Source organism: Crocodylus siamensis, chromosome 2 (genome assembly GCF_052110815.1).
Source record: "Crocodylus siamensis isolate JL-2025a chromosome 2, ASM5211081v1, whole genome shotgun sequence".
In the NCBI taxonomy this organism is placed as follows: Eukaryota; Metazoa; Chordata; order Crocodylia; family Crocodylidae; genus Crocodylus; species Crocodylus siamensis.
In genome coordinates, this window is record NC_143396.1 from 166,302,478 (window position 1) to 166,442,089 (window position 139,612).

A 139,612-nucleotide genomic window follows, 5' to 3' on the forward strand; every position below is an offset into this window, starting at 1 on the left:
TGATGGACACGGGGAGGCTTTATGCAATGTCTGACAGGGACCCCGATCACACTGGGGAAGACCCCAGAACTCACCTGCCACGACTTTGAGTGTTTCATCGGTGGTGAGGTCTCCTGTTGGCTGTCCCTTGAGGTGGGTTGTTCCTTCTGATGGATATTTGTGGGGCTCCACCTCCACTACACCCCTTCCATACGCCAGCCTCTGATGTGGGCCACCTGATTCTGATGTGGCTGGCCCTCTGGTCTTGATGACTCTTTCCTGCCATACGATCTCAGGCATCAGGGCTTCTTCTTTCCTTAACAGACTCTGGGTCTGTAGAATGTTCTCCTTTCCTGCATGTCTCCCACGCTTCCCGCCGGTTGTCTGTGACTTCTTGAGAGCAGTTCTTGTTGTGCGGCTGTCACCTGGACCCTTCAACAGAGTGTCACCTTGCTATGGGTCAATTCTTCTCCCACGACCCGGTCTGCAAGCGCTGGAAGTTCCACCGAGACATCCCTGCCTGGTAAGAGTTTTCTCTGTATTGCCGGCGCTGATCACAGTCAGTATGGAGAGCATCCACAGCCTCTGCTGCCTCTCCCGCTCTCCACAATACCCAGCTAGTGCCAGCTTTTAGCTTGACTGGCTGGTGATCATCTGTGATTTCACCTGCCAGCCCCAGCTGTATATAGGTGCGGCTGACGAACCACACAGGTTTTTCTCATCAAGAGCATTCGTCTGTAGTCTGGAGCCCTACAGTAAGTAAGTTTTCTTTATTCTCAGGGCTTCCTCTCTGGGGTTGCGTAGTCCCTGTGCTTGTACCCCTGGGACAGCTTGCCTTTTAAGATTCTGATCATATGGATGGCTTTTCTTTGGACACCCTCAAGCTTTTCCACTTCCTTGTTAAAGTGTGGTGCCCAGCTGCAGTCTCACCAGAGACGCAGTATTCCAGCTGTGGTCTCACCAGTGCTAAGTAGAGTGGAAGCATCATTTCCTTGTTTTTGCTGGAGATGCATCTATTGTTGCATGCCAGAGTATGATTTGCCCTACTGGTTACAGTATCGCACTGCTGGCTTATATTCATACTGTGGTCTGTTATTACCCCCAGGTCCCTTTCATTTATGGTGCTAGTCAGTTTGGTGCCACCAAGCCTGTAGGTGTGTTGGGGATTGCTTGTCCTGATTATGATTCAACACTACTACGTCATCAGCTGGAATTCCCCATGCTGCAAGCTTATTTTCAGAGACAGAAAGAATCCTAGACCCTCTCTACTTTGGGTTCTACAACTTCATATAGGGCTTTTCCTTCACTAAAAGCATCATGGCAGACAACTACCAACCCTAATATTTAGTAACAATAACATCTTCTGTATAAACCTCCTTTCATTCCAGAACATTTTAAACATTATTTACAAACAAGACTTACTTTCTCTACCTCAGATATGCAGATGCCTCCAAAATCGAGCAAGACAGCTGTCTATAGGACACAGTAGTGCTACAGTACACAACAGTTTAGGACAGAAAGTAAGAAAAATCCAGAGAGCAAGAGTGACTAAAAAAGATGGACTGTATCTATAAATAACTACAACTTTGCCCTTTGCTGCATCTTCTGTCTAATAACCTCAGCATGATTTAAGCGTGAAAAGGGGTGTGATACATTATTTGTCTATTACAGAAAGAGAAACTAGCAGGGAGAGACAAAATTACTTGTTTAGCATCACAGAGTAATTCAAGTCTAGATTAAGAAAAAGAAACCAGGTTGCTTGATCCTCCAGTTTTTCCATTCTAATCCCAGGCCGGCACTGCCACTCTAAGAGGCTAACAGGACATTAGAGCTAATGAAAAACCATATTCAGAAGCCCTTGACCTGAGCTGAGGTGTATGGGGCACTGCTGACTCAGCAGGAAGAGTGCCACCTATTGAAATACCTGTGCCATTTCCTATTGCACATTGCTTTGGTTATACTCTGGTTTCTCTTCAAATCTCATAAACCCATTGCCTTGTTCTACACCTAATCTTTGAAATCTAACAAAGGTCACACCCTTCAAGTTGCAGCAGCTGCTTATTCGGACCATCAGGTTTCTATGACTTTTTATACACAATTATCTCAAATGTTCAACTAACTGCAGCCTCACAGAAATCTCTTGCCTTTACTTTTTCTCCTTCTATATATCACTGTTTTCATTCATCTCTCCTTCCTTATCCATATATCCTCCATTTCAAGCCCTCCTCTTCTTCAGTGCAAGTGAGGAGAGTCATGAAAATAAAAAAATCATATATGCCAAGAATGGAGAGGCCTAGGAACATCCTTCTGCACGATTTTCTTTGTTTCCCAACCAAAGTATTGATGAGTTTAGTAGCAAAAAATAAAGACAGTGTTGCTGAAAGAATCAAAGATAAAGATAATTAAAAAACAAACAAGGGGGAGCGTTTTGTCTACAGATTAGTCAGTGTCTGTCAGGCTGCATAATAATGGATGCATCTACACAAGACATTTACTGTAGAGTAGTCTAGTTAACTCTGCAGTAAACATCTCACCGAACTATTAGGCTGCAGAAAACTAATTAATGCCCCAGCAGTTTTTTTACTCTGCAGCCCCACACATGTAGACATTGATGCAACTGGCTGGAGCACAAAGGTGTTTTAGTGTGGGGACTGCCTGCTAGCTAGCCCTGCACGGGGGACCCTCATGCCCCAGCCAGGCCCTCCACAGCAAGTTGAGCCAGGTTGGAACAGCCCTGGGCTGGCAGGCAGACCCCCTGGACCCTCTGCCAGCTAGGGCTGCTCCAACCTGACTCAACATTCCACAGTCCTGGCCGCACATGTTAACGTGGCACCCAGGAGCAATAAACTCTGGTGCAATACGTGCCAGAGTTTATTGCTTCGCTTTAATAGCATGTGTAAACATGCCCAATGTTAATTGTTCCAGCAAAGGCTGAGCCCTAGTTTACACTTAAACGTTTTGCTGGCATCTGTATGATTGCTGGGGATATGATTCTTTTGCCAGCATTGTTATGTCAGGAAAAAGTCCTAATGTAGATGCTGTCATTCTGGCAATAGAAGCCATTTGCAATTATAGTTTATCTTGCTAAGTAACTGTATGGGTTCACACCCTAGCTCAGAGGTGGGCAAAAGTAGGCCCGGGGGCCAGATGCAGCCCGCCAGGCCATTCTATCCTGCCCATGGTGTCCCTAAAAAATTTAGAAAATTAATATTAAGCTGACCTGGGCTGCCTGTCATGCGGCCCTTGATGGCTTGCCGAAACTCAGTAAGTGGCCATCTGCCCAAAATAATTGCCTGTCTCTGCCCTAGCTACTGCTGCTAGGAAGGGCTCTTGGTCTTCTTCCCATGTTTCTACACCATTTTTGACCATTTTGTTGCACATGCTTGTGCTCATTTATTGTACTTCTTGAGATCTTTCATTGTATATGCGTCTTCAAGTAGCGGGCATTGCATAGTCTGAGGCTCTGTGCCATAGTCACAGCTGGTGGAACCAATGGTATAGTGCCACTTCTTCCTTAGTTCTTTGGAGCTCCAGTGCATAGACAGTTAAGAAATCACCACCTTTGCCATGGTTTGACTGCCCTTGGTGGCAAAGACTCAGCCACTGGAATGTACATTTTTTTGCTGTCAAGTATTTTCTTCAGTCTCTTGTTCCACCTCTGTAATCGTGTCTCTTTGGGTGTGGCATCAAGAGCTTGGGTGCTGGTGAGGAAGCTCCTGCATGACTGCAGACATTTGTGTGCTGATGTTTGTCTGCTATAGGGGACATAGCAGAAGTGTTCACATTGCAACCCCTGTCAGGTAATACCTGGTAATGCCTGCAAATTCTGCTAGCACTCCAGTCCAAACCATGATGTTGAGGGCCCTTGGTGCATTCTACAAGAAATGTCAAGCCCCACTCTAAACCAGAAGCCATTATGTGTGCTGCACCCAAGATGTACAGTAGAGGCTGTTGTCATTTGGAACTGGATATGTGAAACTGACATTTGAAAAGTTTTGCTCTGAGTCACTTTCCAACTTGTGGCACAGAACATAATGATTCTTATTCAAAACTGCCTGCTTGCCTGGAGGGGATTCTACTGAGGGATTCTGTGGTTCCCTGACCACTTCACACGCACACACATTCTTTCTCTTGCCTTCAGCTGCTGAGCACAGTCACATGAGCTTTACTTCTGTTGTTTCTGCGTGCCTGATTCCCTGCAGAAGCTGACTGGCTTCATAGCCCATACAGCTACATTGTACAATATGTAGATCTCCATGGTCCAGTTTAGTATCGCCATATCCTGCAAAATATCTATAAAATATACAGTGCCACCTCCATGCTCGTGGTTGTAACAGGGAGCCAGAGGCTCCTGTTACTTTAAGACAAAAACTGCAACAGATATGTCCACAGGCAGATGAACACAGCTGAATATGGGCTAGCTGCAAGAGCGAAGGCAGCCAGGGACCTATGGTTGCAAGTGCTTACTGTGCAACTAGCTGCATAGCAATAGGACAGTCGGGCAGAGCCCCAAGTAGGTAGGAGGAGAAAAAAATGCAGTTCAGCAAAACAGCAATAGGCTGCCCTTAAAGGTAAGAGGACTTAGGTACCCTGCTCCTTTTAAAGAGGGGAAGCTGCTAGGGAAGAGCCCTAGTAGTGAGTGAGGAATCCCAGCTCCTGGTTGCCACGACAACCAGAGTTAGCTGGTGACCCACACCTGCCAGTGGTCAGCTGACCGGAAGGGGCAGGGCCTGGCTCACATTTAAACCCCAGGGCAGAGGACAGGCTGGCAGTTCCCTGCTAGCAGCCAAGGGAGAAGGAGCTCTGCCAGAGCAAGTAAAGGGGAGAAGCCTGACTGCACGAGCAGCTCCTGATTGCTGTTATGGGGTGGAGAATTCCCTGGCAGGGATTGAATGATGTTTTAGCCGGATGGCTTAGGTTTTATGTTATAGCCCAGGGGCTTGTGTTTTGTGTTTGCTGTTTAGAACCGGAGGTTTGGGTGAGGCTATCAGGGGTTGGAGGAGGCCTCATTGGGGACCCACGGCAGCATGGAGACCCTAGCCCCAGAGAGGGGGGCAGCGAGAGTCCCCAGACAGGGGGGCAACCAGAAGCCCCAGAGAAGGGACGGCATTGACGAATGCCCAGTGAGGCGCAGAATGAGACAGAGCCGTGGAGAGCCCAGGGAGGACAAGGGGTACAGAGTAGAATAAGGCCCAGACTAAATGATGTGAGTACCATCTGCGAGGCTTGGGCTGTCGTGTAGGGAAGGAAAGGAGCCGCAGATAGCATCCCCTTGCATCAGGGAAGTAAATGGGCAGCCTCCTGCTTAATTAACACCTTCTAATTAATCAATCAACAACAAGGAGTGGCAGGAAAGAATGCAGGCGGGGTCCCCAGTAGACAGACCCCAAAGGGGCGCACCTGTCACAATGGTGCATTGGCCAGGAAACTTTCATACAGCAGTATGCATAAGACGGTGGTTTGCCTGTATGAGGAAAAGAGCCCTTAGGTCCATTGAGAGAGAGCAACGGGAGCAGACGCTAATCCCAGACCCAGAGCCACAGCAGCAAGTTGAGAACTGGCTGCGTCTAACAATACAAGGTGGTGGAAGTGACAGTGGATGGAAAAAAGGTATGGGCTATATTAGACTCAGGCTTATTACAGACTATGGTGCAGAGCGATGTGGTACTGACAAAAGAAAGGGGAGTAGCAGATCGTGTAAAGGTGCAATGTTGGTGCAGGGACTCCCTTGAAATAGACAGGGTGGGGGCCACCCTACAAGTAGGCAAGAGGACCCGTCAGATGCTAGCTGGGGTCGCTGAGCGTTTACCCTATCCAGTAGTACTAGGCTGTGACTGGCTCAAGTTGTTAGAAGAGATAATCAGTGTGAGGCCAGGGGAGGGGGCTGAAGTGTTCGCAGGTGCAACCGAACAACCTCCTCCCGAGAAAGAGCTGAACAAGAGGTGGACATCAAACACTTGTGGGAGGACGAACATTTCCAGTTGGAGCAGAGTCAGGAGCCAGATTTTCAGTCTGCATTGCAGGAACACTTGACCCAAAGAAACGGTGAGGTATTACGGCCAGAGCTGATGAAGATGACACCGAGATTCGAGATAAGAAACAACCTCCTGTACCGAGTTGAACAAGGGAAGCCTGAAGGAGGGGAGGTCGTACAGTTGCTGGTGCCTCGGTGCTATCGACGAGCTTTATTGAAGGTGGCTCACGAGCTCCCTATGTGGGGACATTTGGGCAGGGACAAAACTGAAGCCTGTATTTGGACAAGATTTTTTCGCCGGGACTGTTGTGGGAAGTGGCAAGGTATTGTGCTTCATGTCCCGTGTGCCAAAAAGTGAATCCAAGACAACCCCCAAAGGCTCCTTTAGTTCCGATGCCTTTGGTGGAGGTTCCCTTTGAGCGGGTGGCACTGGACATCGTGGGGCCGCTTCCCCAAAGTAGTGCCTGAAACCAGTATATATTAGTTTGCCTAGATTATGCAATGAGGTACCCAAAAACTGTGCTGATGCGGACAGTGTCCACCCCAAAGGTGGCAAACAAGCTAGTGAAGATATTCTCCCATGTAGGACTCCCTAGAGAACTGCTGACAGATTAGGGAATGAATTTTACATTGCAGGTGTTCGAGGGAGTGAGTAAAGCTTTAGGAATTAAAATGCTGAGGATGGCAGTGTATCATCCCCAAACGGATGGACGCATGGAATGTTTTAATCAAACACTGAAACAGATGTTAAAGAAGTTTGTGGTTGAGAGCCCTCAGGAGTGAGATAAAATGATACCACCTTTGTTGTTTGCAGTAAGGGAGGCACCCCAGGCCTCAACCGGGTTTGCACCCTTTGAATTATTATGCGGCCGGCAACCAAGGGGGATCCTGGACCTGATTAAGGAGAGTTGGGAAGAACAGCAGAGTAAGGACCAGAACTTGATCCAATACATAATACACCTGCAGGAACGCCTCGAAGTAGCTCAGAGCACAGTCTTAGGAAACCTCAGGTAGGCACAGCAACTTCAAGTGAGATATTACAACTGAGGCACCCAGGAAAGGAAATTTGACATGGGAGACTGTGTGTTGGTTCTATTACTGGACTGGGAGAGCAAATTAGTCACTCGGTGGCAGGGACCCTACGAAGTTATACGCCAAGTGGGGCCCATAGACTACGAGGTGTACCAGACAGAAAAACAGAAAAAGAAGCAGGCATACCATGTTAATATACTAAAGAAGTGGGAAGATCGGGAACGCATATATCTAGCCCTTCATCCTGAGGGATTAGAGTTGGGACCCTCATTGACAGAGGAGAGTGGACCAGGGGACATAGAACAGGCCCCACGACTATCAAAAGAGCAGAGAAGACAGGCTGCCGAACTAATCAGAGAGTATGGAGATGTGTTCCGGGAAACTCCTGGGGAAGCTCAGGGTGTGGTACGTTGGATAAGAACTCCTCCGGCCCAGGTGATCTGTGAGAACTGGCAGTGGATTCCCCAGTGACTGCAAAGCCAGATGAAGACAGAGATAGTGATGATGCTGGAGAAGGGCATCACATGTGAATCCCAGTGACTGGTGGAGCCCCATTGTAGCAGTACCTAAGCCCAATGGAAAAATTCATCTCTGTATCGATTTCCGGAAGGTAAATGCAGTAGCTAGGTTCGACGCCTACCCGATACTGAGAACAGGTGAGCTGATAGAAAACATTGAGCAAGCCCACTACATCTCCACCTTAAACCTGACAAAAGGTTACTGGCAGATCCCAGTGGCACTTAAAGATCAAGAAGAGACAGCATTTGCCACCCCTTGGGGTCTTTTCCAGTTCCAGTGCATGCCATTTGGATTACACGGAGCCATGGCTACATTTCAACGGCTAATGAACAGGGTTTTAGCTCCCCATGGGGGTTACACCACGGCTTACATAGACTATATTATTATCTACACTGAGAACTGAGAGGAACACCTCACCGCACTAAGAGTGGTAGTACAAGACTTGAGAAGGGCCAGGCTGACAGCCAGTCTGAAGAAATGCACGATAGAGAAAAAGGAAATACAATATCTGGGGTTCCTAGTAGGAAGTGGAAGGGTGAGACCATTATTAAGCAAGGTGGAGGCGTTGCAGAAGTATCAAGCTCCTCATACTAAAAGACAAGTGAGGGCTTTTTGGGGTTAGCCAATTATTATAGGAGGTTTGTACCCCACTTTGCAGAGTTGGTAGTGCCTTTGACAGAGATGATAAAGGTGGGGGTTCCTACTAAGGTGAGATGGACACTGGCTGCGGAAGAGGCTTTCTGAGCGGTGAAGAATGCACTACGCTTACAACCCATACCATATACACCAGATTTCAATAATCCATTCCAGGTGCAGACCAATGCATCAGAAGTAGCTATTGGAGCAGTGTTGGTTCAGAGAGATGGAGAAGAGCGCCCTATAGCCTATGTAAGTAGGAAATTGCATCCACCGGAACAGAATTACGCCATGACAGAGAAGGAGTGTTTGGCGATTAAGTGGGTGGTGAAAACACTCCGATACTATCTACTAGGACATCGGTTCGCGCTGATCACTGATCACGCACCCCTACTCTGGTTACAGACCATGAAGATAGACAATGCTAAGCTGATGAGGTGGGCCCTTAGTCTGCAGCCATATTGTTTTGAGATAAAACTTTGCCCTGGTACCCAGAACACAACTGCCAGCTTCTTCTCAAGACAATATGAGGAACAAGAGGGGCCAGGAGAAATGGAAAGACCCCGGACAAGAGAGAGGAGAAGAGGTTGTGTAGCAGGAAACCCTAACCTGTTACTAGGAGGCAGGATGACCCCCCCTAAGTACAGACCCTTCTAGCCAGGGCCAGCCCATCAGGTGGCAGGAGGAGGAAGGTCAAGGCCTTATAAAGGGAGAAGAGAAAAAGATAGAGGGGCATCAGAGAGGCAGACCCCCATGGCTACGATATGGCATTTGCCTTCTTGGCCAGAAGGATACACCAAGTGTGGGGCCCTACAGGCCTAAGTGAGACCCTACCAAGGCTGGCTCATGTGGGGGGGGAACTACCTTTGGCAGGGTGACTCCCAACAAATCCCACATGGTGCGACCTTGGGGAAAAGACAAGTAGGAGGCACCTGAAAACCTCCGCCTCCCGTTCCTGAGTTGTCGGGCGACCAAAGGAGAGCGAAGTCCCAAACAGCAGCGGTACCTGAAAATGTGGAGACTTGTCCTGGTGAGTTTGAGTCTTTAGGGGGGGAGGTGTGTTGCAGAACACTTAGGTGCCCTTCTCCTTTTAAAAAGGGGAAACTGCTAGGGAAGAATCCTTAGCTGGTGACCCACACCTGTCAGCGGTCAGCCTGGCACATTTAAACCCCAGGGCTGAGGCCAGGCTGGCAGTTCCCTGCTGGCAGCCAAGGGAAAAGGAGCTCTGTTGGAACAAGCAAAGGGGAGAAGCCTAACTGCATGAGCAACTCCTGATTGCTGTTATGGGGTGGGGAATTCCCTGGTAGGGATTGAATGATGTTTTAGCCAGGCAGTTTAGATGTTGTTATAGCCCAGGGGCTTGTGTTTTGTGTTTGCTGTTTAATACTGGAGGTTTGGGTGAGGCTATCAGGGGTTGGAGGAGGTCTCTTAGGGGACCCATGGCAGCATGGAGACCCTAGCCCCAGAGAGGGGGGCAACATTGACCCAGTGAGGTGCAGAGCAAGACAGGGCTACAGAAAATCTGAGCGCCAGTGAAGGCATAGAGTGAGATAGGGCCGCAGAGAACCCAGGGAGGACAATGAAGCCAGAGTAGAATAAGGCCCAGACTAAACGATGTGAGTACCATCTGCAAGGCTTGGTCAGCGGTGTAGGGAAGGAAAGGAGCCGCACCACGTTGCATCGGGGCAGTAAATGGGCAGCCTCTCACTTAATTGACATCTTCTAATTAATCAATTAACAACAAGGCATGGCAGGCTAGAAGGTGGGCAGTTGGCCCATAACAGGTGGGTGGGGTCACCAGTAGGCAGACCCCAAAGGGACGCACCTGTCACACTTGTTATGAATTGACGACTAGCCTGTCAAAACAAGCATCAGGCACCCAGCCAGTTTGGAGCTGAAGAACCAGTCATAATGGTTTGTCCTAGGAAGCAGATTATCCCAATTCCACCAGAGATTTGAAAACTTCTGCACCATGTTATTACTACTATTAGTTGTTTGGGGGGGTTTCTGGTACTACTTCTTGAGTGGAAACATGGTATTCAGGTGAATCAAATGTCTAGCTGAACATGGAAAACAAAACAAGCCTTCCTGTTTATCTAGTGCATGGTATTGCCTTCTGTTCCTAAGAAGCTGTCCTGTGTCAGGTGCTCATAATCAATTAAACTTACAATTTACAGAGTTTTTCTTACTTGACTTTTTCTTCCATCTCAGCTCAATAGGCCCAAAAGTTATTTACCCAGTTAATGTTATCCTAATTCCACATTCCAGATCTGCACATCCACCTATAAATCAGATGGACTGTGATTTTCTTTTTTTGATTATCTTTGGACCCCCATTACAGAAGTACCTTCTTTCACTGTAAGCTTAGTAAGAGTAAACAGGGAAAAAGGAACTTTTTTGGGCCAAGAAGCAGGGAAGAGGCCAGCTTAAAGACAAGTTTGTTAGGGAAGGTCTGCTTGGAAGGACAGGAAGAGAAAGGCAGTGGATTAAGACAGAGGTCCCCAACCACTGGGGCGTTGCCCAGTACCAGGCCTTGAAGAGTTGGCTACAGGGTTGTGGCATGAACCCCCGTGCAGACCCCCATCTGTCCACCTGGGTGACCAGCTTCCAGGCAAGTGGCAGTCATGTGCTGGGCAGTAGGGCAGCCCCAGGAGGGAGGCAGCCAGCTCCGTGTGCCTGGTCCCACTCCCGTGCTGGTCTGCAGAACAAAAAAGGTTGGCAACCACTGGATTAAGAGACCCAAAGAAAGGCTGGAGGATGTCACAATGCTAGAACCACTACTACTGCCAGCTCTTCCTCTTCTTGCAGCTGCAAAGTAATAAAATGGGATCCCAAACTAGTATTAAAGGATTGATATGACACCTCTTTTGATAAATGACAGATAGGCTTTTTTACTACAAGTATTCAAGGTTAAATGAGCCCAAACCAAAGCAAAGTCTGGTATTTAGCTATAAGGTGATAATTTTTTCACCAAACAGGTAGCAGAGAGGCAGTCTGTTTCTTTTTCAGCTTCTTGAGATAGCTTGGCACAGTAGCAGTTCATGTCAGAGAGATTCCTCACTCTTGAAGCAAAACTGTTAGCAGTTTCATTCAACTCACATACCCTTCAGCTCAGCATCTTCAAAGCATTCTTGTAGTTGTGTAAATCAAGACAGTCTCCCAAGCATAACTGGTAGGACAATCCTGTTAATCAAACCACTCATTATTGGTTATCAGAAAGTTCCCATTTGAATGAATTACTACTAAGTTTGGAACACAATAAGAAACTGGTTAACAACCAGGGAAAACAAGGTTTTTGAGAAGTGTCTTTGGAAAAATCAAGGGAACCGCTAGGCAAAACAAAAGTTAAGCAGTAGGAAACAGCAAAACAAGAGTAAATCAGGAGGAGATATCTATCACATATGGAGAATGACTCTTCCTGCACATAAACACAAGTTAATTGCAAAAGAAATATTTACCATACTAATTAATCAGGGATAGATAGACATGTCACACAGTTACATGCCAGACAACTAGGAGCCTGCTTAAAATCATTATCAATATAGTCAGATAAGCTGGAAGTGATACCTCATTATTTCTTCTCAGATAGCCTAGCAGCAAACTTACATCCTCTTGCACTATGCAATTAGCATCAGTATTTTTATTTTTATTTTTATGAATAGGCCCCAGTTTAGCTTGAGGTTCATAGTCATCAGCACTTGTGAGGTGTCTGTCCAGGCAGGACTGCTCACTGTTAAGGCTTCCACCCAGGTTCTGATTTGGTGCTGGGAAGACTGTAGCTTGCAGGTTCCTTCTAGTGACAGCCAGGTGGGGGAGTGCTGCCATGTGAACATCCTGGTGGTTTCCTTCAGGGAGTAGGCAAGAGAGCTGCAGGCAGAGACGACAGACCGTAGCAGCGTGTGGGGCCTGGGGAAAATCAGCCTGTGGTAGCAGCGGCGGAGGGTGAGCGGCCAGACATGAAGCCAGCCTGGCTCTGCAGGGCCTGGGGCGGTCACCCTGATTTGCCACCCCACCCCCAGACAGCCCTGGCTACAGGAGGAAGTGGCAAGGCTCCAAAGCACACTCTGCCATGAGGACTTAATTGATTTGATGCTGAAGGAGACCTCTAGGACTTTGGAGGAAGAACTGCCAGAGGCAGCGCTAGAGAAGGAAAAGGACATGGACTCCCAGGAAAGTGGAAGCTGGAAGCTTTTGATCTTTGGCAGCAAGCAGAAATCTTCATTTCCACCTGCAGCAGTTTGTCTGGAGAACAGTGTTGGGGCCTCACCAGATAGGGCTGGGGTCCGTATCTCTTATGTGCCTTGCTTGTCTGTGCTGTCAGTAGAGTAATTCCTGTATATCCTTGTCCATATTTCCTTTAAACTACACTCTCACTCGCTTGCCTACCAGGACTTGACAGGAAAATAGGGAGGAAGAGTCTATGGAGGGTTGTGATCCCTGGATACTCCAAAGGATTTTTCTAGGGGCTCCTCTTTTCTCTACATCCCCTTCCCTTGCCACCATGTTGATAATGTAATTTGTCCAGATACGACATTCCCTGTTCAGAGTCTGTGCAGGTTTAGCTGATCCCTTCTGTCGGGATCCTATCTTTACAATAGTCCAGGCACAAGGTCCTTGAGCTATTTCAGTCTGAAATCAAATTCGTTTACAAAACACAAATGTCTGGCCCTTAGCTTATCCCACTATCCTCATTGACAGGCAGATTTGGCAGACTTCGTCCCGTGTCCCTCAAGATGGGATACAGTCCAGTAACATGTCAACTAAGACGCAATTTCCATTACCTCAGCGGTCAATGCAATGAAAAAAAAACATACCTGCCTCACTGGGAGGCGTGTGCCCCTGCTGGCCCTTTCTCATCCTGAGAGGCTGCAAGGACTAGGCTGCGCTTCCAGCAGCATGGCAAAGTGGGGGTGGGGAACTAAAAAAGCTCCACAACAATAGAGTAAAAGAAACAAAAATAAATAAGGACTCATTCAGCAAGGGCTTCAGGGTTCATCCCCATTGCTTCCTCCTTGTTCCTGCCTCTCTGAGTTATGGAGCCAGTTTCTCTGGCCTCCTGTTGCAGCCCTTCTGGCTGCTGCTGGGTCGGGCTGTCTCACGGGTGGTTGGTGCAGTGCTGACCACTCACTTCCCACCTCCCAGCTACTGGCAATGCTCTTGGCTCCATAGGAACAGCTGTTTGTGGTCCCAGCTGTCCCGGAACCTCCTTGTTTCCAGTCTTACTTTTTCCCACTCTTGGTGTGTCAGTTCAAAAGAGCCAATGCTGGGTTCCCTCCTCCAATCTGGAGGGAACACCAGCTAGAAAAGTGTCGGCTTATGACTGTATCCAGGTGCATGGTGCTGGAACCCACAGGTAAATTAGTATCCTACTACACTGCAGCTCCTGCCAGGTTGGGATCTTCTTTCACTCACTCACAAAAAGATGTGGAGCCCTGCAACAGAGGAGGAGCATGTTCTGCTGGTAGACGAGGCCACCAATCATACTGCCAGGGGGACACCCTGAGCTGATCAAAAGTGACTACAGGGCTCTGGGTGCAAGGGTGAAGGGGATGGGAGCCCAGGTCATAGTCTTCTTGATCTTTCTAGTCAAGGGGTTGGGCCCAGGTAGGAGCAGACAGATCCTCCCGATTAATGCATGGCTGCACAAATGGTATTGCCAGCCAAGCTTTGTATTCTTCAACAAGTTGCAACTAGCAAGAGACATTCAGGGTAACAAGAAGGGTTTCTACAAGTATGTCACCAACACAAGGCAGATCAGGGAAAATGTGGGTCCTTTACTTAATAGTGGAGGCAACCTAGTGACAGATGAAATGGAAAAGGCTGAAGTACTCAATGCCTTTTTCACCTCAGTCTTCACAGGCAAGGTCAGCTCCAAGACTACCGCACTAGGCAGCAGTTTTGGGAGGAGGTGAGCAACCAACAGTGGCAAAAGAATGTGTTAGGGACTATTTAGAAAAGCGGGACATGTACAAGTCCATGGAGCCAAATGGGATGCATTGGAAAGTGCTGAGAAGTTGGCCAATGTGATAGCAGAGCCCCTGGCCATCATCTTTGAAAACTCATGGTGATCAGGAGAGGTCCTGAACGATCCTGAAAAGGGCAAATATAGTACCCATCTGTAAGAAAGGGAAGAAGGAGGATCCAGGGAACTACAAACCCTTCAGCTTCACCTCGGTCTGTGAAAAAATCATGGAGCAGGTCCTCAAGCCATCCGTTGGAGGAGAAGCACTTGGAGAAGAAAAACGTGGATTCATGAAGAGCAAGTCATGCCTGACCAACCTGATTACTTTCTATGATGAGATGACTGGCTCTATGGATGTAGGAAGAGCAGTGGACTTGATATACCTTGACTTTAGCATGGCTTTTGATATGGTCTCCCACAACATTTTCTCAAGCAAGATAAGGAAGTACAAGTTGGATGAATGGTCTCTAAGGTGGACAGAAAACTGGCTGGATCATCAAGCTCAGAAGATAGTAGTCAATGTCTCAATGTCTAGTTAGCAGCCAGTGTCAAGTGGACTGCACCAGGGATCAGTCCTGGGGCTGGTTTTGTTCACTATCTTCATTAACAATCTGAAAGGTGGGATAGAGCACACCCTCAGCAAGTCTGGAGATGACACCAAGCTAGGGGGAGTTGTAAATATGCTGGAGGGTAGGGCTAGGATTCACAGTGAGCTAGACAAATTGGAGGATTGGGCCAAAAAAAATTTCATGAGGTTCAATAAGGACAAGTGCAAAGTCCTGCACTTAGGATAGAAGAATCACATGCACTGGTACACAGGTGGTTACAGTGAACAATAAGCTCAGTATGAGTGTGCCCTTGTTGCAAAGAAGGCTAGCAAAATATTGGTCTGTGTTATAATAGCATTGCCAGCAGAGCAAGGGAAGTGATTCTTCCCTTCTATATGGAATTAGTGAGGCCACATCTGGAATATTGTGTCCAGTTTTGGGCCCCCACTACAGAAAGGATGTGGACTAATTGGACAGAGTCCAGCAGATGGCAATGAAAATGGTTAGGGGGCTGGGGCACATGACTTCTGAGTAAGGACTGAGGGCACTGAGCTTATTTGGTCTGGAGAAAAGACTGATGCTGTATTTAATAGCAGCCTTCAGCTACCTTAAGGGTGGTTCCAAAGAAAATGGAGCTAGACTGTTTTTAATGGCATCAGATGACAGAACAAGAAGCGATGCTTTCAAGCTACAGCAAGGGAAGTTTAGGTAAGATATTAGGAAGAACTTTCCCATGAGGAAGATAGTAAAGCACTGGAACAAGCTACCCAGAGAGGTGGTGTAATTTCGATCTTTGGGATTTTTTAAAACCCAGTTAGACAAACCCTTGGGTGAGATGATATAGTTGGGAATGGTCCTGTTTTGAGCAGGGAGTTAAACTAGATGACCTCCTGGAGTCCCTTTCAACCCTAATTTTCTATGATTCTATCACAGCAAAATATGGGACAAAACATTGTTTTTTCTATTTTTTCAACATGCTTGCTTTGTGCACATAAAAGCACTTTGACTGCAATGTGTTTTACTGCCTGATGCAGTTACTTCCCTGGCACAGTTACACAGGGCATGATCCAAAGCAAAAGCAGGCTGAAAGTCAGTCATTTTCCCCTTTTGTGTTCGTTTTTCACACAGCAGAAGAAAAGCATGTCAAACATGAAAATACAATTATAAAGCCACAAGAAGATAGTAAAATTCAGTGACAAGACACTGCTTTTAACATTTTTTTATACTTAGTAGATTTCAAAATGTACAGTGTCACTTAAAGTTCCATTTCTTTTTAACGCTTCAATCTTTTATCCACCTTGGTTATTTGTATTAAGCTGGGCTTATTATCATTGTTGTTCATCGACTCAGAGTGATTGATGCACACTTTTACAATGGATGTTTTATAAAATCATAAAAAAATAAGTGTAAATATAGGTTGCATAGATTGCACCAAGGCTGTGATCCAAAACTTCATATTCGCATCCCCTTTCTGCCTTTTTTTTTTACTTTAATTTTTTGACTTCCTAAAGGAGTTAACTGCAACTGGTGCTGCTTCCCCTTCGCAATCTCCTCCCCCCAGTATCAGGCCTGCTTACATCTTGTGTCCTTCCCCTACCCGTTCCCCAGCAGTGCTTCCCCCAACATCTGTCCCTAGTCCTGGAGCTTCTTCCCACTACATCTCCCCTCACCCCTTCAAGTACCAGCACTGCTTACTCCCATGTTCAAGCATGGAACATTGCCCCAAGCCAGTGCTGCTGAGCTTGACTGCAATCCTGAGCTCCTCATGGCTGGGAGCTCCAACCTGCTTCCAGACAGCTCAGCCCCTCACCTCCCAGCTCCTTAGAATCCAGGCAGAGCAGGATGGGGAGCAAGAGCAGCCATGGATTGAACTGCTCCCATTGGAGCAAATTTGCTCCCAGCAGGGGTGCACATGTAGACATGCACCTGGGGGGCAGTTTAATGAGCCTAAATTTTCTTTGCAGAAAATTCAGGTGCATTCATTGCATGTGTAGACACACCCAGAAAGAAATTGACTTAAGATAAATAGATGTGAGCATTTCTAAATCAGTTACAGGCTAAGTAAGTTACTTTGGCTGAATCTGTGCAAGCCTGTTGAGTAAACAAGGCCTTTGTAACAGTTTTTGGGGGGAAAAACCAATTTTCCCTGTTTTATTCTATTTCTAGCAAAAGGGCCTAGAGTTGAGAGGCTCTTAGATAAATGTACCCAAATTTTTTTAACAAAAAGAGATGTGCTGTACATATTTTCTCCCTATTCTCTATTGATTCCTCTGTGTCACCTCTCATAGCCTCAGTCCGTAACCATATTTTTAACCCCACCCCATGTCATCACTGCATCCATTGTGATTCTTTATTTCCAAGCTCAGACACTTACCTTTTTTTATGCCTCTCTTGGTTTCTAGTTTGTCCTCCTCTTCCTCCTGAGTTTTCTGTCTTCTTTTTTTCCTTTTCTTTTTTCCACTCTCCTTTCTGTCATAATTCCTGTCATGATTTGTGATAAGGAAAACAAAGGGTCTGGGCAGTTGGGGTGTCCTGGGGATGCTGGCTAAGCTCCTGCTTCATGGTCAGACTTCTGCTTTGGGGCAGCTGGAAAAGAAATAGGTCTCATATTCTGAAAGAATCTAGACAGGACTTTGGGAATTTAATGAGCACTATATGAATATCCTTGCAATCCAGATTTGGAACCTGATTATATACTGCCTTGCTGCTTAAAATGTTAGGCTGGATACTTCTTCATTAGAAAAAAGGATGTGTTCTTACTTTAAGTAAGCTAGCATGAGGTAAAATCCTCACAAAGACAAAGGAATTAGAGTTTTCACATGCACAGATAGGTGAAAGTGTAGATCATGGGCGGCCAACCTGTAACACAGGCCACAAGGTAGCTTCTGTGTATAGCAAGCAGCAAATCAGGGAGAGGGCAAGTAAAAACACTGGCAGAAAGGGTGTGGGAGGAGAAAGCAGAGCAGCAAATTGGGTAGGGAACAGAAAGCAGAGCAGTAGGTCGGGGGGAGGGGGATCATAGCGAAGGTTCACAGCTAGTGGCATGCCTGTGAAAAAGGTTGTCCCCCACTAGTGTAGATCATGAAGGAGCCTATGGTTTCTTTTAATCTGTTAAATCTTGTGAAAAATATAAATTGCTTCATCTTTAGTAGACTTTTACCCTGTGTTAGCTAACTTAAGCATATCCATTTTCCCCAAATGAAGATACCACTTTATGGTAACATTTTTAAATGCCCTAAGGATATATTTCAGACTTCTGCTGGTATGGCTGAGTCAGGGATGTGTAGAGGTAAAACCATATATCAAAGAGCAGAAGCCCCTAATACAGACATAGTTGACAACAGAGAAGTCATTGATATAGTTGCTTTTACTTGGACATGGTGCATGCCTGTTAATATGTGATGGGTATGGAGTCACAGCCACAATAGGTATGCTTTGCTGGTGTAGTATCAGTATGTTGGAATTCCAATACTAATGAGTACTAATAAATTCCGATACCTAGATACCAAGTAAAGCTGGAGTACAAGAAGAAAATCCCCGTGAATCGCAGACCATTAGTTATGACATACCATCCTTCCCTGAAACCTATATGGAAAATCCTCAAATAATGTCCACTCGTAATAGAAAATGACCCAGTTCTTAAAGAGATCTTCCCAGAACCACCCATCCTAGCCTTTAAACAAGCACTGAACCTCGCCAATCTCATCACCAGAAGCAAACTTTCTATGGCCCAAAGCACACTGAATGGACCCAGACCATGCCGGGACAAGAAATGTAAAACCTGCCAACACATCTCTACTACTCCCACAATAACTACACCCCATGACAGAACCATCACTATTCCTGTATGTTACAGCTGCATACCAGAATGAATGCACACCGAAAATCTATCAGACAAAAATACCCAATTACCTGTGGATGCACACTTCTCACAAGACAACCACTCTCTCTCTCCAAGCTCACTTCTAATCCTCAAAGGAAACTTACAAAACATCTTTTGTAGACAACCCTACAAACTTCACTTCATAAATCTACTGGGTACAAAAAACCATGGACTAAATATAGACATTGGATTTAGGGCACTTTATAACCTGGCTGCCATCTGATAACCCCAGGTAACCTGTCTGCATTTTACCAGCAACACTGTAGCACCAGGGCAACATTCCTCCTTTCCCCCCCACCTTCCTGTCTCACACCTATTGTCTCCCATGCCTCCGATCCTCACTGCCATGCATTTGCATTTTCACAGACCTGCATTTTGCATATTGGCTTCTACTCCATCCAGAACACAAAACGACAGCAGACTGTCCCTATGCTGGCCCTGAAGAAGGGCATTTGTGCACGAAAGCTTGCGAAGAACATTTTTTTTCAAACTATTTAGTTGGTCTAATAAAAGATACCATGTTTACCCAAGAATTCTGTCTGTTCAATACTAATGAAATTCTTCTAGTGTAGACATGGGTTGAGTGAGTGAGTTAGGACCTAGTTCTCTGTTCAGAATCACGTAAAACAATTTAGGAGCCAAAGTCCTCCTGAAAGCAACCTGAGGCTAGCAGTAATTAATACCCAAATCATGAGAAGCCGGTCTCCAATCTACCAGCCCAGGCCAGCCATTAGAACTGGTGCCTTAGAAGTGAACAAGGGGTTAGCATAGCACTGTTGGCTTATTTCCTATACCAATGGCTGCAAAATCCAAGAGAAAGAAACAACAGGGCTGGAATGTCACTGTACTTCTATCCTCAGCTATTCCCAGCCACAGGACAGTCTGAGCATGAATCAGCCCTGCCCTGCTATAACATTCACCCGGGTAGGTTTAAAAAAAATGGAAAGTGTGGTGTGAGGAAGACAGAGACACATGCAGACATAGTATACAGGTTGTAATCTGGCTCCCTTTCAAGGACTGTCCCATCTTTATTACAGTCCCCCTAATACAGCCTGCTCCAGATGCGGCTGCAGCTGCTGGGCTCCCCCCAGCGGCCCCTCCACCGCTTCCTGCCCCGCTCCTGGAGGGGAAGAAGCTGCAGTTCCTGCCCCGGCGCCTGGCTCTAGCTTCAGCTCCCAGCCGCCTTCCACCCACACTGTCACCCACAGGTGGCTGCTCATCGCGCAGGGCAGGTGGAGTGGAGGGGAAGTCGTGGGGAGCTGGATCACTGCGCGCTGGGGCAGGAGCTGCCCGATTGCAGCTCCCCACGTCCCACTCAGAGCGGTGCAGCAGGGGCAGGAGGAGCCGCGGGAGCCACACCGTAAGCAGCCCTACTGAAGTTATATGCACTGGTCCGGGCTGGGACCTATCCAGCGGACAGGCGCGAGCGGGCGCAGCTCGGCCCCGTGCGGAGCGCCACAGAGGCAGGCGCGGCCGCTTGGGCGGAGCACCTGCCCCCTGCTCCTTCCCCACCCCTGGCTGGCTCCCGGGACCTAGCGCGTGGGCGGCCCACCCACAAGAGTTAGACTTTATTTTGAGCTATTATGCAACCGCCTCTATCTATATAGCTACTCAAAAATTTAAAAATCGGGACAAAACATTTTTTTTTGGAAATAAAATGTTATAGTCGATGTTTGATTTTTAGTATATGATTTGGGTTTTTTAAATCTATACGGTGTTAGAGTCTTTTAGAAGATACTGTTTTATGTGTGCAGCCCTTTGACAGCTCATCAGAACTCATTAAGTGGCCCTCCAGCCAAAATAATTGTCTACCCCTATCTAAACTCTGTAGAGCTCCTGCCTCTAACTGAGCCTTTCTTGAGGTGGAATATATGGCTCTTCTGACGTGGTTCAGGACCCGCTGAGGCGCAGCAGATTTAAGCCCAGTTTATGGAAATGAGAGGCTCCTCCCTTGCTTGGTCTGAGGGCCTTATGGCTAAGGACAAGCAAAACTCAGGGGCATCTGAACCCCAAGCCTCCAGGCTTGGACCTGCAAATAGGATGCCTGCCAAAGGTTTTCGAAACATCTGAAGCCCCAGGTGTGGGTGGAGGATGTTTGCCAGTAGTAAGGCCATTTATGGTGCTGGACTCTTGGATTTGGAATTAGTTTTGGCTAATTTGTCCTCAGATACAAATTATATAATAATAATAAAAAAATACTGAAAATGAATCCTATTTCTTCTGAGAAGGCATTTTGGAGTCTCCATTAAATAGGACCTAGGGGTGTTTGCTGCATTTTGGACAGCTCCACATATTTGGGCAACCAGGACTCATAGTAGCAATGATACCTTTTATTAAGCCAACAAGATTTTTGCAAAAATAAATTCTTCAGTTGCAAGCTTTCAGGCACAAACCCTTCATTAGGCATTGGAGAAAAGATTGTAAAGGTTCTCCTGGATAAAAATGAAAGTGCAGATTTCACAGGATTTCACAGAGGAGCTTTTGAGCCAAAATGTCCCCTGGAAGCAGCTCTGGTCATGGTTTTGCTGTGTCAGATGTTGACATTTCTTTGTTGCTAAAGTTTTAGTTCAGCATCTTGTTTCTTAAATTCCTGTAGATTGGGTTGTCTCGGGTTAAGCTGTATTGGTGCCATAGGTAATGTTGTCCTAAATCATCATCCCATGAGCAGTTCAGCCAGAGAGAAATCAGTGGTGTAGATCAGTGTTTCTCAACCTTTTAAGTAGCAAGTACCCCCTAACTTATGAAAATTTTAATAAGTACCCCAACACTCAATTTTCCATGCTTTTGGTGAGCCACAGGGGCTTTTGAGTCACAACATCCTTGGACTCAGGAGTGTTGCGGTGGACGCAATCTTTCTGGACTTTAGGAAGGCCTTGGACACTGTCTCTCACCCCATTTTTGTTAAAAAATTAGGAGATTGTGGTGTCGATGCCTACACAGTCAGATGGATCACCAGAGAGTGGTGGTGGATGGGTCATTTTCAGCCTGGAGGGATGTGGGCAGTGGGGTCCCCCAGGGCTCAGTCCTCCGGCCTGCACTGTTCAACATCTTCATCAGCAACTTGGACAAGGGGGTGAAAAGCACCTTGGTCAAATTCTCAGATGACACAAAGATTTTGGGAGAAGCGGGCATGCTAGAAAGGCTGCAATTGGATCTGGACAGGTTACAGGGGTGGGCGGATAAGAATAAGATGGAATTCAATACTGACAAGTGCAGGGTGCTGCACCTGGGGAGGAAGAACCAGCAGCATACCTACAGGCTGGGGAACTCCCTTCTAGTTAGCACAGAAGCAGAAAAGGATCTTGGAGTCATTATTGACTCCAAGATGAACATGAACCGCCAACATGAGGACGCAGTCAGGAAGGCTAACCGCACCTTGTCATGCATCCACAGATGCATCATGAGCAGGTCCAAGGAGGTGGTCCTCCCTCTCTATGATATTGGTCAGGCTGCAGTTGGAGTACTGCGTCAAGTTTTGGGCTCCACACTTCAGGAGGGATGTGGACAACATGGAGAGGGTCCAGAGGAGGGCCACTCGCATGATCGGGGGCAGCAGGGCAGGGCCTACGAGGAGAGGCTAAGGGACCTGAATCTGTTCAGCCTCCACAAGAGGATCAATCAGTTGGAAGGGACCTAGACAGATCTTCTAGTCCGACCCCCCGCCATGGGCAGGAATGAGCACTGGGGGTGGAAGGGGCCATAAGACCCCAGCCAGGTGCCTATCCAGTCTCCTCTTGAAGACTTGCAGGGAAGAGGAGAGCACCACCTCTCTGGGAAGCCTATTCCAGGCTCTGGCCACCCTTACCGTGAAGTAGTTCTTCCTAATATCCAACATAAACCTATCCTCCCCCAGCCATTGTTCCTAGTGACTCCACTGGCCCTGGTGAACAGACTTTCCCCGAGAAGGCTGAGAACAGATCTGGTGGCCATCTATAAAGTGGCCAAAGGAGACCAGCAGGCAATGGGAGAGTCCCTGTTCCCCCGAGCACTACCGGGAGTAACAAGGAATAATGGCCATAAGCTGATGGAGAGTAGATTCAGGCTAGATATCAGGAGGCATGACTTCACGGTCAGGGCAGCTAGGATCTGGAACCAACTTCCAAGGAAAGTGGTGCTTGCTCCTACCCTGGGGGTCTTCAAAAGGAAGCTAGAGAGACACCTTGCCAGGGTCATTTGACCCCAGCATTCTTTCCTGCCCATGGGAGGGGGTCAGACTTGATGATCTGCTCAGGTCCCTTCCAACCCTAACAACTATGAAACCTGCTGCCGAGATCTATCTGCCATCTTTGTAGAAAGTAATGGCTCTGGAGACAGTATCTTTTCTTTGATGTATGCATTCCTCCTAACCTTCTACTAAAATCTGAATTTGCTTCCTCAGGCCAGGCCACAAAATAGATTGTTGTGCTCTTGTCCTGCATTTGTTTATACCCTGGTGTCCTTCATGGATCTTCAAAAGCAGTTCTTCCTGAAGCTCCTGAGGGGTTACAGTGCATCTTCTGTTAAGGATCAGACCATTGGCCATGTGGAGGTCATTTCAGTCCTGCCAGTATAGTTGTAAGTCTTTTGCAGGTTGTGTCCTCTGGCCCCATCTATTTTGAGAGAAATTAACTAGTTTCTGGTATGTGTCATCCTTCTGTTGTTCATTTCCCTGGTAAATGGTCAATGATGAAAGAAAACTGTGTTAGTCGTAGTCAAGATCTCTGAAATCTGGGTGAAATGTCATCCAAGACTATAGATCCCAGCAATGCCACCCCAGTGTCACCAAATACCTGCTTCTATTTAAAAATTCAGGCCAAACAAGGATGAATTGAACGGTTCAGAGATTCAAATGACTGCTGAGGCATCTTTTTCAACTTGTGCATAGCATTGCTCAGTGCCTGTAAGACGCCTTGATATAAGACCTCCAGTGTCCTTCTGGCTGTGTTTGAATGAGTACTCCTCCTAAACCATGTGAAGATGCATTTGCTGTGACTACTGTGGAGTAATTTACTGAACATTGTGCTAAAACAGGTGGTGATACCACTAGGTCTTGGATTGTACTGATTGCCCCTTGTTTTGCATTCCTCCAGACTCCCATATTGCATCCATTTAGAAGATCTCTCATAAGGGTTTTGTTAGGGGTGCTGTATTTGGCAAAACATTCCCACACTAGTTGGCCATACTGTACTAGGGGGCCTGCTCTGGGCTCATCTCACTGTGGCCCACCCGCCCGTTTCTAAGGTAACCGCCCACCTTCTGATCCACCATGCCTTGTTGGAATTAGTTAGTTCATTGATGTCATTAAGCAGGAGGCTGCCCATTTCCTGCCCTGATGCCAGGAGGCACTATCTGCAGCTCCATTCCTCCCCTACACCGCAGCCCAAGCCTCGCAGATGGCATCTCGATGTTATCATTGTCACCAGCCCCCACACTGGGCCCCAGAATCCTTCTAATTGAACCCCACCTGGATTCCTCCCCTCAGGCAGTCTATTCTACCTTCATACCAGGCAGCATAGCTCCCTGAACTGCTTCCCCTTCAGGTGTGGTCCACACCCTGGGACCTTTGACTCTCTAGCCCTGGCCCACCTCCAGGCCAGCTGGAACCCCAGGTGCACAGCTCTTGGGCGTTCCTCACGGTGGGCCCCTGGCCCTTTGACCCTTCCAGTCCTGGCCCCAGCATGGACTAGTCAGGGGAAGTTCAGACAAGCGTGAGTCTATGGTCTCACTCTTTCTCCATGGGGTCCACCTTCCAGACCCTCCTACACAGGAATAACCCACCCAGTTGTGGGGGCTAGGGGTTAAGGTGCCCCGACCCACCTTTCACCGGGGTGGTAACTGGCCTGGTATTTCCTGGGGGCTTCTGTGCCACTGGGAGCCCCACCGGGTCACCCACTCCTGGCAGGGTGCAGTTTTAGGTCAGGACCAGGAGCCTCCTTACTACCCCCTCCCTTACCTCCAGTTGACTCCAGCCAGTCAGTGTTGTTGCCTGGCCTCCAGCAGCAGAACTGCTTTGTTTATATGGGCAGCCCTAGGTTCAAAATGGCTCCCCTCATCAGGCACATGGCAGCTGCCAGCTCCAGGCCCTTAAATTGGCGGGCACAAACAGTGCCCTGCCACACATACCCAGCTATCATCTTATAGCAGGAATATCTTGGGGTTCAGATAAGGTGCACAATGCCTTTTTTTTGTCTGGCTCTGGCTGAATTCTGTTTTTGTTAATATGTCCAACTAACTTTAATTGTTCCTTCTCAAATTCACATTTTGCTTTCAAAATGAAACTAGATTACTGGAAGCATCGCAAAACAGCATGCAGATGTTTATTGTGTTCCTGTTTATTTTTGCCATATACCAACATGTTATTTGCATGGTAAAGGATTCTGGGAAGCCCTGTCACAATCTGAGAGATTTGTCTTGAAAATGCTTTGGTGCTGATGATATGCGAAAAGGAGTTTGGTTGAAACAATATCTCCCAAGTGGGATAAGAATGCAGTTAGTAGTTTATATTCTTTAGCTAGAGAAATTTGCCAAAACCCTGCCATAGCATCCAATTCTGAGAACACTTTAGCCTTTAAGAACTGAACTAATGTCTGTTCTACATGTAAGAAGCAAATCTTTCTCTGCATACATTTATGTTGACTAAGGTCCACACAAATGCAATTTTTTCCAGTGGGTTTCAGTACTACAACTATTCCTGAACACCAGTCTGTAGGTTCATCTATTTGGGAAATTATCCTCATCGCTTCCATCCCCTTTAATTCTTCCTTGACTCTCTGTTGCAAAGGAATGGGGATGCGCCAAGGAGCTGTTAGGGCAAAACGAGTTGGCGCTGGCACCAGTTTAATTTTATATTCCCCTGACAGATTCCCCAATCTTATGAAGACCTGAGGATATATCTCTTGTATGGTTTGCATTTTGCTATTAATCAAGTCTATTTTCTTCACTTGGCATAGTCCTTGTATTGCTGGCAATCCCAGTAAGAGAACAGTTAACACTTGTACCATGTAAGTAGGTTTTGACAAAAAAAATCTTCTTTTTTTCCAATTTCCCCTTGAACTGGCCCCACACTTCTAAAGCAGTATTACGTGCCCCTCTGAGAATTTTATCTGGCCTTTGCAGATAGCCATCCCAGGATGGATCATGATCTTTTGCAGGAATGGCAGTAACTGCAGCTCCAGCATTTATTTTGAATGTAAGGATTCAACCACTGAGATCTATATTAGTGTACCACTTTGCTGATTCTTCTCAAAGATTTAGTTCCTGGTAGCATAGGCTCATTGTTATCTGATGCCACTTCCCCCTGCACTCCCTTTCTTGTGGCATCTCCTGCATTCTGTATTGATTACTGGACATTGTTGCCAAAGGTGTAGCTACATGTGCCACACCTTTCTCTGCTTTCTCTGCCAAAGCTTCTTGACTTTTTGACCCATCTTTGCTCTAGTTTTATATTGTATCTTAGATGTAAGGGTCCCCATCTGTCTTAGATCTTGTATCTACTGTATCAGTATTATCTGATGAAGTTTTAGGTGTACTGTGAGCCTATGAATCATACTGCTATTTATTGTCCCTTGCATATTAACTATTGTTATGGCTTTTGCTAGTGCAAGTTCTGGATCTAACTGCAGCAGTGCTGACAAACTGGCATCTCTAATGCCTACAACAGTCTTGTCTCTTATAAGTTCTTTTTCAAAATTTCAAAATTCCATAATTGCTGTGCTCAGCAACAGTGTGAACTGCACTAATAAAAGATTCAGCTGCTTCCCCTGGTATCTCATATTAAATTTGGCCTGTTCATGTATAGCTTTTCTTTTCCCCATGAAATAGGTATCAAAAACCTCTTGCAATTTTTTATAGTCTGTCTTCTCCTCCTCAGTGTGGGGGAGGGGACAGGGCACATACAACATCATCTGCAGCCTCTCCAGTGGCAAAGATGAGGGCATTTACCTGGTATCCCTCTCTTCTTTCTGGTAAACGGGAAACCATTTGGAACTGCTCAAACCTGATCCAGCAAGACGAGCTGCCCACATTCCCACAATCAAACTTGTCTAGCAGAGCCATTTGTGTTATGGCCTCCATAGCTGCACCGGGCTTTCAGCCTGTGCAGTGCACTGTCTCTCTTGCAGTCTGGCAGTTTGGGGCTCCTCTTTTTCTTTCTCTTTCACCATTCCCACCCCCAGAGAGGGATCAGGCCCTCTCAGAGATAGGGACACATGGAACTACAGCATAGATTGTAATCTGGTACCCCCCATTCCAGGGACTGTCCAACCTTTATTACAGTCCCCCATTAGAAACTGTCCAGTGGATGTGGAAGACCAGGACTCTGTGATCACTCCACAGGAGGAGCTGAAGGTTTGAGCTACTGCTGAGACTCGGGGAGAAAGTACTTGTCCCTCCCAGCTATGCTTCATGACAACGTCGCAGCAGGAGCTGAAGTGCACGCTGACTGGCTAGGCCCAGTGACTAGGTTCTCGGCAGTGGTGACGCGTAGGGGGTATACGTGCACCCTCTGAGCATGGCGGTGCAACTCTACGAAAAGGCGGGCAATCACCCACCACCTCCCCCCCCACTCCCGTTGCTGACAGTGCTGCTGGCATCTGTGGGTGGTCAGCGATTACCACTGGCCGCTGCTGTGGGGGGCATCTGTGGGTGATCACTGACTGCTGGTTGGCACTCCCCGCCCCCCCCGTTGACAGTGCTGGTGGCGTCTGCGGGACCTCCCTGCTCATCGCCGCCATGCTTCTGCCACCACCACTGGGCTCCCGCCACTGCCAGTGCTGCCATGCCCCCCTACCTGCCAAGGGCATGTGTCATTCATGGTTCTAAGACAAGGCAAGGACTCCCCGTTGTGCTTCACTGGTAGGGTGGCCATCATAGAGGATAGTCCAGTTGCCCTCTGTCCTCTATTGGTATCAAAACTGGATGCCTTTATGTCCCTATTTTTGTCTTCAAGAGAAAAATAGAGGACATAAAGGTATCAGGTTTCGTATCAATAAAGGACAGGATAGCAGAAAACCGGAATGTCCTCTATGACGGCCACCCTATTCACTAGGCTGTTTGCCAAGAGTGGTGACTAGGGAAACGTTTGTTCACCAGAGCGCCCCAAGGGATGACGAGGTCGAACGGTCACAAACTCCTGCAAGACCGTTTCAGGCTGGACAGAAGGAAGAATTTCTTTACTGCCCGAGCCCCCAAGTTCTGGAACAGTCTGCCAGCGGAGGTGGTTCGAGCACCTACATTGAACACCTTCAAGAGTAAATTGGATGCTTATCTTGCTGGGATCCTATGACCCCAGCTGACTTCCTGCCCTTTGGGTGGGGGGCTGGACTCGATGATCTCCTGAGGTCCCTTCCAGCCCTAGTGTCTATGAAATCTATGAAATCTATGAAAGCGCTGATTGGCCAAATCCAGGGTCTGCAAACCCCAGAATTTATGAGCTCCCCTGCCCCCACAAATATAATAACATTGACTTAAAAAAGATGGGCTAAAAACAAAGGGATACATTACCCCTTCTCCCCAGGCCAACACCAGCGGTGGGACTACCTGTGTGTTTTAGCCTGTGCCAACATATGTACCAACCCTCAACATACAGCAACCGACTATGTACCCATGTGGCTACCCTGCGCAGGATCCTCTATTCTCTTCCAGCTCTGCAAAGCTGTGCACATAAGCTGCACTTGAAACATTTTCTTAAGAAAATGTTAAATTTGTTAAATTTGATCCGACAGTTAGAGGGACCATTTTCTTTGCCTTGGCTTTTAAACGGGCACACATGCCAGCTCAGGCTTACCAGGGGAGGCTGGGTCTGGGATCTGGGTTTTCAAACTTTTCTTAAAAAAAAAAAAAAAAATCGTGTTCCAAGCCGAATCAAGTCCAAATCCATGAGTCAGATCTGGATTTTCAAACTTTTTTTCTCCTCCCAAACGGGGAGGTTTGGACACACCAGGAGGTGTGAGTGCTGGGCTTTTGAAGCAGGAATGAACTGGCCTGGAAACCACTGCGAGCATGAGGAGAATCTCCGCAACAGGCAACGGCAACGGCTCCTTTCGAGCCGCTCCCGCCAAACCCATCCCCCGCGGTGATTGGTCAGAGGCCTGGCCAATGGCGAGGCTGTTGCTGGCTCGGGCGGGGAGCCAGGCCCCGCCCAGGAGCGCTGGGGCGCCTGCGCAGGCGCGGGCCGCGTGCGGGTGGCGGGTCTGGCTCGCTGCGGCAGGTGCTGCAGGGCGGGGACACAACGGAGTCTGTAGTCCGGCGGGGGCGGGGGTTCTGCTTACAGTGGGTGGGGAATGGAGCCCCCTCCCCTCCGGCTTTGTGTTGGGGAAGATGAACCCTCACCCTCCCCGCGGGGGGCGGGGTCCCGGGAAGTGGACCCCATTTGCAGACGGTGGGGAGGGGCCCTGCTTGGAGCAGGGGGTGAGTGGGGAATGGAGCTCCTTTTATGCGAGGTTGGGGTAGTAGGATGAAGTGGAGGGGGCGTGGGGGTCTTTCTGTAATAATGGGGTCTGCTGGCCTGGCAACGGATGTGGGGCGTTGCCTCCCTCTCCTAGCGGTTCTCTGGGAGGCGGGGGGAGCTCATGCCCAAAAGAAGGGTGAAGTCCCTTAGCTTCTTACATTGGAGTGAGGTGTCTTCTCTTTGTCTTGGCAGCACCCATCCCCTCCTACCTCCATAGCACCATACTCAGGTGCTTTTCCAGGGGCCTTGTGCTTGGCAGCCTTCGGCTTGTGTTGAGTATCCCTCTGTGCGCCCCATAAACCGAAACAACAGGTATGCCACAACCCGCTTCTCCCTCACTTCTTGCCCCCTTCCCCCACACATACATGTATATACTTCTGTGGATGAGAGGCTTTGGGTTCCAGATGAGGTTTGTAGACTACTTGTCCCCACAAAGCAATGAGTGGAAATGATGAGCCAACTGCTAATTACATTTTTGTATACATTCAAGATTTTTCTGATTCCTAATTGACAAGATATCAGGAAGAAATTCTTTATTGTGAGGGTTGCCAAAATATGGAATCGACTCCCAAGGGAGATGGTGCTTTCCCCTACCTTGGAGGTGTTCAAGAAAAGATTAGACAGGCACCTGGCTGTGGTTATGTAGCCCCAGCACTCTTTCCTGCCTAGGGCCGGGGGTCGGATTTGATGATACAAGGTCCCTTCCAACCCTAGAAATCTATGAAATCTAGCTGCATGCATAAAGCCACGAGAGAAAGGCTGATACAGTGCTTAGGGCACTAGTCTGGGTTTTGGGAGACCTACATTCTGGTGCCACAGCCTTTCTGTGTAAGCTTGCCATAATTTCCCAGCTATACAATGGGGTAGTAACTGTGCCCCACCTTAGAGGTGCCATGAGGAAAAGTATGTTCAGATTCTGTAATGAAAGAGGTCCGTGTAAGGCTTTGTATGTATGCAAAAACATTGTCTGGTATACCATGAAGCATTTAAACTGATAAAGTTATACTAGTTTAACATACTCTGACTTGACCCAGCCTAAAAAGTTTTGTCAGCATAATTAAATTGGTTTGCTGGGAGAACTGGAGGGAGGGAACCTTATAAGTCCTTTTAGATTGAATAGCTTATGTAAGGGTTGCTCAGCTTGCAGGCCAGGTCTGCCTTGCAGAGTCATGTAATTTGGCACACGGGTCCAGAAATTTAGTGGTGGGGGTGTTAACACTCCCTACTTCCCCATGGCCAAATTTCCAAGACGCATGTGGTTCAATCAGCCCCATAGAGAGGGACTGGGCCCCATTCCCACATGGTTGGATCAAGCTGAAGCCTGATGGAGTCACATGGTGCTCAACAGGGGCCCAATGCAGCTGTCTGTGGTCTGTCTAACTGCATTGGCCCTGGTTGAGCTGTTTCCATGTGGCTGAACTGGGCTGACACTGCATGAAGCATCGGGCCCACAGACTGGATCCAGCCGACAGTCTGACCTGGCATGGCTCATCTAGTCTGCATCCCAAAAAGGTTAGGCACCACTGGCTTATGTCATTCAGGGAGCTGGTTTAAGTATCAGAAAAGAACTCCCTTTGCGGATACAAGCTGTATTTCCACTTAAGGTTTTTTTCTGGCACAGCTGTAATAGCAAACCCTTGTTAGTGTGGACTGGATCTGAAGCCCCATCGGCACATCGGTTTTGTTCCAGGATAACTGTCGGTTATGGGTGTGGGTGCATGGTATGAGCCTGGGGCAAGAATTTACTGTGAATCATCTGTTCTATAATAACTGACCATGGGCATCCTGTACCTTTCAGTAAACGAATAATAAATAACCTGCAGTACCCTCATTCTTTTTTTTCTTGGAGGGTTAAGCTCTTGAGTTATCTTTCATTTATTATGAGTAAACTGCATGCGGGTGGGTAAATTCCCTTTTATTCCAAGATTTTTTTTTTCATGCATCCATATCCTCATGCTTGTACTGGGATACACATGCCATATAGATCAATACTATTTATTGCCTTCTCATATAGCATTGAGGTCCTTTTTGCAGATGTATCACAAATTAGCCCCAAATCCTCCCCGACTACCACTCTGATCCCCTTCCCTTGCCTGATGTGTTGGTTTGCTTTCTGCTTCCTGCCCTATCTGCCACTTTGCTGCCTGTCCCCTTTCTGATCTGTTGTATGTCAAACACTGACTGTCTGTGTTACTTGTGGCATGTGCCACAGGTTGGCCGCCCTTATCATACAGGAATAGCAATCCTGGTATAAGCACACCAGTGTCAGTATAACAGCCTGAAGGGGATTTGACTACACTAGTAGAATTAAGGCAGTACAGCTTACATGTATATAGGCAAAAGCCTTGCTCTGATATAAAAGTAGTCTGCTTTTGGTTGGTATATGTTGCTTGGGACCTACTATAAGGTAAAACAGATCCACCAGCCAAACAATGATTTCACACCATGCTTCTACTCCGGAATAAGTCAGGGCTGACAAAACATATTTCTGATGCATGGGTATACTATATCAGGTAGGGAATGAGGTGAGGTTGGGACTTAAGACTGATGGCTGTGTGGCAAAAGCTCCTGCAGCTGATCCAATTAAGGCCAGCAACTCTGTGCTTTTGTTGGTATTGGTTGGGTCCACAGCAGGAGCACTTCACTGGTATTTTGTTCCAGTGTAGGTGTACAAGAAAGGTTTGCAGGCACAGAAGCTCAGAGTCCATGAGAGGTGTTGCAGCTGTGTTGGTATAGCTGACAGGGCATTTCCCAGGTGGAAAAGTCCCAAATAGCATAGACAAACCATTCTATCAGTGGTGTTCAACATTTTGGCCCCATAGGCCAAATGAATGGCACAGGGCTTGTCTTCAAACCATATCAGACCCCACATCCCAGGATCAGGCCTGTGCACTTGGATCTGGACTGCACTGTCCCCATCTGGCCCTGCATGCCAGGATGCCCCCACCAGGCCCCATGTGCCAGGATTTGGGCTTGGGGCCCTGTGCCACCCTCACCCAGCCTCACAGATGGGAATTGGATTCCAGGGCCCTGTGAAAACTCTGCTCGGTGCCTTGTGCTGGGATCAGGACCCCAGAACATATGCTACTCCTGGTGGGCCCCACATACCAGAATCAGGGCCCTGCACCGCTTCTGCCTGGCTCCATGTGCTGGCATCAAGCTTTGTGCACCAGATCTAGCACACAGGGCCACAGCCCATGGGGCTCCCCACATATCCATGGGGCATACCTGTGGGGAGCCCCATGGGTCGAATGGTGAGATGGCAGGGGCTGGACCTGGCCTGTGGCCAGGGGTTGCACACTGATTCTCCAAAACATCTGCTTCCTGCAATTGGGTGAGAGGCTGTATCACAGTCTGTGAGCCTTCTAGTCCCCAGCTGTCTAAACTAGCCTGGTTAGAGCCCCTAACTGGCAGTGACAGGCATCGTGCAGAACTATCTGGGGAAGGAATACTACATTGCCATTCATTATAATGTTTCTCCCAGGGGCCCTGTACTCTGCGTCCGCTTCTGGCTAAAATTATCCATAATGTTGTCTCAGAAGAAAGAGCATGTGCGTATACAATAGCTGAATGTGCTCATGAATGACTTTTCACTGTACCAGGGGTGCAGCGGGTTGGGATTGGGGGTGAGCGGTGCCTAGGCAGAAGCTGGCATAGACTAGAAGCAACAAGATAGCCCTGTCAGTTGCATCTATCAAGGGGTGCTGTCCTAAAAAAAGCAGACCACATTCCCAAAACTGTCTTCTGTTTGCAGGAGGCGTTGTCTTCGGGCTCTGAAGGGAAGGGGGCACGGACATGTGCTCTCCTGCAGCTGCTGGCTCCAAGATCCTGTACCGGAACTCGCGCCTCCTCCGCATGGCTTTCCTGCAGCTCCATCGCCAGCAGAGGGCAGATGTGTTCTGTGACGTCATCCTGCAGGCAGAAGGTAATCAGCACTGAGCCAGGTGGGCTTAAACAAGGGTGGTGGGCTGGTACCAAGGTCCACAGTTGCAGTGTCTGCAGTGCTGGTCATATGAGTCGATAGACCTTTCCATAGGATTTTATCTGCACATATTTACTAATGGGGTTTTGTTTTGTTTTATTTTATTTTAATGTTGGGGCACCGCTAAGCATGTGTTGTACTGCTGTGCTGTCTGTGGGGCCTGCATCATTGGGAATGGTGATATTGATGTGGGCTTGCCAGTCAGTTGGCCCTGATTGTTTGGGGATTGTAATTAGAAAAGTGGAAGTGGCTCCACAGAGGTTTCACAGCAGCTCTCCTATGTGGTGCTGGGTTACTTTCTGTTAGCAGGCACCTGGAAATTAGCTGTGCATCCTCTTTGCTTGGAACATTGTGACCCCTCTTCATGTGAGTTTTGACTAACTCAAGCATGTTCTTCTTGTCTTTGAAACTCTTTAACTCATTAATTCAGATGATTTTGGATGGTTCCTGATTTGTTCTGCTTGAGGATGATTCCCACTTGTATTTTACAAGTGGTTTTTTGCTCTGCTGAAACTTAATGGTGGTGGTGGAAGGTTGGAAGCAAGCGCTTCCTATTCAGCTGTAAGCAAGTTCCCCACTGCTTTGTAAAGTTTTAATTCTTTTGAATTTAAAGTTGGCTGTTTAATGCCAAGAGTAAATGCTGAGAAATGTGGGTTGGAGCGCCCTTTGTAGAAGACAGCACCCTGTGGAATTATTTCAATAGCAAATTTGTGTAGAGGACTCATACAGAAGGTGAGTCAACATGTGGCTCAAGTTACCAATGGGGGCACATGTTTGAGGAACATTTCTGTAGCTTGTTCATACTATATGTTGTTCATCTGTGGGTATAAAGAGAGCTTTTAAGTCCTGCAGGCCAGCTGGTTTACACAAATATTGCCTGTCAGTCTTGCACTGATATAAACATTTGCTTCCATGTGCCAGATCATCTTTCTTGTCCTCTTTCTTGGAAGGGGAAATGTAAATGCAATCAGGACATTTCTTCTGCTAAGGCAGTCTTGAATGGTTAAAAATCTAGGAGTGTTGCACCTTCCTCTGTGCTTTTCCTCTCTCTCCACCCAGCCCTATCTTCATTGAGAGTATTCTGTATTGCAGCAGGGGAATTTTGGCCCAAGCACCAGCTTCCTTGCTGCTAACTTCCTTAAGAGCCAAACATGGATGCAGCCTAAATGACTGCCTCCACAGCCTTCTGAGCTAGTGCTTGCCTAAGTCTGCTATAAGCAGCACTGCTGGGGGGGTGGGAATGTTCAAGGCTGGGTCAGGGCTGCACTAAGGGAAATGTATATGTACCTCAGGAAAATCCCTACTCATCAGGGTTCTGGGACCTGCTTCTTAGCTGGTTTGTGCCCAGGGTCCCCTTTGCAGTCTCTTCAGTAGCTAATGGTGGCTGTCTGCATAGTCCACCTGTGTAAGTACGCTGGGGTGTAGTCTAATCAATCAGGGACTGAGACACAGGAGACAGGGACAAAAATATGTTATTTTTTGCTTGTTTAAAAATGGGAACAAGCAGCTTGTTTTTACTGAGGGTGGAGTTTGTTAATTAGCTTTACTTGACTGATAATACAGTTGAAAATATGCATGCGTCTGTTAGAGGAGTGGAAAAGATTGCAGAAGTCTTTCCTTAGGAGAGATCTTCTAAGACAGTTGAGTTAGGGCTGCTTCAAGAACCATAACTGAGTATTGCCAACTCTTCTGATCTTACTGTAACTCCTGTGATATTTGTTGCTTTTTCTTACAACCCCAGCTGCTGGAGTCAAGAGATTTCAAGAGACTCTCAGATTTCACTTAAAATCCAAAGGGAGCTTCTAGCTCTCCTTGAGTGGAGGAAACTTTAGAAGCCTGAAGTGAGCCTGTCCTGACTATTCAGAAGCCAACAGGAGCAAAAAAAAATGTCCTGCTAAATGCACGGTTATTTAGATAGAGGGTTTCTCACCCATGTCTTTTATACTTTTGGGTTTGGCAATAGTGATGACATGTAGCATACCCAAGGTGTGGGTTGGATGCAGTGTGATTTTCAAGGATGCCAGAATTAAGGTAAATTGGGTTTCTGTTTATTCCCACCCTCCCTAGGCAGCCTAGAGGGTCTTTTGCCACCCCCAGTGAAAGTACCCAGTGTCAAGAGGAGTTGGAGGAGAGCAGTAATAGCTAATTTAGTGTTAGAGCTGGACTTATGCATGGTACTGATTGTCATTCCTTTGTTTGCAGGCGAGGCCATCCCAGCTCATTGCTGCATCCTGTCAGCGTGCAGCCCCTTCTTCACAGAGCGCCTGGAGCGTGAAATGCCACCCAAGGGCCGCAAGGTAGTGCTGGAGCTCCGGGGACTGAAGATTGGGACTTTGAGGAAGCTGGTGGATTTTTTGTATACATCAGAGATGGAGGTGTCCCGGGAAGAGGCACAGGATGTCCTGGCTGCTGCCCGGCAGCTCCAAGTGTCAGAATTGGAGTCACTGAAGCTGGAGGGTGGGAAGCTTGTGAAGCAAGCCCTGGGCCGGCGCTTGAACCGCGAGTGCCTACAGTCACCCAGCTCGGCTCCCATCTCTGCCAGGGTCATGTTGCAGGCCTGCGAGCCGTGCCCTGCCCCAACTCGCACTGTCCCCTGGACTTCCAGCCCCATGGTGGCTGGCAAGCAGGACATTGTAGCAAAGCCCTCAAATAACAGTGAAGTGCCTGCCAGCCCAAGGGAATGTGTACAGCAGGGGGCAGCCACAGCAGCAGCCCCTAGCAAGGGGGCTCGGTTGGGGATGCAGGACAGCTGTGTTACTTCTGCACTGCCCACAGAGACTGAAGGTACAAAACCTCAGAGCTGCTTAGTCAGGAGCCTTTGTGGAGGGAGGGTGCTGAGGAAAGGGGAAGGGTCACAGGGCAAGAGGAACTCTAAGCAGGTGGAGCAGAACTCATCTGGGGGAGGGAACCTCACAGAGGGCTCACCCCTGCCAAGGAAAATAAAGCTCAGCCGCCTGAAACTGCCGTCTCCTGCCAGCATTGGTGCCACAGAGGCACCCACCGCCAAGAGCCTAACTAAGGCCAACACATCCATCAAGCGCCTCTGGCGGCAGAAGAAGCCAGCGGGGGATGAGACAGGCCAGCCAGAGCAGGCCAGCCTCTTACGTGGAAGCCAAAGCTCCACTGCACCTCTGAAAGCCAGTATCAAGAAGCGCAGTCCAAGCACATCAGCCTCCAGTTCAGATACAGCCTCTGAGGAGGGGCGTGTCCGACGTGTGAAGTTGAGGAAAGTTGTCAATGGTAGCTGCTGGGAAGTGGTACAGGAGCCAGCTGCCCAGGGACCTCCCAAAACCACAGGACAGATAGATGCAGAACCTGCTACAGAGGACGTGTCCTTTGTGGCATCCTCCTCAGCCTCTGAATCATGCAACTTAAGTTGCTTGGAGCTGCCAGGGACACGCTTAGCTGGCTCTGCAGAGCAGCTGCCAGGAAGGCTAGAGACTGCACCCTTCCCTGAGGAGGCTCCTGTGGAACAGACATTAGGAGAGGTGTTGATGGGAGAGCAAGCAGGCTGTGGAAACCCCTGTGAGCTGGAAGGGACTGTATTAGACCAGCTGAGTGAGGGTGATGAATTTGGGAACTTGGCTCCCTTAGGGGATCTGGAACAGATGCTGGACTCGATGCTAGCAGGCAACAGCAGTGCCATGGAAGGTCCGTGCCTCCCTAAGCTGGGAGAGGTGGACGATGGGCAGCCTTCTGCAGGCCCATCATGCCAGATAGATGCAGCTTCAGTGGATGCTGATGTAGCAGCAGGAAGGGAATGGCAACCCCTGGACATGCATCTTTGGCCAGAATGGAATGAGGCAAGTGAAGTACTCATGCCAGGAGGGGAGCAGAGTAGAGGTAGCCCCCTTCTCAGCTCTGCAGCTGAAGATGCTGTGGGATACCCTGTGTGTGGCCAGCTTGTCCCACCCTTCCCTGCAGACTCTAATGAGGCTCTGCCAAGTAGCTACTGCCCCAGCCCCATGTCTGCTGGACTTTCCAGTCCCCACAATCTTCAATGCCATTCACCATTGGTTGGGAGGAAGGAAACCCCGTCAGACTCGGGGTCCCCTGTTCCAGTGGAAGATGGTGGGGGGGACAGATGGGAGCCCTGCACCACCTGGTCAGTCTATGCAGAAACTGCTGGAATGGAGACTACACCTGATGTTCAGGTGCCATTGGTGCTACAGCAAAGCACCCTTAAAGAGCATGGCCACTGGGACTGCCACCTGACACCACCCTCAGACAGCCCAGGAGATAAGATGGATGAAATCATTGATGTGACAGGGGCTGAAGAAGGACCAACTCCCATCAGTGTCCTGTGTGTCAAGCCTGATCCCTCTTCGGAGTCGGATGATGAGGTGGATGTTCTGAACTAGCAATGGCAGGGCCTGATTTCTGGTGAGGGGGCCCTCTCTGCTGATGCCCGAGATGCTGTTTCCCCAGCTAATACTTAACCATGGTAGGGTGCTGTTAAGTAAATTCAGGTGTTTGAGGCTGGGAACCTGCAGGCCCTGGTTGCTGAAGGACCTCCCTTGGAGCTAAAAGACTCCTGGAGAGAGGGGAGGGGGAGCAAGCCTCCAGATGGCATGGTGGGTAGATCCAGTAGTGAGGCAAGGCCAAGATGCAGTGTCTGGTTTTGCAGCTGGGATTTGGCTTGAACCAGAAACACCCTGCAGTTCCCTGGGGGTGGTGCAAATGGGCTGAGAATGGTGTGGCTACAGTGTGACCTACTTTACCATCTGCAAAGTTAATAGAGCTCTACTGACTGCTGCATTTAAAGGAAACTTGCCATAGCATTGGGATAGAGAGGAATGGTGGGGTGGAAACTGCCCTGACCTGCTTGGTCTTAAGCAGTTCCTTTTTGAGGAGCTTGCTATGGCAGCAGTCTAGACAGGTGCACAGGTTATACATTTTTTTTTTCATGAGACCCATCGAGCTAACTTATGTGCAAGATAGAGCTATTTGTGTGCTGAGAAGAGAAAGAATAGCCTCCAGGGGGGACTTAAAGGGTGTAGAAACATCAAGGGAAGGGAGGTCAGGAAGTTTGCTTCAGTGTTGTAATTTTTTTCAAAGGAACTGATGTGAATCTTCAGTATTGAGGACATGAAGCAACATCCTCGCAGTGCTTTTGCCTGGCACTGGATAGTCCTGGCCTTGCTGCAGTTTTACTTTATCTTCTGTTGTGCATTTAACTCATCTCCATTCATGTCTCAACTCTCTTAACTGTCCGCACCTGTTGCAGGGACCCTTGTCCAGTCTGTCCCTAATGCTCTTATCTTGTCTCAGACCTATACTGCTGTGACTGTTGGCTTGTGAAGAAATGTCTGCATTAGCTAGTTTAACAAGCATAAGCTCCAAATCTTGTCTGAGACTCCTAGAATGAACTAAGAGGGTTTTTTGCTTGCATGCTGTGTGCATGTTTTTTGGTTCTTTGCACCTAGGCCAAAGCTGGGAGCTTTAGCCAAAATGTGGAATTCCTCATCTTTCTGCCCAAGAGGAGCCCTCAAGCCTTTTCAGCCTTCTGAGAGAAATGAAAAAGCAACATCTGCAGATGCTTTTAAACACCATAGGACATTCAAGCAATGTGTTTGTAAAGCTGGGCCATGATTATGATTCAGATCCCCTATTCCCTGTCCATGAATCCCACCCCTGCCCCCCACTTCAGGCTCTGTGCCACTTGCACCACTAGAGCTTGCTAGCTTGTAGGCACCTGAGATTAGTTTCTGTGAGCTACAGTCATTGCAGGGTGGACATACCAAGTCTTAAAAGTAAACTCATTTCAAGCAGACAGCTCAATGACAAATGTGCAGAGCCATAGTACTAGCAACAGTACTTCATTCAACTCCCTATTCCTGTGTACCTGCCCCAACCTGCCCCAGCACTTGAGGTAAGCAGCAGGTGGTTCATTTACTCAACTGGCAGTCCCTTATCTTTTCCTTCCCTGTTCTCCACCCCTCACCGGACAGAGTGCTGTCTGAACTGCTAGCTTTGTCCTCTTACTTAATCTGGACCCTTTTCTCTGAACTTCAATCTACTGCTGTGTTCATTACCTCCAACCTGCTGCAATTCTTGATTTCTCATAACAAAAGTAAAGTCACCTGGGTGTGCCCTGATGCTTCCTTTGCCTTTCTTAGTGGAGGGCTTTGTCACTTTGCTCCAGGAATTCCCCTTGGCACCAGAGAACAGGTAACAGCAAGGAGAGGCTGGAATAAGTGTTATAGGTTGCAATTTGAAATAAAGTGTTGGACTAGTTTGTACTGATGTGTTCACATCCTGTTGCCTGAGCTGCAGCAGAGCAGGCAGTCATCTCCCTCTAGTGGCAGGTTGTACTGTATGAGATCAGAAGACACTTCCTGAGAGGGGACAGGGTGTCTAGCAGTTATCCCTACTCCCTTCCCCCAAGGCAGGATGTTAGACGCAGCTGACTCTCCCACATCAAAGTTAAGTTCTCACTGGCTTTTCTATAAACTTTATTACAAAATTCTGAACTACAACAAATTATCATTGCTGGTTTCTTGTAAGAAGGAAAACAGTGGCATGCTGTGGCCATCAGCTCCCTGTGTGTAGAGCTGCAGCATCAGAAATGTGACTGGGTCTGGCTTGTGCCCCCACTTCGTCACACCTCTTCATAAACGCTCTGGTTCTCACCAGGAGTAGACTGGTTCTCAGCCTGGCTGCAAGGGGAAGAGGAAGAGAGGGTGTTAATCCTGGCAGAGGAACAAAGAGTGTTGCATCTAACTACCCACCCTACATTCCCACCAAGAAGGCTATTATGTTACTCAGATCCACAGATTACTGTTAAGATGAGTGGTTAGGTCACTGGGCCAGGATGCAATAACAGTGACCTGAAACTGCAAGAGTCATTAGTGACATCAGGACAGTTATCCTCTCTGCATTTTGCTTCCCCACAGCACCTACCTGCACTGGAGGTGATAAGTCACAAGGGTTTTTTTGTTTGGGGTTTTTTTGTTGGAGTCCTGTAGATAGCAGGCCCTAACCTGAGGGCTGGAGAGAAGGAATATGCTGTGTATGCTCAGGTTTCTGCTATCCAGCCAAGCTGTGGATCCAGAACTCAATCACATTCTCCAGCTGCTGCTTTCCCTCCAACAGCATTTGGCAGGCAAGAGGAAACCCGTCCTCACAAAAAAGTTAAGCCAGCTTTATCTTGGTATTTCTTCCCCCACCCACCTTGGTGGTACTGGCTCTATCTAGTCTGAGGCATCTGGCCTAGCTATGCGCCGGCAGCCTGCTGGACCATTCAGCCCACCACATCCCTTTAAACAGGTCTGCAAAACAGCAAAAGGGTGCATGGGAACCAGACCTGATGCCTGCTGAGACAGCTAATAGCTGTGACAAAGTATTACCATGCAGAACCAATGCAGCCAGGAGACTGCCAGTGGGACTTGATTCTCACACAGCCAACACTTGGAAACCAAGCCCCAGTGACAGGGCCTTGCAGCAGAGTCGAGGGGAGACAGAATGGCCTTCGAGATTTTCCATTCTGGCAAGGAGGAAAGAGCCCTGCTTGGTTCAGTATTAGGAAGTCAAGGATTTATCAATTAACAAAATGGATCTGCACCAGTCTGCAGGATTCCCCCTCATACTGGTTTTTAAATGCCACAGTAACTTTAAGGTAGGGGGGTTTCCTTTCAGCTCTGCCCCTGACTGAGGAGATGCAGTCCTTCCTTTTGCCCTAGACATGATCTCTGTGAAAGCCCCACTAGGAACAACTCACCTCTGTGTCTCCTGTCCTACTGATTTTGCTTTATGCCAAGCTGCTCTTCAGTGCTTCGACCACCTTCTCCGGCTCAGGGAATTTGAGCTTGCGAGGCGGCCCCTTTTTAATGCCACTCCATAACTCCACCACTAAAATGTGCAAAGCAAAGAAGGCTTGGGGTTACAGAGGGGTTACTGCTCACTGGGTTATATTGCAGTAGCCCATGGCTGGGCTTAGTGCTCACAGCCACTGGCACTGCAGACCCTGGAGGGGGAGCAGGCACAGTCCTTGCCTCACTGAGATCAGTCCAACAAGGGCCTACCTCCACCCTCCTTCTCAGAGCACTGAACCCCTGGGAAAATGCTGCTCCTAGGAAGCTCATCAAGTGTCCATCAAAGTGCTGCCCCACCTAAACGGGACCTTTGCCCTACCTCCCCATGAAGGTGGCACTTACTGCTTCCATCCTCCTTCACCAGGGACACCTCGAAGCTATTCCTACGCGGTTTCTCAGGGTTGATTTCCACTGTCAGGTTGTCAACAGCATGGCGCAGCGCCTCGCTCACAGCACTGGCATTGCGCCCATACACTCGTCAGCTTTGACTGCAAGAAGAGGGGGTTAACCCATGGGCAGAGAAAAAGGATAGGGGGACAGCAGCAATAGCAAGGAACACGTGTGTGAAGTGATGGGGATCCTGCTGCAACCAGCCACCCTCAGGCAGTGCTATCTGTCCAGCCTGTCCCAGGCACCAGTCTGGCTCGGCCCCACCAAACCGAGCCCTGCTCCAGGCCACACTTCTCTCATTCTCCACCAAAGACAGCCACTGCCACCCATCCCTCCTTAGGGGGCAGCTCTGGTGCCCGCCACCAGGACTGAGCAGCACCCAGCCGCAAGGACTCACCAGTGCTCAATGACTACACGGGGCCCAGCCCCCGCGCTGCCTGCACCCCGCTGCTGCTTTGGCAACTTATCGAGGTTGTCCTTGGCCTGCGACGCCTCTGATTTCTCAGCCTTTGCCTCGGGGGCCTCTGCCTTCCTCTTCCGCCCTTTGGGAGCCATCCTGCCCGGGAGAGCAAGCGGGACAGGTTCTCAGCCGCCCGCGGGCACGGATCCCGCGCTTGCCGAGGTCCCAGAAGGCTGCTCGGGCGCGGACCGGGCCTGGGCCACCCAGGGGCAGAGCCCGCGCAGCCCCACTCAGGGATTTCAAGGGACAGAGGGAACCAGCCGCACGGGGACAACCCTGGGCAGTGACAGAGCCCACCCCGGCCACAGGGAGGAGCTGGCCGGACCCAGGGGCCGGGTCCTGTCCTCGGGGCCAAGGAGGAAACGCTCGCTCCGGCCTGATCCGGCTTCCCGCGCGAGATGCGGGGGCGCCTCCTGCCCGAGCACGGCCCCGCCGCGTCTCGCCCCCGGGCAAGGCCAGGGCCCAAGGCCGCAGCCACCACGCAGCACGAACCCACCTGCCGCCGTCCGCGCCGCCACTGGGGGAGGCATGTGGGGCCAGCACGGAAGGGGGCGGGGCAGTGCTCTGGGCTCAACCATTTACCAAAAAAGGGGGGGCGAAGACGGTGGGAACGTAGACGACAGGAAAAACCCTCCATCCAGCCTGCCCGTCCTAGCCCTGCGCCTTATGTGAACCCCACACTGCAAGGCAAAAACCCGCTATGCCCCCCCCTCCCCGTTTTCCGAAATGGTTCCGGCCCCAAGTGATTACCCAACATTTCGAACTAGGCTTCTCTGGAGCCAATCAGCGCCCGAGCTAGGCTGGGGGCGTGGCCTCTTCTCCAAGGGAAGCAACAAGGCTTCGGGCTGTGGTGTCGCCCCTCCCCCCGCCTGCAGCATCCGCATCCCCACTGCTCAGGGGCCGCGGCAGCACCCGCGAGAAGCCAGGCCTTCCCCTGGCCCCTCCCCGTACGAAGGGCTCATTCCACTCTGGCCCCAGCATCCAGCTGGAATAGCCAGTGCCTCCAGTCGCCTCTGCTCCTCTGCAAGCCCAGACACTGCACAACACAAAGGGTGGTTGTTGTCACGTTTATTACAGAGTAACTGCCGATGGAAGAGATGATGATTTCTAGAAGCATAAAGAGTGTTTGGCCTGCATCCCCCACTCCTCCCCTCCCAGCTGCTGGCTTGGGGAAAGGAGGGCTCTGCTGCCATGCACAACTCAGGGGCTGTGCCACCCGCTCTAAGGACAGAGCCCCTCTGCCCACATCCTAAGCCAATGGCTGTTCGCAGTCACTCTCACAACTACCCCTGTGGCCAGCTACTGCGTCCAAGGAACTGATCCATGGGGACTTGATTTAAACCAAAAACTGCTAGACACAGGGACAAGAGCAGGTAAACAGGAGTGAGCTCTGCCCTCCTCTTCCAGAGGAAGGGAAGGGGGGCAGAAACCCCTGGGCCAGAAGGCAGGCAATCCTCTCTCAGGAGTCTTCCAGAGCAGCAAAGCCCAGTTCCCATCATTCCTTGGCGTGGATGAGCAAGCTGGTCACCTACATGCTGCTCTGTCTCGCTACAGTGCCCAGAGCCCTGCTTTTCCCCAATAAGCAACATAGACAGCTCTCCCTAGCAGTGCCACATGAAACCAAGAGCCTGGGGATTAGAAGAGCTGATTTGAAGGGGGGGGGGGAAGGGGAGAATGTACTCTGATAGGGCTCCCTCTAGGCAACAGGCCAACCCCCAACCCCCCAGCACAGTACGCTGCAGCAAGGGAGGAAGGAGGCTGTGAGGCCTACTAAGCCACACTAACCAGGGTACATCTGAAACAACCTTTACCCCCCCCAACCATGATCCAAATTGAGAGAAAAGATCTTTAGCCAGGGCATATTGGACTAAACACAGGGTAGACCAGAAAGGCATCTTCCTCCCTCAATCTATACCAGCTCAAACGCAATCTGGAGCATGGGAGTCTAGGGAGAATCAACCCTCTACCCCCAAGCCAAATTGGTTTAGATGTTAAAGTAGAATCTCCCTTCTGGACTACAATGACATGGCTTGATTAAATAAGGGCAGTGCTTAGCCCTAGCAGAGCCATCACTTCTCACACCTTGCAGCTTGTTGGTAGCCATCACCAGTTCCTGGGGCTCAGTGACCCTCCTTCCCTTTCTGCCATTCCCATGGGGGCACCCTGTCCCAGGAAAGGAAAGAGTAGAGATGCAGAGATGTGACTAGTCCCACATATCACAGGGTGCATGTGTGTGTGGGGGGGGTGAGGATGGCGGGGTGGCATGACCCATCATCACGCAGCTTCCACTAGTTATGCTGGGGCACCGGCCCCCAGCTGGGCCTCGCTGGGCACTGCTGCAGCACAAACAAAAGGGGAAGGAGGGGGTTATCTGGAAAGGGTAGGAAAGGCTCTACTTGTCCTTCTTGCTTTCACCATTAGGGAGCTCCACACCAGCAGCCAGGACCTCTGGCTGCTCTGCAGCCTCCTCAGGCACATCATCTCGTGGCTGCTTAGACAGCTTCTTGGCCTTTTGGTACAGCTCATTGAGGTTGAACTCCCGGATCACATTCTCCTGCAGCACAGAGACACCAAAGCATCAGCACTGCCACAGGCTTCATACACCCTTCAACAGAAGGACCCCAAACAGCCAGTGGGTAGAAGTGCCCTGCAACAGGGAGCACCTGTCCTGTTACTAGGAGAAGGCTAGGGGACAAGCAAAACCTGCAAGGGCTATTTAAAAAAGTAGGGTCTTCATGGCCTGAAGGAATAAGAATGCAGACAATAATGCCACTAGCAAAAAGCCTTGGAGGACCCAGCTGGGTCTGGGACACTCCATGGTCCAAAGGTGTGTGGGGCAAAGTATATCCTAGGGCAACCTTCAGTTCCAAAAGAGTGAGCTGCACCATAAAGAGGTTGGAGACCACTGCCCTAGAAGGAAAGGAAGCCAAAAATGGAATAGAATTGGAGTACCTTATCTAAAAAGATGAGGTAAGGAACTTGAGGACTGGACAGTTTAAAGGCGAGAAAAAAAGTTACAGAAGTAGTGGACAAAGGTGGTGTGCGTTTAGTGTTGCCACCCTCCGGAGACGAGCACCCTTGGAATTCTTGTTCAACCAATGGGGATTCCAGAAACTAAGATATCCCATACACAGAGCAGAGGATCTGAGGCCGGTACCACCCAACGTTGCTGTTGTAACGTCTGAAGAAACCATTTGCCACATCCCATTACAGGAAGGAAGCTTCTAATAAAGCCTACGGGTTACTATTATTAATGTTTACTTGGTACCAAATTGGATGAAAGTCCATGTCAATCCTTGGGGGGGGGAGGGGGAGGGGGCTCTAGTAAAAGGAATCCTAGGGGCAACAACAGGACACCTGGTGCATACAGCTCCCTATGACTCAATCATGAGAGCATCCCCTTGCTTGATAGTACAGGCATCCCCAGACCCCAGCCTATACCTCACGCGCACACACACACACACCCCACCTCAGAAAAGGTCCAGGAGACAGCCCGGCCTTTTTTATCAATCTGTGGCCGACGCATTACTTCCTTCCCAGCCTGGAAGAGGATCAGGGTGGGCAGCTGCTTGGTGAGGGGTGAGGTGCTCACTTTATACCTGCAGAGGCAGAGGACACAAACAGTGCGACTCTCCCCTGGCCACTCATGTCCCCTACTTGATCCCTACTGCAGATAGGCAGAGGCATGCTGGGGCTACCTGCCCTTCCCAAGTAGAAAACCCCTTGGTAAATGGGGCAGAGACAAGAGAAAGGCCTCAGATTTCTGTCCCTCTCCCATGTAGGATTAGAGGTTAAGGATCCTCTGCAGCCAGGGCAGAATTTTCAGATCCTAAAGTCACTCTAGTGCTGCAGGGAATGAGCAGTCTCAGAGCACCCCACAGCATTACACTTCTTGATCCCCATGCCTAGCACAGCCTGAACATGCTCACCTGGTGCTCACATCTGTGTAGCGGCCCACGTCCACCTTCCCAAAGTGCAGCCCTGTGCAATTGTACCTGGGTGGGGGAGAGGAAAGATGTTGTTACTGCAGGAAGATGCCAACTGAGCCAATTCCTTTGCCATGAGCCCCAGCTCTAGCTAAGACAACTCCACTTCCCATTCCCAGAGTCCAGCTTGGCAGAGGGTGCAACTGGGATCCTTCCCATTCCCCCCTCCACCAGCCCCAACTCACCAAATCCCCAGGTGGACGTCACTCACTTGAGAGAGAGGTCAGCAAAGATGGGTGCAAATGACTGGCACTCACTAGACCAGTTGGCAAAGAACTCCACAACCCATGTCACCCGCTTGTCCCGCTCCAGCTCCTCCTGTAAGATACAGCAACGAGTCAGTTGGAGACCAATGCTCCAGGCCTGGCCCCAACTCTACCAGGCCAGCACCCTGCTGGGTCTCCCTCCTTTGTGTTATAGCACAGCCTGCTGGATAGGCTGAAAAAGGGGCAATCACAGGCTCAAAGCTGGTCTCCAAAGGCATGTCTGCCCTGCTACTCAGCCCTGACCCTGCTATTCCTACCCTTCTAGCCTACCATGAACACTGTGTTCCCTTGGAGGTGGGGGAGAGTGAGCAGCATGGTGAGCTTCTGCAGGCAGTGGTGGCACTGTCAGCAGTGGGAGTATGGCGGCAGCAGGAAGCGAGCTCCTGCAGGCAGCCATAGCACTGTCGGCAGCAAGGTGGTGGGCAAGTGCCAACCATGGTCGGCAACCACCCACAGACACCACTGCCAGCCAGTGACAATCAGGGACCATCTGCAGATGCTTCTGGCAGTGTAGACAGGTTTGGAGCGGGGGGGGAAATGTTAGAAAGCAGCAACTGCCCACAGGTGCCACTGGCAGTGTTGGTGGTGCCTTTCACAGGGGATGCACTGCCAAGCTAGGGGGTCCGTGTGCACCTGTGTGCACCCCGTATGTGTTGCCAACGCAGCCTACAGTTAAATACCCTTAAACTCATCCTTGGCAGCAGGCCTGTTAACCCCTAGAAGCTCTCCTAAGCATGGCTCCCATTCCCTAAAGTGTTCACCAGTGTTGCAGGGTCTTGTCTGCTAGCACCCATATTCCAGATGTTCTGCATGTTACTTCCTAGCTTTACTGCCCATCCTTATAACCAAGCACAGGAGAGACAGGTGGTAGAGGCAATACCTAGAAGAGCTCTACTAGCATGCTGCCTACTACCCGTCTCTCCTTTTGTGCTTGGCATGTATATGACAAAGCAATGTAAAGAGAGAGGAACAACTCATATGGTAGGGGTAGATACGGGTGACCCTCTAAACAGCAGTACAGATCTACTGCAAACCACCCCAGTCTACATGCACTTCATGGTTTGGAGGGCAGGGGAAGGAAGGGAAGCAGGAAATACTCACATCAATGGTTTTGTCACTGAAATACTTGATGTACTCAGGGCCCATGTAGAGGGGGGGCTTGCAGGTCATCAGGAACACTAGAAAGGTATACACATGACACATCATGAATGAGCCAGCTCTGTACAAGCCTCTACCCTAGGAGCTATTTGCTCAATCTTTGCACCGTTCAAAGCTGGAAGGTGCTGGACCTGTCATACTGGGGCACAGCTTGGGGGAGTGGCAGCAGCCAACCCTGGTGAGGCTGGTTTAAAAACATCCTGTTTTTGAGCCAAGTGGCAGCACCTCCACCTGGCACTTAACATCAACTAGAATCAAAACACATTTCATGACAGGGAAACTGAGGCACAGATGGTGGAAGAGCTGTGCCCAAGCTCACCAAGCAGGGACAGTGGCACAGCAAGGAACAAAAGAGGTCCCAAGTCCTAGCCACTTTGCTATGCACCAGGCAGAGCTGCCACCCTACATCCTGAATTCTGCATAATGAGCAGGCTGGCAGTGGCTGCATGTGCAGTGCCTGGTGCAATAGGCACTATCCTGGGCCGGAGCCAGTTGGTGTCACTACAATTCAGACAATATTAGTAAGCAAGTCCACTGATAGGGGCAAAGTGCTGATATGGAAGGAGTGGGTGTCCCCTGGGGCAGCCACTGCTCCAGTGCGGACATAGTAAGAAGTGGGAAGACTTTATCAAGAGGATGGTGTTTGGTCCAAAGATGGACCACAGATGACACTTAAATCTAAAGCAATGCTGTCACATGCCCTCTCTGCCCCTGTCCCATAATGGGCTGGAGCTGGACCCGGACATTGTAATTCCCCATCCCATCTGCATCCCTGGGACAGCCCAGCCCTGCTGAACCAGCCACCACAGCCACAATCAAGGAACGGGCTGAAAGGGACTTTGTCCAGAAGCCACAGTGCAGGCTTCTCTCAAAGAAGGCAATTCAGGAACCGCAATGGGACCTGGGTCTCACCTATGCACAGCGTGAGGTATAGCAGCCCCATGCGGATGTCCAGCCGGAAGAAGAGGATTGCATTGGCCACTTTGCTGAACATGAAGATGTTCCCTATGTGCTGCTCTATGGTGACTGGGGGGGAGACAGAGAGGCAGGGGTCAGCAGGAGGGCCAGGCACTCATCCCTGGACACCAGAAAGCCAAGAAGCTTGAAGGAGAAACACCAGTATTGCACCTGTTAGCCAAGTTCTTTCCCATTCAGACCCAAGGCTTACTGTCCCATCACCTCCCTAAACCTCACCCCATAGTCTACGGATGTAAATATCCTTTAAAACAAAACAAACAAAAAACCTTATCCATTTAACCTTCTCTAATTATATTGGCTAAACGGTTAACACAGGGGTGGGCAAAATACAGCCCACTAGGCCATTCTATCTGGCCCATGGGGCCCCTAAAAAATTTAGAAAATAAATATTTATCTGCCCTAGCTGCCTGTCATGTGGTCCTTGGAGGCTTGCCCAAACTCAGTAAGCAGCCCTCCGCCCGAAATAATTGCCCACCCCTGGGTTAACCGATAACATAACAATTGTAACACAGCTGCTGCTGGGAGCTACACCCACAGCCAGACAATATAATCCACATGAAGTCCCCTGTGAAGGAAGAGGTAATTGCTTAATTGATGAGTGAAGTTATTAGGCTACCCGCTGTTTTTCTGGTTAACCTCATGGGCTAGGGATACTAGATCCCCTCACCCTCCCTTCCCTGCTTGGGTAGTGGCAGCTTCCCTTCCTGCCAGACTGTACCCAGCCCCGTACTAAACAATAACTGGTAAGCCAATTAGTTATCACTGGGCTTATTGGTTAAACAATTAATCATTTAACCTTTCACATCCCTACCACAGACTGACCACCCCCATTCCTCCACAAATTTCCTTGTGCTCTCCGACCACATGGCTCTGTGCCTGCCTGCCCTCCTTCCTAGAGCAGTTCCACAGACCAGTCCTGGGGACATGAAGTGGGGACCCAGCCATCCCACGGGCAGCCTTGTGGGCATCCGGGGGCGGGGGGGAGGTTGTCCACCCCAAGGGCAGAACAGGGAGTCAGCCCCATGCCAAGGAGGCTCCTGCCCCAAGAAGAGGAGCTGCAAGGAGGGATTCAGGAGACACTCACTGGATCTGCGGTTCTTCATCATCACAATGGCACTGAGGAACATCAGGATCTCCACCTCCCGCTGAAAGAGACTGTGGAGTGAGCATGGGGCTGGGACATGGCAGCAGGGGGGTGGGGGCAAATGCAGGGCTGAACCAATGCAGCACAGGCCTGGGGGCACCTGGAGAGGGCACGGAGGTGGTGTACTGGGCCAAATTAACACAGCACAAGATATATGGCATGCAGGGGCACTCGCACAGGACAGAGGGGAGTTCTGGTCTGAACCAGTACAGCATGGGATTGTAGGTACCTATGCCAGCGGCTCCCAAACTAACAGATTGCACGCCACCAATTTAAAATGATACAACTTTAAGTAGGCCCAGCAAATTTCAGTACCCCCAGCAGATTTCTGTCCTACAAAGCAACGATAATAAATCTGGTAATGCGTACCATGGACAGGTTGGCTGCGTACCACAGATTGGGAACTGCTTTCCTAGGCTGAACCATTCCAGATGGAGAGAGAGGAGGAAGGAGGGGCTTCAGGCTGAACCAATGCAGCCTAGGGGGGCCTGGGCAGAGCCCCCTGGCACAGAAAAGGGGGCAAGCCGTAAGCATCAACTGGGCCAGCTCCACCTGGAGGTACCCAGCACAGATTGACATGCACAAGACCTGGTGCCAGCAGCACATGCCATTGGCGGCCGCTGGAGGCAGCGATCACAGCTGGCTCCAGCCTTATCTGGCGCGCAGGTTTCAGCCCGCCGGCGCCTGCCCCAGCTTGGCACGCAGCCGCCCACAGCCCCGGCCTGCTCCGGGGCAAGACGGACACCCCGTCCCGAGGCCCGGTGCGGCCCGGGCTGAGAGGGGCCTGCCCCCGCTCTCCCCCGCGCCCCGCACGCACCCAATCGAAGTCGCAAGAGTTGCCGTCCTCGCGCTGCGTGGGCAGTCCTTGGCACAGCGGCGGCACCTTGCGAGCCAGCAGGAAGGCAGCGGACAGCAGCGCCGAGAGCAGGTAGTAGGGCCGGGCCAGCCAGCGGCACAGGCCGGGCACGGAGTATAACAGCGCCAGCAACGGCGCTACCACCGCCATCTTCACCTCCGCTGGGGCGCCGGGGCGGGGGGGGCGCGAGACGGGTTGCGGGACCACGCATTGGCCAGCGCTGCCGCCAGTCACTTGCCATCCCTCCTCCTATTGGGTAGCGCGGGCTCGGGGCGGTGGGACTTCTGTCAGGGGACGAATCGAGTGCTGGGCCACGAGTGGCGTCATCAAAACGCGCCAGAGAAGCACCAGTAGGATCCCCGCAGGGGGTAGAGCCGAAGCAGCTACACGCCCCATGTGAGGGGTAGGGCGCAGGTGCAACCAGCGAGCAGGCGCGAGGCGGGGCTTGGGCAGCGCTTATCCAGTCACGGAGGGTATGGGGCTGCCCGCCCTCTAATGGGCAGAACCCCGAGCTGCTGGGCCAATGGGAGGAGACCGCGCGGGGCAGGCTGGGATGATGGAGAATTTCTCGGCGCTCTTCGGCGGAGCCGAGCCGCAGCCTCCCGCCACGGCCGCTGCGCTGGGCTTCGGGCCGGGGAAGCCGGCAGGGCCCGGGAGTGCGCCTCCCCCAGCTGCCGCGGCGCCGCAGAGCGGAGAAGACCCATCCCGCAAGACCGCGGCCTCCAGCGGCCCCTTCTATCTGATGCGCGAGCTCCCAGGTAGCGGGCGGGCTCGCGGCAGGTAGCCAATCTGGGACTGCCAGGCGGGCTGAGGCGCGGCAGCCAATCGGAACGCCCCGCTGGTTGGCTGGGCAGGCCGGCCGGCCTATCGCCGCATCCAGCGGCGGTTTCGTCCACGGGGTGGGGCGCTTCTTGCGTGAGGGGGGGCGGGCGTGCTGTATATTTTGTGACTGACAGCTCTGACAGCCAGTGACCGATGAGGAGGGCGTGTGGGTGGGGAAAACAGCCTCCTACCCAATGGGAGGACGCGCCACTGGGGTCCTTCCTTGGGAGGGGGCGGTTCCTGCGGACTTGGGTCTGGTGCCGGGTCTCCCGGGCGGCCGTCGCCTGCCCCGGTTGGCTGCATGGGTGGGGACTGGGTCTGTCCGGCCTCGCCCCGGCTGTGACGGGCACCCTCGCCCCACAGGCAACACGGAGCTGACAGGCAGCACCAACCTAATCACGCACTACAACCTGGAGCATGCCTACAACAAGTTCTGTGGCAAGAAGGTGAAGGAGAAGCTGAGCAACTTCCTGCCCGACCTGCCGGGGATGATCGATCTGCCCGGCTCGCACGACAACAGCAGCCTGCGCTCCCTCATTGAGAAGCCGCCCATCTGCAGCAGTTCCTTCACCCCCCTCACTGGCACCATGCTAACGGGCTTCCGCCTGCACGCCGGCCCGGTGAGCTGCCCTGGCCCGGGTGGGGGTGGACGTGTGGCCGGGGAGTGGGGCTGGGAGAGTGATGTGGGCTTGTCCTGTCCCATCCTGTGGGAGCGTGAACTCCCTGAGCTGACCGGGTCCTGGTGTCTCCTCAGTTGCCAGAGCAGTGCCGCCTGATGCACATCCAGCCACCCAAGAAGAAAAACAAACACAAACACAAGCAAAGCCGCACTCAGGATCCTGTGCCCCCAGGTAAGGGCTGCAGCCCACAACCCCACCTGCCTGTGTGAGAAAGCAGCAGCCCATCCACCCCAGTTGTCTCCTGAAAAGGTCAGGCTCTGCCTGGAGAGGTAACTAGCCTGTTGAACCTCAGACTGTGGCTCTTCTTGCAGAAACTCCTTCAGACTCTGACCACAAGAAGAAGAAGAAGAAAAAGGAGGAGGATCCAGAGCGGAAGAGGAAGAAGAAAGAGAAGAAGAAAAAAAAGGTGAGTGGCAAACTAAGAGAGGGGCTGGGGGTGCACTAGCTTCACTCCACATGTCTGTGCCCAGCTATGCTTGCCATGCTGGGGTGGGACAGAGCTACAGATCTGTCTAGCCTAGTGATTCTCAACCAGGATGCTGTGACAACCTTTTGCAGGGTGCTGCTGGGAGAGAAGAGATGAGTATGAGCTCTTCTCTTCTAACTACTCCTCTGCCTTCTCTTGCCCCTGCCCCAACACTCACTGCCAGCTGCTCCTCTTTCTTTGCAAGCCACTAAAATAAACAAGATGGCTTTTGAAAAGGGGTGTTGCTCAATTCAGAGTTGTGGAAGGGTGCCTTGAGCCTAAAAATGTTGAGGACAATTAGTCTAGCCCCTTCCCTATGACCTGTTTTGCTCGGGAGTCTCTGTTCTGGCATAAAGCCCCTTTGCAGGGGTCTGACTTAAAGGCTGAGGAGGCTCCAGGGAGAAACAATGTTTCCCATCTGGATTTGGCTGAAAATAAACTCCTTCCTTTCCTCATTCCTCTGCACAAATGGAAGCACAAAAAACCCAACAAACTGATTTAGAAAATGTGGCTGTGGGCAGTGAAGAGAAGAATTCATTTCTGGCTGCCTCATATTTCCATTCTACTCTTCATTTTCCATGCACCCTGGTCTCCTGTTGTGAGGAAGCAGCAGTGCATCCTGGGAATTGTAGTCTTGCCAGAGGCCCTATAGTGGGGTAGGAACATGGGCTGTATTTCCATGGCTTCCTATAGGGCCCTGCAGCAGCATTTTCAAATGTCTCTTTTTCCCTAACCCTCAAGTGTTTTCCATCAAAGTGAACTTAGAAACTTCCCTTGGAAACCCCATACTTCATGGGGAGAACTTGAGTTATAATTCCAGTTTTTAATGGGAAGACTGCTTGGGTCCCTTCTGACCCTACCAACTATGAAATTATGACTGTTTTTAAAGGAAAAAAACCTTCAGCTTCAGAGCTAAGCCATCATAGTTCATTGGTAACCTGTACAGTCTCACTGTGGATTCTCAGGGAAGGGTGTCTGTGTCTTGTCTGTCCTTCCTAGAACCGTCACAGCCCAGAGCACCCAGGAGTGGGGAGCTCGCAAGCCAGCAGCAGCAGCAGCCTCCGGTGAGGGCAGGCATGACCCCGGTGCTAAAGTGGCTCTGGGAAGATGCCTGCTGCAGATGTGGGTGACTGGGAGAACAGCCCTGGAGGCAACACTGACTGAACTCTTCTCCCAAAGTGGCTTGTTGGGAGGCACTTGGGCTGCCCTGGCTGGGGGCACAGACTGTCCAGACAAGCCTGCTGGGAGCACGGACTGAAATGGAGATGGTACACAAGCTGCTGCCCTGACCCAGAGCCAGGCCCAACTTTTTCCTTTTTTATTAAATACTCCTGACTGAGTCAGGTGCTTTCTCCTTTTTATTCATGTTTTAATTAAATCTCTGCTTGGAAGAGGCTCAGGGCCATGTCTGACAGTGGGCTGAGCCCTGCTGCTATCTGATCTGCAGGACCAGGATATGTCGGCAGGGGCAGGCAAACCACCTCTCTGGTTGAGACTGCTAGGGGACCCTGCAGTGGAGCACTGGGGACAGCAGGGGTGGTGGTGTCTCTCATGCATTTCTCCTATCTTCTCCCTGGCCCCACCCATCTTTTGTGTGGGGAAAGTGTATAAAGCAGAGCCTGTCTGTGGTTGGGACAGAGTAACTTTCTTCCGTGGCAGGCTGCTTCCCCACAGGTTTCCTCAGAAGAGCCTGAGCCACAAAGCCAAGCGAGGCTGAGGCACGCTGTACCTCAGACCTGAGTCTTGTGCTGCTGCTGCTCAAGGGAAAGGAAGCCTATGCTTGAGTGAGTTGCTCCTGTCTCAGCTGGCAATGCACCTGCCCCATTGCTGAAGCATGCAGCTTCCAGCCACCTGCCTGCCTCTGGACTCCCTTTGTTCCCTGCTACACTGAGCCATTCAGCTGTTTCTCTGAATTGGAGAGTGACTTTTGAGGGTCTGGCTCCCCTGAACCATATCTTTGTATGCCTCCATTGTGGCTGTGTACCTTCAGCACTGTAGGGGATGTGTGGCAGGAAAAGCCCAATAGTATCCACAAGCATAACTTGCTGGAGCTCTCCTGGCTCGAGCTTTCCATCTCTGGGCATGTGGCTGGCAGCATTAGTGCCTGCTGTTTCCACAGCTACTCTGCCTTTCCCTAGCTTTTGCTGTTCCTAGTCCTTCCCCCCACCCAGCCATTTTTGGAGAGAGAAGCCAGGGAGAAACCAGGAGTAGCTCCCTTCTGGCAAGGGCCATCCTTATGCCTGAAGGGGAGTGAGCAAGTAGCCTTCATTTTGTTCCCATGCCACATGCACAACATCTCATTACATGGGACTTCTTCAGGGATCAGAGCCCTCCTTGGGAGGACAGAAGACTAGGTCAGCTTTGGGGCTGACCCACTGCAGTATTTGGATCAGGAGAGAGGAGGGTAGGGATGGTATTGGAGGCCAAGCTGAAAATTGGGGCCTGTGAGCACCCCGGATCCCATTTCTGCAGGCTAGCCTGCCTGTCTCAGGTTTCTCTGGGAACGGGCTGCAGCCTGCATCCAGGCTGAAGTGAGGACACAGCTGTCCAGGCACTAGAGGGCAGCTGGAGAACTCTGCCTCTGCTGTGGTTCTTGAGCCCCCCCTGCTCAGAACGTGCAGGGCTTTGCCCTGGAAATTCACACAGCTCAGAGGCTGAGAACATGCTGCTCACTCTGCACCCAGCATGGGCCTAAAGGCTGATGTTCTTGTGGGTGTGAAGGAAGGCTGTGCTGGCCCAGAGGACTTGCACTAGGGACTTGCTGCAAGTCACTCGTGAGCTGGAGCTGAAGTCTAGTATAAGACCCAGGAGTCCTGACACTAGGCCTTAGAGGTTGAATGCTGCTCTGGCCTGGCCAAGGAGGAACTGAAAGATGGCGGTACTCAGCCTCAGATGTCTCCTGTATTGAAACTGCTTCCTCTACCTCTTTCCCCATGTCACCTAGTCCCATAGTCCCCTTCCCCAGTTCCCTCCTACCTGGGTTGCTCCAAAGGTCCTAATCCATGCCTTACTCAAGTAGGTTGGGGGGATAGCGCAGGCCTCAGCAGAGCTGGGTTGCGACAGCCAGCTGAGGAGCAGTAGGCTGTAGCAGGTACTTACAGGTAGGGTTAGTGAGGTGGACAGAAAGCCAGCCTTGATGCTACTGCTTAGCAGGACTCCCATCCATTCCCTCACAACATCCTGGATGCGCAGGCATCTCTGCTCCCAGTAGCTCATAGAGTACCTAGTCATTTCTGTTCTTGATACTTTGGGCAAAGGTACAGGGCACAGTCACCACCAGAGAGTATGTCTGCCTTCTAAACCAGCTGCAGCCACCCACTTTGTTTCTTGGGCAGAGGGTGTGCAAGTGCAGGGGATCAGAGCCTGAATGTGTCACTGTCACTTATGGTGGCCTTGAGCAAGTCACATTGAGCCTGCATTCTCCTCCCTGGGTGGAGGAAGAAACAGTTGTGTTCCTTTTCCTCAGCTATGAGCCTTGCTCACTATCATTCTAGCCCCATTCCTTCCTTGTTATTTGTATTTCCTTCAGCTGCAGCAGTTTTGCTCTTACCAAAGTTAAGTTTCACTTCTGTCTTGCCCACAGCTCAGTCACAATATTTGCTTGGAAAGTAGTTGGGTATGGCCATTGGCTTTAATATGCTATTGAAACAATGCAATTGGCTTTTATAAGAAGCTGTTGTACATACAGTAAACCTGAGCCTGACCTTCAGCTTATGAATCTGCTTGTACATTCTAACTATCCTAGTCTTGGAGGCAAAAGTTTATACTGCCACTGTGAAGGAAGAATAAAGGGCGAAAGGGAAGCTGAGGTCCTGATAAATTCCTGCTACAAATGAGAATTGACAAGGAATGTTGTGCCCATGATGGTCTAGGAAATATGTGAGATTTTGTGAATGATCTTTTATTGGACCAACTGCCTGGTGGGGATAAACTTAGGCAAGCTTTCAGATGTTGCAGTACCCTTTCTTCTTTGGAAGCTTGTCTAAGTCTATCCCCACAATGCACTTGGGCCAATAAAAGATATTGCCCACGCAAATCCTTCCCCGTTGACAAGGAAACAATTCTTTGTGTGATCCAGGCTGCCTCATCACAGCTGCAAATAAAGTTGTGGCTTACAGTGACTAGGCCTGCATCTCTGAATTGAGTGCGTGGCCCAGAGGCTCATCAGACATGACATGCACACTTGCTGCCCCAAAGAGAGCAGCAATAGAGGAAGAAGTTAAATGGGTCTATTTTTTTAATCTCTAAAGTTAATTTCAGGGTGTTCTGCCTTTTCTTATATGGTCAAGCCGTTTTGATGGGCTGCTCCCAGTGTGTGATTGCTCTATGGGGTTGTTTTAGTAGTTAGCCAGATGACTAACATAAGTCCAATTACTGGGCGGATAGAGCCTTCACTGGATGGCTGATACTACCCACTGGACAGTCTGCAAGCTTCAGGTGAGCCTTTCACCAGAGATGACAGATCTTTTGACCAGAGATGAGAGATCATCTTTTGAAGCCCCTCATGGAGCTTCCAGAAGCTTTGCGAAGACTGCATTCATAGCACCTTTACATTAGGGCTGAGAGCCAATAGGAATCAAATGACAATGCATTGAACAGGTTAGGCAGGGATATCTTCTGTTACTTCATGGAAATAGCCTGCAAGAGGGGTCTTAATGTCTCTCCTTAGGAGTAACCCTTTGGGAAATGTCACAGTAGAAAGCAAAGTACCCCGGAGAGATATGCCACAAGACGGAAGCTGGATTCCTTGTTTCTGACCATTTCGAAGGAGTTGGGAGGTGTGGGGGCAGATTACTGCTGAGAGCTATTAATGGTTTTTGCTGAACAGTGTTTCCCAAACCAGATGAGAGAGTGCACGAGAACTGGACTGACGAGAAAACCCATCTGTGTATCTTAGTTCAGTTCCTGTGACTGCAATTACATTCTGGCTAAGACTGAAAGCCTCACAAGTCACTTCTTGAAGGAAATATGCTAACAGACACTGATCCTGGCTCAGGATGCCCTGGTTTGCAGAGGGCCCTCAGGCTGAGGGAACAGACCATGGCCATAACAAAATGGAAGAGGATCTAGCTTTGTTATCGTGGTAGCTTTGAAGACTCCATGATCTGCTGCTCCAAAGATTTGCTAGGGATCCAGCTACCAGGAGAAATGTGCAGAAGCCTCTCTACTTTGTAGGGGAATAAGCACTGCCAAACAAAAGCTATGTTCAGAGGCATATCAGACAGTACCAGCATGGAGTGATCTGCCGGAGACCAACCTGTTTTACCAGCCCTTTCATGGGGGCAATACTTGGGGGAGAGGGGGAGGAGGAGGGAGGTTTGCCAGTTGGCAGGGTATATCCCCAGTATGGCTTTTTCTCCCTCAGGTCAAGCGGCTGTGGGGGTGAATTAAGTTTTAGTCCTCCACCTCCATCACTTCTCCACATGAGAACCTGCCCCTCCCCTACCATCTATGTGAAATGCCCTAGTAGTAGGGTTGATTTGGGAATCCCAAAGTCCTGACAAGATCTACCTGACATCATTTTGATTCTTGTAGACTCTGGTCCCTCCATGGGTTGGGGCTCCCACTCTTCTCTCCAGGATGGGTGCACCCTGGCCTCTCCTAGTGGCAGTTCTGAGATCTCAAGTTCTCCCATGGCAATGCATCTCCAGAAGATTTTTCTAGAACAGGGCTTGGCAACCTATAGCATCAGTATCAGTACTTTGTAGGCAACAAGGGGAGCAGTGGTGCCAGCAGCCCACCTTTAGAACCAGCTGTGTTAATTTAGCCCATCACTCCTGACAGGTTGCTGATCCTTTGTCTAGAGCAGGGGTGGGCTATTATTTCGGGTGGAGGGCTGCTTACTGAGTTTTGGCAAACCATCAAGGGCCACATGACAGGCAGCCAAGGGCAGATAAATATTAATTTTCTAAATTTTTTAGGGGCCCTGCAGGCTGAATAGAATGGCCTGGGAGGCCAGATCCAGCTCACAAGTCGCATTTTGCCTACCCCTGGTCTAGAAGCATTAGGCTAAAGCTATGAATAAAGGAGATTTGAATGACTGCAGCCACCTACTATTGGGACAAAATCTTTTTAATCCTTCCAAAATGCTGTTGGCCTGATAAAAAAGAACCATTTTGTGCAGACAGATGCTATAAGACTGTAAGTAGATTTCAAAGTACAATGCTACTTCAGTGGCTCCTCTTACAGCAGTATCCTTGCATGGGACCAATGTCCTCAGCTCACTCAAGTCAAATAGACTATTCATGCATCTTTATGCCAGGTAACTTGCCAAATGACACAGGAACCTTATGATCACATCAGAAATAAGACTCCAATCTTCTTAGGGCAATTCCTCCCTATGCAAAGCTGTACCCTTTTTACAAAAATGTGATTTCCTAAAACCACTTCCAGATTTGCTTGAAACTAAGAGGATGTTTCTGCAGTCAGAACCCACTTCAAGTGGGCACAGGGTTTTGTTTTTTTACATTACTTCATTTCTAAACCTTCAGTGAAAAATGTCTTTTGTTCAATTGCAGCTGAAATGTAGCTTAACCTCCATATCAAGAATATGCTTTGGATGAGGCAAGGCCAGAAGTTTCCAAGTCATTCCCTTTTGCTATGGAGATTTATACTCCAATACGTCCAATGCCTCTTTATGGTGATTAACATCAAGTGTGGTTGATTGGGCAAGTAGCTGGCTATTTTGTACAAAGGTAGGGTTCTTTTTATAGTTAAAACTAATCTTTTCACTCAGGCCAGTGTATGTTTGGAAACCATGTTACGAAGAATTGTCTACCACTTTGATGAGTAGTTTCCTGTGTAGACGGCAATGTTCTCCATTGGGAAGGTTGAATACAGCCTCTCGTTGCAGAGCTGATTTTCTGATGCTTTTTAGCCTCAAGGCTCCCTCCATAACTTCTGAATATTGTGGTACCCCAACTGACAATCACTGGGCTAGAATCTTAATTCAGAAAAAAATATGGAAGGGGTCTTGAGGCTAAAAAGGTGAGAACTGCTGATCTAGCCCATGCCATTTAAGGGCAATGGGGGCAGGACCTCACCCTGTTGTACCCTGCTCTTTTCATGGTCTTCTCCCCTCCCCATACCTGGTCTGTACCTGAGCATGCATGGGAAACTCCCACTGCTGAGGCTGCTCTTCCAGGCAATTCAGGGAGGGTCTTGCACACTAGCAACCCCTTCTCTGCCCCTCCTCCCAGCCCTGGGAGCATGGAAGAAGTGGAGAAGACAGGTCAAGCTGCAAAACAACTCTGGCCCTGTGTCCACCTACCTGCCTGCAGCAGAGTGTGCTGCTGGGAGTGTGGAGGCAGCCAACACGGACTACCAGGAGTGTGGGCAGGAGAGGAAAGCAGTGGCAGCAATTCTCAAGAAACAGCTGTAGGAATCAGTGCAGATTGCCAGATGGGTAATGAGAGAGTATTTACTTCCTCATACAGAGACCAGGTGGTGGTACCATTAAAGAGATCTTGAGGCACCCTGCTTAAGAATCACTGGTCTAACCCCTTTTAATTCCAAAGGAAAATAACTTCATGCTTTCAAATTCTGAGTGGCAAGCCTGACACTGAAAAAACATTCCAAACTTTCAACCAAGTGGATTAGGAGAACATGCTGTCAATGAAGCACCCTTTATTTTACCTTTTTGTAGTGTTTAACACATTCATCTCTTCCACAAGCCAGTCACATTACATAACCCAACTGGAGACCAGAGTATGCTGACCATGGCTCATGGAAGGGGCAGAGTTTAAAAGCAAAACTGTCAAAAAAAATTAAGTTTTCATGAAAATTAGACATGAATTCTGAGTCCGTGAAGCTAGAGAAAAATCATGCGAGAGAAGTTCTCCTCCAGCCCTGCCTGAAGTAAAGAAAGTGGAACACAAGCAACTGATCTCTTACTGTTATGTTCCCCTTTGGCCCACAAGGAATGAGCAAGAGTCCATTTCCAAGACACAGTAAAGAAAGAATGAAAAGGGCTTAACACTTGCAGTTGGTTTGTGATAGCACAGGGAAGAGAGGGCAAGGATCTCAGTGGTTAGATCCAAAGCTCATCCTCTTAACCATTATAACTCAAAGATTATTTTGTTTATGGCACCAGAGATGTTCAAGACACCACTCCAGAAATCAACGTTGCTGGGTACCATCTTAGGTTCTGTACTTGGACTAACAATGCCAGTACACCTTGACAGAGCTACATATAGCAACAGGAAAAGTCAAACCATTATTGGTTACTCCCTTTGAACTATGTGCTTCATGGTAACTTAGTGGAAAGGCAATGGCCAGAGAACTGAATTCTAGTCTTCCAGATGACAATGAAATGGCTACCTCATTCAGCATTTTCCCATTTCAAGTGGACAGTAACTCAGCTGGATGGCAGCAGGTACAGAAAGCATTAGCCTCAGAAGCCGTTAGCAACTCCTCCCAGAGCAGCACTTTCATTTATTGATCCATTATTCCACCCATTTAAAATTATAAACATCAAATTCTTCCTTCACTCATGCATATTGGAAATGCTTTTTGGAAAAAAGTTTGGAAATGTCAGAAAAGCTCTTTGTTTCCAAGCCTGTTGAAGTTGCTAAGTGACAATGTACACAGGCCTGTCCAGTAATTTGAAAAAAAAAAAAAGACAAATGTACAAGTGTTTAAAAGCAACAAAATTATTAGACCTCAATTTTACACTGCCTACAAGATCACTACAACATGATTTTGTCAACACTGATCCAAAGAAAATCCTCAAGGCCAAAGGTTTCAAACATACGCACAAAACTGTTCTGAAAACACAGATCATACACATCAACTCACACTTATCTGTCTTCAGATAACTCTTACACTTCCATAAATTTGATTAGAAGAGGCATACATTTTTTTTCCTTTCAACCCTCCTTTGTACAATATTCTCAAAAAACCATAGATCTCTACTTTACCAAAATATTTTATTGCCAATGGATACATATATTGGTATTTCCCCAATTTACCATAACACTATCCCGTGGAAGAAAATACACTGAGATTCCAAAATTAAAGGCAATACATGTGTATTAAACAAAACAGCCAGTCAAAGTTTAAAGTGAGGCTATTATAGTGTTGAAATTAAATATTCCCTTTTTGATACTTGTAACTTTGGAGAATGTTGGTCTAGTGGTTTTGGGAGTCCACCCTGAGACATGTTTAAAGGGGCCTGATTTTTGCAGGGCTAATACTCAGCCTTTCTGAAATGGCCCTTTTTGGTTGCACCCCCAAAACAACTAGTCACTTTGGCTGATAAAAATATTGTGGTTGCATGTTTGTGTGTCTTACTATCACAGCTTTCAACTGGCTTTAAAAAAAAAGGCATTTGGTTTCTGAATGCTCATGGTACCATGGCAATTGCAGAAAGAGCCCAACTTGCATTTGTGGTGCTGCCTTTCTGGCAGGAATCAGAGACCTGGCCAGGACCAAGTTAACACAAGCCTTGTAACAACTTCCACTAACAAATCAGCACCTGTGCCTGGTTTGAACTCCCAAGAGTTGGAGGCCACAGAAGACTAAGAGTACTAAGGCTTTTTTTCTTTTAATCTATCAGCAGAAGCCAGGTTGACATGCCCTTTAGGACAGAGGCTAAGGCTCAGGAGTTTCATTGGCAGGAGGAAGTGGCTCTGTAGCTGGTCAAGCTGAACTGACAAGCTTGATGGGAGGAAGTTTCAAGGACATTGATCTACAGCCTTTTGGAATGCTGAAGGGCCCAGAGGGTTGGGACCGGGTCCCTGGAGGCAGGCAGCCTTTGATCTTGGCCTTCAAAATAAAAGCATCTAAGTCTGGATGGCATCTAAGTCTTCCCAGCACACAAATGGTCATGTGCCTGGCTCTCCGCACAGGAATTTTGTGGTATTTCCCAGGGTCTTGCTACTAGGAACCAAACCCAAGGCACATGAATTTAGTTGCATGAGAACTCAGTGGATATGCCAGGCTTGTTTAAAGATCTACCTGTGATTAAACTAAGGGGCCTCCAGGAGGGGAAGGGTAAAGCTTTGCTTCATTCCTGTGATGAAACACAGAAGAGCTGGGAAGTGAGGAGGGCTAAACCATTACCATTAAACCCAGGCCCTCAACCCCACAAGGAGCTCAGGCACAGCTACTTGCCAAGTATCCCAGCTCTAGCTGCCCTCACAGGGTGCCCTTTACTTGAGAACTTTACCTAGCTGGTAGCTCCCAAAGTCACTTTGCCTTCTCACTGCTCACCTGCCATCAGGTAGAAGGACCTGACTATGGAGGAAGATGCTATCTACCAGGCCATTTCAGCAAGCTGGCTTTCACCTGCCTGCTGGCATAGCTTAAGATGAACTCCCAGAATCTGCTCTTGGTCACACCTCTCTTGGCAGAGGAGCCCCGTCTTCAATTATTTTAACCTTTTGACACTTGAGGACTTAGGACAATTTGTTGCAGTTCTTTTGGATGGTGTGCTAGGAAACACAGAAGCTGATGTAGACACCCCCTCCTCCCTCTATTCCCTCCATCTGGGGACGAAGAAACAAGCGCAGAAGCCTGAAGGGGTGGCTCATTAGATACTCTTTTATTCCTTGTTTTAAAATGGCTAATCATAATAAAAAATAAAAGCGTGGCTCTGTGGGAGGCCACATGAGAGATATTGCCATAGAGAAAGAGTCAAGTAGTGCCTGGAAATGTCACTGCATTTTTGTCTGGTTTGTGTGAGACTTTCATGGGGGGGAGAAGGAGCGGGGTTTGGTGAACCTCTACAATTTTTGGCATATGACATGAAAAAATATTGCTTTACAGACATTTTCCCTCCCCCATTCTCTCTCTTCCCCAGTTTGGAAATAAAAGCAGTTGTGACATAGTGAGAAACCATAACGGAACTGTCAAAATAAAATAAAATAAAATAAAAGAGAAGAGCAGCTAAAAACATCAGGGGTGGGCAGGGAATGGGCTAGATACAGGTTCAGGTTCTATACAGGGGACCCCAGCAATAAATCTACCCTGACTCCCCTGCTAGCCCCCACTGCCTGTCTGAGTCCAAGTGATAAATCCCTAAGCACTGTGCAAGTTCACCTGTTTGGTTTGGAGGGGCACAGAGGGAGGTAGTAAAAGCTAGCACACCCCTCTCTTCCCTTTGCTGGATGCCAGTGTTGAGACAGGTTGTGTCCCATCTGAACGAGAAGTCTGAATACTGGAGGCTATAAAAATGGGAAACTGAATGCAATTAAAACTACCCCTGTCCTCAACTGAGTCCCTCTTGAGGGAGACATGGAGGTGTCCCCTCCCTGCCCTCCCCACACACACGTGCACATCCGTGCGCGTGCGCGCACACACACACACACACACACACACACACGCACACACGCACACACGCACACACGCAACTCCTGAACCCCAGGCAAATGTGGATGACAGAGGTGCTTTCCAGCTCTTTCCCCATTTCCTTTGCTCCCTCCAGACAAAAAACTGTTTTGGAAGCAATCCTGGGCTGAGGAACAGGAAGGGGAGGGGCACAGCATGCAGAACAAGCTGGACTTTTGACCCCACTTCTAGCTGGTAGAGGAAGGGCAGGCCCCAGACAACTGTGAACAATGGTTGGGCCTGGACAACTGCAAGCCAAGACCTGGAGTCTGTCCCCAACTATAAAATATCCCCCACTCTTCCCATAGAAGAGCCACATGTGCCATCATCCCCTCCCTGTCCAGAGATACCATAGATGCCTTGATCCTCTTGGGCTGATTAATGCAAGCACCTGTCCTACTGGATGCTTGCAACTCACACATGCCAGGCCATGCTCCCTCCCTCTTTCTCTGCCCTGGGATCACTTGTCAAAAAGGAGGCACGTGGGGCCATTCCTCCTTCTCTCTGGGTAGATAGATAATTTCTTTTATATTTATATTTATATTTTTATATATAGTTATTTATATATACACACAACTGGTAACTCAGAAGAGAAAAAAAATAGAATCCGTAACAATAATCATAAAAAAAATTATTCTGGTTTAAAAATGATCTGCCCTACCACGCGAGGTGAGCAATTGCACTAGGTCTGCGAGTGTGTCAGGCCCGTTAGGGGCAAGGCTGCAAGCTGCCTGCCCTGCCTTTCTCCCAGCTGGAGGCGCTGCTGGTGTGGTGTCCCCTTCTCTCGGCAGTGTGTGCTATGTTTGCAGTTTCTTGGTTGGTTCAGAGGAGGTGGCCAGCTGTGGCGAGTAGCCAAGCTGGGACCGCCACTGCTGTGATGTCAAGGGGGTGCCCAGGGCCTCGCCCCAAATCCCAGGGATTGTAGTTAAAAACGGTCACTGTCCTCGCAGCTTCCCCTCCCAGTCGGATTCTAAAAAGCGTCCATGCATTGAGAGCACAGGAGTGCCTGGCTGCTGCGCCTGGGCCTTTCTTTGGGCATCAGCCAGGGAGGAGGTGACAGTGGGGAGAGTGCACTGCCCTTCATACAGAAATCTCATAGGTGGTCCCGCCCACTCCAGACACTTTCTTGACTCCTCCACGTGTGGGGCTGCTCAGAAGCGGTTGGCCAGGGGTGGGGGAGGCTGGGCCCAGGCTCTTGGGTTGCCCGTTGGACTTGCTGTAAGCTGTTCGCATCTGCACCTCGTCTCTGGGGAAGGAAGGACACAAGGGCGTCAGGAAGTGACCACACACTTTGGGGCTGGAGGTGTGGAAAAGGAAGGACAGAACATGTATGCGCAAGGGAGAGGTGAGGATACTCTACCTCAGAGCTCCCTGCACAGCCCTCCTCCTCTGGGTGTCCCAGACTCACATTACACCCTCAGTAAAGACCCTGATTTGGCAGGAAAACTCAGAGATGGCTACAGCCCCCAGTTTCCTGAGCAGAGGAAGGTCTTGCCCCTTGCCCTGGGGACTAGTCTGTCCAACACCCCCTGCACTTGGTGGGGGAAAGGGTGTGATGGAAGAAAAGTCACATATTCACCCCAGGGAGGAGTCTGTCCAACACACTGGGGTTGGGTGAGTGGGGATGTAGGTCTCTCACCCCCAAGGCAGTGTCTGCCCAATACTCCCCACAGCACTCCCTGAGGAGAGGTAGGAAGGTCTCATGCCCACCTCTCCCTGCAGGAGGTACATCTTTCCCACTACCATCCCACCAAACCTGTGCTCACCAGGGAGGTGGAGGAAACTCCCTCTCTCTCACTCCCTGAACTGCCTGGGGAGAGCTAGGTCACACACAGGGAGGGGTTAATTAATGGCACTGGACTGGATGTGGGAATGTGTGGGAGTAGAGAGGGAAGGGGTATACTCAAACCATGTTATCTGGCAGGGATAGGTGGAGGCTGAAGTAGGAGAGGTAAGGACAAAAGGGTAGACGAGAACAGGTGACTTATCACCCCCGGCCTCTCCCTCTGGTGTGCCATCAGCTCGCTCTGAGGTCCTGGGGATAGCATTGGTGGGGCAGTAACCCAAGCATGTCCTCAGCTGAGTCGAGAAACACTTAAAACCACGAGACTGGCAGAGTTTGTACTTACTTTGGCGCCAGTAACGGCTGCAAGGCCACCTCCTCCGTCTCTGGGACACTGGCCTGAGACGATGCTTTTTGGCTGCTGTAAGACACAGATTTGCCCAGGTGGGGGGCAGCAGGCTGGTCTGGTGAGCCTAGTGAGCGCACCCTGAGAGCGTGCAGAGGCTCGGGCTTGCCAAAACGGGGTGGCACTGGGCGAGTGAGTGGGTTCTTTGCCAGAGGTGAACGCTTCGAATCGTCCGAAGAGGAACTGGTACGTGGGGCATTGCTAGAGCCTGGTGTGGACTGGATGCCCGAGTCCGCCTGTCCTGTGTCCTCCTCCCGAGCCAGAGGCGGTGGGCTGGGTGCCTGCTGCAGAAGCTTCTCCCGCTCCTGCATGGAGGCCACAATGTGGCGTGAGAGATTGTCATAGCGGATAGGAGAGTGCTCACGAGGGGGGTGGTGCTTGGGTGAGCCGGTGCTGGGGAAGCGGCTGTGCAGGTCAGCCTCACGCTGCTGAGTGATGCGGGCTGAAAGGAAGGGTGATGTGTAGCCCACGGGGGGGTCTGGCTCTGGCCCGGCCTGCACAGACTCGAAGTCAGGGCTGTCAGAGGGGGTGAGCAAGCTGTCGTAGGACAAGCTCCCATTGCGCGTCTGATTCACCAGGCTCTTGTAGGATGTGGAGGTGGTGCCCTCAGAGCGGATCGATTGCAGGTGGCCCATCTCGAAACCCGTGCCCTGGGCCGACTTGAGGCTGGAGGAGCGAGAGCCGCTCGACAGTGGGTCAAAGTGGAAGCTCTTGCCAAAGGTGGGCGAACGGAAGCTCTCGGGCTCAAGGCTTGGCTCTGACCGATAACTAGGGTTCCGGCTGCTCTCAGCGATGGATGTGGGCTCTTTCAGGCTGTCCCCTCGGCTCAGCTGGAAGGAAGGCAGGCAACCACTCAGCGAGCTCCCAGCACCAAGTGGGGGGTCTTCCTAGGTTGTCATACACCTCAGACCATCCTGTGGGGCTTGTCTTGTGCACCCCAAGACAGGGCCAGTGAGCTCAGCAAAGCATCTCCCCTTCCAAGGGGTCCCACTTCCCACCCTTGTTCTACTCTGCGAGGCCTGGGGTAACGTTCCCCAGCATCAGAAGCCTGGGGTAACATTCCCCATTCTGAAGAGCCCTGACCTGTCACGGCCTCATCTGACCAATATGAGGTAGGTCACAGTGGGAGACAAAAGCCCACCATTCTCAGACCAACCACTGCCCTCCCAGTGGCAATGACCATTGGTGGTGTTGGGCAGGACCTAACCACCACACTCCAAGACAAGTTCACAGTACAATACCCTTCCACTGACTCCCCCACCCCACACCTCTGAAAAAGAGTGCAAACCTCACCCCCAAGCCTGCCTCTACAGGCAGCATTACCTTGGCACTGGTGGAATGGGGCAAGGCGGCTGAGGTGCTGCTGCTGCTGTAGCCAGGTCGGTACTTGTACATGGTTGGAGTTGGAGGGCTGTCCTTGCCTATCAAGCTGCTGTCTAGGGGGTGGAAAGGGGGAGAACAAAAAGGGAGGAGACACTCACACACAGACTCACCATGGTGTTTCTCCCAAGGCCGTACAGAGGAAGGAATTCACCTTGATGATTTGTGAGAACCAGCTCTGAGCCTGGGGTGAGTATAGACACTGAGGAAGGGGAGGGCTTGATTGGGATGGTGCATGGGGATCACTGGGAATGGATGAAATGGAGCAGGAAGGACATTTAGCAACAGCAAGACCTCTCAAGTCCAGCAGTTTCCTGCCCATGTACAGCCTGCCCAGCGCTAAGGTATGAGGCTGCTCTAGGGGTCCTGGCATGGGGAGGAGAAAGGTGCTGCTTGGCAGGACAGCCATGCACTGGGCCATGCAACACATAGGGGACCCTGCTGCTTAAGGCAACTCATGCCTGATGGCATACGCCTCATATGCCATGGGGGAAGAACAGTCCTGCCCTGTATCCCTACATGATGCAAGACCTGTGCCCATTCGGAGCATACCATTCCAGGGATCACTTCCTAACAGGCAGGGGACTTGTGGAGAGGAGAATACTACATGTTTGGGCAGCCTTTTCCCAACAGCTGCCCCTGATGCTACAAAGGGGAACTTCAGCAGCTTCTGCATAGAATCCAAACCTCATCAGAGAATCACAGAAAAGTAGGACTGGAAGGGACCTCCAGAGGTCATCTAGTCCAGCATTTCTCAATCCATGTAAAGGAGAAAAACATGGAAGACTGCAGATTTCCCCTTGTTACTTAAACTGTTTACTGGGTCGGGACTGGCCAATGTTTACAAATGGGTCCTGGTATAAAAAAGGTTGAAAACCGCTGATCTAGTCCAACCCCCTGCCTGAGGTAGGATCACCCCTATCCAAACCATCCCATTCAGATTCCCTATCTAGCCTATTACTAAAGCTACAGGCAACATGTTCACACAACCACAAGGCACAGCACCCTAACCTGCCATAGGTAAAGCAGGGGAACAATGGCAACCAATGTTCTGCTGCAGTAAGGGTTACTAAAATGAGCTTGAGAGATTCAAGGAAGAGGCCGTACCCCTGCTACAGAAGAAGGCAAAAACGTTTTTGCCTCCCAGGTTCCAATACTATATGAAACTCACTGGATCCCCTTCAAAGTCTCTTCTCAAACTGCTCCTTCTCTCCCCAGTAAACCTGGAAGGACCTCTCATCCAGCAGTCTATTCACACCCTTTTCTTTCCCCAGGGCTCCCCTTTGCTTTCCCCAGTCTGGCCCAGACCCTGGAACCTTGTGATGCTCCACTATAGACCCACTCTTGGTTCCATTCAACTAGGAACCTCCTTGGGGCAGGAACAGTGAGCCAGTCAGCTACATAGAGCCTAGGAGACTCTGTATTCCTGGTAATGGGTTCTAGCTTATTCTCCATACATTGCCTTAGGGTTGGAACACCAAGCCCACGCAGGGACCTCAGCACTAGCACCCCTGTTCCTACTGACATTGGAACAAGGTTGCTATGGTGCCCTGTGGCAAAAGGAATACTTAGATCTCCCTACTTGCCACTCATGAAGGAAGCAGCATAAGCCTTTCCAGAGACCTAGGAGCCATGGGAACAACCTCCCCACTGCAAACACCAGCTCTGCTTTGTCTGTCACCACATGCACTTCACAGGAGCTAGAGGCTACCCTGGAAGTGACATTAACCCCATTGCCAAGTCCTGTAAACCAGCAATGTGGCGCAAACCGAGCTGCCCCAACCATCCCCTATGCAAAGCTCTGCCAATGCACATCAGTCCTGCCCTGCAGCCCCTGACTCTGTGCACACAGCTCTACTGGTGCTCCTGACCCCTGGCTTGTAGCGTGGGCTCCCCTTCCTGCAGCTGCTCAAGAACTCCTTCCCTTGGCATGCCTTCCTTACCCTCATTGGTGGCCAGGGTTAAGTGTGTCCTCAGGACCGTGTAGCGGCCAAGGTCGGGCTTGGGCGGGGGTGGTGGCTCAGCATCTGCAGACTGGCTCTCCGTCACCTCGAGGCTTCCTTTGGACTGCAGAGACAAAGTGCAGAGAAGCAATCAGAAGGGGGGAAAATGCAAAGTCCCTGATGTACCCACCCTTGGGCACAGAAGTTAGCTCCTGGGTAGCTCCACTGCTACCAGCCTACATGCCAAGTGCTGGCAGGCTGCATGTGTCAGATTCTGGGCTGGAAGGGAAGAGACTATTCAAACTACTCAGGGCAGGGGGACAGAGAGAGATGGAGGGTGGGAGCTTCATGTAGCAGCAGCTGCTGCATGAGAGGGACATAACTTCAGTCACTGAAGGAGATCAGATATAGAGTGAAACAACACAGAAGGAAAGAAGGGGATCATGTTAAAGGCTCACTTGGCTCTTACTCACATGGCAGGTTTGTACCCCTTGGTATGAAGGAGGCCCCATCAGGGTGGTATCCCTACCCCTCTCACCTTCGTTCTCTTCAGTTCAGTCTGGATACCATTGTCCATTATCTTGACAGCAATCTGTCCATCTGACAACTCAGGCCGGAGGAAGGGTGGTTTCACCAGCACTGTCGGCTCTGCCTTTGGTCGCCCGAGGTATCTGGCAAAGCCCAGGGGAGAAATGAGTGCTAGATTGAACATTCTTAGTAGCTGAACTGAGGCAGTGTCTCTGGAACATCAACTGCTCCCAACCTGTGACATTATGGACAGAGCTACACTGCCGCAAGGGCAGGCGAGAGGGATGCAGTTAGCAGTATGTGCTATGTAATATGTTGTTCCCCTCCTCCTCTCCCCTGATTCACCAGGTTACTGTACAGGGTACATCCAAGCTTCACATAAAAGCAAGCAGATGTCTGGAATTCATGTAGGGTGATGAGCAACAGGGCTGGGGGCAGGTTTGGAGTTAAAGCAGCACATCAGCCTGGCCCAGGAGAAGCAGCCATCACGCAGGAGACCACACATCTTCAAAATGGCCTGGCATTCCCAGAGCAAGACCAAGGGCAAGCAAAGATCTCCCTGCAAAGGGAAGGGCCAACGTACCTGGGAGCCGGTGAGCTGCAGAGGACACGACTGACATTTTTACAGCAACCATTAGTGAAAGGGTTCACTCCTCCCCGGAATTTACCTGTAACCTGCAAGGACACAGTCTGTCAGGGAGACCCAGGACAAACACAGAAAGGGCTGTTGAGGGGATGCTACTCTGGCCTCTAACTGTACACATACCTGTTCATTGGTGGTGCGGCCCCTTGCCACCAACACTACATGGAACCCTGTAAGGCCAGCCACAGGAATGAAGAACAAGCCGGCCACACACATCACAGCCATGCTGCCAGCAGAAAGTCAAGGAAACAACTACTGTATTGCTGTAAAGTACATACCCTCCATGATCCTGTTTCCCAGCACTGATGCTCTCCCTTGCTTAGTCTGAATTCCCACCATCTGGCACTCTAGTGCCCCTGGGAAAAAAGACCCATTCCAGCAGCCCAAGCTGCCTTCTAAGTGGGTTCATCCACATGGAGGATACGTGACAGCCATACGCACTCCAGAGAGCTCTTCCACCTGGTAGAGGACATAGAGAAGGCCAAAGCCAAACACACCCATGATGTGTGTGGTGAGTGACAACAGAAAGAGGAAGAAATAGCGATAATTGCGCCGTCCAATGCAGTTGTTCACCCAGGGGCAGTGATGGTCAAACTCCTGTTGGCCAAAAGACAAACACAGAAAGAAGCTTCAAGTTGCACAGGGACTATGGGCTCTATCCAAACTCCAGCACAGACCTGCCATACCATGGCACCCCACTGTCCTGGGGACAGAAGTACACAACCCCAATCCTCCACTCCTGTTTGAGCTCCCCAACCCCCCCGGAGTGATCAGTGAAGACCTCCCCACAACAAAAGCAGAAGTCAGAATTCCTTTATCTTTTAGGGGGGTTTGCCCCATGACTCATGAGGCGGAGTGCAAGATGCACACCCTACCTGTGCTGCAGGGCAAATGCAGCACAGAAGCACAGAACTCCTCTACCTTCTGGCACTCCAAAAGCTTGGGGTGTGAGGGGAGGTGGAGGGAGGGAAGGAGAGGCAGTGAGAAATCTGTTCAAACCACCATGATGTCTATCCTTCCCTGCTGATGATCTCTTACCTCCACACAGTTGTCACAGACACTGCAGTGGGAGCAGCGTGGAGGCCGGTAGAAGCGACACGTCGCACACCATTTCATGCGCACCTGGATGCCCTTGATCTCCACTGTCTTGTAGAGTGGGGCTCGGAAGTCATCCTCTTTGTCCTCATCTTCCTCAGCTGAGGAAGGGCAAGCCATCAGCACAGGAACAAGTCAGATAGGTTGGTGAGTTCCAGAGGAAGCTCATCTGTTCCCTCCCCCCCAGGACTTGGGGAGCTTCCAAAAAGCCCAACTTAGGAACTACCCAGGTACTGTTCCAATGCCACAGCTCGGTCGGTGTTCTGATCTACCAAGCCCAAATATTGCAAACAGACTCTCCTAGGGCATACACCTTGCCCTGGTGATGCTCAGGGACCAGAAGATTTATAACTACTCTGGTTATGGGATAACATCCAGAATGCCTGCTCTGGCAATGGCCAAAACTGCACCTGCCACAAGCAGGTAAAGCCCCCAAAAGGTCTCACACCCAATGCAACATCATACTGGCAAGGGAATGGGGCCCCTGAGCCCTGCTGCAATCAGCTTGTACCCTAAAGTTGAACCGTTGAGAAATTGGCCCCTGGTCCCACCAGACAGAAGAAAGTTTGTTTCCCCTTGGCCAGTCCGTGGGAGGCAGCCGTTCTCACCTCGTGGGAAGATGCCTGGGTCCATGAAGGTGGCCATGCTGAAGTTGGCCAGCACAAAGAGGAAGACGATGGCATTGTAGATGGGGATGATTGGGGAGATGTATAGACTGAGCCCTGGGCACCTGCACACACAGACACACCAATGGGACAAGTGCAAAACCTCCTCTGCTCACCCCACTGCCTTCATTGCCATCCTGCGCTTCAGCCCGTGCCCCTTTCCAATCTGGTTTTAAAGGCATCCTCCTGGTAAGGGAACTGGCTGATTTAAGGAGGGACTTCCAGCAGCCCTGTTTGAGTGCAGAGCAGGGAAAGGCTTGGGTCAGAGCAGCCTGCCCTCCACATTCTGGCCAAAGGCAAATCCCCTTTGCCCACCTGCTGTTTCTTTCTCCAGAACCGTGTCTAGCAGCAAGAGTAGAGATAAAAAGGAGGGTGTGGACGTGCTGGACAAGCTGTCCCTGCTGTATGATGCAGCGTTCCAGCCATTGGCAAGTGGGTCGTATTTCCCACTGTCACTGCTGCCAGATGTCAGCGCAGGGTATTCTCACGTTGCCAGGGGGACTCAGAAGCCACATAGCATGGGAGCTAGGGAATTCACTATGCACAACATTAACCCTTCCTCTCCCAACAAAGGCCGCTCCCTCCCTCCACCCCCTTTTTTTCCAATAGTAAAACCTGGCAAAGGGCATACTTGAAGATTACACTGCCAAGGTCAGAGACATCATGGGTTCCTCTAACAAACAGGGATGTTGATACACACTGCTAGCTGGACCCACTCAGACAGAGACAGCACCAGGCTTCTGAAGCAGAATCAGTACTTGCTAGGACTGCTATACATTCCAGGATGCAGAAGGCTCCTAAGGTGCATAAATCAGAATCTTACCCCTGCTCCCTGCTCTTGCTTCTGCTCCCATACACTTCCCCCGCAACCCCGAGGAGCTGCTTTGAAATGCAGCATGAGTCTTCCACACTGTGAACTACTCTACAAGGGTGACTGGGAGAACAGCTAAGGAAGACAACTGGTAGTGGGTACATGTGAGGAGCACTGTGCTGGGCTCATCTGCCCAGCCTGGAAAATCCACTGAAATTTGAGAGCTAAGAATAATCTACCTCCCCAACCCTGAGACCCAGAGCAGAGGGAAACCTCCTCCAAGCCAGCCATGGTAGAAGGCAAGGTCAGTGAAAGGATGGCACCATCCTGCTGGTAATGACAGCTTGGCCCTGCCCTTCCACTGTGCTACATCTCAGACACCTCTAGAGCAGAATAAACCCAACTCCCCCAGGTAGAGGCAATGGCCAGGCAGGGAAACGGGATAAGCCAGTTGGACCAGCAGCTATACACACAAGTGAAGCCTGCAAGCAAGAGATGTGGCTCTGACAAAACACACCAGGAGAGTACACTGCAGGGAACAAGGGCCTTCTCTACACACCAGGAAGAAAAGCCCGCCCCCTGCCCACAAGCCAGGGTAGCTATTTAGACTGGTGCAATGGAATCTACTCAGGGAATGTGATGCTTTAAGCACATCACTGCCCACTGCTCTGCAAGGGGGCACAGGTGTCCCCTGGGAAATAAAATAGCCTTTGATTACAGGGATGGAGTCAGAGCAGGAGTCTGGCAAGTCCTTGTTCTGGACAAGGCAGTGACACTCATGCCTCATACTTGTGAAGACACAGCTCATCTGAAGATGCTGGATCTTAGGACCCTCGAGTGGCACCGAGGATTATGGACCACACTACTGCAAAGTCTGCTTCAGCAGAGGTCTGCAAGACCCTAATGGTAAGGCAATTACACTCTTGGCTAATTGCCTCCAAGATGCAGAATCTGCTTGAATTAGCCTAGCCCACACCAGAGTTTTTTCAAGACAAAGACAGCTCTGCAGAAAAGCAGCACTACAGGGCGACTGACCTGGGAAAACAAAGGTCCTGCAGATGCAGCAGCAAAACTACAGGGGAGGCCCAGGACTTAAGAAATGCAGAACAGGATTGTAGATAACAGCACAGAAGAAATCCCTCAAATCAGATTGAGCTCAACCTTTTTGCTTGGCACGCCAAATGGGCAGTGCCCGGTCTGTATGTGGACTGGATCTGGCTGGTGGTCCTGATTTAGTGCCCAAGGTACACATGGCAGGACTCAATCCAGCTGTGCAGGAGGGGTAGGGGGTAGCCTGGTCCTGACACAGCTGTGCTGGGGAAGGGGGCTTGGCCTAGCTCCAGTGAGGGGAGCAGGGAAGGGGCATGGCCTGGCCCCAGTCCAGCCACACGGGTCTTGGGAATTTGGCAGCTAGGAGGGGTAGCAGTATTAACTGCCACTGCTCCTCTGCCGCCAAATTTCCTGACCTACATGGCGCCCTGCAGGCCAGGTGCCAAGGCTCCATGAGCCTCATTTGATTCTCAAACCAGAGATCATGCACCCTGCCTTAAATGGATCCTGCAGCTCACTCTCCACCCCGGCACAGTACAGATGGAAGGAAGGTAAAGATGGGCTGCACAGCAGAGAGGGCTGCCAGGGGTCCCAAATGCTGTACAGAGACCTCCCCACACACAATCCTGGCCGGCCATCCAAGTATCCAGGAGACTCCAAGCAGCAGAGGTGCCAGAAATGGCACAAGTTGCAAAGGTAATCACTGTCCCTCCAGCCCCTCCCCTGGAAGAGTTTGGGCTCCAGAGACAGTGGGCTTCCCCCTTGAAGGCGCCAGTGTAATACCCTAATCTGCTTTGCTGCTCGGCGCTTAATCCTGTGGATCTAGGACAGCATCTGTCCCTTCTCCTCGCAAGTAGGAGCAGCATGGGATAAACACAGAGGGATTTAAGCAGTGAGAGCACAGAACTGGGGAGGAGCATGTGCAGCCGGCTGAACAGTATGACATGAGTAATCCACAGCAGCTTCAGAGCTTGGGGGAGCAGCACAGAAGCACAAGCCAGACTGGGCTGGAGCTCAGCATCCCAAACCCCCGCTAGCAAAGAAAAGCCCAGTTTAACCCAGCCTCCCCCTTTCAGCTCAACAGGAGACCAGGGGATGGGAAAGCAGATCCACATTATTTGGACTATGGCTCCCAGCTTCAAGCCTTCTACCAAAACCAGAGGTGGATGGGGGAGGGGGAAAAGTCAGGTGTGGGCTACAGGAAAATAAGCAGTTGCCTTATGAGGCCAGGAGGAAAAGGCAGCAAGAAGGGCTGCAAGGGAGAAGGTGATCCAAGGTGCTGGTATAGTGGCAAAGCAGTCATGGCTGGTGCAGAAGGCCTCTGTCCAAGGCCTTACTGGACTGACTCTCACTTCCAAAAGCCACCAGCACTTAACTTCTTCCTGCAAACAAGGGGCTAGGGGCTGAAGAGGCCCTAGCCAAAGTGTTCCTATTACTCTTTGGCTTTTGGAGAAGCCCAGCCTTACTACAGCCAATGCTGTACCCATGTGTAGAGGGCTTCACTCTGCTGCTGGAGCACCTGGCAGGACTGAAGGAGCTGCCAGATGGAGCATGGCTCTTAGGTAAATGGCAAAAACAGGGACCACATGTGACAAGCAACAGGGAGGTAAATAATCTGTTCTCGCCTAGGGAACAGTAGGGAGGAGCCCCTGTATACACCTGTCCTGGCACGCAGCTTCTAGAAAGAGAGCATAAAAAGGAAGCGAGGGAAGGAAAGGCAGGTCCAAAGCAGGGAGAGGTGGCCAGAACGTGAGCAGGCAGGCAGGTGCTGCCGGTCTCGCCCAGCCAGAAGCGGCGGTAGCATTGGAGCAGGCCAGCTCATGTCCTGGGCTGATAATTAAACCACTTCATTCTCCTCGCTCTCTCTTCATAGGAATGAACCTGCATCCAGGATAGCGCCCCTCCCAAATACCCAGCTGCCAAGCTCTCGCTTTCATACTGTTGGGTGACTCATTCACTAAGCAAGCAGACAATCCTCCCAGCTCTTTGCCTATGCAAATCACCAGCTGCAGGCCTGCTTCAACACTGTGGCCTGAGATCCCCAAAGCTGAGCTAAAATGGTGGCAGGTACCACAGCAAAGCATGGGCAGGACTAGGGTTGAGCACCCCAAGTCCACCCTAATCTGCCATAGACCAACTGGGATGGGGTCTTGGGCAAGACATTTCCCTTCTGGGGTTTCCCTATCCCTATTGTGCAGGGGGGTCACAAGGTTAAATTCACTAATGCCTGCCAGGTCCTAAAGGGGCCAACAAACACCTCTTCTGGTAAATAAACAAGGTCCCTTCCTAGTCAACAAGCAAAGGAAGCCAAGAACAGCCCATCACTAGGACTCTGGCACCCAAAGGCCACTGAAAGAAGCTGAGGCTTCACAACTCCTGCCTGAAGCAGATTCTCTCTGACCTTGACTTTCAGCATCAGACTTATCTCATCTCTGGCTGCTCCAAGCTCCCAGGCAGCTTCCATTGCCATCACTTATCAATAAAGTTTGATACAGCAGTGCCCACCGGCCAGCCAAGCAGGCAGCCTTGGTGTTGCAGGCACACCACACACAGTAGTAGGCAATTCTTACTCCAGACAGTTTACAGTCTAAGCTACCCTGAACCTGCCCAGATTTTAGCTATACCAATACCAGAACTTCAGCCCTGACCACAGCAACTTGTCCAAATAATCTCCCTCCCCAACCCCCAAGCTGCCCCTCACACAGTCAGCTCTCTTTGTATTATTTGGCCACACTCCTCTGAAACACTGTTGTGTTAACCCATCCAATAATGTATTGTTAAAATGGGACCTTCAATGTACCTGGTACATTAAAATGTTCCCCACCCAGTCCTGAGATTGTATCTGGGGCAGAATCATCCGTTTGGTTTAGCCTAGCAGCCCATTAAGGCAAGGGCTGTCCAGCACCAGGCCTGCTGACTGGTCAAGCACACTGACAAAGCTCTGCTGCAAAGGCCCAAATCCTCAGAAGTTAGCACACCAAGCTTCAGTAAAGAACCCAAGGGACACTCTCCTTTGTAGGGTTTTAAAGACCACTGCTGCCACTTCACAGGCAGCCACTATGGAGACTGTAGGAGTATGTGTGACAGCTTGAGGCAGGGTCTAAGCAAGCAAGGAACAGGTAATGGTAAGGGGGAGTTCCATTGGGCAACTGAGCCATGTGGTCCCCAAAGCATCTGCAACTGTTGAAAGTCATCGTGGAATAAGTGCTCAGTTTGTTCAACTGAAAGCCTCCTTGCTGAATGTGTTCAATACACGGGAGTCTCCTTAGGGGGAAGGTGTAACATGAAGTGACAAAAATACCAAACCTGCCTCATTACCCCACAGGAGATCCCCCCCCCCCCAATATTCTTAATACTCAGGCAAGGCTTAACTCTTCTTGGGCTGGACCAGTAATCTGTCCAACATCCCCTAGCCTCTTTCTCTGCTCTCTGTTGGCTAGAGCAGCTCAGGACATGAACTCAGATATGCTGCCACAAGACTGCTACCCCAGCATGATTGAAGGTGAAGGAGGTTCCATAGCATCAAACCCACAGCAGTGAACAGGCAACTTGGTTTCTCCATTTCCAGCTACTCAAAGTCTACTTCGGAGCTGTAAGCCCAGAAGGGAGAGAAGCAGGGCACTTTCAAAACCGCTGTTGGAGAGCTGTACAGCTAAGAGAAGATGCTTATCCATTTGCCAAAATGAAAACAGGAAGAAAATCTCTCCAGCGTTTTCTGGAGGAGAGGGCATCCCCATTGTCTAGCACTAAGGAACCAGGGAAGAAGGCCTCGCTCCATCACATGCTGCAAACTGCCACATTTCAGGCAGTCATCAGTTTGCTAGTTTCAGGATTATTGTAGCACCATGAAACTGTGAAAGCCCCCATGGTGCATTGGATGGTGCAGCTGGAGATAGGCAGTTGGGCAAGAATCCAACGGTAGCTATACTCGCTCAGCAGTAAAAATCAGGTTTTCAAGGTCAGTAGGTGTGGCAACCGCTCAGCTCTGTGCTTTCTTCTACTCTTGGCAAAACCAAAACGTCAGATCCACTCAGCTCCTGGCAGCTGAGGAGTTAGGACTTTCTCTTCCCTAACACTTTTGTGCAGGTAGATCTGGAAGAGGCAATGGATGGCTTCAGGAAGTCTATCCTGTGCCTGAGATCTGTCTGCACAACAGCCCTCATTCACCGCAGTTAGCTCTCCACCCTCCTTCTACAGCAGTGCTAGGATGCAAACACTGCTGAGTAGGAACAGGCCCTACAGAACAGGATTCTCACACCAGTAGATGGGGAGACAACATATAACAGAGCCAAACATGACTGACCTGGAAGCCCTGCTTCTCCAGCTAAGTGAGATATATTACTGAAGTTCTTCCCAAATCCCTAGTGCTTCTATTGAACCAGGAGAGGACAAAGGTGCTAGTGCAGAAGGTAAGGGGGTGAATAATCACCTGGCAGGCCAAACTGAAGAGAAAGAGGAAAGGAAATCAAGTGGAGAGGATACGAAGATGTGGGAGTCATATAGATGAGGATGGGATTCACCAAAGGGGAGGCAATTTCAAAAATCAAGAGCAAGAATCTCTTCCCTTCATGAAAGTAAAAATCCTGAGCAATTTGTCATAAAGGCAAAGGGAAAGAACCAGAAAGACCCATTCAACCTTAGTCCCTGGGTCCTGATCACCTTGCTTGAAAGAGAAATGCCAACTAGTGACCTTAAACCAAAAAAAAAAAAAAAGGAAGCTCATCAAGAAGTGGTAGAGTTTGCTGAGTTAGGAAAGACCCCTTAGAGTTGCCTAGAGAAAGAGAACAGGTAAGAAAGATGCCTGCAAATGGTAAAAAAAGAACAGTGCTTCCCACTAGGTGTAGTTCATGCCATCACTCCTATCCAGGCCAAAGCCATGGGAACAAGAAACAACTTTTCCTGCTGGGAGGCTGACTGTTCCTGATCTGGGAAGGGGAATGAATGGCAGACTCAAGGCCTCACAGACCATGGGAACTCCCACTGCAAGCAAAAGAAAGAATGGGTTTCTATCTCAGATTACTCAGACAAGAAAGAACTGTTAGAACCAGCAAAAGCCGCTGGTTTCTATGCCTGATTGTATACCCAGGTCATCAGGAGTGGTTACAGCATGGCTGTCCAACTTCAAAGCAGCTGGGGGGCCACATGCCCCAGAGGCTGTACCAGTGGGGGCCACACACCCTGAGAGCGCTTCTCTCTCTACAACTGTGCTGCACCATGCATTGGCACTCTTTTACCTCTCCTTCAGCTCCCTATGGTCTTCCCTGTGGCACTGTGCTTAATGGGTGCTCCGGGCTACCAGCCCCCTGGAAACCATGAGCTGGGCTGTGCCATGCTGTCCCACCTCCTGAAGCTGGGGTATGCAGCAGAAACCAAGGGAGGAAGGAGTCTCGAGACCCCAGTTGCTGCTGCAGCCAGAGCAACATGGGCAGTGGTGGGATCACATGTTAACCCCTTGTGGGATGCATGTGCCTTGTGGGCTGCCAGATGGACAGCCCTGGATTATAGCTCTGAGGGGATGGATGTCCAGGTCCTGAGGGAGTAAACTCATTCTCACCCCCTGCTCTGCACAAGGGCTGCCATTCCCAAAACAAACACAGCACATGGGCTTTAGGGGGGCGCTGCATTTATTCCACCCCAAGAATTCATGAAGGACATGCTTGAGGGACACGAGTTCAGAAAGACTGAAAAAGCAAAAGTGACTGAAGAAGCTGGTCTTGTGCAACTGCCTCACTTGTTCTGTAAGTTCCACCCTTATCAGGCCTAGTTAGACACTCACAAGTGGGCAGGAAAGCTGCCAAAGACCATTCTGCACAGAGTGAACTTTATCCTCTGAATGACAGGCCAGGGATTCAAAGCCCTTCCAGCCTGAGATTTTAGAGGAAGAACTGGGCAGCTGAGCCAGGGCTCAGACAAATGCAGATTCCACACAGCGAAAAGCCTCTCCCAGAGACAAAGAGGATCCACGCATTGAGATGCTAGTTTCTGGGCTGGCATTCCTAAGCGCAGCGACCTCTCGGCTTTCAAGCCCAGCAAGAGCTGCTCCAACCCCAGCACACTGACAACAACAATGCACTAGTGTTAGCAGTATTTAGTCCTCAGCTGCCAGGTGAAAGCAGGGCCCTGGGGCATGGGTACAAGCACCAGAACATGCACCCCCAGCTTTCTTACAGTAAAATGAGCAGCATGCTAGCACCAGGACTCTCATGATCACTTTTCAGTGCCCTAATGCCTGGTAGCCATTCTTCTGAAAAGCTGAGGGATGCAGTTTAGCATCAGTGCACTCTGATGTGTAGATGTCACACTAACATCCTCCAAGCTTACCAAATTTTGCATATTGAAGAAATAATGCTAAGCTCCATGCCCCAGCCTCCCAAATACAACTCTTCGCAGGCACCAGTGCCTGGAGTGTGGCATCATGGCACAGGAGGCAAGAAAGCCGTAGGTGGGTACCACTGGCAGCTGCCACAACAAAGGCCAAGCGTTGGCAGAACCTTTTTATCTGACATTAGGAAGGAGAGCACATTCCTGCCTTTCATTGTTGCAACCAGATACCACAAGGCTGTTTCCCTGCACTTCATGGTAAGACACAGAACACCTACTGTAGAATATTTCCAAGCTCTTTTGCTTCCTTTGAACCATGCAAAAGGGGGTCTTCAGGCCAGATGAAACCCAAGGAACCCCTCTAGATTCAATGTCTAAATATAGTTCCAAAAGCAGTTTGTTTCCAGAGGACCTGTTGAGACACGTTTCTCACTGTATGCTACAGAGCTCTTGGAAACAGTCTTAGCCTGCTGCGCTGAGTCACACCGTGGGTGCGGAGGCATAGAAGGTTTCTTTCCTACTCACGTTGGGGAAGCTGTGGTCTTTGATGTAGCATGCTACTCCTTCCCCCTACAAAGCAGGATACAGGTTCAACACCATGTCCCACAACCCTTCTGCTCTTCTTTACCTGCTAGTAGCCATTTCACTTTCCCCCGCAAGAAACAACTCTTGCTTTCTGCCTCTGGGGCCGAACTTTGACCTTTCACCACATACCAAATAGAGATGTTCAGCCAGGTGAATGCGTTAATGGGGAGGGGATTGCTGCCTTTCCAGTTTCTGTCCAGTTCCTTCAACAACACGTGGCCAGAGAAAACTTCTCATCATTTCTAGGATTTCAGCCTCTGGTCTGGCAGGCTGAAACTGGCCCACTAAAAGTCCTGATACTTCTTCTTTCCCCTCACCCGAAACCAAGTTACAAGCAAACTATAGTACTCTGACCCTCCTCAACATTCTCTGCTTTTTTCACTACTGCAGAGCAAGTTCCCCATTTCTCCCCTGACAGGTGAGAAAATCTAGGATGAGAGGGAAGTGAGATTTTGATGGTCCTCTCAGCTGACAGTGACAAAGGAAAAAAAAAATCAGTACTAATGGTCTGTGATATTCATGTGACTGTAGGAGACAGATCTCAGTAAGTGGCCTAGACTGAGAAACTTACAGAAGTCAGAGCCATCACAAGCCTCAGCACCTTCACAACAAGACACACAACCCTGCCACAATCCACCCCACCCAAAATAACTGCACCCAAATCTCCCCCACCAAAGCCCCAGCAAAAGCAAAGCAAAGAGTTTAGTGTACAGTTGTAGTCTCTACATTTGAAGAAGGACATGGAGAAAAGTTAGAGAGGACAGACAATGACAAAGGGCTTGGAAGGCAAGCCATATGAGGAGAGGTTAAAGGATACAGGCATGTTGTTCATCTTATGGAAAAGGCACATAAAAGGTGACAAGACAGCAAATAGTTGAAAGGCAAGGAGAATGCCTTGTCTCATCTAGCTGCAAAGAACAGGATGCAGATCAATGGCTTGAAGCTGCAGCAAAGTAAGTTTAGATCAGATAGCAAGAAAAACTTCTTCACTGGTAGACCAGTGGGTCAGTGGAACAGACTGTCTAGGGAAGCTATGGAATTTCCATCATCGTTGGAGATGTTTGAGAAGAGGGTGGATAAGTGAAAATATAAGAGTAGCCATACCTGTACTCTACTATGAGTGTTTCCTATGCTTCTGGGCTTGGCTGGTGCTGCATGGAGCCAGGAAGGAATTTTTCCCTGCTCCTGTTGCTGCACACATCCTGGAGGGATGGGGGGGGGTGTTCACTTTCCTCAGCAGCACTGGGGGTTGGCTGCAGCCAACACTGAGGATTTTGACTGGGTGTGTGAAGGTTCCTGCTAGGACTAAAACCCAGAGGTTTCCTGGATAGAAGATCTTTTCCCTCCACTGAGTCAGACTAATACCATACACAGGGTCAAGGAATTGTATGGGATGGTTTGGATAGGGGTTGAACCAGTTCAGTTGTTTTCAAACATCCTGAAGTCACAGAACCCCTTCATATCACTTCTGCCATGGAGCGCCTACCCCCATCTGTAAAGCCAGGAAACCTGACCTGACAATGGCAACACACTGCCTCCTGGCCCACTCTATTACCCCAATCTTTTTGCAGAACCCCTGATAACCTATCACAAAACTCCAGGGTTCTGAGGAACAGTTTGAAAACCACTGAACTAGATGACTTCTGGAGGTCCCTTCTAGCCCTACTTTTCTATGATTCTATGAAAGCCAAGCCAAGACACAGAAACATGCTCTCACTTTATCAAACATCCAAGACAATCATGTACTGCAGTGACAGGCTCAGCATAAGGACAGGTAACATGAAAAACAGTGACAGCTAGCCCAAGTTCATTTCAAATAAGGACCAAAGTACTGAAAGTAGATGAGTTTCCACTAATGCTAATCTGAGAGAAATTGGGGTGGTGCCCCAAGGAAACTCACATATGAATAACCATGCCCATGACTGAAAGGAAATTCTGACCCCAGTGCCAATTACTATCATGTCTGTATTTCCTGAGATAATCAAACCCCGCCTCTCTAGAAGAGAATTGCAATCTGCTTTGAAACTACAAGAACTACCTAGTAGATTGAAAACTCTGGCATGGAACCCATGGATGGTGCTTCTCTCTCTGCAAGATGCCCCAAAAGACAAGGATGGAGGTAAATAAGGGCTGGCAATTAATGGATGCTTAATTGGCAAGACCAAAACAAATGAGATGGCAGCTTGGCTGGGGAAGGGAGCAGCAAACATACTGAGCTGTAACTACCTCAGGATTCTGGAGAGGCCAGTAAGGATGAATGAGTTGTCATGAATATACAAAGGGACCAAACTACATTTTGTCAAGACGATATCTGCGATATCTTTGGAAGGGAAGGACACTGAAAACAGGACTGAAACAAGCTCTAGAGAATAGGACTAACCTGTTTTAAGTGCAGGATTATGGGGGTGCAAAGAAAAGGAACATAGAAATGGGCAAAATGACCCATAAGGACCTCAACTGCTAAGGAGCATCCAGGAGATGTATTGAAAGGAGGAACAAGCTGAAAACTGCAACTGAGCTGTGGGGGGCAGGGTAGAATAAGCTCTGTTTCTCCCTTTATTTTCACTCAAGCTAATACTGCTTGCTCAGCCTCTCTCCCAACACAGGAAGAATTTGCACGGATTAGCTGAAGGATCATGTGGCTTCTTCTAATCTGGTCCTTATATTAAAATGGGATTTTTCAGCCCAAAATCAGGATGGCCCAACAGGCAGCAGGACAACATGATGGAAAGATGCAATGGAGAAGGATCCCTGATCAACACATAAGTAAATGCAAACACCAGTCTACCTCCTATGCCCTGTGCTCAATGTGGCCATCGCAAGGGTGATGAGGGCTGGAGGGCCCTGGATTATAGCTCTGAGGGGATGGGTGTCCAGGTGCCGAGGGAATAAACTCTCTCTCACCCCCTGCTCTGCACAAGGGCTGCCATTCCCAAAACAAACACAGCACATGGGCTTTAGGGGGGCACTGCATTTATTCCACCCCAAGAATTCATGAAGGACATGCTTGAGGGACTTGAATTCAAAAAGACCGAAAAAGCAAAAGCAAGTGGAGAGGCTGGTCTCTGTCCAGCCCCACCTGTCTTGTAAATTACACCCTTATCACCACAGTGAACCTTTCTGTTTTAACCTCCTTTACAACATAAAATTAAACAACTTCAGGTGACCTACAATTAACTGGCTCTGCCCAAGCATTTCCACTCTCAATAAACCTGCTCATCATTGCAGGTGTTGGTCTGATCATACACAAAGGCTTTCTAGTGTATCTCTCTCTGATAAGAAGCGGGGGGGGGGGGGGGGGGGGGGGAGGAGGAAGTGAGAGGGGAGAAAGAGGGCAGCAGAAGAGCTCTTCCTGCTGATGCAATTGATCACAAGTATCCGGACAGGCTCAGGACCAATAGCAAAAGTGAATTTTCTTGGGTCAGCTTCTACCATCCCATTAACAATGGTTGCAGGAGAGCATGTGGAGATGCCAGTCAGGGGACTGAAGGGCAAATTGTGGCTGCAAACACCAATTTTTCTGCACATACTGCTACACCACAAGGCCAGAACTAATCAATTAGCCCACAAGAGGAGATCATGTAGCCCCAAAAAGCAGAGCATTGACACTCTGTAATCACTGCCTTGGGCAAAATTGATACCGAAGTTTCTCTGATAAGCAGGTGCTCAGTGCCCTGGTGTTGGGGACTCAGAAGGCAACCAGTCATAGTAGGGAACAACTGAATAAGCAGTTCCCCTGCCAATCTAAGCAGGTCATCTCTCAAAACTCCCCAACTCCTGCCTCTTCTGCACACGCTAGAGAGCACCTCCTGTCAACTGCTCTTTCAGCTTGACAGTTTTTTCTGATGAAAAGGACCAGGAAAAGAAGCAATGTCCTGCCCTACTCTCTCCACTTCCCCACCACCACTTGCCATTTTACCATGCTAAGGTGCTGCCTACAACACTAACCCCCTCCTATTACCCTTAACATCAGTCAATATTCATGGCTCCTCCAGTCCAACACTTGGTTTAAGCAATAAAACCCATCTAGGAAAAACTCTTGCACTCAGCAACAGCAAGTCACTTTCTAAACATGTTTCTTAGCTGCTCCTCCATCCCTAGCTGCAAGCAGTCTGTTGCACCCTATTTGTTCTGCTTAGCAGATGCTCAACACAAGAGCAGCCAGCAGTTGAGGAGAGAAGAGACATCCCTAGTAGAAGAAAAAAAGTGAACCCTCCCTTCCAAGCAAGGAAGAGCAGGAGCTGAAGCTGGGCAGACACCAAAAAGATCTCCCTTCTGTCAGCCTTGGCTAGTCTATATTTGATGTTTCTGAGCCCAGCTATCCCAAGCAGCAGATTAATCTTTGCTCCATGCCTGAAACTTTCAGCTACCCAACCCCCAACCCCAATTTCAAAGGAAAGAAGGAGAAATTCTCAAGTCTCAGCAAGATTAAAAGCACAGATGGGGCCAGCTGGCCACCCAGTAGCAGCTCCAGAACTAAGTAACCCCCTGCTGAAAAATGTGGGCAGGTGAGCACCTTTCCTCTTGCTCACTAGTAGAACCAAGCCCTAAAATAAGGAAGATTTAATTTCACTGCAGTAATTGGCATTTCTAATACTGCAATAAGAGTTCCAATACTCCTGGATTCCCTTCAGATACTGAAAGAAAAAGCCAAAGGTGGCTTAACCAAAAGAAGGGCTTCAGCAAAGAGGTAACATCTTAGCACTTTAGCCATAAGCATCTGCAGCACATATATTAATCACCACACACACACACACACACGCTTTTCCCTCCTGCCCCCCTGAGCTTGAACTGCTCAGAAGTCACATGCATCTTGCTGTTTTACTGAGCAGGGTTACAGAAGCTGTCTATCTGTCTCATTCACTGTGGTTTGGAGCCCCAACATTCAGTACGGCCAAGGCCGCACCCTATATGCATCATGTGAGATACGACAAGTCAAGATGCTGAAGTGCAGGCAAACTACTCAGCATAGCACCAGGTATAACCAGCTCAGGCCACACACACACACACACACACCTCTGAATCAAGACCTACTTCCAAAAATGGGAGATGAAACAGGCATAGCAATAGCTCATACAACACTCATCCTTTCCAGCTGCCTGGGGATCCTACTTCTGCCTGCCTGCTGTCAGATCTAGATTGTTCAGCTCTTAGCTTAATGAGGTTTTTACCCTTGACAAATTGAATCCAGACATAGTCCATGGCCTCTTTGAACTAAGACCGAGTGGGGGGAGGGGGCATAGTCCCAAAGAAACATTACCATGTGGCATAAATATGTCCTAGTTTCCCTTATATGAACCAGCACAATTACATGCCAACATATACCCACAACCTAGGCCTGCCAGTGCAAAGCAAGAGTATCTGACATTAGCCTTGGTGGCCTGGTTCTAGGCATGGCTATTCCTCAAACAACGGGTAAATTGGTCTCTCTCTCTCGAGACACTGAACCCTTCATACCAGCCAAGGCAAGAGTGAGATTAACTGCAGTGAGACTGAGTCAACTAGGAAAGGACAGTGCAGTGATCAAAGGTTGTTCCTGTCTGGACCTTCCCTTAGCAAGTCAAGACTGTAATTCTTTAAGTATGATATGCTGGCTCCATTACCTTTCTAACAAGCTTCTTGGGGCTCTGATTATCCTGCACCATTCACCCCATCGAGAAGTCCCATGTAGCTACTGCTCACATAGGACAATGGTCTGAGACAGAATGGCCAGCAAGATTTGTGAGTTACCCCAAATATCCAAAGACAGGAGTATAAGAGTGATGCTGTAGCCATAATGGTCCAGAAATTGTGCAAGAGGCAAGGATTTCTTAGGATGATATCTTTTATTGAACCAACTGTATAGCTGAGACAAAATTGGACAAGGTTTTTTTTGAATGAAAAACATTCTTCATCAGATCTAACTTTATCCCAAGGCCAGCTGGTTGTATAAAAGATACCATCCTAAGAAAAACTTGACTCTTCAAAGACAGGAGGACACCAGACCTGCAAAGAATGGGGGACAAAGGAATGCAAGGCACCTTGCCAGGGCTCAGTGTGCTCCATTTTCTTTGTCTTGCCTTCACAATGACTAGGAAAACCAAACGGGATATGGATACTGAGGTGCTGGGTCACAGGGAGGTGGCAACAGATTTTAGAGACACTCTGATGTGATTGAGGCCTGGAGTCCAGAATTCATATTCCAGAACACCACAACTTTCCTCAGCAGGTACCTGGCAAAATATTATCTCCTGTACTAAGACATGACATCCCACCCTCCATCCTATCCATATTCCACCTCTTCCTAGCCATGTAACCCTGGGCCACTTTATTGACATGTGTCAGTTTTTCTCCCTCCCATTTCCACCCCCCGGCAAAGGTACTGCTTCCATTTCATATGAGACTCACGTGAAGGCGAAGAAAAGGGTGGTGGCTCCCACTAGGAAGATGGCAGCAGCAGAGACTGGGACGTACTTGCTGGGTTTAAACCTCTTTCCAGATGCTGCTGGCATGTTGGAGCTCTGGTGGAGAATCTGCCCTGCAGCATAGCCCAGGCCCAACTGGAATCAGAATGGATATGAAAAGCGGGGAAGGAATCTTAGAAGGGAAGGGAGGAGGGGGGCTCACAGGGAAGGTGGGAAGGAAAAAGTTAGGGGAAGAGGGGGCAAGCAGTTACCCAACTTCCTGAAATATACTTAGAGAGTTCTCAATGGAGCAGAAGACACAAGACCATCCAGAAAGAGCCACAGAAAGTCCAGAAGGTAGAGATCCAAGACAACAGCTAAAAAAAAATACACTGTGCCCCCACAAGTTTGGGGGAATAGAGAAGGAGACTTTTTTTTTTAAGGTTGGGAGGGTAAACTCCAATTTAAAACACTGTTGAGACAGAGATGTCCTTGGCTGCCCACATCTGTCCTGAGCCAGGCCACTATAGTGCAAGAAGTAGTTCGCTGAGCAGCTGGTAGTGAGGACTGGTTTCACCCTGGAGGCAAGAGTAAAACAAAGGCTAGGGAAGGTGGCAACTGAAACATACAGAACTCTGTGGCACGTGGAAGAAAGCTGAGCTGGGCGAGTCTTTTATGCCCTTGTGAAGGTATCCAGCCTGTCTTGGATTCCTCTGAGAAAAATCCGCACCAGAACACCGAGGAAGTCTCTTGCGTTTTTCCTTTCTAAGCTGCTCCTGGAGTCCAGTGGTCCCTTCTGGTCACCACTCTCTGGGAAGAGATTCTGCTTCTGCCAGTCTTCCTAACACCACTTTTTTTCCTCCTGCCCTTTAATACAAAGACAGTCGCAGATTTCTTCCCAATTTCACCAGGATCTGGAACTGTCTGTCTAGCGGTGGTCGTTTAATTTTATTTATTTCCTCTCCTGACGGGTAAAGCCAGGCAACAGCTGGTGTGAGGTTGAGCTGTAAATCCTTTTCTTTATAAGGGGGGTTGGAGGCCAAGGTCCATTGGCTTGTGTGTTTTTTTTGTCCTCCTCCTATTCGTTCCCTCGTGCTTGACACCCAAAACACTCCAGTAGGTCTTGTTTCCTCTTGGCTTTTAGGAATAAGCTTGAATTTCCAATCCCTTCTGTAGCAACTGTCTCTAGAAAGTGCCTAAGTGGGGTGAAGGAGGGCAGACTTGAAAGGAGAGATTTCAGAGAACTCTTAAAACTCCAGAAGGCAACTGATGATTAAAACAACGCTGACCAGATCTTTTTCACCCATGGCCCAAGGGTCTCAGTCTCTTCCAAGTCGATCCATTTCTTCCTCTCCCCCCCACAAATAAAATAGTTCCTCATTAATCCATATTGTTAAAACAAACAAAAACGAATCTAGATAAAATCATTAAAAATTGACATCTGGAGCTTCACAGTTTCACCTAGAAAACACAAAAAAAAATTGAATTAAGAGATGAGAGAAAATGGCTATTTAAAACAGTTAAGAAAAATAATGCACCTTTTATCTTAAAGGTTTTGTATACATGTTATTTTCAAGAGGGAAATGTGGTCTAGTTGTGATTTTAGAACAGGGTTGGAGAAGAGGGGTCAACAGATGTTGAATTCTAAGCCCAGCTCTGACAGAAGTGTTGTGTAGCTTTGGGCAGAACACCCAAACATCCTTGAGCCTTGACTTCAACATTTCCAAACTGGGATAACATCATCATTGTGAAGAAGGTTCTCACTCCCTCATAACTACTTACCTTTGGGCCTTTTGCATTCCTTTTCACCTCCCATATCTTTTATAAGATTTGTTAATTCACCACTCTCAGGTAAGAGCAGTCCCCAGTTTATTGTGAATAAAACAGAGGCATATGCAGGTTACTCAATTTTCATAAAAATCAGAGAAAAAGTCAGCACCAGAACTGAAATTAGAATTCAGGAGCCTCTGGCTTCTGCCCCTATGTTTACATTTCTTTGTAAAAAGTTATTACAACTGCAGGAAAATGACTTATCTGGAGACACTGCTAAGGGGGGATAGTCCTTGTTAGTCTGCTTAGTTTATATGAAGGTGGTATGACTTATGATTTACCTTAAATAGGTATGTCAGATTTACATGAAGTAAACAGAAAAACCAAACATCTCTCTGAAAACAAAAATCAGGACACAGCAACCTGCACATAGAGCTGGTGAAGCCACCACAGTGCAGAAACAACCTGGGTACAGATTATGTTTCATTGATTATTGTTGTTATAGTAACTCTGCTCAGTTCCAACTTTATTTGTAATATGTTCTCCACTCCACTGCCTCAGTGTTTTATCATGAAGCCCCCATTGCATTATGTATCACAGAACAGAGTTATTTTACCATTCTAATTTCACCATCTTTTGCTTCTCACACACACTGTCCTTAGGTGAATTTCAGTGCTGATTAAAAGCATCAAACCAACTTTTCAGGAGATAGGAAGAGAAGTGCAGTACAACATTAAAGATGCACTTCATTCTTACAGGTAATTATAATAAGCAAGAAGTCAATTAAGTCAAGATATTGGCTACCAGGGCTGACAAAAACTCTACCAGTGAAGGCAAGGTTTGGCTGAAGCCAAATCTAAACTGAAGGTTTTAAAAATTATATTTCTGGCCTACACTGTTGAAGAGACACTTAACCAAAAAGGGATTTGTGCAGGGCAGCTACTTTTCAAGCTGCTACCAGACACCTCCAGTTTCACTCCCCTGCTGTTCCTCCCTCTCCCAAGCACCAGGCATGAAACTGACAAACCAGTCATTTTCTTTGCTGCTCTTAAGCACTTTTTGAGCAGAAGCAGCTCCTCAATTTCACTCACATGCCTCCCAAGGGAAGTTCTAAGCTGCAGGAGAGGCAAGCAATTTCCCCACAACTTAGAGAAATCCTAAAATACAGAAAATAATGTACAGGAAAGGATGTCCAAGGGTGACACTTTTTACTGTATCAGCTGCATGGTTAGGATAGACTTAGACAAGATTTCAAATGTGGTTCATTCCTCTTCAGGTCATATCTACAGAAAAGTCATTTACAAAGTTAACCACTGCAACTGCATTACAGCAGACAGCACTAAGAACAGATGTTGCACTTACTGCAGGAGAAAATGTAAGAGACAGTGATTTTAGGCCGAACTGAATCATCTCAGAAGTGCATTAACTCTAAAGTTTACCAACATCAATGCCAATCTTGGTAGCTATGCCACTGGGTCTGTAAAAGCAGTCAGCTAATGCACTTTTCTGTGATGAATGGCCCATTCGTCTGAAAAGCCATTCCACAGAAATAAGGCTGTATCTCTGAAACCTGCATATAAGCAAGGATGGCATTCTGTCCAACTGGAGGAGTTCCCATTTTCAAGATCCTCAGAGCAGTCTTCACCCTCAAGCCCTTGCTTCAGTGTTCTGCTTTATCAAGACAGATACATCCCAAGGCCACCCAGGCTTCAACCTGCATTCAGCAAAATCCTTTGGCTTCCCACCCAGACAATTTGTACAGGATTGTATAGCAACTCAAGCCTCAACTGACTCTACCCATACTGCTCTTAAACCCAAACTTAACTGTGCACACTGGGTTTCAAGCTGAGTACTCTACCTCCTGTACCAGGTGACATGGCATGCTCAAGGACTGGCCAGGGCCCAGGCTGATCCAAACACAGACAGACAAGGCAAGGAGGAATGTAGCCTGTAAGCTCCTCAGATTTGACTGGTATTAGACAGCTGGACCATTTGACCATTAGAGAGCTGGAATTCTTCCAGTCACCAAGACACTACTCTCAGGTTTAAGGAAAGCTGAAAAGGTTAGAGCATGGCCAGGGTCCTACAATACAGTTTGGAGGAGTTTGGTGGGCTCCTATAACATTCAGTTGTCAGATGGCAGCTTATTTAACAACCTATCTTTGAGTGAGCTTCCTGGTAATTGACAGCAGTATCAGATGGCATCAAATGGAGATGCAAAGCTGAAGAGTCCATAAACCCATCCCCTGAAACCCCACTGATCTAAGCTAACTCTATAATGACTACACTGACGCATGTAATTTCTTGTTCCAACACCCTCCTGTCAACTGGTCTACCAGCAGCTGATTAACCTGCCCCTTCTCTCCCCTTTATCTTTAGTCACCTGGTTCCTTTATATCCAGCTACCTGTGCCCTACCTGGCACTCTTAATAACTGAGCATTCAGCGCTCTCTGCTCTTGTCCCCTAGATCTTACACCTCAAGCCTAATCCCACTCTTTGCACTCTGCCAAATCACTCCCACTAAGGTCTATAGCCACCTTTCCTTCCTCTCCAAGACCAGGGCCTTTCTCCACTGATGACTCCATTTTCCCTGCCTCAGGATTTCCTGAATCTCCCACACTGCTGAGACATTTTCAGTGTTTGTCCTGGTGGCTCCTCGTACTCCCCTCTCCCTCTCTCTGCTGGTGGCTGCCACAGCTCTATTCCTTGCTCTCAGGGATTCACCGCTACCTTGGGAGAATCCTAAACAGCCTCCTGTTTTTGCACCTACTTTCTGGTCTCTTCTGGCTCTTCAGCTCCTAATATTCTCCCCCTGGTCTGCTCTGCTGCCTCTCTTTTCCATCCTTAGTGGCAACCCATGACTGCCCTTGTACGCCAGACTCACCCACATTGCCATCTTGGTCTCTACCCTCTTTCTTCCTCCTTAGGATCCACCCTTTCCTTGCCATCTGCTCTGTCCAAGCCTTTGACCATCTCATTTATGTCACCTTGCCCCAGGCCACTCCAAAGTCTGCCACCACCATCCATCCTGCTGTTTTATATCCTCCACTTTCAGTGAAGCTCCTTTCCCTCACCTAAAAAACCCAGTCTAACCTTACCCTGCCAACACTCCTGTCCTAGTTTCCTCTTCTCACACCCACTTGCTCCTTACAGATCCTCCCAGTCCCTCTCTTACTCCTTCCTTCATCACCTCCTCTCTATTCCCAGGCTTAATTTACATTACAGGGCAGTTGTCTCTTCAGCTATAGGCATCAGAAGTTTTTCTGTACCAGGTTTACCATCCCTCCAAAGCAGTGTAAGCCTTCTTCTGCCAACATAGCTATGTCCATGATAGGGATTTGCCAGTACATCTATATGGTGTAACACCTGCACAACTCTAGCCAAGGCACATATGCTAGCAGAACTGTGCACCAAAGACAGAACCTCAGATTTCAGTCTTCCCCTCACTTTACTCTGCTGCAAGTCCCATGTCTCCTCAAAATCTAGCTCTTCCTCCCCACTATTGTCTGAACAATTATCCTGCATCTTATCACTTCAGGAGGGTCAGAAGCCCATCCTCACTCCATTACTTGGAAAAGACAGCACATGTACCTCTGCACCCCACGTAATGCCTAAATAGCTCTTCTTTTCCCTCATATTTCTGAAATGTATCTTCTGGCCAATCCAGAAACTAAGACGCTCCCTTTTATTGGTTTGTGGATAAAGCCTTATGCAACTGAACCTCTTCTATCCTCTCTAAATTTAAAACCATGTCTGGTTTAGGAAAGTATTCTTAAATGGGCCCACCTAGTGGCTGGTGACATACAACTCAGCTTGACTAGGTACCTTATTTTTCACACCATCAGAAGGAGAACATCACTTCCCTCTACAGCCATATCTGCCTTCTAGTTCAGAGCGAGACTGATGGGATCTAAAAGGAGCTTGGGCCAAGACACACTTGCCTAGTCAAGTCATTCACAATTCAGTGCCTTGATGCTGAAAGACTCAAAACAGGGAACCTTTCCATTAAGGACAAAGTGTGTACGCTGAGGCAAACTACATAATACAATAAAAAATAAAGCTAAGTGTAAAATTAATTCCACATTAATGTAGTTTGGGAGCTGTAAAACTAATTAATGAAGGGAGGAAGTACAAACATTCAGATCCACTTAGCAAAACTAACCTGGGTGTGTTGCTCAGATTAAGTATTTCACATTTAAATATTTTTTTATATTGTAATACCACACAGATACCCAAATCAAGGCCCTGCTGCATGGAATGACATGTATAAAAGCCGCATGCCACAGAGCAGGCTAGGGGTCGACAACATACAGTCCATAAGCTGGATCTAATCCAGAGAACTCAAGAGTTCACCTATACACACACCAAGGATGCACAGCTTCAAGCTGTGCCCACACCGTTGCTGCTTCTTTCTGCCTTCCTGGTTGTGGTCCAGCTCAGGCTGGGTGGTTTTGGTGTTGTATCACTTTACCCAGCCCCTGGCTTCCAGCTGCAGCAGAGGTGCAGCTTCTAGACCAGAAAGCTGTCTCGGGACCAAGCACTGGCAAACCACATACCTGGTGCCACTGCTTCTCCCCCATGCCTCCCTCCAGCTGTGGCATGGATGAGCTTCCAACTGGTTGGGAACTGTGCTGACCGGGCAGGTTCCAACTGTGCCTACGCTGCAACAGGCAGGGTGAAGGGGGGAAATGGCAGCAACACAGACACAGTTTGCAGATATTTGCTCCTGGTGCAATGCCACACTGGCAAGAAAATGTACCTGGGCTACATCAGGGGATCAGGGCCCTGGGAGAAGCAGTGGTAGTGTGGGGGCTACTCCCCGCTGCATGACTCCAGAGTGGGCATGAGGAAAGCCACCCTGCTGTCAGCATGCTCCAACAGCCATCCAAACAGAACTGCACCCGAGTCAGGTTGTTCTGGCCGCAACTTGTACAAGGCTGCCGGCCCCTGAATAAGGCAATTTTCTTTTACTTTTTCCCGTTTAAGAAATGATTCTTTAGAAAATATGAGCTCATATCAGGGCAGACAAGTTAATGATGCTGTGGAGGACTAACTTTTGTATTTCCTTACTTCTAGTCCCAACTGTGACACCCACATTTTGCCTGGATATAGTGTTATGTACTTAGCTCTGGAATCAGACTTCAGTTGCTTTGTTTGTGTTTCCACTCTTCTCCAAAAATAAAGCTAACAGGAGTAGTATCTGCTGCCCTAATTTGTACTGTTACTAAACACTAATATCCTACTTTCCATCCAAGGTCTAAAATGCTTTACAAAGGATTCTCCCTATGTTACAAATGAAGCACAGGGATGTCTCACCCAGACTGCAGCTCAGTTCACAAAGACGGGAACAAATTCCATGTTTTGTGCCTTATCAATAAAGACTCACTACCACCAGAAGTACTGGTGAGGAGCAGAAGCAGTGGACACATTCCACATCCTGCCTAACCTAGTCTAGGCTTTAAAGGTGTGATGTTAAATCAAGCTAGAAAGTTCAAACTAATTAACACCATCTCACGCTAGTCAAGAAAAATCCAATGCACTTTAGCAGAAACTAGGATGAGTTAGATAGAGCCTCCTCCTAAAACTACAGCTACTTGGCCTTGACCAGAGTCTGATAGTGTCAGCTAAATCAAGCTTCTTTGAACATCGCTCCTTTGAATTTGAATCTAGACAAAGTCTTAGTTACATTTGCTGGTCCAGAAAGACTCACATTGGGATGACACCAACCAGAAAAAAGCTGTCTAAAATAAGACTGCTTAGAGAAATTTAAAACTGCATAAGATGACATTACAAGAAACCATTTCCTGAAAGCAGGATCCACGTAAAGCTATGCACGCATTCAAAGTCTGCTTTCTCTTGATCTGTAAGCAGAGTGAAAAGGCAGAATAGATAAAGTTTGACAGACTTAAATTTTGGCCTTAATTTAATGTAGGGGCATTATCTCAAGAGGATATAACAAAACACTGGAAACTAGTCATGTGGGGTTATATGCCAGCCTGCACTCGGGATGTGTTTGAGATCACTTTTACCCATGAACTATGAAACTGTTCAAATTCTAACCCAATCAAATATTTATATGTAGCCACAACAAATATGGAGAAAGGCCCATGGAGAGCTACTGGATTAAGCCCAGGCAGCAGGAGCGGGCACAGGGTGGCATTCAGAGGCAAAGGAAGAGCCCAAGGCTCTGGGAAGGGCCTGGAGGAGGGGAAGGGACCCACCAGGCCCCAGGGCTCAGTGCAGCTGTATCAGAGGCAGCGAGGCCCAGGGTCTGTTTTGAGAGGGTCATTTCTCAGGAGCCAGAGAAGGGAGGCCTGGCTGCCCCCTCGCTCAGTGCCGGGGCTGGTCCAGCGCAGCCGGGCAGGGAGGGGGGCAGAGCAGGGCCGGGCCAGGCCAAGCCGAGGCGCTGGCAACGCCTCACCTTCGCTTCAGCAAAACGGTGCCCACCCGCCCCCGGCTTTGCCAAGCGCTTGGCACGCGCGGAGCCACCGGGACCAACAGCCCAGCCACGGCGCGGGGGCGACAGACACCCCGAGTGGCGCCCGGCCCAGCCCCGCCGCTGCGACCTGTTGGCCGGCGGCTCCGCGGGGCGGGGCGGGGCCGCCCCCCGTGCAGAAGCGAGCAGCCGGGCGGGGTGAGGGGGGAAGCGGGGCTGTCACCGGGCGCCGCAGGGGGCTATGCCCGGGCCTCGCTCTCCGCAGGCCGCTCCCGGCCCCAGCCCAAGCGCTACCCCGGGGTGGGGCGGCCCCGGCGGAGGTGACCCCTGCCCGGTTGCACTTACCCGCCGTCCCCGGCCCGGTGCAACCACGCAGCCCAGGCTCCAAGGAGGCCGCGCGCCTCCGCCCGCCCGCGCGCTCGGGCTCGGGCTCGGGCTCGCGCCGCGCCGCGCTCCGCTCCGCCGCCGGTTGGTGGCGGCCGCGCGCGCCGCCCCGCGCCTGCGCCCGCGCCTGCACCGCCCCCGCGCGCGCTGGTTGGCTGCCGTGGGCCGGGTGCAGGGGGCGGACGTTTGCCCCGCTTCGCCATTCCTCAGGTCTGCGCCTGCGCCACGTCAGAGACGCGGGGGGAAGGGGAAACGAGACGCTCTCTGAGCATGCGCCCAGCGACCAAATGTGGAGGAGATCCGAAGTCTTCCCCCCCTATACCAGAAGGCCGCATTTGGTATCGCTCAAGACTGATTGATAGCAAGTCTGACCAATCAGCCCTCACGCCCCGCCCTTCTAGGACAAAAGTGTGCTGGTATTGGCTGCTCTGGAACACCTGCTTTAAAGGTCTCCTCTGCCCGGAAGCTAGGCTGTTCGGGCAGGGCTCCGGGGTCCTAGCGTCCGCTCTGTGTATTTGTCCTGCTCGCTGGGGGGGATGAAGCGCTCGGTCTTGCTGCACCTGGGGGTGGAACTACACAAGCTCCTGGGTAGACACCAGCCCCGGCAGCCCCCCACGTGGCAGTGTGCAGTGGCAGAGACGCTTCCCTGCCCCGTCACTTATGCAGCAGCCCGTAGGTGTTAGCCCCCAGCTTCCCTGCGCTTCCCCCGCTGCCCAGCACGGGCGAGGGTAAGCGGCAGCTGCAGCAACGGGGCACAAGAGAGGGCAGCCCTGGAGCGGGGAGGGCTGGGGCACTGCGGAGGAAGGTGCCCCGGAGGGGACTGGCAGCCCACAACAGCAGCCTGGTTGCAAGCAGCAGCTCTCGGCCCTAAAGGTCACTAACCCCGGGTACACGGTGCGACTCTGCGAAGCACCTGTGTCAGGACAGGGTGGTGGCTTAGTAGCAGGGAGTGCCCTGCAGCACGGCCCGATTGCCTCTCAGGCTGCAGCCGGAGATGGCTGTGGGGTGAGCTGCAATAGTACCAGCGTAAGAAAGTCTGAATATTGCATGTTGGCCTACTTACTGGGGTGTTTGTTGCATAATCATGTTGGTTTGTTTCAACATAGAGGCCTAAAAGGAAGAAAAAATAGGCGAGGAGGGGCAAAAAGGGTGACTCCTCCACAAATCTTTCAGGGTTGTAAAGGGAAAATGCTAGCGTAGAAAGAAGCCAGTAGATGGAGGGGATTCGGAACACTGCAGCAGTTTAAAGACGAACTCTCAGTGAAAAGAAGGCTGTTCAGGTCCGCACTGTGGAAAACCAGGAACCCGCTCACAAACAGGCACTCAGACCCCGTGGCTGAAGACTGTATTAAAATAGGACTAAGTGAAATGTACTGATACTACAGAAAGACAGAAGAGGACAACGGGAAAGAAATGGCAGACCTCATCTGGTGGAGAGGGGTCTGGCATAGACTTTTTCAGGATTCACCCCGCTGAGGAGAACAGGGGGTGGGGGTACTGGTATAGGGATAGGTGCGGTGCAAACTGTGTAATGGATTTTTAGTGTGCTTGGAGCTGCCAAGCAAACCACAAGGGCCACTTCACAGAGTGGTGGAGGTGGAGTTTAGATAGAAATGTTTTTTTTGTTTTGTTTTTGGGGTTTTTTCCAAAAATAAACTAAGAGCAACTGCTTGTTGTGGGGGTTGGGGAAGCAAGTTCTTCCTGGGCTCCTATTAGAGGGCAGTTGGCCTTCAGGTAAGATAAACATGATAATTATTTTAAAATCCATTTTCTCTCAGTACTTTGTTTCTACTACTAAAAGTGACCCAGGGTATTCTTGGGTTACTGGTGGTGGCAGCGGTGGTCCCTCAAAGTCAAAGATGATGATCCGTCAGGCTTGATAGGTCCTCCGATGACTGGGGAGCCCGATTCTAGATGCACACATTCTTCAGCAATGTGGGCATGTTGTTGCATGGGGGAGTGGGATTTGCACAGTTGGTCTCCTCCTCCTCCTTCCACTGCTGTTGTTTTGCCTCAGTATCAAGTTATTGGGCCTTGAAGTGGTGCATGCCTTGCTGGACCAAATGGTGCTTCGGGGCACTGTACACACAGCAGATCACACACTCCTGAAGGGAAGTACAGCTGCTGCTGAATTGAGTGAGCAGGGTGGATATGCAACTGACCATGGCCCAGGGCCTTGCCTAAGTGTGGAAACATTGTGGATTTCAGTCCTGGAATAGGTAAAATTATGATACCTGAGGGGAGTGCCCTCAGAAAAAGATCTGGAAGTAGAGGGACGAGCAACTAGTCTGGTAACATGATGGCTGTGAGCACACTTACAAAAGTTTGGATGAACAAGAAGGATTTAGGCCTTAAGCTCTTCTTACATTACAGTAACACCTATAGATCTTAACTGTGGAGAGGGTGTGCTGGGTGTTGCATGTGCACATAAGCAAAGATGGCGCCTGCCACAAAGCTTCATTATGCAGAACTAAGAAAAATCATTATTTTCCTTCTACAGATGCAGAACTGAGGGCACAGAAGCTAAGTAGATTGCCTGTGGTCACACAGGAAATGGGCAAGGATTAAAGTCAAGACCATTAAGTCCCATTATTCTTGTCATAGGGCCATCTGTTTCCTTAAAGGCTGTCACTGTTAATCAACTGTCAATCTGTAAATCAGCAATCAAGGCCAACAGCCTACTGCAGTGGTCATCAACCAGTGGATCTCGATTCACTGGTAGATCTTGGAGCCTCTTGGAGTCTTTCTGAGGCTGGGGTGGGGGGTTGAGTGCCTCTGTGCATGCACACGTGCCCCAGCCCAGCAGGTCAGTCTATGGGGGAGGGAAGGCATGGGGGCTAGATTGAGGCCCCTGCAGTGAGGCACAGTGCTGCAGGAGCAGGGTAAGTTGAGTGGGGCTCCGGAGCTGGGTGGGACTTACCTGATGGGGAGGTGTGCACCCCCAATTCTTTTCTCCCTCTGCCTCGATCTGCCCCCCACCTTTCATCCTCACAGATTTATGTGCTGGGTAGGGTGGTAGCACATGGTAGATCTTGGGTTGCTTTTAAATGCCAAAGGTGATCTCCTAAAAAAGGTTGGAGACCAACAGCTTACTGGGTTGCATTAACAGGAGTGTCACTTGCCAAGGAAAGGAAGTGAACCTTCCACTCCCTTCAGCACTCAAGTACTGTGTCCAATTTTGTACCATGCACTTTAAGAAAGATGTGGACAAATTAGGAGTCTAGTAGAAAGCAACAAGAATGATTAGAGGCCTGGGAAACATGACTTACAAGGAAAGGCTTAAAGAACTCAAGACTACTTCATCTGGAGACGAGAAGACTAAGGTGAGGACTTGATAAGTCGTCAAGTACCTGAAAGGTAGTTGTAAAAAGAATGGCAACAGACTTTTTTTCTTGGGTTGTAGGGGCCAGGACTAGGAACAATGGTCTCAAATTGCAGCAGGCAAAATTTAGGCTGGACATCAGGAAGAACTTTCTTACTCTGACGGTGATTAAGCATTGGAGTAGACTGCCCAAGAGAGGTGTGAAATCTCCATCCTTGGAGATTTTTAAGAAGAAGTTCAACAGACACTTGATTGGGATGGTTTAGTCACAGGTGATCCTGCCTTTAGCAGAACTAGTAATAAATGACCTGAGGTCCCTTCAGGTCTAACTTTTCTATGATTCTGTAACACAATGGACAGGAATATAAAAGCTAGCTAGCTAACTGGTTGGTGTTTATATGATACTAGGTAAGTATCTTAGTCTTAATTTTAGGTGGTTTTCTTCTGACCCACACACAGGCTCAGAGGCCCAGACCAGGAGTTTCTCCTGTAAATGCTGCATAGTCTGTCTCTCGTTCTCACAGCATAACAACTGCTTCCTATACAGACTTTTTCAGCAGGTCTTGTTCCTAGGGGGAAAAAGGGGATCTACATAGCTTTAGGGATTGGGTAATCTGAGCAATGGTCTTTATCTGGAGCTCTTGAAGAATCTTTTGATCTTCAGAAGTCAAAGCATGAATTCATATATGTGATAAATAAGCTGAGCTGTGTGCTGTAACCAGTTCAGCTGGGAAACCTGGTTTCATGCCTTCTCACCCACAGCACTCTCTTTTATAATGGCTAAAGTAGTTAGTCACTGTAAGAAGTCAACTGGTTTTGATCAACAACCTCTTGGTCCCAGTAAAAGGGTGTGTGACAAGGACGGACTGGAAGCCCTCAGCCTAAAATTCAGAACCTTTTCTTCCTGTGACTCCCACAGATCTTAACATCAGATCCCTACTCTTCTGCTATGCAGACTGCTGCATTATAATTTCAAACTCCAGGCTCTACACTAGGGATGCAAGTAATTGTTTTAACAATATTTGTTTAACCTCCTCTAATTATATCAGGGTAAATGATTAAGCAATAACACAGCAGCTCAGAGAGCTGCTGCTAGGAACCTTCTCCAGGGGCCCTTTGACTAGGGGGAGGAGGGACGGAGGCAAACCCAGCCAGACAACAGCCCTCCTGAAGCCCTGCTGAATTGCTTAACCAATGAGTCATTGAGTTACTTGCCATTTTCCTCTTACGGTATGGGTATTAGTCCCCCTTGCTCCTCCCCACCTCCCTCCTGCCTGTTGATTCTTGGTGGGGCACCAGGCAGCTTCCCTTTCCTTCCCTTCCCTTCCCCCTTTCCCCTCAGGTAAAGGATAACCAGCAAGCTAACCAGTTATCACTGCACTTATCAGTTAAACGATTAACCATTTAGCCTTTTACCTTCCTACTCCACACACAGCAAGAACTAATATTGTTTTGTTATTTATATCAGTCTCATGCTGCTAGTGATCAGGGTTCCAGGGCATGAGGCTCTGTACAAATGTATAATAAAAAGACAGATGATGGTCTGCTAATTAGAGTACCAGTCTAGCATTTAAGACACTTTGGATTTGATCCCCTACTCTGCCATAGACCCTATATGTAACCATGACCTAATCATTTAATAGCCATCTGTAAAATGTGGCTAATATCATTGCTCTACCTCACAGAAGTGTTGAGACAACAAATACATTACAGATTGTGAGGTACTCAGAAACCACAGACATGATGGCCATGTCAGATGGGAGAAAGTTCAAATCTAAGAGAAAGCAGCTGGTGGAGAAGCAGCAGCAGAGCATTTCAAGTAGTGGCCACAATTGCTCACCCAGGAGTGCATGTGTTGTAGGTATTCTGGCAAGCTAACTTTAGGAAGGGGACTAAAAGAAAAGGGAGCTAGCTGTATGAATGCAAGATAGCATAATGGCTCTTAGCTGCGTGGGTAAGCCATGTTTAATTTTCAGTCATCTCAAGAGGACAGGAGGAAGTGAATTTACTGGCATTTGGAGTTACAATCAACACTGCTGAAGGGCCTCAGTGTGTGTGTGTGTCTATTGCCTGGAAATTCCTCACTCCAAAGCCAAGAGGCCCCATCATACATGCCCTAGAAATTCCCCCCTCTCTGTCACTTGAGCTGAAAGAGGTTGGATAAAATTCATACATTATCAAACAGCAAAAGACCAGAACATTTATTAAAATTACAAAAACATATAAAAGACAATGCAGGTCCTCTCCTACAGGTCACTAAACAACCTGCTGCTGTATAAAAGGTGCAAGAGGCCTGAGATTTTAGGAAAGGGAGGAAACTTCGAGAAGGATGTAAACAACCAGTGACCTTATTTACAATTGCATTGAACCATACATTTTCCAAACCACATCTACCTATGAATCATTCCCTGAACCTTCTCATCCCACCTTCTCTGGTTTCTCCCCATAGTTCAATCTGGAAGGCAGCATCTCACTTTTCCCATCCTGGTTCAGTCTGATTTAGCTTGCGCAGAAGACTGTATCCCCTCCCCTTCTAGTCCCTAGTCATTGTATCCATGAAGGAGACAAACTGGGGAAGTTTACTTTTCTCCACCAGTGCAGCCCCTATTTGAGGTCCATGAAGCGGATGTCCATAATGAGCAGGAAGTTTTTGGGCAGGGGGCGTGGTGCTGGCGAGAGAACTGTGAAGACCTGGCGCTCCAAGTCCACACCAGTGACCACGATGAAGCCAGCCACACTAGTCTCAGAGATGTTTTCATCGGGGCTATCAGCTGTGCTTACACTCAGTAGATGGTGTACCATATCACGGCCCGGAGTCACTGGGACCAGCTTGAGTTGATTGTCCTCCTGTGACATGCCGAGGGGCAGGCACGAGTCAGGGATGGTGGGTGCACCCACCTTGTATATCTTGACATCAGAGAACTTGACATCAAAGGCATGAGGATAGAAGCAGCCCCGGAAGCCATAGAAGTACTCCCGGATACGGTCATCCCGGCATTCCCGCCGGAAGTCCTTGGAGCGTTCTACCACACCACCTGACTTGGGAAGCAGCACTGTGCGCACAAAGTGAGGAAGGTCCCTCTTCAGTTCATTGTAGAGACGCTCCTGGTCCAGCACTACCACCACATCCACCTCAAAGGCAGAGGCCGCATGTACCAGTGCCTGGTACCCAGAGCCCTTCACCCAGCCGCACGTGTTGATGATGCAGCCACTGACTGAAGCCCGGCGGTTGACCTCGCAGCGCTGGTTAAAGACATCGGCCAGGCGAGATGTGATCTGGGAAGAGAAAGAGGCATCAAGAGCTGGAATCCTTCAAGGGAGGGGGGTGGATATCTGGACCTATGAAGGCAGAGAAGTAGATCTCTGAAACAATCCTTCCCACTCTGTCCTTCCTTTCTCAGGGTTGGGTTCATATCCTTTGTTGGCAGCCACCACAGGAAGAAATTGTGGCCACGTATAAATAGCTCCTCAAGCATACCTGACAAGGACAAGGAAACGCCTACTTGTCTAATGCGTAGACTGAACAGTCTAGTGGGTAGACTGAACAATCTGAAATGTTTTTGCTAGTGCTAATTAAAATGGTCCTCATATTAGACAGAAAAGGCCGAAGATGCCTCAACCATCTCCTGGTGTCACTTGTATGCAACCTGTTGAAACATCCCTTCCAAAATGCCTTTGTCTGTGGAAAAAGTAGGACAAGTATTTGAGCACAAATAACCACCCCACCCGCAACGTATACCATTCCATAGGTAGTCTCCCCCAGTCTCAGAACCAGATGCTCCAGGGATAAAATGCCTTTTTGGTTCTACAGAACTTGAGAGGAAGGCAGGAAGAACCTTTAGATTCTCTCCACTACCAGTCTGCTTCTGCTCACCTTGTTATACAGTTTGATGTTGGTGCCAGGCGTGGTGGATCCAAAGTGATAGACCAGGGGGGCCTGAAGGGAGAAGCCCTCCTCCACATCTGCAGGCCGCTCAATATACAGTGCACCCATGGTGCCAGGAATAGAGACTGAGCCTTGGCCCACGTCCAGCTCCACGAAAGTGGGTCGGCGTCCCAGCCGCACAGCGTAGTTCAGCAGTAACCGGCACACAGTTGACTTGCCCACATCTGTAGGGCCCACTACCATTACCCGGGGCCCCCGCTCATCCTCACGCTCCGCCTGCCGGCGCATTTGTTCCAGGGCCGTGTGGGTGTTGAGGTACAGCAGCATCGGGGTGTCCTTAGAGATGTAAGCCACTTCTGTACGGCCGCTCAGCTGCACCGTACAACCATGCCAGGTGAACACTGCCACCTTGGCGCCAGCGTCAAAGGTGAACTTCTTGTTCCGAGTCAGCTCCGTGCCGAAGATCTCTGCCATGCCCGTCAGCAGCTCTAGCTGGACAGTCTGGGAGGCCTCCACCTCGAAGCGGAGCTCTGTCTCCCGCTCCAGCTCAAATTTGGCCACCTGTTTTTTCTCATCCCCAGTTTCCTCTGCCATCGCTTCCCCCTTGCGGGCCTGTCACAGAGACACAGAGATGCCACACCAGGGGAAGGAGGACCTGGGGCCGAGGCTCTCCACGGCTCCGAAGACCTATTTGGAACCAGCCACTCCCTTTTCGGCCCGTGTCTGCCAGGTCAGGCCGCGCGGCAGCACCGCGACTATGGCAGGACCGGCGGGGGGGTGGGAGGTGGAGACGCGGCACGATGAGGCCGCTCAGGGCCCGGGCAGGCGACCCACCTCCCGGGCCCGCGAGCGCGAGTTGGACGGATGCAACGTTACCATGACAACGGGGCAACGGAAACAGCGAAAGGGGACAGGGCGCGACAGGGGTCAAATGCCGCCCCGCGGAAAACTACCCACCTGCTGCTCCCGCCAGATAAAGCGGAAAGAACGGGATGCAAGCACACTTCCGGGCCTGACGCCGGAAGTGCAGGAGCAGGAGTCGACCTCGGCAGGGAGCTGCGGGAGGCCGCGGTGCCTGCTGGGGGCTCTAGTCCTTACGTGAAGGAACCACGCAGAAGCCAAGGGAGAAAGGCGCGTGAGGCCTCCTGGGAGATGTAGTTCCACGGTGTCGGAAATGGCTGCGGGAAGACGACTATGCGTAAGTGCTGCTGGGAAGTGTAGTTCCTTGGTGACCCAGCGGAGCCGTCGGGCCGGGAAGCGGGGGTGGGGCCGAGCCACTGCAGCCCCAGCTCCGTGCGCCGGCTCTCTGGGGCCGGGGTGTGATCCTCGCGGGGGGTTTCCAGCCTGCCCGACCTGTTGGTGCCCGTCGGGAAGGAGAAGGAACAGGCCCCTCCGCGCCCTGCCCTACCCTACCCTACCCTGCCCTGCCCTGCCCTGCCACGGCCGCCCGCGCGGCCCTGGGTGCGTCCCTTAGCCGGGCCGAAGCCTCTTCGAAGAGGGCAATGCCCAGCCCCGGGGCAGCCTGGCGCCCTCCCGCTCCCTGGGCCCGGCCTGGCGCAGCGCAGCCCCCCCCGGCGGCGGTGGGGCCCGGCCGGGGACACCCGCGGGGGTGAGGAGCGGGTGGGGCGGGGCGGCTGCCGCTGGCCCCGCCCCACCTCGGGCCGCTGACGTGGGCGGGGCGCGTGACTCGCAGTGTTGTGATGCGGCTGCACGACACCCGGACCCAGACCGCACGCGGCACAGCCCCCGGCACGCGAGCCCCGAGCCCGGCCCGCCCAGCCCGCCGCCCCCTGGCACGGCCGCTGCCCCGGGTCCCGGGACCCGCTCGGAAGGTGAGGGGCAGGGCCGGGACTCCCCGTCCCCTTCCCGGGGCCCGTTGCGGCCTCCGGCCTGGGGGAGCTGCCTGCGGCGGGGCCTCGCCGTGTGGCCGAGGGGTGGCGGGGGCCCTGCCGAGGGAAAACGCTCCCACCAGAGCGGCCTGTGCAGGCCCAGCCCCGCTCTGTCCCTGCAGCCTGGCAGACGTGCTCTTTCCCCCGGCTGGCCGGACAGCGGGAGGGGAGGACAGGGATAGGCAGGTGCAGCCGCTGCTTATCTCATGCCCTTCTCTCTTTGCAGGTGACCCCCCTTTCAGCCTGGTTCTCATCTTGGGGGGGCCCTGGCTGCTCAGCCCCCCCAAACTCCGCTCTCCGTGAATCACGGCTCTAGCCAACCTGCTTCGCTGCTTCACCTGCGACCGTCTGTGTGGGGGCTGCACAGCACCCGCCCCCCCGCCCCGCCAGGGCGTGGCTCTTCAGCCCGTCATGCCCAGCTGTGAGCCAGTGCCACCTGCCGCCTGCCTGCCCGCCAAGACCTTCCGCAGCTACCTGCCCCGGTGCCACCGCACCTACAGCTGCATCCACTGCCGGGCACACCTGGCCAAGCATGATGAGCTCATCTCAAAGGTATGCCCCCGGCTCCCACTGGCCAGGGGCCCCCTGCCACCCGCCAAGGGGCCCTTCCTTAATGCTGGGAGCTTCTGCATAGGAGCACCCAGCCGAGACTGCAAAACTGACAGTTTCCCCACAGCCGTGCCCTGCTAGTGCTCCCCTGAGAGTGCCCAGCTGAAGACCCAAAGTTTATGAGCTTCCCTACAGCAGTGTCTCCAGTGCTGTGACCTTTTCCACACCAGTGCCCAGCCAGGATCTTGTGAGTTGCCAGCACTGCCCATTCAGTGGCCAGGCAGGACCCCAACACTGTGAACTTCCCTGCAGCAGCACCCTGCCAGTACCCTTGGCACTTTGATCTTCTCCTCCGCAGTTCCCAGGTGAGATCTCAAAGCTGTGAGTTTCCTCATAGCAGTGCCCTACCCAATCTATGCCTCTTTCACTCCAGCACCCGTGGCATTGGGACCTTCACTACAGCAATATTGTGCCAATGCCAGTACCCAAAATGCTGTGAGCTTTCCCATAGTAGTGCTTGCAGGTAGAGGGGAAGGCAGGGTCACTTATGTGAGGGCGGGGTATAACTGCTGTCTTTGTTTCCACAGTCCTTCCAGGGGAGCCATGGGCGTGCCTACCTGTTCAATTCTGTGTGAGTGTCCTGTGATCCACCGTTCCTTTTGGGCTCATGGCAGGAGGCAGGGGTGTGGGCATGGAGTCTCAGGCAGGCAGAAGAAAGCAGGCAGTAAATCAAGGCTCATTTTCCTTACAGCTAGTTACTGGTTACACCCAGAATTCCCCAGGCGGGGACCAGAATGTGGCACTGCCAGGCGCTATACCTGAGCAAAACGCCTCTGGTCATTGCCACCCCTGGAGGGTAAGTTCTAAGGCAGGAAGTCCCCTTTCTTATTGGGATGGGGTCACCTTGGTGGAGAGCCCCAGGGTAGCATGGCTACTGTTGTCATGATGATGTATGTACACACACGCTGTCTATCTCTCACCCTCTGCATCTCATCAGGACTCCTGGAGCACTCCTACCCTCATGCCCTGGTTGCGGTCCCCTAATAGAGAGCAGCTAGACCTTGTGTTGGGGTCCCTGGGGGCATCTCACATGCACTGGCTGGATGTTTCCTCACGGTTTTTGGACTGGTCCCTTCCAAGCAGATCCTGACTAGAGGACAAAGTCATAAAGAGCCACCTCTGAAGGACTTTCACAGAGATTATGGCCATTCCTGATTTTTGCAAGGGAAATAGCCCCTTTCTCCCTCCTTGGGCTGATGGGTGGAACCACTCCACTCTGGGGGTGCATGTTGTCTACAGAGATTGTTTCCTCTGTATTGACCCCAGTGTTGAAACACGTGGCTTGGCTTTGGCCTCTGCCATTCAGGACAGGGATTAGTGAATGGGAGAGGATCAGAGTAGAGCCACCATGAGGGTCAAGGGGCTTAAGTGCAGTAGGCTCCAGAGGCACAGGCCATACAATCTCATAGACTCAGTGGCAGCACAGGTTAGGTGGACATGTGCAGGTGAGAAGTGAGGCCCAAGGCTTAGCAGTGAGAGAAATTAGCCATGATTCTAGGCAGCCAAGGGGCAAGGTAGATTCTTTACAACTGGCATTAGGCATTTATAGAAATCAATTCCTGATCGGCTCCAGCCAGGAGCAAGGCAGGGAGTTTTGTGGACTGGATGAAGTCAAACTACATGATCAAAAGAAGTAAAAAATGCCACAGGATAGAGAGACAAGCACCAGGCAGACCTTGCCAGTAGGACTGGGTGGTGGTAGGGCCATGGTTGGCATGGTGCCTCCTCTGTAGTAGAGCCAGGCACTGTCAGTGCTGGTTGTCTGTTTGCTTGCATCAAAGCCTGTCGAAGGACTTTCATAGAGGTCAGGGTTGGGAGGATTTGGCCCACTGGCTGCAGGCGGGAGGGAATGCTCCATCTTTGGTGGCTGGTTCAAGAGCAATTCCCACAGTAACTTTGTCTTGTTAGAGGGTGGTTCCCTCACCCAAAAGGGATGCTGCTTGTGGGGACAGCACTTGAGGCAGCAGGACATGGTGTTTTGTCATGGGAATTAGGTTCAAAAGGACACTGAGATCTGTTATAAGCATGACTTGCTAAGCCTTGCATTGGCAAGGGTGACCTACACCTCTTCTTGCCTTGGTTGTCCAGATCAGGAGTGTTTTAACCTCTGGCCTGCAGGCCAGATATGGCCCTCAGGACCATGACATCTGGCCTGTGGGACTCTCCACAGGTCCAGAAATTTAGCAGCAGGAGAGTGATGGCACCACTCTTTTGCTCCCAAATATCCAGACCCATGGAAAGCCCCAAACCCTGTGTGCTGGATCCGGTGCCCAATCCCAGCATGCAGGGCCAGGCAGGGGGCAGCTATGCAGCCAAGGGGACAGTTCCAATATAGAGGGCTGGGAGGGGGGAGTACCATGCCCCTGGGACACAACTTTGCTTTGAGGGGGTAGTGCAACACCCCCAGAAACCAATCCTGGCCCGCAAGGCGTGTGAGGAAGCAGTACTGGACCCCCGAGGCCCAATCCAGCTCACAAAGGGGCCGCAAGCCAGAATGGCTCATGGGGCCAAAAAGTGATGCATCACTAGTTCAGATCACAGCCAGCTCCCAGTCAGGCTCTGCCCTGTGCTGTCTTTATAGGGCTACATTCTTACTGTGCATCATAACCCACCTTCTAGCGGTGATGCAGAGCCCACATGGCCACTAAAATCAACTGTGTGGCAGCACCAAGCCAGAATAGGTGGTTGGAGTCACTTTCTCCTGCCACTAGGTACGCTCCCCTGGTTCATGCTTGTTCTGGTTGTCCATACTAAGCCCTCATGCTCTCTGAGGCACCATGCCTGTTGGGCCAGGGCTGGCTTTAATCGCGTTTGCCTATCGGCCAGGAGTAGTGCACGAGGAAGAGGAAAGGCTGTAGTATTCCTCTCTCCCACTAGCTGGTCAGACTAGGCTCCTGCCTTAGCCAAGAAAAGACTCTGGCAGGGCTCAAACTGAACCTGCCACAGCTCCAAGGTAGCTGGATGCCTCAACCCTGCCAGGGAGGTTTGGGGGAGGCTATGAGCCATGGTACACCTTCAGATCCCTTATGTCGCACTCTAGCATAGCCAGCCTCACAGCTATTTAGTATTTTTCCTTCAAGCCCCAGCTGCAGGAGTCAGGGGATTCTAAGAACCTCACTTCACATGTATTTATTGCTAAGTACATTTCTAGCCTTTGTGGTCGGGGATAAAAGCTGGACAAGGTGGCCGCCTGCATCAGTAAGCTGCTAAAAAGGCCCTGACAACGATTAATTTTTAAAAGCATTTCTTCTGAGCATGAGCCAGTCCCTTGATCTTTTTGAAATCCAACTCATGGTGGTTGGGGGCATGGGGCAAGGAGATGCGGTTCTGGATGGGGCAGACTTAGGCTATTAAAAGCAAGCTATAGTGCTGTCTGCATGTCTATCATCCAGCAGCAGTGGGGTAAGGGCTAGGCTTCAGCCAAAGCCAAGGAGTCTGGGCCTGCATGCTGTGATCTGAGGGTAAATCTCAGGATTCCCCTTCCACTAGACAGAATGTGGAGGCTGACTCCTGGCCTCCCATAGATACCCCCAGAGGCATAGCAGGGAAGCTTTGCATCTGGGGCAGCTGTGACACATGGAGCACCACCAAGCTGCCACAATATGGATTGTGATAGTATGTTCAGCTGCTACTGCAATGGTGCCTGCCTATTTTTTGTGCCCCCCTACAGAGATGATGCCTGAGGCTGCTGCCCCAGCTGTCCCTCTCACTGACACTACTGCTTACCCTTCCCCCAAGCAGGACTGGGCTCTTGGGGGGTGCAGGGGCCTGGCATGACCCTGTCCCATGCTGCTCCTCTCTTCTGGCCCAGGGTTAACGTGGGCTGTGGGCCAGCAGAACAGCGCCTCTTGCTCACCGGGCTCCACTCTGTGGCTGACATTTTCTGTGAGAACTGCAAGACCACCTTGGGGTGGAAATATGTGAGTACTGAGCCAGCCGGCTGCGCCCTGCATCCTACACTACCTCTGGGGCCCAGGGCAGCATCCCTCTTGTGTCTCAGTGTTCCCTGCTGGGGAGGGTGGGTCTGGGCACTGTGGGCTCTGCCCCCTTTCTGGTGCCAAAGCACTCCCTGTGGAGGAAACAAGGCTGGGCACTGCAGGCTCTGACCCCTCTGGCATTACATCTCCTCTTGCTGGGCAGGGTCTATGGGTAGAGTGACACAGCTGAGAGGAGTTGAACTGCTTGCTCTTCCCTTTCTCTTCCACCAGGAACAAGCCTTCGAGACCAGCCAGAAGTACAAGGAGGGAAAGTACATCATCGAGATGTCACACATGGTGAAGGACAATGGCTGGGAGTGAGGGGGTGGGCTGCAGCCATGCCCTCAGCAGCATGCCCTGTCCATACACGCTGCCACACCACCCATCCCAGCACGACACCCTCGCGATCCTGCCCTCTGCACAAGCATTGCCCTTAGGGAGTGGGGGGCACAGGATCCTCAACCTATCCACCCTAGCTGGGAGAGCTTGCCAAACATGACTAGCCCACAGGGAATTCCTTTCCCCCCCAGGCACCAGAGCTGGGCACAGACTGGAAGGCTGGCCCTGAGGTGGCAATCCAGTGGGCTCAGAGCCTGCAGACAGCAACACCTGCTAAGCACCTTGAGGTGCAGATCCCACCAAGGAGCACAGAACCTGGCAGAGGCATCCCTTGACTCTGTATGTGGGCATGGGGTCCAAGTCCCCTTCCAGCTGTGGGGTATGTCCCACACTGCTAACCAGGGGCTGCTCTGTGGTGCAGGAGAGTGGAGAAAGCACAAGGATGGTCTGCCCTGGCACAGGGCTCAGGTGGATGATGACAAGAAGAAACAGTTGCTCAGGCCTGCTCATGGGACTGTGGGTAAGGAGACCAAGAGGATCGGTACTGTCCCTGTCCCCTTCTGGCCTGGGGCAAAAAAGTTGAGGCTGGGCACTAGTAGCAATGGTGTGAGGCCCTGAACAGGCCTCAGTCCTGGTACAGGAGGTAAGAGGCTGACCCACAGTCCCATGGAAGGGGCTTGGTGTGGAATGAAGCATGGGGGTTGGTGGTGAGGGTCAGGGCTGGTCCCCATGGTATGGGGATGGGAGGGGGGAAAGGGAGCAGGTGCATGTTACAAAGGTCAGGGCTGGTCCCCCTGGCATATGGGGGAGGGAGCAGGGGCACATCATGAAGGCCAGGGCTGGTCTTCCCAGCCTGCAGGTTCAGGGTAGTAGAAAACAGGGATACTCACAAAGATCAGGGCTGCGGCCCCCCCCCCCCCCCCCTTCCCATCCCCTGTGTCATCCATTCCACTCTTCCCACATCTGTGTCTCCCCTCCCCAGGCGCTACATGCACTACCCTGTCTGCTCTGTGGGTTACCATGTCCTGTTGATCTTAGGGACCGCCTCCTCCCACCTTGCCCACTGATGCCCTGCTGGGGAGAGGTGGGCAGGGGCAATGCCGTAGCTCCATCACCAGCGCACGAGGTTTTTGTATGATCAATAAAGGCATTTTTTTATAAAACACTGTCTTTGTAGTTAGGGGGAGGGGGAGAGGTAGAGGCCTTCCCCATCCCCCACACAACTCCTGTTCATATGTCCTTCCCTTTAGGCTCCACTTTTTCCCCCTTACCTCTGCTGCCCCAACACTTACCACCTTTAGCAGTCCTGGCTGCCTTAATTCTGTGTGTAGTTGGCCACTGGGGGTGCTCTATCCCAAGGAAAAATGGATCCACAGTGTTCTTCTCCACCCCAACTGGAGGGCACCAGGGGGTCAGCTACAGCTACTCCCAGCTGGATGGCACTGGGCTTGCCATGGCTCAGCAGGGTCCTTCCCATGTGGCAGCTTCACCCACCTTAGCTTTGCATCCTGTCGGGGTGAGGAGTAGAGAGGGTGTGTGGGAGATGGGGCTACAAGCAGCATTGAGCCCTTGCACTAAAGGACACAGGACCAGGCCAAAGAGAACTACAGCTGGCACAGAGATGAGCACCCTACTGGCATGGGGTGATACCCTGGTGAGGAAAACCACACTCACTGGCATCAGCATTTCTTCCACCCCCATACTGGATGGGGTTGTCCCCCTGCCTCCTTCCCACCCCTGGAGTTGTGGAAGTGTTGGGTGGGCAGGGCTGGTACCACCTACCCAATGCCCTTTTTACATTGCATTGCTTGGCAGTGGCTCATACAGTAATACAATGTTAAAAGAGCCTTGGACGGGGGCCTGGCAGGGGTGGGCTCTGCCACAGCTCTCCCTTACACACAGGGAGGCTGTGGGTAGGAGCAGGAGGTTTTGTGGGGTGGGGCGCAGGACAAAATGGGGTTGTGCCAGTGGCAGACCTGAAGGCATGAGTCAGAGGAAAGAGTCTAACTTCAGCAGTTTGCTGGTGCTCTTCTGTGATGAGCTTGGGAGACGGATCTGGCAGAGAAAAGACAGCCTGGATCAACAGCCTCACATCACACAGCCAGCCACATCACACCCCTTTCCCATGCCCCGGAGCCAGGCTGCAGCTAGCAACTGTGGACAGGGAGGTGGGGGGGAGGCTTTGTGTCTACGCCCCGCCCCCAGTCAGCCTCTTCCTGATGTGAGACCAGCAGCCCCTAGAAAGGAAAGGCTCTGCGTCTCATAGCTTGCCCAGCTGCCGCAGCCAGCCAAATGCCCCTGAAGCAGAGCTGATGCCCCTACAAAGAAAAGCCCCTGTCCCTTTTCCCACCCCCTGAATAACTCATTTCTCAAAGCTGAAGATATTTGATGACAAACATGCAGAGAGAGAGAGTCTTTTTAATTCTAAGCAAAATGGGATGTCAACTCTGCTGGTCTCAGTTCTGGGCATGGAGGATGAGCATGGCCCTTTCTACCCCAGCGGACCTACCAACCTCCTCAATCAGCAAGGTACAGGATCACACAGCAACAGCCTCTCTCTTAGCCCCTCTAGTGGCCCTGCCCTGACATTGCAGAGGAAACCTCAGAATAAAGGCCCTTTTCCAAGGCAAGAACCAGTTCTGGTTTCATTTGGAGAAGCTAAACAAACTACCTGTGTATTATAATTTATATATTAAAACAGTGCCCAAAGTGGTTATAGCTTAACCTAAAAGCACTGCATTAAAAACTTTAAGATTTTAGACTCAAGAACAAACTTTTCCTTCCCCCATTTGGGCGTATCTCCTAATACAGCTCCTCCTGGATTGCCAACATTTCCTAGTAGCAAAGTCCCTGCTGCTATGGTCAGGTCTTCATAGTCTGCTTTGTTAGTTTGGGTTTGTTTGTTGCATGGACAAAGAGTCTCTACATAAAGAAAGGAGGGGATCAAAGGGTCTCCACTCATTTAAAAAACAAGCCCCTCATCCCTTCTGTTCTAAGTTTCTGTTTGCATTTTTCACCAGGGTTTTTGAAAAACCTCTCCAACAGCTTGTTTCAAAGGTTGTGCAGCTTTCTCACAGGTTGCTAAGCACGAGCTGTAACAAGTTTCCCAGGGAGCTGGAACCCTCAGCAAATAAACTGGACTATTAAAGAGTCACAAGGAAACCTAGAAAGAAAATGGTACAGGTGCACAAACACCCACACCATCCCAGATCCCTTACACACACAAACACCCAAAATTTCACACAGCTTCATTTAGGAGTTGATCCCTCTCCTTCCCAAGTGCAGCTAGCAGGCATGTTAGCCCTGGAGGCCAAACCTGATTTTCTAAGTGTAGTTAACATCCAGACAGTTCGTGCAGTGAACAATCCTTCCCGCTGCAGGGATTTGGTACAAGGGAGCTGTTGGGCTAGTTACACCTCCAGTTTTAGCCCCGTCTCAACCACTGTGAGGAAGTGATGTGAAGCTGCCAAGCTGATCCTCCTTGAACATAGGCACTGCTTCCCCCCTCTCCTACCCCAAGCTGTTTCATGAGCAGTTCTGCATTTCACTTAGGTTCCTGCACCAAATCCCCAGCTGGCTCAAATCAGCTGTTGCCCTGTTGGAGTCATTAGATCTATATTACTTTACAACAGGGGGGTTGACCTGACTCTGCCCCTGGGCCACATACCTAGCTTATTCCCCAGGCCCACTGGGATTCACGTGGGCAGGGGTTCAAGTTCAAATGTGACCCTGTGGCTGGAGCTATGAAGCTGGGCTTCAAACCAGCACAGATGCCGCTCTGCTCCATGCTAGACATGGTGGACATGCAAACAGGGTGTACTTGCATCTCATCTTCCAAGCCAAAAGACATGTCATTCCTCCTGTTGAAGCAATGGAAATCAGCTTCCCCCCTCAGCCCGAGGACTGCAGTGTGGCCTTGACACTCACTTTGGCAGTCTCAGTACCCAGTGATCCAAACCTGGGGAGGGAGGTCACCTGGGTCCTGACAAAATGGTATCCAGGACAGACCCACCCAGCCACTCCTCTTGGGAGCAGGAGGAACAGGCCCCAAGGGTCCTGCTAGAACTTCTGCCTGTGACCTCCTTGCTGAGTTTGCCTAAAAGGACCTGCACCACAGCCCCTCCTGCCACTACCTGCCTACCCCTAACCAGCTGCCTGTCACCTCAAGAGAGGCTTTGTAGAACTTGGCTCCTGGACTCTGCCACTGCCAGGATATCCCTAGATCTCATCATGAGGTCAGCAACCCACTGATGAGGATGAACTTTGCACCCACAAGTGATGTTTCACATCCCCCCCCAACCCCTCCCACCAGTATGCATAAACAAAATTGAATCTAGCTACAGGTCTGCTTCATCCTCAGTTATTGGGATTTCATAGATTCACAGGTTTCATAGACATTTGGGCTGGAAGGGACCCCAGAGCATCATCGAGTCCAGCCCTCTGCCCCAGGGGCAGGAAGTCAGCAGGGATCATAGGATCCTGTTTTTTTCCCTGTTCCCTGAAACACACAGACATAAAGACAAATGGATGTTCTTTTACATGGAATCCAAAGCCATATCATATTCTTATAATACATTTGTGTTTTTTTACCAATCCTGTTTCTGGAATTGGTTCCCAGGCTAACACAAATCCCTATTGCTTCACTGCTATCAGCTCAGTGCCAAGGATGGTCTGGCCCTTGCTTTTGAGGAATATAACTGTGAGTAACTGCCTACTTGGGCATGAGTTTCTATTACAGGTAAGATCATAGACAAGTGTTTACAGCCCCTGAACTAACAGAGCTGCTTTTTTAGCTCCGAATGCAGAAACTCATCTTTTCCGATTCTGAAGTTGTCAGTCCCCATGTGAATGGGGGAGACAGGGTGGTTCACACAAGCAGAGGGAGAGCATTTAAAACATATTCCAAAAAGACCTACAATTGCACTGAGAAATAAGGGGGAGGGGGGAATATTTGTTTGAATCAACCACAATGTTCCAGTCCTCTGAGACTACACACAAAAAAGGCGCATTTAGCTTCTCGATTATTTGGGTCTTTTGGGCACAAGTGCCCTGGGGGTGGGGCACTTTAATTAGGGTGGCTCTGAGAGGCGCTTTAATTAAAGCACAGCAACATCTTGTGTATCAGTGTCCCCATGCTTCAAAATGGCAGTGAGGGCATTTTATCTAAAGTTTGTGGAATGAATTTTATTTAAAACACCCTTGCTTCCATTCTCAAGTGGGAAGCTGCTGGATTGCACTAATTACCACAGAGCTTGGCATGTTCAGCTTGTGGAAAAGGTGTTTAAGATGGGACAATATGTCTTCAAACATTTGAAAGGCTTCCGGAAAAAAGAAGGAAAGCACCTTTTCTCTCTTTCTGCAGAGAGGACACCTCCCAATGGCTTGAAGTTGCAGCAAAGTAAATTTGGATTGAAGAGCTGGGAAAGCTTTTTCACTGTTAAAATAGAGTGACAGTGGAATAGACTGCCTAGGGAGGTTGTGGACTCTCCATCACTAGAAGTGTTCAAGAAAAGGATGGAAGGCCACTAGTCCAGGATGTTTTAAACATAGCTAAGCCAATTCTCTACCATGGGTATTTCCTATGCTTCTGGGCTTTTCTGGTTGCTCCCCCCAATCCCCATCCCTATTTTTGCTATATGTGTCAGCGTGTTTTTTAGCCTTTCCAGAGACACTGGGACTTGAACCAGGGCGTGCCAATTCTCCTGCGTGCGTGGTTGTGCAGGCATGCTCATGCTGGACTGCCAGGCATGCCTGCACAGCCATGCGCACCATGCAGCTTAGAGGGAATGCTGGTCTTCCGTTGAGTTTAGATTATGGTTGTATGGGATCATTTGGATAGGGATAATCCTTTCTCAGGCAGGGGGTGGGCTGCAATGATCTCTGAGGGTCCCATCCTGCTCTACTTCTCTATGATTTCTGTGACTAAAACAAGCAGCCAATATTTTACTTTATAAAAAAGGTGCCCTGAGAGATTCTGCTGATAAACACGTATTTACTCATTTATCGCAACAGAGTTATTGCATCAGATTACATACACATCAGGCAGAGTTAAGGTTATTGGCATGCTGAGTTAAACATTTCCATGCACAAATTTGTATGCAATACAAGTTTCTTCAAGGCTTTACCTTACCATAAATTCCTTTGTCTTATTCTGAGAAATCATTACAACATCCAAAGATGTGCAAAGTTTTGGCTGAACTTTGGGTTACCAATACAGGCAGTCCTCGGACTTATGACACAATAGGTTCCTGAAAACTGAGACTTAAGTTGAAATGTTGTAACTCGGAACCAATTTTCCCATAGGAAACAATGTTATAAATCGGGGATTGGTTCCTGAACCGAGGCGGGATACCCTATTTTCACCAAAAATAACCCAGAATTTTTTACTCAATCAATTATAGATGAGTAATATAGCTACATTAATGTCTTTCTACTGTAAATAGCAATCATATTGATTTGGAAGGACTTCTTTGAGGGGACTTTGCTGGACTTTTTGAAGGGCTCTTGGTTGGAGTCTTCTTGTGTGTCTTGGCTGCAGGTTTTTCTGGAGTTGTGTCTGCTTTCTTACAGAAAGTGTCCACGGAAGTTTGAACAGATGTTCTCCAGGGAGATAGGCGATGCAGCGAACTTGTTTGCTGCTGTGGCATTGCATCAGATCAAAGTCAGAAAGTTGAAACAGGGTGTCAATTTATAAACATTGTAAGTATGAACCATTGTAACTTGAAACGTTGTAAGTCAAGGACTGCCTGTAAATACTTTCAGCCTTAGCTCCATCTTAATGGAATTTGTTTTGTTTTGTTTTGTTTTGTTTTGTTTTCTTTTTAGGCACTTGGATACTAGACCAACGGACATGGTAATAAAACAGAACGTTGCAAGGAATTCCATTGAGTTTACTGCAATGACTTGTTCACTGTTGGTGCCACTGTCCCTGACCAATCTTTCTGAATGAGATTCTTAGCCTGAAAGCCATTACAAGAGATCTGTGCACTGGGAAGATGAAACAGAAGAAAGGAGAAGGCCAAACAATCACTTCTGCCTCTGGGTGGCAGCTCCATGAACAAATGGTGCCTAAACACAGCTAAGGAGGACATGGGTTTGGGAAGTCTAAGGGAGGGGGATTCAAGGACACCCAAAATGCTGCTGGTGGAAGTAACAATTCCCACCAGCTATCAGCTGACGGAAACATGGGGAAGAAGCTGAGACTCCATATGCCAGATCTGGCATATTAAGGCTAAAACAGAGCATAGCATGGCTCCTTCCCTGAAAGCCAGTGAGGTTCATTTAGAGCCGTGCAGAGGCCATTTTCAAGTACCCAAGTAGTGCTGGTTCTACAGGCCAATGCTATGTACGACCTGCTGACTCTGTGCCTATTTGCAGCCACATGGACACAGGCCGCTTTCACAAGGAGGCTCAGGGCTGTCAGCTCCTTACAAACATCTGGCACTGACCACCAGCCAGCATCTCTCCTGCAGTGAGGAAAGATGCAGCAACAACACCTAACACTGCTGGGTCTGGTCATGGTCAGGGCTGAGAAACCACACAATGCTGCATAAAGGCTGCATAGCAGAAGCATTAATCATCAAGCTGATTCCAGAGATTCCAGCTACACAGGCAGGCCCTGTCGAATCACCCAGGCTGGGAGTGTGCTACAGCCAGGCTGGAGGATACATCCTGCCATCTTCCATGCTCCAGCCCTATTCCCCATGAGTTTCTCAGCCCTGCCAGGCCCAACCCTGGTGGTTCCTCTGGTCCTGCAGAGCTGGGCTTCCCTGCCCGAGGCACTGATGACCAGCTCTGCAGAGGTTGAGGGGCTCCTGACCCCATGGGCTTCTCAAGCCCAGAGGCTTTTGCTCCTGCAGCTTCAAGGCTACCCCAGCTCATCCTCTGCTCCTCACACCCCCCACAGGATGTGACAGGCATGGTGTGGCATACACCATCCCAAGTGGCCTCCTGACATCCCCAAACCCTGGTCCCAGATCAACCAGGGCTCTCAGGTGGGCATTTCTAACCATATGGGTGTCTCTTAATTCTAGTGGGGAGGGCAGCCAATCTGACTGTCCCTGGGGACCAAGCCCGAAGTGCCCTTGCACACACTTGTCTCCAGGCAGCTGCCCCACAGGAACCAGGACTTGTCTCATCTCCCCTCCCCTCCCTTCTTGGTGCCTAGGGTTGCCAGCCCTCCAGGATTGCCTTGGAGTCTCTAGAAATTAGAGATAAATCTCCAGGAGACTACTGAGAGTCACTCAGGAGATAAATGATAGGGCATTCATTCAAATAAATATTAGATGTTGAATCTGATTTATACAGATGTCCAGTGGGTTCTTAAAATGTAATAGTAAAGTGCATTTGCCTTCCTGACGTAAAGTCATTAATGTCATTATATCATGCGATGAAACCTCCTGGAATAGATTCAAACAGAGTTGGCAACCCTATTGCTGCCTCAAGCACAGGAAGGGACTGGCCTTGCCCCTGCTCGCTCACCTGTCTGGCTGCAGGACCAGGGTGGGAACTACTTGGAATGCTGGGGCGGAGGGTGGGGGAGGCGTGGATCTGTGCACAGGGCAGGGGCGGCTGCCACTGTGTGCTGGGCTTTGAGCCCTGCTGTCCTGAGATCTGTGCCACGCCACATGTGTCCTGCCACCAGGGAGGCAGAGGGCGCAGCGCAGCCCAGTGGCAGCAGGCACATGGCCTCAGACGCTCCCAGGGCAGCTGCAGCAGGGAGCAAAGTGCAGCACACAGCACCCTGTGCACAAATCAGTGGGGGCACATGCCCCCCAGGCCTCCACTTATCCCACCATCCAGCCTGGCTGGGGCCCTACTTATCCCAGCCCCTGCTCCTGCGCTCCCTTTCTCACCACTGGGGCCTCAATCTGCTGCCCCCAGTCACCCCCAGTGGTGAAGGGAGTGAGGCTGGGGCAGGGGCAGACCCTGTACAGCCAGGGAGGGGCATAGAATGGAGCTGCGAGTGGCTCGTCCAGGGGGCACCTGGCGTGGGGACCAGGTGGTGGCTCCTGCTGCAGCATGCACCCCAGGAAGGTACAGGGGTGTGTGCCCCAGATTTGCACATGGGGTGAGGGTGGGCTGCCAGCAGTGGGATGCACATGACGTTGGACTCATGCCGCTCTCAAAGCAGCAGCAGTGAGGTGCAGAGTCAGAGCCCGCAGCAGCAGCCTGCCCTCGCCCCATGCACAGATCAGGGGTGCACATATCCCAACCCTTAGCTCCCCCATGGTGCATGCAGTGGCGGCAGCCGCCCTGCCTCCCTGCACCCCTGGATGCACCACTGGGCTCCGATTGTCCCACCATGACCCAGCCTGGCTGGGGCCCTATTCACTCCTGCCCCTGCCCCACTCCCTCCCGCATTGTGGGGGTCTTGATCTGCTCCCCCTGCCCAAGCCGCTTCCCCTCCACAAAGAAAGTAAATTAAGGCAGGCATGGCAGCCACACACTAGGCCTGCAATCCTGGCCACATACGTATCTGTGTGTGCATGCTCCTCCACTCTCCACTTCCTCCCCACCCCTGCAGCAGCCTGCAGCTGAGCTGCCCTGTGGCCATACCTGCTGTCCTGCATTTGCAGGGGCTGAGCCTCAGTACCACCCCTTCTACCACCTATAGGATGGACCCCATCTCCCGACTGCCCCATTACCTGCATGGGGCCCCGTGCACGGCTCCTGGCTGTGCACTATGCCTCACCCCCAGGCCTGGTGCCTTCCACCACCATCTTGAAAACTTGGGACTTTGTGTGGAGAGTGCAGGCAGCATTCCTATTGACTGGCCCTGGTAAGCGGGACCTGCCCCTCCATTGCCTGCTCCTGCCCAGCCCCCACCTCAGCACCCTGTCCTAGTGCACCCAGACCAGTGCCCTCTGTGCCTTTGTCCTGGGCCCGCCCAGGCTGGGCTGCACTTTGCTGTGCCTGTGAGGGTGGACCCTGGGCTCAGCCTGGCCTGGGGATGCTGGGATCCTGATCGGATGCTGTGGTGCTCACACAGGGAGAAGGGACCCGCTGCCCCACTGCCTCTCCCTTCAGGGATGCTGCTGCCCCCCCATGTATGCAAGCACCAGGGCACCTCATGGTGCCTATAGCATCAAATGAAATTATTTGGGACTAGGGTTATGGGTGAAAAAAGGGTTACCATATGTCCAGGTTTTTCGGGGTCCTTTCATCTCAGACCAGGAGTTTTTTTAAAATATCAAGAAATGTCCAGGATTTTGTTCTGCCTCTGCTCAGCATAAATGTTTTTTTTTTTCCAGCACTTCCTGGCTTGCCCCAGCAAGCAGCTGCTTGAAGCTGGAGGAGCAGGGAGAGGGGGATTGCAGGCAGGGGCATCAGGCGCATCTCCACACTGCCTGGCAGCTAAGTCTGTGGAGGGTGGGGTTGCAGGGCCAGAGCTGGAGACTGTGTCTGTCTGTCTGTCTCTGTGTCTGCATGTCTGTGTGTGTCTGTCTGTGTGTACCTGTGGGGGGATGGGTGTGCAAGGAGGGCGGGTGCCTAAGCTGTCTGGGCCCTGGGGCTGCAACTGGGCAGGGGGGCAGGGGAGGTATCTGCCCCTCCACTGGGGGAGGGAGGTGGGGAGGTTCTTCTCCAGCAGCAGGGAGCTGCATGGGCAGCAGAGCTGGTGGGGGGGATGTACAAGGGGCTGCAGATCAGGAGTAAGGGGCACCAGCAGGGATGGGGACTGTGGGTTGGGAGCATTGGGCACATGCAGTGACAGGAGGCTGGTGGTCAGGAGTGAGAGGTGCCAGCAGGGATGGGGGCAGCTGTGGGTTGGGAGTGAGGGGCAGCAGCAGGGCTGGGGTGGGGGGATGTGGCTTGGGAGTGAGGGGCACGGACACTGTCTCCCCCCAATCATACTACCCTCCAGCCCAGACAGGTGTCCTCCTCTCTGAAACTGGAAATATGGTAATCCTTGTGACAATCCTGTTTGGATCACCCCAAACCACATGTCTCTGCCACCAGGGTACTCTCTCAAAGAAGTATGGGCAGGGCACTGCCTGTCCAGTTTTTATGTGCCAGCTTGAGAACTGACAGACCCCCAGACTTGTCTGCTATGTACGTTCCTGTGAATAAGGAGCTGACTTTGGGCTGGGATTATGAGGGAAAACCCTTTTTGGATCATCTCAAAACACCTCCTCTCTACCACCCAGGGACTCCGGAAGAAGCCTGGGCAGGTCCCTGCTTGACCCAATGCTCAGTTTTTGAGTGCCAGCCTGGACCTGACACCCACCCCTCAATACCTGCATTGCCCCATACATTTCCAGCTGCCCTTCAGCTTCCCCCACCAGCATCAAGGTCAGAGGTAGGGGAATTATTTTGACTGGAGGGCTGCTTAATGAGTTTTGGTGAGCTGTCCAGGGCTGCAACAGTAGCCCCGCCCATTGACAGGTGCCCCACCCCTGGTGGCTATCTTAGGACTGGAAGCCCCACCTCCTAACCCCTGATTTCTGCCACTGGAAGTCTTTCCCCTTGCCCCCAGGAGTACTTCTTTGTGGCGAGGGGGGGCTTGCCATCTTGGAACTTGAACAAATCCAAATCATATGTTAAAAGTCAAACATCTTCTATAACATATTTTATTTCAAAAAATATTTTTTCCTAATTTATCCTCCGCAATAGAGGTAGGCGAGCCTGGCAGGCCATCAGCATCATAGAATCATAGAAAATTTGGGTTGAAGGGACCTCAGGAGGTCATCTAGTCCATCCCTCTGCTCAAAGCAGGGCCAGCCCCAACTATGTCATCTCAGCCCAAGTTTTGGCTAGCCAGGTTTTGAAAACCCTCAAGGATGGAGCTTCCAGCACCTCTCTGGGTAACCTGTTCCACTGTTTTACTACTCTCCTAGTGAGAAAGTTCTTCCTAATATCTAACCTAAATTTTCTTTGCTGCAACTTGAGACTGTTGCTCCTTGTTCTGTTATCTGCCACCACTGAGAACAGTTCAGCTCCATCCTCTTTCAAACCTCATTTCACATAGCTGAAGATTTCTATTAACTCTACTCTCAGTCTCTTCTCTAGACCAACTTTTTACTACTGTGGACTGGCAAACTATCTAATTTGCATATGTGCACTTAATTTACATGCTTAATTTTACTTTGCGTACTTTAATTTAATGGGGGGGGAAGGGGTTGCAAGAATTGGATCGGGTTGGGATACTGCAGCTGTGGGCACCTGGGGACCCTGAAGGGGAGGAGGCTGCCATAGGACCCAGCTGGGGCTGCCTGGGAAGAAGGGGCTCTGCTGCCTTTCCTAGGAACAAGCAGCAGAGCTGCCTCCCCATCCTCTGCCCCAGGCAATTCCCTGCCCGCATTCCCCTGCTCCCAACTGCAGGCAGGGCTGGGGAGTCCTGCCTGGCCTGGCACAGGCCTTGGTACCTGCTGCACAGGCAGTGCCTCACCAGTTGCAGCCATGGTCATGGGAGCGGGACAGGACACATGGAGCCGACTGCCTCCCTCCTGGGGCTGCCCCGCCACCCAGCTTTAATCCCGCATGTGACTGCCGGCAGTGGAAGCCACAACCTAGCAGCCAACCCGCTGCAGCCTGGTGCTGGGCCACAGCCCAGTGCTTGGGAACCTCTGCTCTAGACTAAATAAACCCAGTTCCCCTAGTCTTCCTCATAAGTCATGTCCCCCAGCCCCCACATGATTTTTGTCACCCCCTGCTGGACTCTCTCCAATTTGTCTACATCCTTTTTGTAGTGGGGGCCCAAAACTGAACACACTGCTCCAGATGTGGCTTCACCAGTGTTAAATAGAGAGGAATAATCACTTCCCTTGACCTACTGGCAACACACCTGAGATTCTTTTTGACCCAGTCCTCCAACTTGTCTAGGTCACTCTGAATCCTAGCCCTACCCTCCAGCGTATCTACTACTCCCTCCAGCTTGATGTCATCTGCAAACTTGCTGAGGGTGCACTCCATCCCATCTTTAAGGTCACTTATGAAGACATTGAACAAAACTCGCCCAAGGACTGACCCCTGGGGGACTCCACTTGCTATCGTCTGCCAACTAGACACTGAGCCATTGAGAACTACTCTCTAAGCCTGACATTCCAGACAGTTTTCTATCTACCTTACAGTCCATTCATCCAGTCCGTACTTCCTTAAATTGCTGGTGAGAATGTTGTGGGAGATTGTATCAAAAGCCTTGCTAAAAATCAAGGTACACCACATCCACCATTTTCCCTGCATCCACAGAGCCAGTCATTTCATCATAGAAGGCAATCACATTGGTCAGGCGTGACTTGCCCCTGGTGAATCCATGCTGACTGTTCCTAAATCAGCCTTTTCTCCTCTAAGTGCTTAGAAATGGATTCCTTGAGGATTTTTCCAGGGACTGAGGTGAAGCTGACTGGTTTGTAGTTCTCTGGATCTTCCTTTTTCTCTTTCTTAAATATAGGCACTATGTTTGCCCTTTTCCAATCATCCAGGACCTCTCCTGATCGCCATGGGTTTTCAAATATGATGGCCAATGGCTCTGAAGGCACCTCAGCCAACTCCCTCAGCACCCTTGGGTACATCCCATCTGGCCCCATGGACTTGTACACATTCAGCTTTTCTAAGTAGTCCCTAACCTGTTCTTTCACCACTGAGGGCTGCTCACCTCCTCCCCAAACTGTGCTGTCCAGTGCAGTAATCTTGGAGCTGCCTTAGCCTATGAAGACAGAGGCAAAAAAGGCATCAAGCACTTCAGCCTTTTTTGCATCCTCTGTCACAACGTTGCATCCCCCATTCAGTAAGGGACCCACACTATGCCTGATTCTCCTCTTGCTACCAACACAGTTGTAGAAACCCTGCTTGTTACCCTTCACATCCCTTGCTAGGTGCAACTCCAATGGCACTTTGGCCTTCCTGACTTCATCCCTGCATGTCCAAGCAATGCTTTTATATTCTTCCCTAGTAATTTCTTCAAGTTTCCACTTCTTGCAAGCTGCCTTTTTGTGATTTAGTTTACTGAAGAGTTCCTTGCTCAGCCAAGCTGGTTTTCTACTATACTTGTTAGTTTTCCTACACATTGGGATGGTTTGTTCCTGCACTCTTAGTAAGGCTTCCTTAAAGTACAGCCAGCTCCCCAGGACTCTTCTCCCCTTCCGTCTGGTTTCCCAGGGGATCCTGCCCATGAGTTCCCTGAGTGAGTCATAGTCTGCTTTTCCGAAGTCCAGGGTCCTTACTCTGCTGCTCTCCATCCTTCCTTTCCTCACGAGCCTGAACTCAATCATCTCGTGGTCACTGCTGCCCAAGTGGCCATCTGCTACTACATTCCCCACCAATTCTCGCCTGTTTGTGAGCACCAGGTCAAGAAGAGCATGGCCCCTAGTTGGCTGCTCCAGCACTTGCACCAGGAAGTTGTCCCCAATACTCTCTAAAAATGTCCTAGATTGCCTATGCATTTCTGTATTGCTTTGCCAGCAGATGTCAGAGTGATTGAAGTCCTCAATGAGAATCAGGGCCTGTGATTGGGAAACTTCCACTAGCTGTTTGAAGAAAGCCTCATCTACCACTGTCTCCTGGTCTGGTGGTCTATAGCAGACCCCCACCATGACATCACCCTTGTTGCTTTCCCCTCTAACCTTAACCCAGAGACTCTCAACGGGCCTATCTCCAGTTTCATACTGGAGCTCTGAGCAATCATATGGCTCCTTTACATAAAGTGCTCCTCCTCTTCTTCCTGAACAGTTTATACCTATCCATGACAATGCTCCAGTCATGTGAGCTATCCCACCAGGTCTCTGTTATTCCAATCATGTCATAGTGCCATGACTGCAAGGACTTCCAATTCTTCCTGCTTGTTTCCCAGGCTCTGTGCATTTGTGTACAGGAACCTGAGGTAACTAGTTGATTGCCCTGATTTCTCAGGAAGTATGAGAGCACCTCCCCTCTTGCCCCCTCCTGCTTGCTCTTCTTCCATATCTCCCACTTCCCCACTTACCTCAGGACTTTGGTCTCCATCCCATGGCAAACCTAGTTTAAAGCCCTCCTCACTAGCTTAGCAAGCTTGTCTGCGATCTTCCCTTTCTTCATTAGGTGGATCCCATCTTTTCCCAGCAATCTGCCTTCTTGGAAGAACATCCCATGGTCAAAGAAGCCAAATCCCTGCTGGTGACACCACCTGCACAGCCAGGTATTGATCTGCAGGATGTACCTGCTCCTGCCTGGGCCCTTTCCCTTGACTGGAAGGATCAATGAGAACACAACCTGAGCCCAGACCCCTTCAACCTTGCATGCACAGCCCTGTAGTCACTTTTGATATGCTCAGGGTTTTCCCTGACAGTATCATTGGTGCCCACATGTATGAGCAGTATGTGATAGTAGGCAGAGGGCCAGATGATCCTCAGTAATCCTTCTGTGACATCTTGGATCTGGGCTCCAGGCAAGCAACAGGCCTCCTAAGACAACAGGTCAGGCAGGTAGATGTCTCCCTCTGTCCCCTGCAGAAAGGAGTCTTCAGCCACCACCACCATCAATTCTTTTTGGTGGCAGTCATCTTGATCCTACCCACCTTGGTGAGGTCTGACCTGTCTTCCTCTACCAATGGAATGTGCTCTTCCCTCTATGCTGCTAGGATTGCATACCTATTCTCCAGATGAACGACTGCAGGTGGAGTTGAAGTTCTCTGCTGGCTGCCAGAAGTCACAAGGCTCCAGCTTCTACCCTCTTGTGAGTCTATGTCGTCTCTTCTCTGGCACTGTGTCTAGCATTTCTTCCTCCACAGTCCTGGAGGTCTCCTCAAGCATTAAATTAAAGAATGCCTCATGGCAGATGAAGCTTCAGACCCTTGCCACCTCCTCCCTTAAATCTCTTGCCTGTTCCTTGAGAGTAAATTGGATGCTTATCTTGCTGGGATCCTATGACCCCAGCTGACTTCCTGCCCTTTGGGCAGGGGGCTGGACTCGATGATCTCCCAAGGTCCCTTCCAGCCCTAATGTCTATGAAATCTATGAAATCTATGAGAGACATCACCAGGAGGCACCACTCACACTGAAGGCACTCCCTGACCTGGCCATCCTGAAAAAAGTTTTCTTGAAAATGGAGGGAAAAACTAAAGAGGATACATTTTTTTCATGGGAAGTACCGTGCCTCCTACCCCCAGCCCCCTTTGAGTTTCTCTAAAAAAACCAACCAAACAAAAAAACCCACATTCAGTTGAAAACTCAATTTTCCATCAAAAAAAGCAAGTCAAAGAACATTTATGATGAGTCCTACTGAAATGTCTGGCCCAAGGACAGGAGAAGAAACTGAGGCAGAGTTGACAAGTGACTTATGGAAACTTTCAGAGTGCACCAGTAGCAGATCAGGGACTACCACAAGGGCAGGCAAAATAAAGCCTGCAGGCTGGATGCGGCCCACCAGGCCATTCTATATGGCCCACAGGGCCCCCAAAATATTTAGTAAATGAATATTGATTTGGTCCTGGCTGCCTGTCAAAGTTGACAGGAGCCAGGGGCAGTAGGACCCAGGGGGAGCAGCAGCAGGTTGCAGCAGCCCCAGCCCCGCCCCACCCCCATCCATTTCCCTGTCTTTCTGCCCCAGCACTGCTCCAGCACCACCTGGCTCCCAGCTGCATCAAGGGAGCATAGGGCTGCACCACTACCCCGGGGCCAGGAGTGGGAGGGTGTGCATGTGTGTGTAGGGAGGGGCACAGTGTGTGTTTACATGTTCGTAGTGTGAGTCCCATACACACACCACACCATACACATGCACCCATAACCCCCCTTGCACTGTCATACACGTAGACCCTCACACCCACACCCCTGCCACCCTCACCCCCACACACAACGCCCCACAAACCCCATGCTCACTGTAACAGGGGGCCTTCTCAGGGCCAATTTTACCTTTGGCCTGCTCACCTGTTTCTGGGCCAGCCGCCTACTTTCTTGTCTGCCATGTCTTGTTGTTCTCTAATTAATGATCTTAATTAAGCGGGAGGCTGGCTATTTTCTTGCCCCAATGCCAGGGGGCACTATCTGTGCCTCCCCTACACCATAGCCCATGCTTCACAGATGCCATCCATAGTTCTTACAGTCACTGGCCCCATGCTGGGCCCCAGAATTCTCCCATCAGAACCCCTCTAAGATCCCTTCATTCAGGTGACCTACCCCACCTTCATTCAGGCTATCTAGCTCCCTGAAACTATTTCCCCTCTTGGGTGTGGTTCCCCAAGACCTTTGGCCATACATATCCTAGCTTCACCTCCAAGGCCAGTCAGCAATCCCAGGCCTTCCTAGCTCTGGGCATCACTTGTGGTGGGCCCCAGGCCCTTTTGACCGGTCTGGTCCTGGCCCCAGCATTGACCAGTTGAGGGTATTCTATATCAGGTCTCTGAGCCTCTAGCCTCATTCTCTCTCTGGTGTCTGCCCTCTGGACCCTACTAGCAGGTGACCCACCCAGTTGTGGGAGCTGGGGTTAAGGTGCCCTGATCCACCTTTCACTGGGGTGGTAACTGACCTGGCATTTCCTGGGGGCTCCAGCACCACTGGGATCCCCACCAGGCCACCCACTCCCAGCAGGCAGTGGAGCCTCCTGACCATCCCCTACAGCTCCTCCCTTACTTCCAGCATGTTCCAAGAAGCCTTGCAGCCCAGCGATGTTGCTGGCTGGAGTGCCAGTAGGGAACTGATCTATTTATATAGGCAGCCAGGGATCTAAAATAGCTGCCACAGTCAAGCACCTGCTGGCTGCTTGGCTCTGATTTTAAAGTGGCAGGCACAAACAGTGCCCTGCCACGCCACCTACACCCAACATATGCACACCCACACACACATGCTCCCTCATCCCACGACCCCACACCTACCGACCCCCCACAGGCACACCCACACCCTCCTCCACACCCCACATACCCACATACCCACAGCCCCCCACAATATACAAGAGTAAAACTTCATTTTACACTACTGTGCAGTCACCTCTATGTACACTACACAATCACATATAAATCAGGACAAAAATACTTTTTGAAATTAAATGAATGAATGTTGTAGATGTTCAATTTTTAGAATATAATTTGTATTTGTCTGGTTCCAAGATGGCAAAAACCCTTGCTGAAAGGAGTACTTCAGGGGGCAAGGGGAGGGAGTTCTGGTGGCAAAGGTCAGGGAATAGGGGGTGGGACTTCCGGTCACAAGATAGCAACCAGGGAGTGGGGCACCTGTCAAGGGGTGGGGCTACCCATGTGGCCCTTGATAGCTTGCCAAAACTCAGTAAGTGCCCCTCCACCCAAAATAATTGCCCACCCCTGAACTAGCACCTGCATTGCCTGATTCCTAGTCTGCACCCTCCCATCATTATGGGCTATGGCACTGTAGCTGGGTTGGAGCAATGTCAAATGCCTCTAATGCACAAGCCCCCTCGAACAGTGCAGTGGGGATAACCCCCTGCCCAGCAGCCCCTGGTGAGCACCAAGGCTTTTCTTTAAAGTAACGAGCTGGGGCGGGCGGGTACAGCCATGGCGGGGCTGGGAGATCGCTTATAAAAGCATGCCAAGGGTGATTGGCTGGGCGGGCAGCCAAAGCCAGCAGAAAAGACCCAGCCAGAAGGAAGCCAAGGGGACTGGAAAGAGCATCCCTGGCTGGCCCAAAGGGGTCAGAGCAGCTGGATGACTGGAGGCGGAGGCTTGGTGGCTCCCATGGGAAGCGAGCGTGAAGAAAATGCTGGGCCAGTGTGGGCCCAAGGAACCGCTAGCAGACCCATCGTGGGCCGAAGCCGGTAGCCTCAGCGACTGGGATGGCGGCAAATGTGATGAGGACAGGACCCTGACCCAAATGACCAGCAATAGGTACTGAACTTGGGGGGCCAACTACATGTCAAGGGAGGCGAAAGCCTGGGTAGAATCTGGCTCCACATAAACCGAAGAGCGAAGAGGGGCCACGGAGAGTGCTCGGCACTAGCTACACCAGTGACCAACAACTGCAGCCCCAAGAGACCGAGTGCCAGGGAGGGTCTGAACTTCGGCCCTGATAAGCAACATCATGGTTGGTGTTAGGCAGGGTGTAGGGGAGGTGGAGCACCAAGAAGAGGCAGTCACAAGGACAGCCAACGGGGAGGACCAGGGGGTCAGAACCAGACATCGTCCTCCCAAATTGAAACTACTTATAATCAAAGACTTGGCAGACGAGACCCCTAGGGATCCGACCCAAGGCCACTCCCACTAGCCTGGCTGTGCAGCCCAAGAAGCCACAGTGAGATTCTTAAAGAACCCAAATGCACAACGCTTGGGAGAAAGGCACAGAAAGTTGCACAGAGCTAGGAACTGAACCTGTTCTCCTGGCTTCCACACCCAGCCTAAGCTCAAAAGCCCAGGCTCCCCTCAAGCAGAGTGCCTTCCTCTGGGTGTGTTTAGCAAAGGGCCTTGTGAACATGGGTGGGCATAGCAGGATGGAGCCTTTTGGTATAAAGACTGGCCCAAGATCTATAGGCACAGCTGCCTGCCAATCCTGGCTCACTAAAGGGACTTATTTGGGGGTAAGGGGTAGAGAAAGCCTGAGAAATACAGCATCATTTGGTATAAGTTGACCTTTGCTGCCTGATTGAGAAGAGCAGAGGAGGCCTAAAATTCCAAAATACCCTTTGCCTCTCAGGTGCATCTCCTGGAGAAATCATCACCCTGAGGTACATGGTCAGCTCAGCTCAACTGCAGACAGACAACTGGACAGAGCCTGCTTCCTCTGGATGTTGTAGGCTTGATCCAAACTACATTTGGTCCTGACTGGGCACTCCATAAACCTTCCCTCCCCATCCCATCCTTAGGCTGGAATTCCAGGCGACACTGTAAATATCTGTATGCTGGGAAACCGCCTGTAGCAGGTTCAGGGTTATTGTTTAGCTCATAAAGCCTTTAAACATGATACAGTCCTTTATTCTCAGGACATGCCTTTCCCACAGGCATCCTCCTACATCAGTCAATTTTCCAACAGTAGCATAAACACAGTCCATAAGAAGTTAATTCAGGGGTCTGAGAAGTGGCTTACTGCTACTCCTTCCTCACTGCAATCTTTCTACTCAGGCTGGCTGTGACTAAGCTGCCTCCCACGGTGCTGCTACTTCCAGTCTCACACCCTGTGGGCCTCTCCCCAAAACCTGAGAGCCCCTGATCCAATATTGTAGCCACTGGCCTGGCCACTCTTTCTCACTTTCTGTCTGTCTAACCCCTGGTTTCCCCTCCCTGGGCAACTTTTAACTTCCTACGGCAGGTAATTATCTCCCTTAGCTGGCCTAGTCCTCCTGAACAGTTTGTACCTAACATTACTGCCCACAGCTGGGCTGTAGCCTCTGGCTCCAGCAGCCTGCTACAGCCTGCTATATAGCTGTTCTTAGAATATGGTACAATCAGACACAAAGACTAGCCCAGGCCAGCTATCTTCTTCCAGGCAAAGCGGTACAATCCCCTTTCATCAGTGGACTTAGTCATACTGGGACTAACATGTTCTAGTTCTGTTAGGGCATGAGATCCTGCCCAGAGAGGAGAATTCACTAAAGTCCCTTTCCATCTGTCAACACTAGTTCTCCAGCTGTCACCATATGGGTGAAATCTTTCCCTCTGGCTTGGAACAGGAATGAGGCATTGAGGTGTGGCAGGTAGGCCCTGGCCAGGTAACCAGAGTTGAATCAGCTGCCATGAATGCTGGTCTAGGCATTCTTTCCACAGTAGGTTGGACCAGGTTGGTTTGGCACATGTATAAGCCACTGTGTTACTGTTAGCACGGGAATGCCTGGTAATACCTTTTCCTGGTACCAAAGGTGGTAAAATCCAGACCAAAAAAGGCAGCATCCCCCAACCCATCCCAAGAGGCAGTGTTGTTTAGTGGCTATGACACTGGACCAAGACACCAGGGATGCAAGTTCTACCAGTTCTGCCACTGGCTTCCTGGGTGATATTGTACAATTCACCTCCTCCCTGCCATTTCCACCATCTGTGCCTCAGTTTCCACAGCTGTAAAACACCCACCCCTACAAAAAGTGTTTTGGGATCTAGAGATGCAAAGCGCTCTGCCATGGCCAGGGTTTATCATGGTGCTTATTTATTCATGTGTTCTCAGGTCCCAGCATAACTGAGGTGCCAGACATTCTGCCATGCATTGATTGATCGAGATAGGTTTGTGGATCTACTTGGGAATTCAATTAAACCTGCCAAAAGACATCCACATGAGGATTTGACTCTCTTGACACTACAGGCAGTCCTCGACTTACAATGTTTTGAGTTACAACGTTTCGCACTTACAGCATTCATAAATTGATACCCTGTTTCAACTTTCTGACATCAGTTTCGACTTTACGACACTAGGTCCGACCCAATGCCACACCAGTGAACAAGTCTGCAGCATCATCCATCTCCCTGGAGAACATCTGTCCAAACTTCCTTGGACACTTTCTTTAAGAAAGCAGACAAGACTCCTGAGAAGACTCCAGCCAAGAACCCTTCAAAAAGTCCAGCAAAGTCACCTCAAAGAAGTCCTTCCAAATCAATATGATTGCTATTTACAATATAAATACATTAATGTAGCTATATTTCTCATCTATAATTGATATTGAGTACACAATTCTGGGTTATTCTTGGTGAAAATAGGGTATTGGGCCTTGATTTAGCAACCAATCCCCCATTTATAACATGGTTTCCTATAGGAAAATCAGTTTCGAGTTACAACATTTTGACTTAAGACACGGTTTTCAAGAACCAATTGTGTCGTAAGTCTAAGGACTGCCTGTATGTCCCAAGCTCCCTTCTGCCCCTAGTGGAGACACAGCTGGTGAAACACTTGCAAAGGGCTGTTAGGCTCCCAGCTTTGCAGCTGTGTGGTGAGAGGAGGCTATGGGGAGCAGGAGGAGAGGACTTTGTGCTGTAGGATGGATGTAAGTCCTGCTCTGCTTTGTGTTGGTCCACCTGGAACAGGGCACCTGGACATGGATGCAGGGGGAAGGGGAGTCATGGCAGGATGCCAGCCATACCCCTACTCTATGCCTCCTTAGCTACAGGACCTGGCTAGTCCAATGGGCCCTGGGCTGGAACGGGACTTTAGTTTGGATCTCCAAAAGCCAAGGGAGCCCTGAGCTGGGGGATGAGCCCAAAGGAAGATGGAAGCCATGGGTAGGACGGAGCAAGTGCCCACAGAAGGGATACCTGGGTACCATGGGTGGTAGGGAGCTAGCACACTCCTCACGGTCTCTTGATGGGGTGCTCTTGACTGAGCTCAGCAAGGATCTCTGCCAAGGGTGGTTACACTGAGACTGAAGCCACTGCCTCTGTGTACCCCAGTAAAGAAGGCAGTCCCTGCTGCCTATGTATGCCCTCACATCCTCCATTCATGTCCTACTTTGAGTAACTACCTTGGGTTGGGTTAGGCTCAGTGAAACCTGGATCTGTGAATTGGGCTGGCAGGGAGGTGTGGGGAGCCCAGAATTGGCATAGTGTGCAAAGATATAGGGAAGCCCAGAATTGGACTGGGATGGGGGGTGCAGAGTAGGAATGAGGGGTATCAGCAGAGCTGGAGAGCCCAGGGCTTGGGTAACAGGAGGTTGCAGATCAGGAGGAAGGACAGTACTGAAGGTTAGACCTTAAGTCAGGGATCCCTCTTTAGCTGTGCCCTAGTAGAAAGCCCTCTCCCCACTCCAGCGCTGCTGGGTGCAGGGTGCATTCTTTAGCACGGGGAGCAAATGGAGACTGATTTGGACCAAAGTTTCTGTGGAGGTATCCAGTGCAAGCATTCAAGGGTGCCTGTTTTTTCCAGCCTCTGTTCACAAACAGACCGTGTCCCCAGTTATAACATAAAACCTAGTGGAGAACCCTTAAAGAAAATGAGCTCTGGCAACACAAAGCTCCTGCTGGAGACAAATTCCTCTTGCCCAAACAACCTGGGCCAAACTCAGCAGGTTAGCCCCTGCCTGAGCCTTCCCACTCCTCACCAAATACTGTGGAAACAGAGGCACCAGTCCAAATAGGCTGGGTTATGATACAATCACAACATCACCTGCTCCCAGCATACTGAGACCATGTTAACACCAGCAGTACCCTTGTCAGGGCAGGCAGGCTGGAGCCAGGCCCTGCTGTGCACCCCCTGTGGGCACTGCAATCATGGGGAAGAAGGGCTTAAGGGCCTGGGTGTGCCCCCAGCTCAGCCTGGAGGGATGGACCTTGCATGTGGGGTAGTGAGGATGAAGGGGCAGAGGGTAGAAGCTAGCTGGGCAGAATGAGTCCCTCTGTCCTGTCAGCACTGCTATGTCTATCTAGCCAGCCTGCTGGGAGGCAGGGCCAGTCTGAGCCCAGTGCCCCAAGCTATGACCCACACCTCAGCCATGACCCCATGACCCTTCTGTGCTGTTCCCTACAAGGCTTCCAAGATGCTTCGAGGCAATGCGAGAGTATGAGGCTCTGGTGTGGCAGAAGAGATGGGTTGGGCAGGGGGGGAACTGGGATGAGAATAGAGCTCCCCAGAGCCAATTCCTGGCGCTGTCAGTAGGGGAAGGTGGGGGTGGGAGAACAGGGCATCCCTCACCCTGCCCTAAATGGTGCATGTGCTGAGCCCTAGATGTGGACTAAAGGCAGCTAAGGATCCTGGGTTCTGGGGCTTTGACCATGGAAGTATGAGGCTCTCCAACCCTGGGGTATGTCTGTTACCTGTGCACCTGGGCATGGAGAAGGTCAAGGGAGCATTTCAGAGGGAATGCCTGGGACAGAGCTCCACAAAAACTGCCTGGTTACTGGTTGTGCTGGCAGGGGGTGGTGGATCTGCAGCCACAGGTTGGTGGGGCAGGGAGCTGTAAGTCGGGGCTGAGGGTCAGTGGCAAGGCTGAGGGGGAGCCCAGGCTTGAGTAAGCAGGGGCATGGGTCACAAGTGTGAGGCACCAATGGAGCTCAGCTGGAGCACAAGGCTGTGGGCCAGACTGGGCGGTGGGGGCTGGGATTGGAGACATTTCCAGTTCCTCCTCTGCTTCTGCACATCTGGGAAGGGGCAGACAGATCCTTTGAAGTTTCCCAGGCCCCCTGTGACGTGCAGGGATAGGCACTGGCATGTTGTGGACTCCATGCCCACACCCATGCAGAGCTGCCAGGGCTCATTTCATCCACGTTTGTGGTTGACGTCCCTGTTGGAAGCCTTTGCAGCTGCTTGGAGCTACATGCCTTGGGCTAGGGTGGGGAACTGGTGGGCAGGTTCATTCTTCTGAGGAGCAGGTAGATGGAGACGTACCCCATAATGGGGTATACCTGGTTCTGCCTTGGTATCTGCCTCCTGGGGTCTATCCAGCCCTGCTAAGACAGCCAGTGTAGGTCCTTGGCCATGGTTTGTGAGGCACCACAATAGGTAATAGGCTTGGCAACAAAAAGGCCCCATGGCCCATTTAATGTTAGTCCTGGGGTAGATCAGAGTCAATATCTCCTGAAGGTGAAAGGTCCATGTCCATATTCTCCAGACATTTTCATCATAAATTTCATACAGGGCAGCTGCAGACTTTTATCCCAGATCCCATCTGTTCCTCTTGTGTCAGGACCCCTATCTGCTCTCCCAGTGCCCACAACCCTCTTCTCCTCCAATACCCAGCCCCTCACCCTCCATCTTCTCCCTCTACCTCCCAGTATTGTGCCTGCTCCCCAAGTGCTCAGGATCACCTCCTGTTCTCCCAAAACCCCATCTGCTCCCCAGAGTCAGGTACACTCTAGGTCACCCCATTGCTCTGGGGTGTGCTGTACCCTTTCTGCCCCACACTGCCTGCTCTAGGGCCTCAGACCATGCCAGTGTCTATTAATGGATCCCCACCAGGACTCCTCAACACTGGCCCCACCCATCCTCCCAGGAACACCCATTTGCCTTCCTCCACCCCACCGGGCTGAGCCTGCCCTGCTCCACGTGCCAGTCTGGGAGGTTTCCTGAACCTGGGCATGTTGCGCTGTGCAGGAAGGAGGTGACTCACAGGACCTGTGGAGGGGTGTGCTTCTGCCAGCAGGTGGGATAAAAGGATGCAACAGAGCAGCAGGGACAGAGCCAGGAGACACTTGGACTTCCCAGAGGCACACACAATGGGGCTGCGTGAGTAGTACTTGCTGGGGCTGGGGAGCAGGTGGCACTGAGCAGTGGCATTGAACAGGCTCTTAATGCAAGGAGTTTGCTGAGGCTCAGGAAGTGGGGAGGTTGCTAAGCAGAACCTGGGTGTCGGGGAGTAAGTGGAGTGGAGGGGTAGGGAAGGGTCTGAAGGTCCGACTGTTTCAGGAGAGATTGGATGGTCGAAGGAGCTCAGCTTGGTGGAGGCAAGGGGTGGGGGCTAGGAGAGAGCTAGGCTCCTTCTACAGCATGCAGATTCTTTTTGAGACCTCACTGTCTATGCAATACTCAAACCTGGCAGCAGACTTTACAAAGAAATGGTGTCATGTGTTGGGTCTAAGAAAGGGCTGCAGGGTGGGGGTGAAGGACACTGGTAGAACTGTGGGGAGTGGAGGGCTGGACTAGCAGAAGCCTGAAGGTTGGGTTGTGCAGCAGGAGATTATCAATGGCTCTGCTCAAGGAAACACCCATCTGCAATCCCTCTTCCCTGCCAAGTGGTCCCCTGCATGCTCCTCCCAAAGCTGAGGCAGCTGCAGGACATTGTCTTACCAAGGATAAATTGGACCCACATGGACTGTAAGAACAAGTGCAAGGTGATGCACCTGGGGAAGAAGAACCAGCACCATACCTACAGGCTGGGGAACTCCCTTCTCATCAGTACAGAGGCAGAAAAGGATCTTGGAGTCATCATTGACTCCAAGATGAACATGGGCCGGCAGTGTGGGGATGCAGTCAGGAAGGCCAGCCGCACCTTGTCATGCATCCATAGATGCATCTCAAGCAGGTCCAAGGAAGTGATCCTCCCCCTCTATGCGGCACTGGTCAGGCCACAGCTGGAGTATTGCGTCCAGTTCTGGGCACTGCACTTCAGGAGGGATGTGGACAACATGGAGAGGGTCCAGAGGAGGGCCACTCGCATGATCAGGGGACAGCAGGGCAGGCCCTACGAGGAGAGGCTACGGGACCTGAACCTATTCAGGCTCAAGAGAAGGCTGAGGGGGGATCTTGTGGCCTGTTACAAACTAGTCAGAGGGGACCAGCAGGTATTGGGGGAGTCCCTGTTCCCCCAAGCACTGCCAGGAGTGACTACAAATAATGGTCACAAGGTGGCAGAGGGTAGATTCAGACTAGATATCAGGAGGCGCTACTTCACGGTCAGGGCGGCTAGGATCTGGAACTAACTTCCAAGTGAAGTGGTGCTGGCTCCTACCCTGGGGGTCTTTAAGACAAAGCTGGACAATCACCTTGCTGGGGTCATTTGACGCCAGTACTTTTTCCTGCCATGGCAGGGGGTCGGACTTGATGATCTGCTCAGGTCCCTTCTGACTCTACTAACTATGAAACTATGAACAACCCTGTGTTGGCCTATTATCCATAGATATGGGTGGAGGTGGGAATGGCTGGTAGCGGTGTGCAAAATTTTGTCTGGTGTTTCAATGCATTTCGAGCTTGAAACAGTGAAATCAAAACAAAACAAACACCTTTGAAACAGCTTTGAAACGAACCAGGCTTACTGTCTTCAGTGCCGGTTCCAACTGGCAGCACCTGCCTCCTCTCATCTGGCAGGCAGATCGGGGGCTCACCAGCACCCCTGGGAGAGCTGTGGGGGCTGTGTTGGAGTCCTCCCAGGGGTGCAGGCCCCTGATCTACCTGCTGGATGACAGGAAGCAGGTGCTGCTGCCTGGGGCCAGCAGCAGCACTGATCCTTCTGGCTCTGGGTACAGGCTGCACCCAACACCTGTCTGTCATTTGGAAGGTTATCACTCTGGGAGCTGCCCCAGAGCTGCACCCTTGAAATGACCCTGGATAGCAGAATCAGTTCCCACACACCTTCCTTCTACCCCTGGATGGGGTTTGGCAGGCTCCAGCAGTGACCCGGGTGTTCTGTGGTGGGTGCATCTGTGCCACACCTGAGTAGATGCCTTGGATCCTGACTTGCTGCTACGAGCCAGAGGTGTTCTTTGCTTGGAGTGCTCTGCTGCCCTGAATATAGCAAAGCCAGGCAAAGAGAGCCAGGGTTCCTAGCTCTGAAATCTCATCTGCCCCTCTAGTAAGTCCTATGCCTGAAAAACTTTGTCTCTGCCCCACCTCAGGGTCACAAAATATTAGAGCTTGCACCAGTGTAACCTGGAACTTTTGCCCTAGCCCCTGGATTCAGACTCAGAGGAAGTGCTCAGCCCACAAAGTTTCTCTTTGACCTGTCTGGTGCCCTGGATGCTCCTTCTACTATTTATACTTGCCTCTGTCATTTAAAGGGGCTGCTTCTTCTGCTCCTTCTAGTCAGGCTGAAAGGGAATAGTTGGCATCACCACTGGCTATAACACTTTGATTTTCTTTGGATCTAAGACTTGTCTGATGGCAGCCATTAGCATCTTCCAGTATAACAGGAAGGAACCTCATGGGCACAATTGTATCTTGTGTTTTGTAATTGCCAAGCCTGATTACTTAAAAGCTGCTGCTATTGTTCATTTTTGGCAGCTTCTGTGACATAGAACATGTGAACACCTCTAGAGTGTTCACTACCTGTTTAAAGGCACATTATACTTTTCCGTACACTATGGCTTCCAACACATTCATGATGGTTTGTTATTATGTGTATCATGCTAGCACCTACGAACTTCAAAGAAGCAGGATGTCACCATGTGCCAGTCTTTACTGGCATAACTAGCCAAGTTGCTTTAGGGGGTGGTTATAACTGGCCTGATATTTGGTTGGGTGTGTATATTTCTCACCCTCCTTCCCAAAGTTCCTTTGATGGAGGGTTTCCCACATGGGCTGATGTGATCCTTCTTGGGAAGTGGGGAGACAATGAAGCAGGGTGCTCTTTAAAACCAACAAGGAAAAAGAGTCCAAGCAGAGATGTCTTTGCAGAATGGTGATTTCTGGCATTACGATCTGACTGTCTAGCCTGCTCTCCTGCCTGATGAGGAAGCCTTACTCAGAGACCAGAGCTTTATCAAAAATCTCTGTTCCATTGCATTTTCCCCTGAGCAGTAAAATTACCTTGACTGTGGGTAGAAGAATCTGCAACAGCTGAACGTGAATCCTGGCTTAGAGGTGTGATGGCCCTGTGGTCACAGACAGATGCTTATTAGGTCATAACTCCCTGTCACACTAACTCCTCCAGGGAGTTGAGCCTAGGGCTTGTGTCCCCAGAGAAACCCCTGTGAACACAGGGAGACTCACAGGTAGGAGCAGGGCCCTTGTCTTCTTTGTATGTCCAGACTTACATGTGTTCCTGGCTGCATGTTACAGAGCAATACAACAGGAAGGCTCTAGGCTTGGGGAAATGTAAGGAAGCCATGTGCCCACTAAAAGGAGAGTAGGGAGCAACATGCCTGAAATATTGGGATGTGGGTGAACCATTTTGGGTCAGGACTGGGTTCAGAATGGGGAGGCTGGGAATGCAGGAGATGACCAAGTAGAAGTGGGAGTGGATGGAGGAAAAGATCCAATCCCTTCTACCCTGGGTCTAGAGAAGCTCTCAGAACCAACACCAGAGCATGTGCCCACCAGGCTGCCAGCTCTGAGCTCCATGGCACTGCAGGCACTTGCCAACTTGTCTACAGCTGGTCAGCCTGATCCACATAGCAGGGCTAGGGACAGACATTCAAAAAGCCTGAGCCTGAATTGATTCAACCTTTGCAGGTTAGTCTAACCTGGCTAGGCTAAACTGGTTTGTAACAACAGAGACATCCCCTCTGGACTGAAGAAATGTAGGCACATGCCTGCAGTGGCTCAGGCTAGAAGTCAGGGGGGTGCTAGAGCAGCCCTCCCTTCCCTTCTACAATGCTGAGCTGAGGGGGGCATGATCAGGCAGAATACTCTGATTAGGGAGGAGGTTGTCCCCCACCCCTCCTGACCAGAGATGGAGCCAGCAGGAAGTTGATAACAACACAGCAGTTAGTTACACAGCAGGGAATTACACAGGGAGTTGATAGCATTTAGCACCCTATCATAAAACAAAAGCCTCTCTCTTTAGTTCAAGCTCTTAAACATTTTTTTCCAAATAAAGAATGGAGAGACATTACCAGCTGACCTGTTGATTAGCTTCAGAAAGTCCTAAGCAGACACTGTCTTGTCTGCCTTCGCCCTGTCTGCCTTCCACAGGCATCTCTTAGCATTAGCTAGCATACCACATGCAGGCTATGGTCCATGATGTGGGAGGGTCAGGGGAATCCCTGCTTGAGCAGAGAGTGGTGGGGTGGGGGGAAGGAGCAGAAGGAAGCCAGGCAGATGCTGCTGTACCTGCAGTCTCTGCCAGAGCTCCAGCTAGGGAGTAGAGGGGTGGGGCCAGCACTGCTGTTTTGGAGCAGACAGCACCGCCCAGGGTTGCAAAGCATCTGGGATGTTGGGGCACTCTGGTTTAAGTTAAAACTGGAAGGGGTCTGGGACAGACATTGAATAAGCTGGTTTAACCCAAATCAGTTAAGTCTGATACTACATTCATAGATTTCATATATATTTCATAGACATCAGGGTTGGAAGGGACCTCGGGAGATCATCGAGTCCAGCCCCCTGCCCAAAGGGCAGGATGTCAGCTTGGGTCATAGGATCCCAGCAAGATAAGCATCCAATTTACTCTTGAAGGTGTTCAATGTAGGTGCTCGAACCGCCTCCGCTGGCAGACTGTTCCAGACCTTGGGGGCTCGGACAGTAAAGAAATTCTTCCTTATGTCCAGCCTGAAACGGTCTTGCAGGAGTTTGTGACCGTAATGGGCTGCATTATAGATGTGCTGCTAGCAGGTCAAGGTAAGTAATTATTCCCCTCTGTTCAGTACTGGTGAGGCCACATCTGGAGTACAGGCATACCTCGGAGATATTGCGGGTTTGGTTCCAGACCACCGCAATAAAGCGAATATCACAATAAAGTAAGTCACACGAATTTTTTGGTTTCCCAGTGCATATAAAAGTTATGTTTACACTATACTGTAGTCTATTAAGTGTGCAATAGCATTATGTCTAAAAAAACCAATGTACATACCTTAATTAAAAAATACTTTATTGCTAAAATGCAAAGTGAGCAAATGCTGTTGGAAAAATGGCACCAATAGACTTGCTAGACGCAGGGTTGCCACAAACCTTCAATTTTAAAAAAATG

General features: G+C 50.4%; 7 protein-coding genes across 20 annotated transcripts; 3 read left to right on the top strand and 4 right to left on the bottom strand.

Annotated features, from left to right (window-relative positions):
* The first annotated feature begins 32,754 nt into the window (after nt 1-32,754).
* Nucleotides 32,755-37,302, top strand: BTBD18 (BTB domain containing 18). Its single transcript, XM_090034819.1, has 2 exons — nt 32,755-32,884; nt 35,144-37,302. The coding sequence occupies exons 1-2, from the start codon at nt 32,755-32,757 to the stop codon at nt 37,300-37,302; spliced, it is 2,289 nt and encodes a 762-aa protein (XP_089890945.1).
* Nucleotides 37,303-39,367: 2,065 nt separating this feature from the next.
* SELENOH (selenoprotein H) lies at nt 39,368-42,251 on the bottom strand. The gene is made up of 5 exons (XM_090032108.1): nt 42,102-42,251; nt 41,543-41,701; nt 41,098-41,243; nt 40,662-40,792; nt 39,368-39,600 (listed from the first exon to the last, which is right to left on the bottom strand). The coding sequence occupies exons 2-4, from the start codon at nt 41,698-41,700 to the stop codon at nt 40,692-40,694; spliced, it is 405 nt and encodes a 134-aa protein (XP_089888234.1). The 5' UTR covers nt 41,701; nt 42,102-42,251; the 3' UTR covers nt 39,368-39,600; nt 40,662-40,691.
* Nucleotides 42,252-42,656: 405 nt separating this feature from the next.
* On the bottom strand, nt 42,657-50,176 carry TMX2 (thioredoxin related transmembrane protein 2). Of its 2 annotated transcripts, XM_090032106.1 has the most exons (9): nt 49,955-50,084; nt 49,507-49,639; nt 49,078-49,138; nt 47,928-48,041; nt 46,959-47,035; nt 45,803-45,909; nt 45,535-45,600; nt 45,075-45,204; nt 42,657-44,159 (listed from the first exon to the last, which is right to left on the bottom strand). In XM_090032106.1, the coding sequence occupies exons 2-9, from the start codon at nt 49,561-49,563 to the stop codon at nt 43,998-44,000; spliced, it is 774 nt and encodes a 257-aa protein (XP_089888232.1). In that variant the 5' UTR covers nt 49,564-49,639; nt 49,955-50,084; the 3' UTR covers nt 42,657-43,997. The 2 variants fall into 2 exon arrangements, with proteins under 2 accessions (XP_089888232.1, XP_089888231.1); XM_090032105.1 differs by lacking the exon at nt 49,507-49,639 and having other exon boundaries at nt 49,955-50,176.
* Nucleotides 50,177-50,501: 325 nt separating this feature from the next.
* MED19 (mediator complex subunit 19) lies at nt 50,502-53,301 on the top strand. The gene is made up of 5 exons (XM_090032107.1): nt 50,502-50,751; nt 51,179-51,435; nt 51,570-51,666; nt 51,807-51,901; nt 52,961-53,301. The coding sequence occupies exons 1-5, from the start codon at nt 50,517-50,519 to the stop codon at nt 53,027-53,029; spliced, it is 753 nt and encodes a 250-aa protein (XP_089888233.1). The 5' UTR covers nt 50,502-50,516; the 3' UTR covers nt 53,030-53,301.
* A 7,058-nt stretch (nt 53,302-60,359) lies between these two features.
* On the bottom strand, nt 60,360-95,611 carry ZDHHC5 (zDHHC palmitoyltransferase 5). 3 transcript variants are annotated; one of them, XM_090032103.1, is made up of 13 exons: nt 95,435-95,611; nt 87,174-88,343; nt 86,887-87,038; nt 71,676-71,797; nt 71,011-71,168; nt 70,397-70,569; nt 70,096-70,198; nt 69,913-70,004; nt 69,340-69,472; nt 68,802-68,925; nt 66,802-66,914; nt 65,419-66,308; nt 60,360-64,535 (listed from the first exon to the last, which is right to left on the bottom strand). In XM_090032103.1, the coding sequence occupies exons 3-13, from the start codon at nt 86,988-86,990 to the stop codon at nt 64,370-64,372; spliced, it is 2,178 nt and encodes a 725-aa protein (XP_089888229.1). In that variant the 5' UTR covers nt 86,991-87,038; nt 87,174-88,343; nt 95,435-95,611; the 3' UTR covers nt 60,360-64,369. The 3 variants fall into 3 exon arrangements, with proteins under 3 accessions (XP_089888229.1, XP_089888228.1, XP_089888227.1); XM_090032102.1 differs by having other exon boundaries at nt 87,155-88,343; XM_090032101.1 differs by having other exon boundaries at nt 86,887-88,343; nt 95,435-95,610.
* Nucleotides 95,612-100,975: 5,364 nt separating this feature from the next.
* Nucleotides 100,976-103,769, bottom strand: CLP1 (cleavage factor polyribonucleotide kinase subunit 1). The gene is made up of 3 exons (XM_090032109.1): nt 103,639-103,769; nt 102,670-103,293; nt 100,976-102,071 (listed from the first exon to the last, which is right to left on the bottom strand). The coding sequence occupies exons 2-3, from the start codon at nt 103,273-103,275 to the stop codon at nt 101,400-101,402; spliced, it is 1,278 nt and encodes a 425-aa protein (XP_089888235.1). The 5' UTR covers nt 103,276-103,293; nt 103,639-103,769; the 3' UTR covers nt 100,976-101,399.
* Nucleotides 103,760-110,662, top strand: YPEL4 (yippee like 4). 11 transcript variants are annotated; one of them, XR_016440180.1, is made up of 8 exons: nt 103,889-104,513; nt 104,797-105,122; nt 105,707-105,750; nt 108,991-109,099; nt 109,388-109,453; nt 109,687-109,834; nt 109,917-110,015; nt 110,478-110,518. XR_016440180.1 is itself a non-coding variant. In XM_090032114.1 (8 exons), the coding sequence occupies exons 4-8, from the start codon at nt 105,914-105,916 to the stop codon at nt 110,631-110,633; spliced, it is 492 nt and encodes a 163-aa protein (XP_089888240.1). In that variant the 5' UTR covers nt 104,984-105,122; nt 105,247-105,484; nt 105,707-105,750; nt 105,871-105,913; the 3' UTR covers nt 110,634-110,662. The 11 variants fall into 11 exon arrangements, 9 of the variants coding, with proteins under 9 accessions (XP_089888237.1, XP_089888236.1, XP_089888239.1 ...); XM_090032114.1 differs by lacking the exons at nt 103,889-104,513; nt 109,687-109,834 and adding exons at nt 105,247-105,484; nt 105,871-105,975 and having other exon boundaries at nt 104,984-105,122; nt 110,478-110,662; XM_090032116.1 differs by lacking the exons at nt 103,889-104,513; nt 109,687-109,834 and adding exons at nt 105,350-105,484; nt 105,871-105,975 and having other exon boundaries at nt 104,985-105,122; nt 110,478-110,662.
* Nucleotides 110,663-139,612: the final 28,950 nt, after the last annotated feature.

Coding starts and splice junctions, on each gene's coding strand:
- TMX2 (XM_090032105.1), bottom strand. CDS start 50,143: ATGGCGGTGGTAGCGCCGTTGCTGGCGCTGTTATACTCCGTGCCCGGC. Junction 45,910..46,958: donor TCAGTGACAAAACCATTGAT/GTGAGTATTTCC, acceptor TGTATCTTACAG/GAGGAGCTGGAGCGGGACAA. Junction 44,160..45,074: donor TCTCCTGGACCTTTTCTGAG/GTGGGGTGTGTG, acceptor TCTGTGCTGCAG/GAGAATGTGATCCGGGAGTT.
- BTBD18 (XM_090034819.1), top strand. CDS start 32,755: ATGTGCTCTCCTGCAGCTGCTGGCTCCAAGATCCTGTACCGGAACTCG. Junction 32,885..35,143: donor CGTCATCCTGCAGGCAGAAG/GTAATCAGCACT, acceptor CTTTGTTTGCAG/GCGAGGCCATCCCAGCTCAT.
- CLP1 (XM_090032109.1), bottom strand. CDS start 103,275: ATGGCAGAGGAAACTGGGGATGAGAAAAAACAGGTGGCCAAATTTGAG. Junction 102,072..102,669: donor ACATCAAACTGTATAACAAG/GTGAGCAGAAGC, acceptor TTCTCTTCCCAG/ATCACATCTCGCCTGGCCGA.
- MED19 (XM_090032107.1), top strand. CDS start 50,517: ATGGGAGGAGACCGCGCGGGGCAGGCTGGGATGATGGAGAATTTCTCG. Junction 50,752..51,178: donor TCTGATGCGCGAGCTCCCAG/GTAGCGGGCGGG, acceptor CTCGCCCCACAG/GCAACACGGAGCTGACAGGC. Junction 51,436..51,569: donor TCCGCCTGCACGCCGGCCCG/GTGAGCTGCCCT, acceptor GTGTCTCCTCAG/TTGCCAGAGCAGTGCCGCCT.
- YPEL4 (XM_090032111.1), top strand. CDS start 104,982: ATGCCCAGCTGTGAGCCAGTGCCACCTGCCGCCTGCCTGCCCGCCAAG. Junction 109,454..109,916: donor TCATCGAGATGTCACACATG/GTGAAGGACAAT, acceptor TCTGTGGTGCAG/GAGAGTGGAGAAAGCACAAG. Junction 110,016..110,477: donor GCCTGCTCATGGGACTGTGG/GTAAGGAGACCA, acceptor TCCCCTCCCCAG/GCGCTACATGCACTACCCTG.
- ZDHHC5 (XM_090032103.1), bottom strand. CDS start 86,990: ATGCCAGCAGCATCTGGAAAGAGGTTTAAACCCAGCAAGTACGTCCCA. Junction 70,570..71,010: donor TCTGTGACAACTGTGTGGAG/GTAAGAGATCAT, acceptor TTTGGCCAACAG/GAGTTTGACCATCACTGCCC. Junction 68,926..69,339: donor CTGAACTGAAGAGAACGAAG/GTGAGAGGGGTA, acceptor TTGTCTCTGCAG/TCCAAAGGAAGCCTCGAGGT.